The sequence below is a fragment of the Hyla sarda genome, chromosome 3 (assembly GCF_029499605.1).
Source record: "Hyla sarda isolate aHylSar1 chromosome 3, aHylSar1.hap1, whole genome shotgun sequence".
NCBI lineage: Eukaryota > Metazoa > Chordata > Amphibia > Anura > Hylidae > Hyla > Hyla sarda.
In genome coordinates, this window is record NC_079191.1 from 99021604 (window position 1) to 99165782 (window position 144179).

The 144179-nt window shown below is 43.1% G+C and overlaps 1 protein-coding gene and 1 long non-coding RNA gene across 2 annotated transcripts; one reads left to right on the forward strand and one right to left on the reverse strand.

Moving 5' to 3' along the window:
• Positions 1 to 18070: 18070 nt before the first annotated feature.
• On the reverse strand, positions 18071 to 87211 carry PFN2 (profilin 2). Its single transcript, XM_056564763.1, has 3 exons — positions 86922 to 87211; positions 26071 to 26263; positions 18071 to 20985 (listed from the first exon to the last, which is right to left on the reverse strand). The coding sequence occupies exons 1-3, from the start codon at positions 87051 to 87053 to the stop codon at positions 20888 to 20890; spliced, it is 423 nt and encodes a 140-aa protein (XP_056420738.1). The 5' UTR covers positions 87054 to 87211; the 3' UTR covers positions 18071 to 20887.
• Positions 87212 to 87438: 227 nt separating this feature from the next.
• LOC130361578 (uncharacterized) lies at positions 87439 to 101331 on the forward strand. The gene is made up of 3 exons (XR_008891070.1): positions 87439 to 87624; positions 93577 to 93628; positions 100478 to 101331. It is a non-coding gene; the product is annotated as an uncharacterized LOC130361578 (long non-coding RNA).
• Positions 101332 to 144179: the final 42848 nt, after the last annotated feature.

Sequence of the window (144179 nt, forward strand, 5' to 3'; positions counted from 1 at the left end):
TTTTTTTCCTCCCATTTTTTGTTTAGTTCCAATACATACAAAGGGAATAAACATGTGTATAGCAAAACATGTGTTACTGCAATCCTTTTCTGTGAGAAATACTTCATTTTCTAGCAAAATTTCAGGGGTGCCAACATTTACGTCCACATGACTGTATACACACATATATATATATATATATATATATATATACACACACACACACACACATATATATATATATATATATATATATTGTATATATCTATTACATACATACATATTACAATACATAAGTACAAAATGGCACCTTTAGACAAATGCTGAGCACAACTGACCATCCTCCCACCCATGCATACAGTATATCATGTTTTATTTATCCGCATGAAGCTAAAGCTGTGATACATTATTCAGTACTAGTGTTATTTTTGTGACTTCAGAAATGCCGATGCTCTGCCCAGCTTCTAACCACATTTTATGCTCCAGTCACATGCCTGGTGATATCCGTGTCTCTCAGAATCTAATAGAAACCAGCTGGAGCAGACGTGATGAAATTCCAGCACTGGTTATATATTCCTATGGGAGATCTTCTGCAGAAGTGTATATCTAAGCAATCCTGTCTCACCCTCTCATGGTCTAAAAGAGAATAGTATTAGTCCTTACACCAGTGTTTCCCAACCAGGGTGCCTCCAGCTGTTGCAAAACTACAACTCCCAGCATGCCCGGACAGCCAACGGCTGTCCGGGCATGCTGGGAGTTGTAGTTTTGCAACAGCTGGAGGCACCCTGGTTGGGAAGCACTGCCTTACACGCTATGAAAACACTGTCTATTGTAGAGAAAATAAATGAACCCCTTCACTTTTACATCATTTTACACATAAATGGCCTTAAAGGGAATTTTTCATCAGAAAATGACCTATTGTTTATATGAAGTTTTTATGCTATCCATATTTTAAAATCATTTTTGGTGTTGTTTCTCTTAATTTTCCATGTTAAACCCCCCCAAAGGACGAGGGGGCACTCCCTCCATCTGGAGAAGAAAAGGTTTAGTCTAAAGGGGCGACACGCTTTCTTTACCGTGAGGACTGTGAATTTATGGAACGGTCTACCTCAGGAACTGGTCACAGCAGGAACAATTAACAGCTTTAAAACAGGGTTAGATACATTCCTGGAACAAAATACCATTAATGCTTATCCAGAATTATAAAACTACATCCCTTCCCCTTATCCCCTTACACTTCAATTCCCTGGTTGGACTTGATGGACGTATGTCTTTTTTCAACCATACTAACCATGTAACTATATACTATCTGTATTTTATAATAATCCTAAAATCTTGCTGTTTCCAATCTGGCCACTAGATCTAAAACTAAGCTGAGATTTCCTACTCTGCACCGATCAATTCTCAGTAATGTCTTTCTTCTAAGAACAGTAAACGGTGACACCTGTCTATAGAAAACACTGGATCCACCACTGGTCTGCATGGTTGTTGTCCCAAAAGGAAGACTCTTCTTAAGATGACGCTCAAGAAACAGACAATCAGGCCAAGGACATGGATTACTGGAACCAAGTCCTGCGGTCCAATGAGACCAAGATAAAGCGATTTGCATCAGATGGTGTCAAGTGTGTGGTGGTAACCAGGTGATGAGTACAAAGACGTGTTGTGCCTAGAGTCAAGCATGATGGTGGATGTGTCACGGTTCATTGGAGGAACCATGAAGTGCGCAGCGACGTGTTGACGGCGATGAAGAGACGCAGCAGAGACGGTCCGGGGACGCGGCGACTGCGATGGAGGGCAACATCCAGGGCAGCGGTGAGTGGCGGGGACAGGTGAGTACTGTATAACCTCCTCTACGTTCGCTGTCCGAGCATGCTGGGAGTTGTAGTTTTGCAACATCTGGAGGTCCGCAGGTTGGAGACCACTTTCCTATACTTTACATTGCACGGATCCGTCAGCATACGATGGTTTCAACTAACGATCGTTCATTTGGAACGGATTACCATCGTATGTTGAAGGACCACTGTAATGACCCCAAACACATCTCCGAGACCACCAATGCCTTGATAAAGAAGCTGAGGGTAAAGGTGATGGACTGGACCAGCAAATCTCCAGACCTAAAACCCTATTGAGCATCTGTAGGACATCCTCAAACCGAAGGTGGGGCCGCACAAGCTCTCTAACATCCATCAGCTCATCATGGAGGAGAGGAAGAGGACTGCAGTGACAACCTGTGAAGCTCTGGTGAACTTTATGCCCAAGGGGCTTAAGGCAGTGCTGAAAAATAATGGTAGGCATACAAAATATTTACACTTTGGGTCCAATTTGGACATTTCCACTTCCACTTTTGTTAGACATGGTTTAGACATGAATGGCTGTGTATTGAAGCATTTTGAGGGGGACACAACATTAGGGTGAGTTCACACGCTATTACTAGCATGGGGTTTCACGCTGCAGGAAACCTGCTGCGAGTTACGATACCATTGATTTGAATGGGTCCACAGACAGTCCGCAATAGTGCCAGATTTGCGGACTGTCCGCAGACCCATTTAAATCAATGGTAGCATAACTTGCAGTGGGTTTCCCGCATCGGGAAACTCGCTGCTAGCGTGTGAACGCATTCTCAAACACTGTTATACAGGCTGTGCACTCACTTCTGTACATTGTAGCAGAGTGTCAGGGGTGGACTCACTTATGTACTGTATGTAAGGTGTGTTTCCTCCTTCCAATTAGGATAACTGGATAGTTACATAGTTTATAAGGTTGAGAAGAGTCCATCAAGTTCAACCTATAACCCTAAGGCTAGGTTCAGACTAAGGAATCACCAGGCACAAAATTTCCGCCCGGAGATTCCGAGTGCGGCCAGCGCCGGCTGAATTAGTCGGCGCTAGGACCGCGCGGACACTGCAGTCTCCAATAGACTGCAATGTGTTCTGCGTGGATTTTCACCTGAAGAAAGAGCAACGCCTTTCTTCATGTGGAAATTTCTAAGCAGATTTTCAAAGCGGATTTTTCGCTTCACAAATTCCGAAGTGTGAATTTGTGAACGGAAAATCATTCACTACACTAGACATTTTAGAAAGCGGAATTTCCGCCTGCAATTTCAAAGCAAAATTGCAGGCGGAAATTCTGTAGTCTGAATCTGGCCTAATGAGTCCCTACTGAGTTGATCCAGAGAAAGGCAAAAAAAAACTTATACTAGAGGTAAAAATTCCTTCCCGACTCCAAATATATCAGAATAAATCCCTGGATCAACGTTCTGTCCCTATAAAAATAGAATCCGTAACATGTAATGTTATTACTCTCAAAAAATGCATCCAGACCCCTTTTGAACAAATATATATATGTATTTATATGTGTGTGTGTATTCTATTATATATACATGCCATGATATTTTTCCTAATAGGGCGCCTAATGCTGTTTCACAACTACAACTCCCAGCATACAGGGATAGCCAATAGCTGTCAGGTCATGCAGAAGTTGTAGTTGTGAAACAGCTGGAGGCACACTGTCAGGAAAACATTCATGGCATGTATATATAGTATATTAGTGTGTGTGTGTGTGTATATATATATATATATATATATATATATATGTGTGTGTGTGTGTATTCTACTATATATACATGCCACAATATTTTTCCTAATAAGGCGCCCAACGCTGTTTCACAACTACAACTCCCAGCATACAGGGATAGCCAATAGCTGTCAGGTCATGCTGAGAGTTGTAGTTGTGAAACAGCTGGAGGCACAATGTTAGTAAAAAAACTCATGGCATGTATATATAGTATATATATACATGCCATGAGTTTTTTTTCCTAACAGTGTGCCGTCAGCTGTTTCACAACTCTCAGCATCACCTGACAGCTATTGGCTGTGAGGGCATGCTGGGATTTGCAGTTGTGAACATGGAGGCATAATATTAAGAAAAGATCTAAGGGCAGGTATTTCTATTTTAAAATATCGATGCCCAAACTATCACATTAAAAAAGAATCCACTCTACTCTTTGAAAAAGTATTTTATTATTTGCAAAAGTGACAGAAGACCTCAGATCAGACTTACCCCATGAAAGGCATGTACAGTAAGAATGAATGGAGCATCAGCGCGGCACTGATATAGTGTGCGCGCGCGCTGTCTCCACTGCACTGTACATGCCGGGGTGGGGACAGGCTGCACATGAATACAGTAAGCCAATGCGCGCAGCCCCGGCGTTCACTGCGCTCGCTCCCGCCTGTCTGATTGACAGGCAGGGAGCGAGCGCAGGCTGAATGAATTAGGACCGATTGCCCAGCCGGCATCGGTCCGAATTCAGGCGTGACGTCACGCCAGGCTGCAGGCGGCCACTAGGAGGGAGACCCCTAGTAGCCGGTTTTCTAATGTAAATGAAACTATTTGAATGATTAAAAAAAAATAATGAATATATATTAGAGATATGTTGTAGTACATAAGTACTACAACATATTAAAAAAAAAAAAGGTTTGGTGACAGTGCCCATTTAAAAACAAAAATGGTACAGATAAAAACTACAGATCACGGCAGAAAAAATTTGCCCACATTCAGCCCCGGCTATGAAAAAATAAGAGTTATAGGGGTCAGAAGAGAACAATTTTAACCCCTTAAGGACCACATGTTTTTTCATTTTTGCACTTTCATATTTTCCACCTCACCTTCTAGAAATCTAAACGCTTTCAATTTTCACCAACAGACCCATATGAGGGCTTGTTTTTTGCGCCACCAATTGTACTTTGTAATGACATCAATCTGCTTTTGCCATAAATTTGGTGGTGAAAATGAATAAAAATATTTGTGAGGCAAAATTGGAAAAAAAAAATGCTATTTTGTAACTTTTGGGGGCTTCCGATTCTATGCAGTGCACTTTTCGGTAAAAATGACACCTTATCTTTATTTCGTAGGCCCATACAGTTACAAGGATACCTAATTTATATTGGTTTTAATTTTATTTTACTACAAAAAAAATTTTGAACTACATGCACCAACATTTGTGTGTTTAAAATTGTCATCTTCTGACGGTTATAACTTTTAATTTTTCCGTATACGAGGCAGTAAGAGGGCTCATTTGTTGCACTTTTGAAGGGGACTTTTGTTTTGAAGGGACTTTTTGTTCGCTTTTTATACATTTTTTTTAGGTTATACAAAGTAACCAAAAATACGCAATTTTGGACTTGGGATTTTTTTTTAGTTCAGACATTTACGCACATGGCGATACCACATATGTTTATTTAAATTTTTGTTTACACACACACACACATATATATATATTTATATATTTTACTTAAAATTTTTATTTTAATTTCAAATTACAAATGACATATCCTCATATAGAAAAAGAGTAACACAACATTTTCGGACGACGGGAAGGAAGGTACGCACCCTCCTGAACAGCTCCGCTGAGCTAACCAGCAGTGTTTTCTCCCGTTTTAGACGCCGCGATCAACTTGGATCACGGCGACTAAAGGGTTCATAACAGACATCTGCCCGATCAGCGATGTCCAATATTAGTCGCTGTCCTGGTTGCTAATAGCAGCCGGGACCTGCCGGGTATGAAGCGCGCTCAGCTCCTGAGCGCACTTCACCTCAAAGGAGCTGGTGTGAGGTGGTTTTTTGCGCCCCCGTAGATCCATGCGTCCGCTCCTCCCCCAGCTCTCTGAAGATTTCCAAAGCTAGAACTGGGGGAGGGCAGAGCAAGGGGAGGGAGGAGGTTCACGCCCCCTCCCTCATCTCCCCTCCCTGAGCTCGGCTGGACGCAGATCTCTACGGCACGCCCCCTCCCTGAGGACATAGATCTCCACGGCAGGTCCCCTCCCTCATCTACCCTCCCTGAGGACGTAAATCTCCACGGCAGGTCCCCCCCCCTCATCTCCCCGAGCTGAGGGTGCAGTATGTCCCCCTTTACACATAGAGCTCATTGGGAACACTGCTCTACGTTCTCAGCTCGGGGAGATGAGGGAGGGGACCTGCCGAGGAGATCTACGTCCTCAGGGAGGGGAGATGAGGGAGGGGGCGTGCCGTAGAGATTTGCGTCCAGCCGAGCTCAGGGAGGGGAGATGAGGGAGGGGGCGTGAACCTTCTCCCTCCCCTTGCTCTGCCCTCCCACAGTTCTAGCTTCGGAAATCTTCGGAGAGCTGGGGGAGGAGCGGACGCATGGATCTACGGGGGCGCAAAAAACCACCTCACACCGGCCACGGACGTAAATACCGATGTCCGTGGTCGGTAAGAGGTTAAGCATATATATTTTTTTTTTAGTAAATTAAAACAGAATAAAGGTAATGTCATTTTTATTGAAAAGATCACTGCGTAGAATCTAGAAGCCCCCCCCCCCCCAATCTCACCCCAAAAATATATACATTTTTTTTTTCACTGTAGACTATGGCTAATAACATGCTCGAAACATGTCAACAGATTTTATTACTTTTGTATGCCATAAATAAAGTTAATTGGACCTTTTCACATGAGCCACATATCCACAGGATAGTTGATAAGTGTCTGATTGTGGGGGGGTCTGGCCGCTGGGATCCCCTGTAATCTCCTTTCCAGCACACCAATAATCCGCACGCAGGGAGCGATCTGTTCCATGCCGGATTACTGGCGACCACAGCCCATGCCTCCTCCATATATATCTCAAACGCTGTATCTCAGCCTCTCCCACAGACTTGAAATTGGTATATAGTACTTTAAACTAATGCGATTCCAAAAGAAAAGGTGTATTAATGGAGCTAACACCAGCAACATCTGCAGGGGTAGAGAGGCTATAGATATATATATATATATATATATATATATATATATATATATTAGTGGGTTGTAAGATGTATTTTCAATACACCTTTTCTTTTGGAATCAGATTCGTTAAAAGTATATTAATCAAATTGATTATTTTAATACAATCCGTACTGATAGGGATTTACAATAAGGAGTTGTGTACCAAGTTTTTTGCTCTCAGGGTTTGGTGTTTTTTTGGGGGGGGAATTGAGTTACCCCTAACCTACCTGGGGTCACCTTAGCTCTTAATCATAGACCCATGCACACTGCATAAATCTTTATATATAAAACTCAATGTGTGTGTACCGTATGTGTATGTGTGTATGTTCCAGCATCACGTCCAAACGGCTAAAGATATTAACATGAAACTTGGCACACATGTTACTTATATGTCAACAACAAACATAGGATAGGTGATTTAACCCTTGCTCACCCCCATTTGCCAGGGGCGGGGTTTATGTTTAAAGTCCCATACAAGTCAATGGGAAATAAATGTTACTGCATAACTTCCAAACGGCTGTTATGTTATGTTGGTGTGCCTTGAGGACTGGGTTGGGAAACACTACCCTATCCAAAGGATAGGGGATAAGATGTCTGATCTCGGGGTTCCCGCCGCTGGGGACCCCCGCAGTATTGCATGTGGCACCCACCTGTTTTTTGTCCGGAAGCGCTGGAGGGTCTGAGTTGCGACTACGGGAATGGAAGTCGGTGACGTCAGGACTCCGCCCCCGTGTGACTTCACGCCCGTACCCTCAATGCAAGTCTATGGGAGGGGGCGTCACTCCTCCCATAGACTTGCATTGAGAGGACAGGCAGACTTCCATTCCCGTAGTCGCGACTCAGACCCTCCAGCGCTTCCGGACAAAAAGCAGGTGGGTGCCGCATGCAATACTGCGGGGGTCCCCAGTGGCGGGGTCCCCGAGATCAGACATCTTATCCCCTATCCTTTGGATAGGGGATAAGATGTCTAGGGTAGGAGTACCCCTTTAAGGGGGGAGGGGGTTGATAAATTTGACTCACATAAGCAAAAGAACGATCAGTTTTGTGCGACTTTTTAAAACGTGCTCTCCAAAGGCATTTTTTGTAAGTGAAGTCTGACCACCTGTTTTGACTTTGACCTTGAAGGGATTTACAAATTTTTTTTAAGGCTACGTGCAACATTCACACTAAATAAATTCACCACAACTGCAAAGTGAAAGTTTGAAGAATGTCCCAGATTAATTACATAGATATCTCAAAAAGAGTTCGCACAGCGGGAAAAAATAGTGATCCATTTTATTTTAAGCACTGATTAAAAAAAACAAAATAATAAAATAAACAAAACACAGCAAAGTTTTTTTTTTTTTTTTTGCTGATTACTTTATATGGGCTATTTTTTATTTTGCTCCAAAATGTTGGTGAATTTGCATTAGTTTATATTTTCTTTTCTTCTGTGGTATTACTTCTCATTGGGTGCATTTTTTGGGGGGAGTCAGATATACACCATATGAAAAAAGAATTGTGACAACTTATATTCATTGAATTTGTGAAAAAATTGTTGTACTAATGGGCTCAGAAAAACACAGCATGGTCTGGTACTAGGCTCCCTCCATTGTGACAATTCAGTTTGACATTTCTTTCCTCCACTAGGTGGCAGGCCATGAAAAATTACAAAGAAGGTCTGAGGCACATTGTTCATAAAATGTTTTTCAGGGGTTGGCTAGGGTTGCTTTGTTCCAGTTAAGGGCAATCTTAAAAGGTGTACTTCGCCCACAGACATCTTATACCCTATAGCATAGCTGATAAGATGTCTGATCGCAGGGGTCCCAGCGGCGTGATGTGAAGAGTAGAAGCTGCTATATCTGCAAACATGGGGAAACTCTGTATTAATGCCTATGAATTTATAATGATATGTCCTGTAGGTGTCCCAATACTTTAGATTTTTTTTCCCCCACTTACGGCATTTATTGTGTGCAATAACTATGTAATGGATTTAATATATAATCATATTTCAATTAATAAAATGACTTCTTTTACATCTGCTTAGTTCTTTGCTCAATATTAGCCCCCAACCCCCATCAATGTTTTAAGTCAGCCACCGCCCTATAATGGCAAACCAGGGTGGATATATTTTAATTGTGGTCCCCAGAACGCCCCCTGGCAAGATACGTGTTATATTTGTGGTGCCAATAGGCCACACCCCGTTTCCGCCCATAGTAATAACCTGAAAACACCTGCCCCTTTTGTATCCAGAACTGGCGGCCATCTTGGTATACCCAGAAGGATGGGTACTCGACTTCCGCCCCTGACAGCCATCTTGGGTAACCCAATACTCCTACTTCCAGCCCCACTCCTGGCAGCCATCTTGCTATACCCAGAAAACCTACTCCCATGTATCCTGTGCTTAATCCTGATGGATCCTACCATGTTCCCCCTACACCCATCCTCCCTCACTCTGGTATTGTTGTCCTCTGAGAATTGCTCCTCCTCCTCCCCATTAACAATGTGGCTACCGGAAGGGATAGAACCAGCCCTAATGCAGCCACCCCTAGTGGGCGGCTATGTTTCCACTTCGGGGGTTGCCCTCATAGCAGGTGCTCAGGCACCCGTGACCTGTCCCAAGCAGCAGGTAGACCTGATTACACCCAGTCGCTTCTGCAAGTCATCCTTTAATCCAGCCAGCCTTTCCAAGACGCCTATCAGAAATACCTTTTATACCCTGAGGCAGCTTGATGGACATGCACGGGGCATTGTCCCGACTATGTATGTTATTTTTAACCCATCCCAAGCAGCTACCCTTTTATCTCCCTGACCCAGAGAAACAACCAATGCCCTTTTACCGTAGGATCAGGGAAATTCAACAATCTTACTCTGCTTCATTTAACGATCTACAGAGCCCATGTCAGATTAAGGCTTGTGATGCTTACTGGCCAATTATGGAAACGCATCTCTACCCTGAGGAAACTACCTACCAGTCAGGCACCTACTTCTGTAAGCGCCTATTAAAATGGGCCCAAGACAGATTAGCAGATCAAGCAACTAGTACCCATGATATTAGACAAGACAAAGGTGAATCTGTTGAAAAATACTATGTCTGACTCAAGCGACTCTTTCATGATCTTGGATTTGACTCATCCAACAAATCAGTGTCACAAATTTTATCCTCTGCTTTTGTCAATGGCCTAAATGACCTGGTAAAGAAGGGCTTTGTTCTATCACGCCCAGAATACCGAGTGCTGAAACTTGATACCCTACTCTTAGTGGCAAAAGGCTTAGAATCTAGCTAAGCTCTCACCAAGAAACTTGCCCCTCTTGTGATGACTCCCCACCAACCGTTTGCCACCAGGACGGCGCCAACCTGTAGTATGCTACAACTACCACAAGCCTGGCAACTATAAGCATGATTGCAGATCCCCAAGAAGATATCCCATCCCTTCCCCCAATATCCCACCACACCCATACCCTTCAATTCTCTGGTTGAACTTGATGGACGTATGTCTTTTTTCGACCGTACTAACTATGTAACTAAGATCTGGACCCCCACAAGGTCAATACTCAGCCAATTACCAATACCAACAACCCAATGGCCCACATGGCACTCAAGAGACCTCTGGATACTCCCCAAACCAAGGGCAAAGACCTACCCAAGATCATTTGGATCTGCTACCATAGGATTTGGGCAAGCCTGTGTCTCGCCTTCTATGGCAGTATCCTAAATCAACAAGGATGGCCCTCTGGCTAAAGTGACACTACACATTGAAGGGCACCCTACAACCTTTCTTATAAATACAGGTGTGGCCAGAAGTGTAATTAGGGCCCAAGACCTGCCAACTGAATCTTTACTCTCAAATATAGATGTGTCATGTGTAGGGTTGATGGTGTCCCCCGAACTAATCCCCTCACAAAGCCTCTCCGCATAGCCAACTTCCCTCACTTACTAGCCAGATTTGTAGTTTCAGACACTTGTCCACTCAACCTGTTAGGAGCAGACGTTCTCTCCAAACTCCAAGCCTCCATTAAATTTAGCAAAGATGGAACTATATCACTCTCCTCCCCCCTGGAGGATGTCTATGTTCCATCCTGATTATGTTGGCTCTCCATAAAACTCCCACCTCCACAATTCCATCAGATTTACTTGACCGTATACCAGTCAGTCAGTCTCTGGTCAACTGGTCCAGAAGACCTTGGCAAACTTAAGGTCCCACCTGTCATGGTCACTCAAGCCAGGAGCCCCGCTACCTCGAAAACCCCAGTACGCACTTACGATTGCCCAATCTGAGGCTCTCTCTAAACAAGTCTAAACAGACATTGGTCAGCAATGGAGCTCTCGCGCCATGCACCTCCCCCTACAACACGCCTGTCGAGAAAAAGCCAAAGGGGAACCTGAGAAGTACAGGATGGTTCAAGATCTTAGAGCTGTGAATGAAGCCACAGTACTAGACACCCCTATTGTCCCCAATCCCCATACTCTGCTGTCAAGGGTGCCCCCTACTGCAAAGAATTCCACTGTTGTGGACCTCAGGAATGCTTACTTTAGCATACCTTTGGATCCCAGATGCTGGTATTTATTCGCCTTCACCCAAGAAGGACAGCAGTACACTTGGACTGTCATGCCCCAAGGAGCTCTAAACTCACCCAGCCAGTCTGCTAAAGCCATGACTCTCATCCTATCCACCTTGGCAAGGACAGAACCCATCCGTGGTACTTCTTAGCTACGTGGATGATCTTTTATGTGCTGAGGACCTCCCATCTGCAAAAAAACATTCTGAAAGTCTCCTCTGTTACCTAGCTGACCAAGGCTGTAAAGCCTCAAAACAGAAACTTCAGTGGTGTACCACCTCAGTTATGTTCCTTGGCCACTGCATCTCAAGGCACCAGACACCTTACTCAAGACAGAATTCAAGCCATACAGAATATCCCTGTACCAGCAAGACCCAAGGCTTTACATGCCTTCCTCAGACTGATATCCTACTCTTGGTCATGGATTCCAGAAGCCTCTCTATTGATGCAACCTCTCTACGACGCTTTGAATATGGATCCCTTTGACCTCTCTGGCTCTCTTCAACTTCCTGAAACTCAAGGATGCCATCTCCTCAGCACCTGCACTTGGCCTGCCAGACTATGACAAACCCTTCAAGCTCTTTGTCTTTAAACGACAGGGACATGCCACTGGTGTCCTAGCCCAGTCCCATGGCAGCAGGACAAGACCTATTGGATATTACTCTTGCTGAGTCAGTGCTGTGGCCAGAGGAGGCCCTTCCTGCCTTAGAGCAGTCTTTGCTGCAAAGACACTCCTGGACAAAACTTCTGACCTAGTTCTTGGTCATGATCTCATTCTCCTGGCTCCTCATGACATCTCCGCAATTCTTAAGCAGACTCAGCCAAAACATCTCTCCACAGCAAGACATCTCAGACTACAGTGCTCATTCTTGATACCTGACAATGTCACCCTCCTAAGATGCAATGTTCTTAACCCCTCCACCCTGCTTCCATTTCCTGAGGGAGGAAATGGAGGCGAAGAGGAGGCTCAAGGTGAAGAGGATCAGGGTAACCACTCCCATGATTGTTTTGAGCTGATGAAGATGGAAACAACACACTTGGTATTTGTAAATGAAAATCCACTGCCTAATCCAGACCTCAGCATCTTTGTGGATGGCTCGAGATTTGCAGACAAGCATGGGAAATACCATACAGGCTATTCGGTCACGATGTAAGATACAGTCCTAAAAGCCGAGGCCCTACCTCCCACTAGCTCAGTACAGGAAGCTGAACTTCAGGCACTAATCATTGCATGCAAATTGGCAGAAGGCCCCCCAACCCCCCCCCCCCCCCCTGAAGAAAAGGAAATATGGAAACCGAAAGGAGCCCTGTTGAATAGGAATGGCCTATTTCACAATAACAGGAAGCCCTGCTTACCAAGAAGTATGTACCCAGCAGTGGTGCAGTGGGGGCACATGGAGCTGCCCACTTGTCAAAAACTCTCATGAATGCCCTAATTCAAAAGTACTACACAGCACAAGGAATTACACCACTAACAGACAACTACTGCAAGTCCTGTGCTATTTGTGCAATACAGGCCGTATGGAGAAAACACCCCAGAAACACTTGGCCAGACCACAGTACCCGTTTCAAAGGATACAGATTGACCACATGCAAATGCCAAAGATTTGAATACGCCGTTGTGATGGTGAACATGTTCTCAGGGTGGCCAAAAGTTTACCCACCAACTAGCAATATGACAGCCAAGAAACTCCTCAAGGAACTAGTATGCCGGCATGGAGTACCTGAAGTCATAGAAAGTGACCAAGGACCTGCTTTCACAGCTATGGTGACAAAAGAAATCTGGTCTGTCCTAGGAGTCACTTTATCCTTCCATACCCCCCATCACCCCCAGAGCAGTAGAAAGATTGAAAAAAAAAATTAATGGCACCCTTAAATCCCAAATGTTGAAAATGTCCCAAGAAAGTGGTCTACCTTGGCCCAATAGTCTACCCATAGCCCTCTATAGGGTCAGATACACCCCTGGAGGAGCGCATCACCTATCCCCCTATGAGATTTTGTTTGGCACTGCCCCAAGATTAGGGCGTTACTATTGTCAGCAGTTACAAGCAAAGTCTGATGCACTATTTATGTGGCTACATTATCAAGGGAGTTGACTAAAAATACATGCCCGAGTGTTTTCTTCTATTCCAGATCCTGAGGCAGTTGCTGGGACTCACAAGCTATTGCCTGGTGATTGGGTACTAGTGAAAAAGTTTGTGAGAAAGAATTCTAGAGCCCAGATTTGATGGTCCATTCCAAGTTCTTCTGACCGTGTCCACTTCAGTCAAGATGGAAGAGAAGAACACCTGGATCCACGCTTCCCACTGCAAGAAGGTGCATGCCAGAAGACAAAGGAACCGGTCCAACCCAATCATTAAAATCATACATATCATTTGTCTAGTATCAATGGCACTAGTCGGCCCAGAGAGCCAGAACTATGAAAAAGGGACAAATACGGTTCTGGATTAATTCAGTAAACACCACAGTAGCCACATACGTTTCTGACGCATGTGCAATGTTAGCTTGCCCAAGGGGAGCCAAGGAATGGAAGTGGTATCGTGAAGGCTATGGGGAGGGATGTGAATGAGTCACTGATGGCCCATGGGGAGAAGATTGTAAGTCATGAAATAGCCCTGAATCATCTAACGTACAGCAAGAATAAAAGAGTTGGAGAAGTACATAGGGAAAGAATGTAAAAATAGCAAGGGGGAATTTGTAATGATTTAATATAAATGAGATATAAAATCATTTTTATTGATTTGATTTTTTTTTTTACATCTGCTTAATTCTTTGCTCAATATTAGCTGACCAGACAGAAATCAGCCCCCCAACCAGTGCAGCGTGACAATAAAGATTGAACTGTAGAGAGAAAGTAATGTCAAAATGACATTTGGGGAGAAGAACAAGGTTAATAATTGCTTAGGAGCCAGTGGCGTTGCGACCGGGGTGCGGCCCGCACCGGGTGACACCATCCTGATGGGGCGACACCAGGTATGCCCCCGGTCCTCACTTGAGCTGTCTCTGTACTAGCACACCCCGCCCCCCCCCCGTCCTCACTTGCGCTGTCTCCGTACTAGTAGAACCATCCCCCCTCGTCACCTGCACAGTGAACCGGCCTGCACCCCCACGTCTTCTGTTACGCAGGTCCGATGTCCCTCCGCAGGGCTGCGCAGGAGGACGTGACGTCACTCACAGAGTGCCCGGAGAGAAGGAGCTCTGCGCTGGATGGGTGAGTGTGTGTCTGTCTCTCTCTGTTTGTGTGTCTCCGTCTGTGTGTGACTCTGTGTGTGTCTGTCGCTATCTGTCTGTGTGTCGCTCTCTGTGTGACTGTGTGTGTGTCTGTGTGTTTTTTTTGTGTGGGGGGGAGGGGGGGGGGTTGTTTGAACCAGCAATCTAATGTGGGGAGACTTTGACCTATTGTGGGGAACATGCAAGGGAACCTGCAGCCTAATGGGGGGGAAACTACTACCAAATGTGGGGAATCTATGCTGCCTAATGTGGGGAAACTGCTACCTAATGTTGGAAAACTGCTACCTAATGTGCAAAAGCTGCTACATAATGTGGGAAAACTACCTAATTGGGGGAAACTGCTACCTAATGTGGGGAAATTACTACCTAATGTGGGGTAACTGCTACCTACCTTAAGTGGGGGAACTACTGCCTACCTAATGCTCCCCCCTGGCAGTAGCACCCTCATCATCCACCAGCAAACCCCCCAAGCAGCACCTCCATCAGCAGATCCTGATGGTGGATGATGGGGGGTGCTCCTGCCAGGAGGATGATCCTGCCGATGGATGATGGGGGTGATACTGCCGGGGGGGGGGGGGGGGGGATGGCCAGTAGCACCCTCATCATCCTTCAGCAACACACCCCCCCCCCCCCCCCAGTACTAGCACCCCCATCATCCATTAGCAAAACCACCAGATTTATATTCAGAGGGTACAGTATGTGGCAGATTTATATTCAGAGGGTACAGTGTGTGGCGGTATTATATTCAGAGGGTACAGTATGTGTTGGTATTATATTCAGAATGTACAGATATGTGGTAGTATTATATTCAGTGGGTACGGTGTATGGAAGGTTTATAATCAAAGGGTGCAGTGTATAGTAGTATTATATTTAGAGGATACAGTGTCTGGCAGGTTTATAATACTTGTTTTCATATAGAGGATGAGAATGCGCTGACATAGTGAGGAGACGTCTGGGTGTCACATTCTACAGACAGAAGTTTTAGCTGGACCAAGTCCTGGAGGTATGTACCATCTGAATTAGATAAGGGAAGACTATAGAGAAGACGTCACCTGTAGTCACTGATATCATTGTGTATTCTCCTCACTATGTCCTATCAGACCTGTAGTCACTTGTCAGTTCTACCGTTATGATGAGTGAAACTACAACTCCCAGAATAACGTTACCACTGCATAAAGGGGTACTCTACTGGAAAACTTTTTTAAATCAACTGGTGCTACAAAGTTAAACAGATTTATAAATTACTTCTACTTAAAAATCTTAATCCTTCCTGTACTTATTAGCTGCTGTATAAGTGATTCACAGGAAGTTCTTTTCTTTTTTAATTTCTTTTCTGTCTGACCACAGTGCTCTGTGCGGACACCTCTGTCCATGTCAAGAACTGTCCATAGTAGGAGCAAATCCCCCATTGCAAACCTATCCTGCTCTGGACAGTTCCTAACATGGACAGACTGGAAAGAACTACCCAACTTCCTGTGGAGAATACAATAGCTTATAAGTACTGTAAGGATTAAGATTTTAAATAGAAGTCATTTAAAAATCTGTTTAACTTTCTGGCACCAGTTGATATAAAAGTAAATGTTTTCCAGTGGAGTACCACTTTAAGTAATTCTGGGAGCTGTATATTTAAATGGTGAAAACTACTTTAACACTTTCCCATTCTGTGGCAACTGGTATATCTGATTATTATACTTAAATTTCTCACAATGCGCTACAACAGTGATGTCACAACAGGCTAAAAACTTACTGTAATAAAGAGAAAAGGAAGGAAGAATTTCTATACTGAACAACGTGTCAGTGTGTTATTCATTTACTTCGATGCATGCATCAAATAGACTTAGATGGGAACAGATATTCACTAGGTCCTGAAGGAGAGTTCCACTTCAACTATTCCTCCTAATTACATTTAATGATCTATAACGTCTCCCCCTGTGTTTTGGATAGGAGTTAGTTATATTTCACTGCACTACTCCTTTAAATGCTTTGGCATTCTTCATGGGTCTACCTGTTTGTGCTTTTTGAAAACTTACCATCTTCACCACACTTTATAGGTACACCAAGTTTTATACAAAGCTGACAGGAAACCACCAATAGAATTTACTCTGTTAGGGTTCGTTCACATGTGAGGGATCTATAGAGTTTCACACTGCAGAATCTCTTCAGCAGAATACATTAAAAAAAGATATTGACATCCTTAGACTGCCATAATTTTTTGTATTATTTCTGTGATTTAAGAATTTGCTCCAAAGTAATAAAGCCAAGTTAACACCTCCTTTAAAGGCCAGGTTCACACAGGTGAAAAACTGGTGGCCGTGAGGACCGCTTGAAAATGCACTCTCTCATTGACTACAATGCATTTCCTTGGGGACTCTGCAGAAAGAATAGTCGTCTGTTCTTTCTGCGGACACCAGAATACGAATTTCCGTGGCATAAACATCTGGCATGGAAATTCTACAGTGGAACAGTGCAGCAGAATCCCACTGAAAACATATTCTGCTAAATATAAATGCAAAATTCTGCACAGACAGACATTCTGTCATGTGAATTTTTTTTATCTTAAAGGAAATCTGTCATCAGAATCACCCGCACTAAATCTGTTACACAGGCTTGTAGTGCGGGTGATCCTGATTAAAACGCTTCTTACCTGGTTAAAAATGGTTCAGCGCTTCTTAAGATATCTATATTTTTAGTTTTCTGTTATTCCCTGGCTTGGGACTCAGTGAGAGGTGTTATCTCGGACTCGGCCACACGTCATTCTAGCTGGGCGGAGCTGCCGCCCGGCTCATGAATATTCATGAACTTATCCTCGCGGCCCTCCCCACCAGACCTAGAAAAAGGAGTTAGACCACGAGGATAAGTTCATGAATATTCATGAGCCGTGCGGCAGCTCCGCCCAGCTAGAATGACGTGTAGCCGAGTCCGAGATGATAACACCTCCCACTGAGTCCCAAGCCAGGGAATAACAGAAAACTAAAAATAAAGATATCTGAAGAACCGCTGAACCATTTTTAACCAGGTAAGGAGCGTTTTAATCAGGATCACCCGCACTACAAGCCTGTGTAACAGATTTAGTGCGGGTGATTCTGATGACAGATTTCCTTTAAAACTGGCAGATTGTGTAGTATATGGAAATAATTAGTACCCAGATCCATGGGAAGATTTTAGGCATTTACATATATAAAAAGAGCACAACATTGTGTACAGTAGAACATTTTCATTTCATTTAGTAGATCTGCCCTATTCAAAATGTATTCAGAATAAATATTATACTCAGAATTCTGTTTGTGCAGACAGATCTTACTGACTGGGCCAAGAAGCATTCTTTACCTTGTTAAGCTGTACTTTGAGAGAAGCAGCAACAGGTTTACAGTTGAGACACTATTGAGTGACAAACTTCATTTCTACTGTTTTACTGTGGACATGTTGAAAACTACAGGTAGTAGTGATTCATAATACTAACAGTACAGACCCCACTTGACTATCCTAGAAACTACTGTAATGCTTGTACACATACCACCCCAATAAATAAATAGGAGGACAACAATTTGGTTGGAATAAATTTAATTTCATCTGTCTGTAAACAAGGTGTTTTAATAGTTTATGGCATTTTTTTAAATGCATATTAAGTCAGATGAGTTAGACTGTATCCCAGATGTAACAAAAGTGCAGGGAAAGATGGACAAATTAACAAGAATGTTTACAGTTTTTTTTCTTCTTTTACATGATACACAAGACAAACTGAAGCAAAATACTAAAAATGTCTTTACAGAATTGCCATTCCAGAGAAAGGAGGACCTCGTGTCAGTTAAAAGCCATCTCACAGCTTTGTTTTGTCATATGGCACAGAATACATATGAAGCTATCACAAATACAGCCGGGTTCATTCTAAAGAATGCCATCTACTATTCTTTAGTACAAAGAATCCATATAGTTTTCATTTATTAAAATAGACGGTGAGTAGTGAATTTAACTGACAACCAGGTTATACACATTTAAAATACAAGGAAAAAGAAAAAATGTACTGAACTGATTCTGCAGCAAAGTTTCCCCAAATGTGAATTTGCTGTTCCGCTTTATCAGCAGCACTATTGCAGACTACCAACCCTTAAACTATGGAGAGAATCAAGCAGCACCGTCATGGTTCTTAGGAGAGCCAGCCAAAGAAAATAAGCTGAAGTACGTCATTGCAGCCGGCAGTTCCTTCCTTAAAATGGACCAGTCATGAAGAGAAGGCGGCCATGATGTAGCCTGGACCAATGTTCAGAGTGTGTTCATTAACAGCATTACCGAGGATCTTCATAACATACGCCTCAAACGTCAAGGTAACCATGTCCTGGTCAACAGTTCTACTGAATATTGATTCAACCATCAATACAGCTCCTTACACTTTGTGACTGGCTTTCTTTAAGATGAATTAAGCCTTTAAGTGCTTGGGAAATATGTAGCTGCAATTGGTCCAATGAGCAAAATATATACCAAAACATTGTATATTATAAGGGTTTAGATCACAATATTCCCTAACAAAAAAAATTAAAATCTTAGAACTAAATGCGCTAACTGATCAAGAGCCTGTGTCAGCGGCTCCTTCAAAAATGAAGGATTTTATATTTGTAGTGTTACACAATTCAAATAGGTTTGTCAGTTATATTATTAGAAATGTATAAAGTTCTTGCAGGACTTGAAGTATACAGCAGGATCTTTGACCAGCCAACGTCCACTAAAAATCTTATGTGGTAGAAAGGAAAGGCAACACTGTCATTTAGGCTAAATGTCACAAGACACAACAGAACTAAACAAGGAGTATGGAGACTTCTAGGAGTGAAAGGGAGACCAGATCATAGATTACTTAACATTGTGATATGGGCCATTGACCACTATGTCAACTGCTTACAATAAAGATCCACATTGAGAAATAAGTTATAACTATACCCCAAAATTCTCTTACAGCTTACTGGACTATGTGCAAGGCCCTCCTATATGAGCGCTTGTGTACCAATCCTCATGTTCACTCCCTTATCTGTGAAAACCTTTGCTGTGCTGCAGGGCTGGGTTTAAGATTAGAGCTTAGAGTTCAAGGACAGTTTTCCCATCTCAACCACAATGAAGGAATAAATGCTAGCAAATGGCTTTAAAACTTGTTTAAAAAAAATTATTTGGCATATACTAATGTGGAATAAAAAGGTGTAACAGTTATTGCACCAAAAACCATCCCTCTGAGCAGAAATGTCAATGCCAAGCTGGTAACAGACACTGATCTGCACCAATATTAAAAAGGGATCATTCAGACACGCACTAAAAGAAAATTCAAGAGTAGTGTGAATGTGGACCTAGAATTTAGTGTTCTATGTAGTTATTTCCACCTGTGTTTGAGCAAAAGGAAGACTAAACTGAGCTGTGTATCTGCTCAAACCACTCAAAAAGGCAGGGGATCCAGTGGTTTCAAGAACATGCTTCATTGTTCCGCGTCATTTTCTGTGCACTGCCATTCACCCCAGTATGCATAAGTTTATGGCCTATGCCTAATTGTAGTCCTGCAGACTTAAGATGCTAGGCTTCTACTCATACTAAGCCTAGACTTCTTGCAAGACAACACAAGCATATGCCAAGTACCCTAAGCTGGTAGCAGAGCAGCACAAATGGGAGAATCTCCTGGGTTTTAAATACAATGCCAACCTCTAAAGCTGTTTAGATTGAGTCAAGTACTTGTTTCATATGAGAAAAGGACTAAAGTTACTTAGCTGAGGTACAATTGTGGCAAAAGTTTACATTCGGTACTCAAGTTGTATTGAACTGGGACTCATGTCCACAGTTTACTACACAAATTTCAAATACAATGTGTCAGACACTATGTATACTAATAAAATTGGATGACTAGCTTGTAAACATACTTAAAGCCACATATTTCACATTAAGAAACTACAAGTAGATCGTCGATGAGGGTCGTGAGTAATGTCGACATGGACAATAGGATGATGGGTAAATGTAAGACAAATTGGAACCATCACCCACAGCATGAATGATGGGAAAACACAGCGAATGCTGGCAGAAGATGCTGCTCAGTGGTAAAGCCTTTAGGAAGGGTGAAAGCAATTAACAGAACATCCGGTTGGGTTGTCCCCATTGTGGACATAATTTGCCATAAAACTAAAATGCTTGAAATGACAAAGAGAAAAAAAAAAAAAAAAAAAAAAAAAAAAGACTTTCCCCACTTAAATAGGGATACAAAGGAGACACAGGTTCATCCCCCATCACCCCCAGTTATTGCTAATAAAATTTCCAGATGAAAATGATGCTTTGTTCAGACAGGAAAGTTTAGTAGCAATTGTTTATTTTCCCCCTAGAATATAAGTTGGCCTAACAGCTAGAAACCCATATCTCTCAAGTATTTTGCCATTGAATACGCCTTTTTATTCAAGCCGCCTCCATGGACTCCTTCCTTTCCCATTGTGAAGATCAAAACTGAAAGAGAAGAGAGAAACCAGTTATAAACATTGTTCTTACTGTAAAAAGCCACAACACATCAGTTTAAGTTTACACACACGACATCCGATTCTCTACTAAATCAGTTACCTGCCATCTCTACAACAGACCAGAGTTCTTTTTTTATGGTGACCCTGTCCAGTATGAATCTTGGTAAAGTGGCGCAATGTGTATATGTTTTTAATTTAAGAAATTTTACATGAAAAGAATAGGAGGTAAATTAAAGCAGTTTTAGGATCATAGCAGAACATAACATTTTTAAGGTGCTATGAATAACACTTTGTCCTAACCTACACTGCAGAAAAACAATGGCCTCTATGACAAAAAATTTAAAAACAAACACACACACACTCACCCCTTTTCATAGAGATAAAGGATTTTTCAGACTCAGACCTATTGCTAGAGGAAGTGGAACAAATGCATGCTTAGCTCGTTCCCTCCCAGCTGTTTCATAAGACCAAGTTGGTGGCATAATGTAAGTCTATGGGACCCTCTTAGTCACAGACACGACAAAGAAGTGCATGGCAGCACGCTTTTCTCCCCACTCATTCTAGGGAATGGTCAGTGTAAGCATTTGGAGCCTGACTGAAACAGGTCATGATGGGTCTTCATTTTTAGTGACCAGTACACTAATGTATCATTTGTCTTAGAGACACTTTCCTTTGTCTGAATATTACAAGTCCACCAGATGAACTTTGGGGCAGTTCAGACCCGGGTTGTCTATAACAGTTAGCATGAGTGGAGGATTGGTCTACAATTGATATCAGAAGCCTAGGGATCTCCGTAACTTCAAAAGAATGTAAGATGCATTGGAAGCCTTTAAGAGCCCAGAAAGGAAATGGACCTGTTGTGATTTGCAGATTGAAATGCTGGTATTAAGGCAGGGGCATACTTTGTATTTTTGGTCCCTTCTATTACCATTTCTTTTAATGTGGTTACTTTCACCACATTTATACATCCTATCCAAGATAATGTCAGGGTTGCCAATTAACCCAGGTCTGCAAAGTAATGTGAGATCAGTCTTGCAGTTTCATTTATAAAAATAGTAGTAGAGGATTTATGCCTAGATAGGTTATGCAGTGTACACGTTTTTTGAAAGTACAAGTTTGAGAAAACATTGTCCTATTCCATACAGTATCAAGAAACCCAGCCTCATCTATTGATGCGGTCTCTTAACGAACACTGATGTAAATGTACATCCTGGTACTTGGCACACCAGGACATACATTAATGCCCTGGACATGACTACAAGCATCGGAGCGATGATCGGGTTATGTGCAGCAGCTCCCTGCTGCTGATAACAGCCAGGGACCTGCCCAGTAATGGCCGACCTCCACGATTGCGCCAATGTCCGCCATTAACCCCCCAGATATCGTGGTCAGTACAGATCACAGCATCTGCGGTAGTTCGGCTACATTTTATGCTGATCTGATCACCCGTGGAACGGCCACTGGGATCAGATCAGCTGCCTCCGCTGCCTTCCAAGCTTCTTCTGCTCTGGTATGAGATTGAGCAGAAGATAGCCAATAACACTGATCAGTGCTATGCCCCATGCATAGCACTGGACAGTATTAGCAATCAAATGATTGCTATAGATAGTCCCCTATGGGGACTATTAACCCCTTAAGGACCCAGGGTTTTTCCAGTTTTTTTGCACTTTCGTTTTTTTCCTCCTTACCTTAAAAAAAAAAAAAAAAAAAAAAATATTATATATATATATATATATTATATATATATATATATCTATCGATCTATCTATCTATTCTTTCAATTTTACACCTAAAAAATCCATATAATTGCGTAATTTTTTGCTCCTCCAATTCTACTTTGTAATGACATCAGTCATTTTATCCAAAAATCTATGCAAAAACGAAAAAATAAAATTGTGCGACAAAATTTAAGAAAAAACGCCATTTTGTAAATTTTGGGGGGTTTCTACGTAGTACATTTTTCGGTAGAAATGTCACCTTCTCTTTATTCTGTAGGTTCATACGATTAAAATGATACCCTACTTATATAGGATTGATTTTGTCGTACTTCTGAAAAAAAGTCATAACTACATGCAGGAAAATTTATATATGTTTAAAATTGTCAACTTCTGACCCCTATAACTTTATTTTTTGACGTATGGGGCAGTATGAGGGCTCATTTTTTTGCACCGTGATCTGAATTTTTAGCGGTACCATATTTGTATTGATCGGACTTCTTGATCGCTTTTTATTCATTTTTTCATGATCTAAAGAAAATAAATGCGAAAAAAAGATTGTGCTATTTTGGACTTTGGAATTTTTTTTTTGGCGCGTACGCCATTGACCATGCGGTATAATTAACGATATATTTTTATAATACGGACATTTCCGCACGTGGCGATACCACATGTTTATTTTTATTTACACTTTGGGATTGATTCAATCTTTTATAAGGGAAGGGGTTAAATGATCTTTATTCACTTTTTTTGCAGTGTTATAGCTCCCATAGGGACCTATAACACTGCACACACTGATCTATTACATTGATCAATGGTTTCTCATAGGAAACCATTGATCGATCATTCTGCCGCTTGACTGCTCATGCCTGGATCTCAGGTACTGAGCAGTCATTCAGCGATCGGACACCAGGAGGCAGGTAGCGGGACCCTCCTCATGCCCTACAGCTGTTCAGGATGCTGCGATTTCACCGCGGTGGTCCCGAACAGCCCCCTGAGCTAACCGACAGAAGTTTACTTTCACTTTAGGTGCGGCAATAAACTTTGAACGCCACACCTAAAGGGTTAATGGTGCACTGCACCACGATCAGTGCCGCGTGTTATTAGCCATGGGTCCCGGTAGTTGCCCGACCCACTACGACGCAAAGAAAGAAAAAAATAAATAAAAAAAGATTTTAAAAAAATGGAAAAATCTCCAATAAAAAGTGTAAAATGTTTAATCCACAAAATAAAGAACAAATGTCATTTTGAATGTAAATTGTACAGTGTGAAAACGAAACCTTCCAAAATTTGCTAAATTTCGGGTTTCTTTTTAGTTTCCCCACACAAATAGTATTTTTGGTTGCGCCATACATTTTATGGTAAAATGAGTGATGTCATTACGCAGGACAACTGGTCGTGCAAAAAACAAGCCCTCATTCTACTCTGTAGATGAAAATATAAGTTACGTTTTTTAGAAGGAGAGTAGGAAAAACGAAAATGCAAAAATAAAAAAAAATTGTCCTGTCCTTAAGGTCAAAATGGGCTTGGACTTGTGAAAAGGGAAGCTTTAGGGACGTAGTGGGCTTTTTATAGCATATTTAAAGGGGTACTCTGTGGAAATTATTATTTATTTTTTTTAGCAACTGATGCCAAAAAGTTAAACAAGATTTGTAAATTACCTCTATTTAAAAAAAAAAATAAAATCTTAATCCTTCCAGTACTTATTAGGGGCTGTATACTAAAGAGGAAGTTCTTTTCTTTTGGGTTTTCTGTCACAACCACAGTGCTCCCTGACATGGACAGAGGTGTCAGCAGAAACTGTCAAGAGCAGAGAAAATCTCTAGTGCAAACATATGCTGCTCTGGACAGTTCCTAAAATTGACAGGGGTGTCAGCAGAGAGCACTGCGGTCATGACAGCAAAGAAATCCCAAAAGAAAAGAATTTCCTCTGTAGTATACAGCCACTAATCAGGACTGGAAGGATTAAAGGGGTTATCCAGAGAAAAAAAAAAAAAAAAAAAAAAAGTGTTCATCTATCAACTGGATCCAGAGAGTTAAACAGATTTGTAAATTAATTCTATTAAAAAACCTTAATCCTTTCCGTACTTATGAACTGCTTAAGTTGAGTTGTTCTTTTCTGTCTAAGTGCTCTCCGATGACCCCTATCTCGGGAACTGGCCAGAGTAGAAGCAAATCCCCATAGCAAACCTCTTCTACTCTGTGCAGTTCTCGAGACAAGCAGAGATATCAGCAGAGAGCACTGTTGCCAGACAGAAAAGAACAACTCAACTTCAGCAGCCGATAATTACTGGAAGGCGTAAGATTTTTTTAATAGAAGTAATTTACAAATCTGTTTAATTTTCTGGAATACCCCTTTAAAAATTATTTTATTAAGTTTTCCACCTTTTCTTTCTAAGAAAGAAAAGGTTTTGGCTGCCAAGTGTCACATATTTCTCTGTAATCTTCTTTCCACTGCCTGTTTGGGGAATTCCATCTCTAGCAGAAAGAGAGACCAAGACAGCATAATTGTGGGTGGGGCTTAGTCCAATATTTCCTATGCATACCGCAAGCTGTATGCATGCAAGCTGCCTCTTTTTGCCTCCTCTAGAGGGTTCTGGAATATAACTATGATTCCCTGTTATTTATTATAATATATATATATATATATATATATATATATATATATATATATATATAGCCAAAGTTACCTTATGTATGACAAATGTAAACAGAAAAGCTGTGTACAAGCCTTGATAAATGTCCCCCATGATGGTTTTTAAAAGGCTTCAGAAAGTACAGGTAATTTTTAACACCATTTTGGACCAGCTTTAAGCCATTTAACCCCTTCGATCCCACAGTCCGTTTACAGAAGGCTACATCTGTCAATTTGTCAGGAAGACACAATCACAGCGTGTCAATGGTTTGCCTCATGCCTGTCTTATTTGTACACTTAAATCAGCCATGAAGTCTAGGGAGAAAAAAAAAATGTAAATAAAATGTTGAGTAAAATCTTGTGCTATATGTATATGAATGAGCACTGGACTAAATTGCTCATCCATCATTTCCACACAAAGCAAAAAAGCTCCCCGCCTACCTGATCAGGAAGCAGGAGATTTGATAGAAAAGGCCCATCGCCAACTTATTGGTGTAATGACTGATGCCATTCAATAGGCACTATTATTGAGAAGGTGTTAACAGGCTTCCCTCTACTTGAGTTTGAGAATGTTTTAAGAAGGTGCTATGTATCCCTTTCAGGGGATCTTGCTCCACTTGACTAACAATGATGAACAAGCATTTAAAAAAAACCACATGATACAAGAATTTCCACCAAAACTTTGATATTATGTGGACAACTGGATGAAGAATAGGTTTCTCACCTCTGCCAGCTCTGCCTACAGCAATGTTGTATGTTGGTTCTCCACCTTGACTTTTTGTCCTGATGTCCATTGTGTGATCATTTTCAACAAACAGGCTGTCTCTGATCACCGAGCATTTCTTTCCTCCAATAAGTAGACCATTAGTGAAGAATCCTTCTCTGTCCTTTCCTATCACAGTATCTATTTCTGCAGCCTGGAGTTAAAAAAAAAAAAATGGGAACAAACAGAAGCAGAGAAAATTGGCTTTAGGAAGAGCTCCAAAGATTAACAATGATAAAACAGAATCCAGAACCTCACAGATTGCTCATACAAGTCCCCTTGGGAGAACTAATAAAGTGTAAAAGGAGAGGAAAAAAAAAGGGGGTGTTAACCCCTTCAATTTTAAAAGTTTAACTTACCCCTTTCCCATACATCTTAAAATTAAAAAAAATTTAATAAAATATCTGGCATAAACGTGTGTGGAATTGTCCAAACTACTAAAATGTATGGGCTCGTCCACATTGACACGTGGTTCTGTTAAGACATGTCTGTTAGTAAGATCAGATCCAGCCTTTTGCAAACTACCGTATATACTCGAGTATAAGCCGACCCGAGTATAAGCCGAGACCCCTAATTTCAACCCAAAATCCCAGGAAAAGTTATTGACTCGAGTATAAGCCTAGGGTGGTAAATACCTCATCCCCCCCCCGTCATCATCCAGACCCGTCATTAACATCCTCATCATCATCCCCTTGTCATCATCCCACACATCCCCCCTTCATCATCCCCTTATCATCCCACACATCCCCCCTTCATCATCCCCTTGTCATCATCCCACACATCCCCCTTTCATCATCCCCTTATCATCCCGCACATCCCCCCTTCATCATCCCCTTATCCCACACATCCCCCCTTCATCATCCCCTTGTAATCATCCCACACCCCCCCTTCATCATCCCCCCCCCCCCCCTTCATCCCCACACCCCCCCCCCCCCTTCATCATCCTCTTCTCATCATTCGCCCTCAGTGGTCTTCAACCTGCGGTCCTCCAGAGGTTTCAAAACTACAACTCCCAGCAAGCCCGGGCAGCCATCGGCTGTCCGGGCTTGCTGGGAGTTGTAGTTTTGAAACCTCCGGAGGTCCGCAGGTTGAAGACCACTACGGCCTTCAACATCATCCAGCCCCCTCTCACCCCCTTTAGTTCTGAGTACTCACCTCCGCTCGGCGCTGGTCCGGTCCTGCAGGGCTGTCCGGAGAGGAGGTGGTCCGGTGAGGAGGTGGTCCGGGCTGCTATCTTCACCGGGGGCGCCTCTTCTCCGCGCTTCCGGCCCGGAATAGAGGCGTTGCCTTGACAATGACGCAGAAGTACGTTGGCAATGAACGCACCTCTGCGTCGTTGTCACGGCAACGTGACTATTCTGAGGCCGGGCCCGAAGCGCTTAGAAGAGGCCTCCCCGGTGAAGATAGCAGCCCGGAACCACTATCCCACCGGACCACCTCCTCTCCGGACAGTCCTGCAGCACCGGACCAGCGCCGAGCGGAGGTGAGTACTCAGAACTAAAGGGGGTGAGAGGGGGCTGGATGATGTTGAAGGCCGCAGTGGTCTTCAACCTGCGGACCTCCGGAGGTTTCAAAACTACAACTCCCAGCAAGCCCGGACAGCCGATGGCTGCGCGGGCTTGCTGGGAGATGTAGTTTTGAAACCTCTGGAAGTCCGCAGGTTGAAGACCACTGCGGGTGGGGGAGTTCACTCGAGTATAAGCCGAGGGGGGTGTTTTCAGCACGATAAATCGTGCTGAAAAACTCGGCTTATACTCGAGTATATACGGTAATTTAAAAAAGGATCACATTCATGTCAATGGGAATCAGTTTAGTTGCCATTTTTGTTTTTACTGGGGGGAGCACGTATGATGGACAACCCGGGAATGTGCTGCCCCTCCTTTCTGGCCACAGGTAAGAGGTATAGCCCTTACATGGGGGGGGGGTCGATGGGGAAGAACACGACAAAAGGAAATTTAAAAGAATTATACGTATATAAATACAATAAAAAGCTACTCCTCTCAGCCTCTGCAAAGCTCGGCATCTAGCCGATCACACAAACTCTCAACACACAAGCATCCCTTACCTAAAACACACCGAAGACATTCAGTCCGATCCACTCCCTAATCTAAACTCAAAAATGATCTTCTCCCTTATGGTTATCAGATTAGTCCATTAATCAAAATAAATCTGCCAACTAATTTATTATAAAAAAAATATCAAAAATAATTTATATATTCTCAGCACTAACAACTTCATAAGTTTATGCTTGACCGTTTTATTTATTTTTGGGGGGTGTTGCAGCATACATGAGCAGTGTCTTTACAAAGTACTTCCAAGCTATAAATGCTTACAATCCAAGAAGTCTTTCCTTGGAGAACCATTTACAGCGAGAGGATGCTATTAAGGAGCAAGCACTGTTTTATGACTGCTAATAATACATGGTGGAGTAGATATTATCCACATCTCATTCTCTCCAGATGGATAGCCGGTTGTGCTACCACAAGGAGGGCTTCTGGAAGAATGCGGGCTGCCTAAATACTATCAGGCAGCACTTACACACAGAGGGCCAGTGTCTGACGTCACATCCATGCCCTCCGATCACATGACCCAACATATCCATCCGCCGCACCTCTGCCCTGCGCCGCAGCGCACGTGTGGGAACATACAGCCAACTACCTGTAGTCCCCCAGCAGGTTCCAGCCCCAGATTCGCTAGTACAATGCCGACCATAATCAGCATTTATTTATTTTTATCATTATTATAATACTAGCTTTTGCCCGCGGCTTCGCTCGCGTTAAATTTGGGGTAACAGATTTACTTTTTACAATCCTATAGTAACGAGGCCGCTCTGGGTAAAGTCTATGGGCATCCAATCAACCGGAAACATTACATCTGTTTCATGGAATTGAAGATAGACATCCTTTGAGGACTTTTACCGAGTCTGCGCGCAGGGGAACCCGCCTTCTCGCGCTGCTTATATACTGCCAACAGTCCTCATATCCCGACCTATCCCGGCCTGCAATATGTGTACCAGGTATTGAAATATCTCCAGCTGTACGGAAGTTATGTGGGAACATACATTTCCATTGGATTTGCATGGGACTTTAAACAAAAACCCCGACCCTCACAAATGGGGGTGGTTAAGGGTTAAATTAACTATCCTATATTTTAAGTGGACATATAAGTAACATGTGACCAACTATTATCGAAATGGGACTTAAAAATAAAAAAAACAACCCCTTTTTCACCCCCTTAAGGGTGGAATTTCGAAAAATCCTTTCTTATTCCTTGTCTACGTCTTGAAAACAACACCTGTGCAAAAATTCAGGTTTCTAGGTCCAAGGGTTTAGGCTGGGCGTTGAGGGGTCAGGTCTTTTTTATATAAGATAATAAACACACTTGAATGGAAAAAAATGGCCCAATTAATCAAAATACCCCATAACAATCAATCACAGCTAGTTAAGATAGGAAAGCTGAGCTGTGATTGGTTGTTGAGGAAAAAACTCCAGTTTGACCCCGATTTATCAAAATGTGTGAAAGAAAAGGTTTTTTGTCAGAATTAGGCAGCTCTGCAGATTGTGTAGTGGCTGTGCCAGGTTACTATCGCTTAGCATTAAGGTGAAGGTTTATTCAGAGGCCACTTCTAACTGGGTCCATCATGGATTCATTGTTGAAAGACAGTTGTACAGAAAGGAATCAGAATAGGAAGCCTTCCTAGTTGAAGGCAGAACGAGTGGGGTCTGGGTGTTTGGGATGAGGACATTCTGCCATTGCACCTTCACTAGCTAGAGACGGTCATCTCTCTCATGTCACATGCACTTTACTAGGACTGGTATTTACCTTGATTTGACCTTCTAGCCATTAGGATAGTTGGATAGATGCATGTCAGTGTGTATGCTCATATTTGGATAGTGTGGAATTGATTTCATCTTTATTACCTTTGTGAACGTTTTGTACTAACTGCATTATATATTTGAAACTGGTGTTACTCTCTATTCAGCAATTTTTGTGGAGGGATTGTCCTCTCCCTGAACAGTGGGTCATTTACCCAGCACGGGGTGGATGTAGTACATTCCTCTATCCCGAATGTATGTTTTTTTAATTGTTTTTAAATGTCTGTATACTCTTTTTTGCAAATTGAAATAAAGATGTTTTTTGTATGGCACATGAGACTGATTAAATAATTTATTGGTGTGCAGCATCATATAGTTGCTAGCTTTCTCTCATTTTCTGAACTAGTATGTGTATTTCAGCAACTTGCTTGCACCCAGGGGTGTGTATTTAGGCGGTGCCCGTTCTCTCTTTTTTTTTTTTGAGGAATCAGAATAGGTCACCAGAGCATTGTTTTCTAACTTCACAACAAAAACATGCACAAGATATTAAGGAGATGGTACAGAACATCCATAAACTACAACCCAAATGTGCTGTCTGCAAAGCATCACTATGACAAAGACCAGGACAGGAATCCTAAACACCAGAGAACTCTTCACCTTCATCTGACAAGGCGGAGATGCTGAGCAGATCTTTGATGCAATCACCGACTCAATCATAGTCAAGTGACTGCTAACAGGCATCTGGGTAATCTCCTGCCTGGGAGGTGTATTTCAGGAACCCAGGAAGGTGAGTGATGGTTCATTTTCATTTATTTTGCAGTCCGGGCAGGACAGAGCAGGAGTACTCTGCACTAGAGTACTCCTGTGAAAACCTTTTTTTCTTTTAAATCAACTGGTGGCAGAAAGTTAAACATATTTGTAAATTACTTCTATTAAAAAATCTTAATCCTCCCAGTACTTATTAGCTGCTGAATGCTACAGAGGAAATTCCTTTCTTTTTGGAACACTGATGACATCACGAGCACAGTGCTCTCTGCTGACATCTCTGTCCATTTTAGCAACCATGCATAGCAGATGTATGCTAAGGGCAGCATGGTGGCTCAGTGGTTAGCACTGCTGCCTTGCAGTGTTGGGGACTTGGGTTTAAATCCCACTAAGGACAACAATAAATAAAGCATTGTTATTATTATTATTATTATAATAATAACGTCAGCAGAGAGACCTGTGCTCGTGATGTCAGAGAGCATTCCAACAAAAAGAATTTCCTCTGTAGTATTCAGCAGCTAATAAGTACAGGAAGGATTAAGATTTTTTAACCCCTTAAGGACCGGAGGTTTTTCCGTTTTTGCATTTTCGTTTTTTGCTCCTTGCCTTTAAAAAAATCATAACTCTTTCAAATTTACACCTAAAAATCCATATGATGGCTTATTTTTTGCGCCACCAATTCTACTTTGTAATGACGTCAGTCATTTTGCCCAAAAATCTATGGTGAAGCGGGAAAAAAAATCATTGTGCGACAAAATTTAAAAAAAACCGCTGTTTTGTAACTTTTGGGGGCTTCCGTTTCTACATAGTACATTTTTCGGTAAAAATGACACCTGATATGTATTCTGTAGGTCCATACGATTAAAATGATACCCTACTTATATAGGTTTGATTTTGTCGGACTTCTGGAAAAAATCATAACTACATGCAGGAAAATTAATACGTTTAAAATTGTCATCTTCTGACCCCTATAACTTTTTTATTTTTCCGTGTATGGGGCGGTATGAGGGCTCATTTTTTGCGCCGTGATCTGAAGTTTTTAACGGTACCATTTTTGCATTGATAGGACTTATTGATCGCTTTTTATTCATTTTTTCATGATATAAAAAGTGACCAAAAATGCACTATTTTGGACTTTGGAATTTTTTTGCGCGCACGCCATTGACCGTGCGGTTTAATTAACGATATATTTTTATAATTCGGACATTTCCGCACGCGGCGATACCATTTATGTTTATTTTTATTTTTATTTACACTGTGTTTTTTCTTTTATGGGAAAAGGGGGGTGATTCAAACTTTTAATAGGGAAGGGGTTAAATGATGTTTATTCACTTTTTTTTTGCACTTTTTTTTTGCAGTGTTATAGGTCCCATAGGGACCTATAACACTGCACACACTGATCTTTTACATTGATCACTGGTTTCTCATAAGAAACCAGTGATCGATGATTCTGCCGCATGACTGCTCATGCCTGGATCTCAGGCACTGAGCAGTCATTCGGCGATCGGACAGCGAGGAGGCAGGTAGGGGCCCTCCCGCTGTCCTGTCAGCTGTTCGGGATGCCGCGATTTCACCGCGGCTATCCCGAACAGCCCACTGAGCTAGCCGGCATGCTTTCGGTTTCACTTTAGACGCGGCGTTCAACTTTGAACGCCGCGTCTAAAGGGTTAATAGCGCGCGGCACAGCGATCAATGCCGCGCGCTATTAGCCACGGGTCCCGGCCGTTGTTAGAGGCCGGGCCCGAACCGCTATGACGCGGGGCCACGCCGTGGCCCCGCGTTATAGATAGGGAGTGGACACATGACGTTCCAGTACGTCATGTGTCCTTAAGGGGTTAATAGAAGGAATTTACAAATATGTTTAACTTTCTGCCACCAGTTGATTTAAAAGAAAAAAAGGTTTTCACCGGAGTACCCCTTTAAGGCCCTTTCACAGAATTGTCTGATAGGACTGGCAATTCATCTAGAATTTATACTTACAGCAAACATTTTTTCTAAAAGTGACAAGTCATATTGGTTGTCACTTTGTGGCAATTTCAAGGGGAGTTGACCTCAGAGTAAATCAAACATGATGACAGCCTGACCATAAGTTTCTGAGAAGCACATTCAAAAGGTAACAACTGATCTAGCTGAACTTACCATTGATTTGTTATGCTAATATTTTAGTACCAAATAATATTTTGTTAACCCTTAAAGAGACAGCCCATTTTGGCCTTAAGGACTCAGCCCATTTTGGCCTTAAGGACTCAGACAATTTAATTTTTAAGTTTTCATTTTTTCCTCCTTGCCTTCTAAAAATCATAACTCTTTTATATTTTCATCCACAGACTAGTATGAGGGCTTGTTTTTTGCGCGACCAGTTGTCCTTTGTAATTACATAACTCATCATATCATAAAATGTATGGCGCAACCAAAAAACACTATTTTTGTGGGGAAATTAAAACGAAAAACGCAATTTTGCTAATTTTGGAAGGTTTCGTTTTCACGCCGTACAATTTATGGTAAAAATGACGTGTGTTCTTTATTCTGAGGGTCAATTCGATTAAAATGATACCCATTATTACATACTTTTATATTATTGTTGCGCTTAAAAAAAATCACAAACTTTTTAACCAAATTAGTACGTTTATAATCCCTTTATTTTGATGACCTATAACTTTTTTATTTTTCCGTATAAGCGGCGGTATGGGGGCTCATTTTTTGCGCCATGATCTGTACTTTTTTTTGATACCACATTTGCATGTAAAAAACTTAATACATTTTTTATAATTTTTAAAAAAATAAAATGTATTAAAAAAGTAGGAATTTGGGACTTTTTTTCGTTCACGCCGTTCACCGTACGGGATCATTAACATTTTATTTTAATAGTTCGGACATTTACGCACGCGGCGATACCAAATGTCTATAAAAAATTTTTTTACGCTTTTTGGGGGTAAAATAGGAAAAACCGGACGTTTTACTTTTTTATTGGGGGAGGGGAATACCATGATTGCTAATACTGATCTGTTCTATGTATAGGACATAGAACAGATCAGTATTATCGGTCATCTTCTGCTCTGGTCTGTTCGATCACAGACCAGAGCAGGAGACGCCGGGAGCCGCACGGAGGAAGGAGAGGGGACCTCCGTCCGGCGTTCTGAATGATCGGATCCCCGCAGCAGCGCTGCGGGCGATCCGATCGTTCATTTAAATCGCGCACTGCCGCAGATGCCGGGATCTGTATTGATCCCGGCACCTGAGGGGTTAATGGCGGACGTCCTGCGTCCTTAAGGGGTTAAAGAGTAGCTCCCACCATCTTTTTTTCTGTCCCTGCCTATTGCCCATCTATCCCTAACCCCCTCACTGCCTTTAATTTTGTATTCATTTATTTAAATTTTTTTTTTTTTTTAACACTAATTAGAGATGAGCAAACTACTAGTAAATTCGACTTGTCACGAACTTCTCGGCTCAGCAGTTGATGACTTATACTGCATAAATTAATTCAGCCTTCAGGTGCTCCTGTGGGCTGGAAAAGGTGCATACAGTCCTAGGAGACTCTCTCCTAGGACTGTATTCACCTTTTCCAACCCACCGGAGCACCTGAAAGCTGAACTAATTTATGCAGGAAAAGTCATCAACTGCCGAGCTGAGAAGTTTGTGATGAATCGAATTTACTGTAAGTTCGCTCATCCCTAACTTATCAAAAATGTCTTTGTCTGCCTGGTAGTGGGCTCACTTACCAGGCAGACTTCCCCAGCAGGCGCAATGTCACTGATGCCTGCTGGGGGGGGGGGGCCAACTTCCGCCCTTAGTTCACCTATACAGTGTGCCTCCAGCTGTTTCACCACTACAACTCCCAGCTTGCCCTGACATCTATTGGCTGTCAGGGCATGCTGGGAGTTGTAATGGGGAAACAACTGGAGGCACACTGTGGTGAAAACAGTATCTGTGATTGCCACAGCTGGCACACATCCCGCTCCACCGAACCCCGCTGTGCAACCCGCTCCCTCCCATCCCCCCGCCCGAAAAAGAATAAAGTGCAGGGCAGTCCTACCTCACACCGGGAGCTCGGGCCAGTGTGAGACGCCAGGAAGCCTGCGCACAGCCTCTTTGTTCAAAGCGCTTGCTCCCGCCTGTCTGATTGATAGGCAGGGAGCAAGCGCAGGCTGAATTAGGACAGATTGCCCGGCCGGCATCGGTCCGAATTCAAGCGTCGAATTCTAGTGGCCGGTTTTCAAATTTAAATTAAACTATTTTAATGAAGGAAAAAAAAATAATGACTGTATATTAGAGATATGTTGTAGTACATAAGTACTAATCTATCTATCTATCTATCTAATCAGTGATTAAGAAAAGGGATAGCACTACTTGCGATTATTCAGTAATGACAGGGTTAAGATCCAGTCGAACAGCTCAAACAGAGGCGGGTCTGATTAAGCCGTCAGCTATGGTGGTGCTGGGAAAGTCCAAAACAGGGAAAATCAATGTACATAGAAGAAAAGCTCAAAAGCAAAATACCCGCACTCACCATTGGATTAGCAGCAACCGGCTCCAAAAATAGATTGTAGTTAGACCAGCGGAACGGGGACCATGCTGTAACGGGCGCTCAGGAGTGAGGTGATAACCGGTTATTTTGCGCTATATGCGCTTCATCCGGCCCCTAACTAGCATCATTGCGCTCGGCTTTTTATCTTGCAGGAGAGCGTGCAATGATCATGTGACTTAGCCACCGGAACTTACGTGGTAACAATACAGGTAAAGAGCGGAGAAATATTAAAGCATAGATATCCATAAAACCATGTAATCTATACTAAAACATTTTTATTAATGGCCCATTTGATAGTAGAGTTCATTGCACTATTATTGAAGGCAAAGTAGAATCTTTTGTTATCTTCACTGTTCACTTGACTACTTTGCCTTCAATAATAGTGCAATGAACTCTACTATCAAATGGGCCATTAATAAGAATTGGCACATTTTGGAAGGTGACACTGATTTACATGAAGTGGCAATAAGAAGACTTGTGATTACATATAGGAGAAACATCACTTTGGGGTGAAAAATTGAATAAAAATAACAAACAACGGAAAATAATTTTTTCAAAAAAAATGAACAGTGGTTGACTAATTTTGCTCCAAAAGGCAATAAAAAATGCGGCAATTGCCCGCAATGTAAACACAATATGAATAGTAATATGATAACTTTGGAAGGTAATACTTACACCATCACTGATTTAATCACATGTAGATCCACATACGGTATGTAGTATATTTTGTGCTATGTAGTTGTAACTTTTATTATATAGGTAAAACTAATCGGCAACTAAGGATTAGATTTAGGGAGCCCACCTATTCATTGCGAACAGGTTTAGGTGCCCCTAGATTTATTCAGCATATGAAAGAAGAACATGCTAATAGTCCAGTGTCAGATTTGGAGGCTTGGAAGTTATCCGGCACACTGACTCCCCCCTAGATAGGAATCTTAGATTATTGAGAGAAGAATCGCATTGGATTATGAGTTTGGAAGCGCAAGGCCCGCTCGGCTTTAATGACAGAGTTGATATGGCCCCTTTCTTAGAATAAATATGCTCCTTTAATTATGTTCTTTTCTGTCCAAAGTAGGGTTATAATTCTATAATTGTTCATTGTTTTAGTATAGATTACATGGTTTTATGGATATCTATGCTTTAATATTTCTCCGCTTTTTACCTGTATTGTTACCACGTAAGTTCCGGTGGCTAAGTCACATGATCATTGCACACTCACCTGCAAGATAAAAAGCCGAGCGCAATGATGCTAGTTAGGGGCCGGATGAAGCGCATATAGCGCAAAATAACCGGTTATCGCCTCACTCCTGAACGCCCGTTACAGCATCGTCCCCGTTCCGCTGGTCTAACTACCATCTATTTTTGGAGCCGGTTGCCGCTAATCCATTTTACCCTTAAATGTATGGTAAACTGGAAAAAAAAAAAAAAAAAAAACACGTTTTGTTTTCACACTGTACACTACGGGAAAAATTACATGTTTTCTTTATTCTCTGGGTCAATACGATTAAAATCATATACATTACATACTGCTTTTATTTTTTTTTTTTGCGCCACCAATCCTACTTTGTAATGACATCAGTAATTTTACCCAAAAATCTATGATTAAACAAAAAAATAAATAATCATTGTGCAACAAATTTGAAGGAAAAAAAAAACACCATTTTGTAACTTTTGGGGGCTTCAGTTTCTACGCAGTACTTTTTCAGTAAAAATTACATCTCTATTCTGTAGGTCCATACGTTTAAAAGGATATCCTACAGATAGGTTTGATTTTGTCGCATTTCTGGGGGGAAAAAAATTATAACTACATGCAGGAAAATGTATACATTTAAAATAGTCCTCTTCTGACCCCCTATAACTATTTTTCTGCGTACGGTGGTATGAGGCTCATTTTTTGTGTTGTGATCTGAAGTTTTTAGCAGTAACATTTTGTATTGATTGGACTTCATCGCTTTTTATTCATTTTTTTCATGATCTAAAAAGTGACCAAAAATACGCTATATTGGACTTTGGATTTCTTTGGGCGCATACACCATTGACCGTGCGGAATAATTATATTTTTTATAATTCAGACATTTCCGCACACGGCGATACCACGTTTGTTTTTATTTACAGTTTTTTTTTATGGGAAAAGGGGGATGATTCTTATTAGGGAAGGGGTTAAATCTTTATTAGCGGACTGAGGCAGGTGAGGACCACGATTCGTTGAAATCTTATATTTTGTAAATTTTTCGCATTTTTTTGTGCAGACTTTGGCTGTTTATTATTAGGTTTTGCATGCGGACTACATTTTTAAAGGGAATCAGGAGGTTGGAGCATCCTAACTTGCAGATCGATTCTTATCGGTCATCACCTTGTTGCCAGAGTGCCATATCTAAGGAATTAAATGCACAAGGTCACTGCAGAGGAACAGTTTTGTAAGATGTATTGGGACAGCATGTCACTGGCTAACAGGTGTTTGTGTTGGGGATTCCAGGAAGATTTTTTTTTTTAGGATATTTGGATTATGGAGCCAATTTACTGGGCTATTATACCTTACATGCCATTGGATCAATGTACAAGTGGTGTTTGGACACCTTATTAGCATTCCATGATACTTTTGTATCCTTGACATCAGTTGCCCTTACGATTGCTTTGACATTGGATTGCCTGTTTAGGCAATGATTGTTTGCTACTTATAGTTTTACACCATTTAGTTTTGTTTGTTATAAGAGGGTGGCATTTTATTGGTCTAAATGAAGTCACCTAGCGAGTATGGTTCAGGGTGTTTTTGACTCAATAGTATAAACTATTTTAGCATGATGAGCCTATAGCACTAACAGGAGGTAGCCAGAATGGAGTGAATAGGTGACCGGTGGAGTTGGTCTATCTTGGTCCTAGTGATACCGTGGTTCTTCCATTGCACTGGCATATGCATTTTATTATCTGATAACAGGAATATGACATTTGCAAGACCTTTGTGTACTTTGCTCATTTTTCTCTTTATGACCTGGATCTTAGAAACAGAACATGTGCTTAAATCTAATCCTACTACCAATTGCGAACTACTAGAAGGAGAGTTATCAAGCTCCATAGGATTTTTTTTCCGTAAAAAAAAAAGTTGCACGTACGACTTTTCTATACATGCTGCGACTTTGATTTTTGCTTATTCCTAAGCACATTTCTGAAATCTGCTCACAAAGTAATTTTTTTTATTTTTTTTACTTTGCAGTGGTCAGGTATTTATCAAATGCGATAGTCGCTATTTATGAAGAAAAAAAGAAAAAAAAGTCACATCATTTAAAAATCGCATATGAATTCCAGTTACAAATTAATTTTAAAGGTTGAAAATACACACTGCACACCTGGTTAATTTTAGGACATGTACATGCTGGCTTACCCACTAAATTTTAACCCCTTAACGTAGGACGTAAATGTACATCCTGGTGAGCTGGTACTTAACGCACCAGGACATGCATTTACGTCTTATACATAACCGCGAGCATCGGAGCGATGCTCGGGTCATGCGCGGCAGGTCCCGCCAGCTGATAGCAGCCAGGGACACGCCGGTAATGGCAGACATCCGCGATCGCACAGATTAACCCCTCAGATGGCATGATCAATAAAGATCACGGCAACTGCAGGGCTGTGGTCACTAAAATGGATGATCTGATCGCCCGCAGCGCTGCTGCGGCGATCCGATCATCCAGAATGGCAGACGGAGGTCCCCTCTCCTGCCTTCCACGGGTCTTCTGCTCTGGTCTGAGATCGAGCAGAAGATGACCGATAACACTGATCAGTGTGGCGATTCGCTATATCCCAATACTGTCTAGGTGACCATACATCGCGATATATCCCGATTCTGTCTAAAAAAAAAAAAACAATGTCTTTTACACTTATTAAAACTTTTTTTTAATTTTTTTTTTATATACTTTATTCATCTGTCTGAGGAATCTAATGATTCCTAAAAGACTAATAGAGTTCTATTGAACTCCATTGATCTGCGATCCATTGATAGAGCATGGTCCAGCCAGGCTCTATCAATGACAGAGCCACGGGACGGCAGGAAGCAGAGGTAAGCCCTCCGCTACCTCCACAGTGGATCGCCCGCGGTTTTCTTTTTAATTTCCCCACACATAGTATTTCTTTTGATAGCGCCATACATTTTATGGTAGAGTGAGTGATGGCATTACAACGGACAACTGGTCGCGCAACAAAAATAAAAAGCCCTCACTAGTCTGTGGATGAAAATATAAAAGAGTTATGATTTTTTGAAGGCGAGGAGGAAAAAAACGAAAATGTAAATGTAAAAGTCCTTAACTCCTTAAGGACTCAGACAATTTAATTTTTACGTTTTCATTTTTTCCTCCTCGCCTTCTAAAAATCATAACTCTTATATTTTCATCCACAGACTAGTATGAGGGGTTGTTTTTTGCGCGACCAGTTGTCCTTTGTAATGACATAACTCATTATAACATAGAATGTATGTCGCAACCAAAAAACACTATTTTCTTGGGGAAATTAAAACGAAAAACGCAATTTTGCTAATTTTGGAAGGTTTCGTTTTCACGCCGTACAATTTATGGTAAAAATGACGTGTGTTCTTTATTCTGAGGGTCAATACGATAAAAATGATACCCATTATTACACACGTTTCTATTATTGTTGCGCTTAAAAAAAAAAAATCAAACTTTTTAACCAAATTAGTACGTTTATAATCCCTTTATTTTGATGACCTCTAAATTTTTATTTTTCCGTATAAGCGGCGGTATGGGGGCTCATTTTTTGCGCCATGATCTGTACTTTTTTTTTATACCACATTTGCATATAAAAAACGTAATACATTTTTTATAATTTTTTTTTAATAAAATGTATTAAAAAAGTAGGAATTTTGGACTTTTTTTTTTCGTTCACGCCGGGATCATTAACATTTAATTTTAATAGTTCGGACATTTACGCGGCGATACCAAATATGTCTATGAAAAAAAAAATTTACGCTTTTTGGGGGTAAAATAGGAAAAAACTGCCGTTTTACTTTTTTATTGGGGGGGGGGGGGGGGAGGGGATTTTTCACTTTTTTTTACTTTTACATTTTTTTTTACACTTGAATAGTCCCCATAGGGGACTATTCATAGAAATACCATGATTGCTAATACTGATCTGTTCTATGTATAGGACATAGAACAGATCAGTGTTTTCGGTCATCTTCTGCTCTGGTCTGCTCGATCACAGACCAGAGCAGGAGACGCCGGGAGCCGGATGGAGGAAGGAGAGGGGACCTCCGTGCGGCGTTCTGAATGATCGGATCCCCGCAGCAGCGCTGCGGGCGATCCGATCATTCATTCAAATCGCGCACTGCCGCAGATGCCGGGATCTGTATTGATCCCGGCACCTGAGGGGTTAATGGCGGACGCCCGCGATCAGCAGCCGGGATCAGCTGCGCATGACACGGGCATCGCTCCGATGCCCGCGGTTATGCACAGGATGTAAATGCACGTCCTGGTGCGTTAAGTACCACCGCACCAGGACATACATTTACGTCCTGCGTCCTTAAGGCCCAAATGGGCTGAATCCTTAAGCGGTTAAAGAGGTATTCTGCCCCTAGACATTTTATCTCCCATCCAAAGGATAGGGAATAAGATGCCCCTAGGACCCCGACCAAACCCGCCCCCCTTCCCACGATCGCTGGCGTGGCACCCACTCCGATTGATGAGGGACCAAAGCAGTCAAGCCCCTTCTATTAATGTGTATGGTAGGAGGCCTGACGGCTATGTACTAGCTTCAGAACAATGCAGTGCTGGCACGGAGATCGGCCAGGATTTTTTTTTGGATGCCATTTATCACAGCTTACACCTTGCAGTATAAACAAAGGATATATTTATAAACTTCATGTCCTCTTGTACATGGCAAAATAAATTGTTTACTATTAAGTATCCCACAAGTTACATTTCTTAAATGGAAACTTATGCGTTTGTAGTGGATGATTACAAATCTTTAAATAGGCACCGTCATTTCAACAAACTTTGCAATAGTACAAGCGACTAGAAGAAACTTTAAATGGGCACTGTCAGAAAAAAAAATAAATAAAAAAAAAAAAGCCTGGCAGCCCTGCTCTGTAACCCTTTCCTCTCTGGTTTCAAGCTGTATACACACACTGATTATTTGAGATTGCCTGTACTCTACCAAAGACAATATGGTGAGTGTATAACAAACTATGTAAATTCATGCGTGTCATCCTTAGGCTAACTTTTTTTTTCTAAACGCCAAGAAGTGCCAATTCTACTGCATTACTTTTTTTGGGCCAAAAAACACTGCCGTCAGATGTTAGCTGTAAATCAATGAGAAATCGCAAAATTCTTATTCCACTTGGGAGCTTTTCCACTGGAGTTTTTTTTTTTTTTTTTTTTTTAAATCCTTTTGGCATTTTTTCACTTTTTTTGGTGTTTTTCTGCTCCTTGGCGCTTTTCCAAAATCGCAGCATGTTGAGCCACTGGTGATTTTAGTCAAAATAGTGGTGTTTTTCTCCCATAGAAGTCTATGGGAGTGAAAAAATGCCAAGAAAAACAATGTGGGTTTTAACTTTGGTGTTTTTGCAGGCGGATTTTATTCTTTTTTGGACTTTAGCGATCCAAAAAAAAAAAAGGGATGGAGATCCTTTTTTTAATAAAATTTAATGGGGTACCATTAAAAAAAAATATATAAAAAAAATACAGTAGTGATGGAAAAAATTGTAACAAAATGTATCTTTTTATAACAAAATGTTTTACTACATTTTTAAAACAAGGATCAATTTACGTGTGCGGACGGTGACCTAAAAATGTAGCAGACAATAAAAAAGCAGTGTGCGTATGTTTTTCACTTTTATTAAGCTTTTATTTACATTTTTTTTAGGTAGTACTACTACTACTTCCAGCATGGAACACACTGTTCCATGATGGGAGTAGTAGCCCATTGCAATCCTCCTTTATAATGTATAGATTCGGCCGGCCGCTCTTCTATGGTCCCCTGCACTGACATCTATATACACCTCTTCATATTTCCCGCAGAGAGCTGTGATTGGCAAGATGGTTCCAGCCAATCACAGCTCTCTGTGGGAAATATGAATAGGTGTATAATATTTATATATATATTCATTCATTCATATTTCCCTCAGAGCTGTGATTGGCTGCAACCATCTGGCCAATCACAGCTCTGGGCGGAAAATATGAATGATGTTCTATTCACATCACTGGCCGGAGTATAGTGCAGAGATGTGAGCGCTGTATAGAGCCGCTCCACATCTCTACTATATTAGGGATGATCGCATCGGGTGTCATGACTGTCACCCGGGGCAATATGTCTGTTAGTACACGTACTACTACTCCCATCATGGAGTGTTCCATTCTGTGAGTAGTAGTACTACATAAAAATGTAAAAAAAAAAAAAAAAAAGGAAAAAAAGTGAAACACAGTTTCTTAAAAATTTAACAAAATGTATATATTTTATAACATTTTAATTAACAAAATTTTTCCCCATTACTACTGCATCCTTTTTTTTAGTAACCAACAAATTTTGGGTACAATTAAAAAAAAAAAAAAAAAAAGACTGCTAAGGTGCAATTTCCACACAAATTTAAAAACACCACAAAAAAATGCCAGACGCATGAAATTGCACTGTCGTTTTTTCCTTGCATTTTTTTTCAAACCAAAAACGCAGGACAAAAAAAAAAGTAGAAACTTAGCCTTAGGCAGTCCTGTAATGCTGGGACTTGTAGTTTTGGAATAGTTGGAGGTACAATGTTTGGATAACTTTTTGCAGCAGTGTTGCCTTTCAGCTGTGTGCCTACAGCTTTTGCAAAACTACAAATCCCAGCATGCTCAGAAATCCTTTGAGTTGTAGTCTTGCAACAGCTGGAGGCACATGACTGGTGCAGCAGTGTTGCTGTGAGCAGTGTTCCTCCTGCAGGCTTGTCAGCCAGCAATATCGTGTCCATGACCCTTGGACACACTCATGCTACTGTGCGACTGCTGTGGTAGCCCAGGAGGTATGGGGACCCCTAGTGGCAGGTGTTTTTAAAGGCAGTTTTCTTTAATAAAATTAGATTTTTTTTTTCTTTTTAAAGATTATATATATATTAGAAAAACTATTGTTTTGCCAAGATGTACAACCAGGGCTGTGGAGTCGGTAGATAAATGTTCCGACTCCGATGTTTTCTGTACTTCCAACTCCGACTCCCCGACTCCTCTGTATTAATATGCAAATGTATTTTATATATTCCTTGAAGGAAAGAAAGGTAACACACATGTCATTACCACAGGACTACTGGCTGGGAAGCCAACAGTCTACTGTATTGAACAGTTTGTGTGCTGATCTGCTGCTGAAGATAGGGCAGTGGGAGGATCCAGGAAGGGGCATTTATTATAAAACATGATTTCCTTAGTAGAATCCCATAGTAAAGTTTAAAGGGGTACTCCGCCTCTAGACATCTTATCCCCGGGGTCCCACTGCTGGCGACCCCTGGGATCGCCGCTGCGGCACCGCGCTTTCATTACTACACAGAGTGAGTTCAGGGGACGGATACAGAGCAGCGTAATGTCATAGCTCCGCCCCTCGTGACATCACAGCCCGCCCCCTTAATGCAAGTCTATGGCAGGGGGCGTGAAGACCGCCACGCCCCCTCCCATAGACTTGAATTGAGGGGGCTGGCCGTGACATCACGAGGGGCAGAGCCATGACGTAACAATGCTCCAACCCCTGTATCACCTGTCATTACGCACAGAGCGAACTCGCTCTGTGCAGTAATGATAGCGCGGTGCCGCAGCGGCAATCCCGGGGGTCCCCAGCCGCTGGACCCCGGCGATCTGACATCTTATCCCCTATCCTTTGGATAGGGGATAAGATGTCTAGGTGCGGAGTACCCCTTTAAGCTAACAAACGGGTTTACAAGTTTTTATAGCCTTAGCTGAATGGTAGCAGTTTTTCCAATGGTTTACAGCTTCAGCCTAACTATTGACCCTCCATTCCCTTCACTTATGTTTTTTTGCAGGACTAGAGACACTTGTATATTTCCTTAACCCCTTATCAGCGAGAGGTTAGGTTACCCATGGGTTCCCTGTAACAGCAGAGCACAACACTATGGAAAGTATAAGTATTGCCGCTCCTAATTGTGCGGTGTGTGCCATATAGTAAAAGCACACGAAACGCTTCTTCACGGCCACTTAACGTGTTCGTTTTGCGGTTACATGAGGCACTGCATGCATTGGTCTTTATTCTTACAGTAGAGAAGTCATTAATTATAACTTTTTGTGAATTGGGACATTTAAACTTGCTTTTTTTTTATTTTATTTTTTTTATTCCAATCTAAATTTAGTAGGAGTCGGAGCATTGTTTGCCGACTCCAGGTACCCAAAATTTCATCCGACTCCTTGACTCCGACTCCACAGCCCTGTGTGCAACATAAGTTTTTATATCCGAGTATCCATTCAAGTCTATAGAGCAGAAATCTGCTAAGATGCCATATAGAAGTTATATATAACTGAAATAGTGCTGACCTTTATGTACGCACACAGGACCAGTTATTTTTTTGTATAAAGTTAGTAGCTAGCTTGAGAAAGGTCAGGTTGAGCTAACAAACGTTGTTGCTTTTTGTATTGACACCGTTTATGGAATAAATCTAAGTTTTTTGCCACATATGGTGCTGTGGAGAGTTATTTTTTCTGCTTGAAGGATGATCCCCTGACCAGGGTTCCAGAATCCGCAGGCACCTTGATATTTTTTCTATTGAAATGGATGTGCTGTTCTACTACTTTAGTCTTATAAAGAGATATATGTAATAAGGCTCTTGACTGCCATATAAACACTTTGGGGGACATTTATCATTGTTGCTTTGGTAAGCAGGTTCTGAAGGCATTTTGTTTGCTTTAGTTTTGCTTATGTATGGCATATTTATCATACTATCACGGGGGGGGGGGGGGGGTTGATAAACTTGGCTCACATAAGCAAAAACTAATAAATCACTTTTTAATAGTTTTTTTTAGCACACAAGCAAAAACCAATAAATGACTTCAGAACACCAATTTGCAGCTTTGAAAAAAAATGTGTGAATTTTTTTAAATATTATATTAGTGTGTGTGTGTGTGTGTGTGTGTGTGTGGTGTGTGTGTGTGGTGTGTGTGCACACGCATTTAGGAGGGAAAAAAAAATGTAATTAACTTTTCTCCTCCTCGTTTCAGATCAGTGTATCCTGTGGATTATTTTAGATTTGGAGGACTACGGTGACCAGTGTTTTTTTTTGTTTAATGTTAATAAAATTGTTAACGAGGGCTTTTGTGGGAGTGGGTTTTTTTTGGAATAAGTTTTTTTTTAAGCCGTCTTATAGAGAGTCTATTACTAAGCCGGGCTTAGTGTTAGCAACAAAAACAGCTAGAGCTAACCCCCAATTATTACCCCTGGCACCCACCGCCACAGGGGTGCCGAGAAGAGCCGGTATCAACAGGCCCAGTGTGTCAAAAATTTTGCTTCTGGGCCTAGGGGGTAACAGGCTGGCGTTATTTATGCTGGGGAGGGCCAGCCTGTTACAGCCTAAGCCCAGGAGCTCCATTTTTGACGCTCCGGGCCTGCTGGCACCGGCTAACACTAAGCAGTCTATAACACTACTTCCACTACTAAGCCTGTCAAGGAAAAAAAAAAAAAAAAGTTAAAAAATAAAATGTATTCCAAAAAGACTCCCCCGCAAGCCCTTTGTTAACCATTAAAAAAAAAAAAAAAAAAAAAAAAAAAAAAAAAACTGATCATTGACGCAGTGCACAGTATACACTGATCCGAAATGAGAAACAAAACAAGTGACAAAACAAAAGAAAAAATAGGTTCATACATTTATTGTCACGCGCCCGCGCATCTCCCCGCCGCATAAACACAACTCCCAGCATGCCCTTACAGTAAGGACATGCTGGGAGTTGTAGTTGTGCAACAGAGGGCAGGTGACACCCAGCATGTCCTAGCTGTAGTCGTGCAAGCCAGGGAAGCGGGCGGTAATGAGCTCCGCTCCCTGGCCGGCAGTGATCAGAAAATCACTGTAATTTCATATTTCCCACCGGGACCTGGCAGGAAATTTGAAATTACAGTAAACTCTATGGCGCTGTAGCAAAGGGAGCCCAGGCTGACCTAACACTGCAGCCAGCCGGGAGGTGTGCAGGAGCCATCCCTGCCATCTCTCTGCGTGTATCTCAGTGCTGAGGGATGGCAGGGACAGCTCCTGAACATCTCCCAGCTTGTCTGCGGGAGTTCTGGGCAGCTGCAGAGTGATGCCAGCCCGGGCTCTTTTTATCATATAACAGAGCCACAGAGTTTTTCTAGGTACTACTGTAAGATCAAATTTCCTGGCATGTCGTGTGATTGGCTGCTCGGTCCCGGCCAATCACGGGACCCAGCGGGAAATGTGAAATTACATTAGGGACTCCAATTTCCATGGCGCCAAGGTATGTTAAAGGAGCCCAGGCTGGAATCACTCTGAAGCCGCCCGGGCTCCATCTGATTCTATCCTCACTACCCTCAATGACGGGGGCACCGATTTACATCCCCCTTGTCTCCTACCCACCCACGCTGCACATCTCCCGCCTGCTACAAGAATACAACTCCCAGCATTCCCTCACTGTAAGGGCATGCTGGTAGTTTTAGTCTTGCAACAGGTAGCAGACAGATGGGAGATGTGCCGTGCAGGTGACAAGGTGGGAATGTAAATCAGCGTGATCCGTGAGCAGGTAGTCAGAAAAGCAGAAACATAAGCAAGGTTCGAGCTGGTGTAGATTCATGGAGCTTTTTAATCAAATGCACCTAGATCCGCGACAGTCGCAGTTGATAAATCAGGGTGTACTCGAAAGTGAAAAAATGTCTACGTGAGCAAGATGTCAAGATGAACGGTGGGATGTAAACAAAGAAAAAGTCACACATAAAACGGAGTTGCGCCAAAGATACAGGAAAAAAAGCTCTACAAATGTTGATAAATCTGGGACTTTGATTTTGCCACTGGACTGCCAAAGGGGTCACAGAGCCCAAGAGATCCATCACTCGATCTCACTCCAGGATGTATGTGGTATAACCACCAGGAATGGAGGTTTCCCTGATCGTATGACAACTGGGGCCTGAGCTCCCCCGATCTCAGCAAGCAAACATCTGTCTAAGGCCTCTTTCACACTATGAAATAGTTCCGTTTAGGAACTTCCATCACCAGTTCCGTCACTATATCGGCGAAACCCGGCCATTACAAAACCCCTGACGGCCGTGACTAAATCGCATTGCAGCCTATGAGGTTTTGTTACTGCCCGTTTGCACCAGTATATGCCCGTAATTCATTTTGGGCGTTATACAGTGATGGGACATCGTGGCGGAAAAATTACTGCATGCATTCATTTTTCTGCCGCGATGTCCAGTCACTGTATCACGTCCGTAATGAATTACGAGCATATACGGGTGCAAACGGGCAGTTACAAAACCCCATAGGCTGCAATGCGATTTAGTCACGGCCGTCAGGGGTTTTGTAACAGCCGGGTTTCGCCGATATAGTGACGGGACTGGTGACGGAAGTTCCTAAACGGAACTATTTCATAGTGTGAAAGAGGCCTAAGTTGGTAACCTTTAGGTTCCATTCATACTGAGGAGATTTACAAAGATAAATGTCCTTGCTGAATTCTTGGCAGAGAAGTACTGTCGCATTGGCAAAAGGAACTTTTCTGACAGATTCTGTCAGAATATTAAACCGGTTAAATATTCCGCTAGAACCCACATTCTTCCCAGAAGTTCTGTCACAAACAGACACGTAAACAGAGTACCACCTGAGCACCACCCTCAGCAGCGGGTCCCCCTTTGGATAGGGGATAAGATCTCTATGGGTGAAATACTCTTAAAGGGGTACTCCAGTGGAACACATTTTTTTCCTAATCAACTGGTGTCAAAAAGTTATACAGATTTGTAAATTACGTCCATTTAAAAATCTTAATTCTTCCAGTACTTAGCTGCTGTATGCTCCACATGAAGTTGTATAGTTCTTTTCTGACCACAGTGCTCTCTGCTGACACCTCTGTCCTTGTCAGGACAGTTCCTGACATGCACAGGTGTCAGCAGAGATCACTGTGGTTAGACTGGAAAGAACTACACAACTTCTTGTGGAGCATACAGCAGCTTATAAGTACTGGAAGGGTTAAGATTTTTAAATAGAGGTTATTTACCAATCTGCTTAACTTTTTAGCACCAGTTAATATTTTTTCCCCCACCGGAGTTCATATAGCTTTTATTATAATAGCAAAGACAGTCCAAGTCAGTCCTGCTGTCATATGGAAGATAACTGATAAAAGCCCCTCTATAGGCACAGGTTTCTCCAGAAGTAGCAGGCAGCAAGATAGAATAACTTTTATTTAGAAGACCAATGAGGAGTTTCGGATATAACCCTTCCTCAGATTGATATACCAATCTGAGGAAGGGTTATACCCGAAACGAGTCATTGTCTTCCAAATAAAAGATATTCTATTTTAATTATATCTTTCTGCCTGCTACTTCCGGAGAAACCTGCGCCTATAGGGGGTCTTTTATCCATTATCTTCCAAGTGTACTATTTGTGGACGGACTCCAGCCCTCATCCACTACCCCACGGCATTGCATCCTCTCCACGAATCGGCATCTTTACCCATTACTTTTGGGTTACAAACACCTTGCGCTCCAGGTGAGCACATTACTACTCGTTCAGTCCATCTGATCGTCCGAGGTTAATGCACTAGGCGCCTTGTGTGGCATTTTTTCTCCTTGTTTCTGCTGTCATATGGACTGGCATGGAAGGCATCTTTAAGACCTTAAAGGGGTACTACGCCCCTAGACATGCCGCTGGGGACCCCCCCGCCCCAATTTCATTACTGCGCAGAGCAAACTAGCTCTGTGCGTAATGACAGGTGATACAGGGGCCGGAGCATTGCAACGTCACGGCCCGCCCCCTTAATGCAAGTCTATGGGAGGGGGTGTGACGGCCGCCACGCCCCCTCCCCATAGACTTTTATTGAGGGGACGTGACTGATGTCACGAGGGGAGGAGCCGTGACATCACGATGCTCCAGCCCCTGTATTGCCAGAGAGTTTGCTCTGTGTAGTAATGAAAGCGGGGTGCTGCGGCCAAGATCCTGGGGGTTCCCAGCGGTGGGACCTCTGCAATCTGACATCTTATCCCCTATCCTTTAGATAGGGGATAAAATGTCTAGGGGTGGAGTACCCCTTTAAGCCTTTAAGGACCCAGACAATTTTCACTGTAGGACCCGGCCATTTTTTGCACATCTGACCACTGTCACTTTAAGCATTAATAACTCTGGGATGCTTTTACCTTTCATTCTGATTCAGAGATTGTTTTTTCATGACATAATCTACTTTACGTTAGTGGTAAAATTTTGTCGATACTTGCATCGTTTCTTGGTGAAAAATTCCAAAATTTGATAAAAAATTGAAAATTTTGCATTTTTTTAACTTTGAAGCTCTCTGCTTATAAGGAAAATGAATATTCCAAATAAATTATATATTGATTCACATACAATATGTCTACTTTATGTTTGCATCATAACGTTGACAAGTTTTTACTTTTGGAAGACACCAGAGGGCTTCAAAGTTCAGCAGCAATTTTCCAATTTTTCACAAAATTTTCAAAATCTAAATTTTTCAGGGACCAGTTCAGTTTTGAAGTGGATTTGAAGGGCCTTATTAGAAATACCCCAAAAATGACCCCATTATAAAAACTGCACCCCCCAAAGTATTCAAAATGACATTCAAAAGGTTTGTTAACCCTTTAGGTGTTTCACAGGAATAGCATCAAAATGAAGGAGAAAATTTAAAATCTTCATTTTTTTACACTGGCATGTTCTTGTAGACCCAGTTTTTGAATTTTTACAAGGGGTAAAAGGAGAGAAATCTTCCTAAAATGTGTAACCCAATTTCTCTCGAGTAAGGAAATACCTCATATGTATATGTCAAGTGTTCAGCGGGCGCAGTAGAGGGCTCAGAAGGGAAGGAGCGACAATGGGATTTTGGAGAGTGAGTTTTTCTGAAATGGTTTTTGTGGGGCATGTCACCTTTAGGAAGCCCCTATGGTGCCAGAACAGCAAAAAAAAAAAAAAAAAATTATAAAATAAAACACACATGGCATACTATTTAACCCCTTCAGGACCAACCCCATTTTGGCCTTAAGGACCTTTAAACATTAATAACTCTGGAATGCTTTTAGTTATCATTCTGATTCCGAGATTGTTTTTTCGTGACATATACTACTTTAACATGGTGGTAAATTTTTGTGGTAACTTGCATCCTTTCCTTGTGAAAAATCCTAAAATTTGATGAAAAATTAAAAAATTTTGCATTTTTCTAACTTTGAAGCTCTCTGCTTGTAAGGAAAATGGATATTACAAATAAAAAAAATTTTTATTCACATATACAATATGTCTACTTTATGTTTGCATCATAAAAATGACGAGTTTTTACTTTTGGAAGACACCAGAGGGCTTCAAAGTTCAGCAGCAATTTTCCAATTTTTCACAAAATTTTCAAACTCACTATTTTTCAGGGACCAGTTCAGGTTTGAAGTGGATTTGAAGGGTCTTCATATTAGAAATACCCCACAAAAGACCCCATTATAAAAACTGCACCCCCCAAAGTATTCAAAATGACATTCAGTCAGCATTTTAACGCTTTAGGTGTTTCACAGGAATAGCAGCAAAGTGTAGGAGAAAATTCACAATCTTCATTTTTTACACTCGCATGTTCTTGTAGACCCAATTTTTGAATTTTTACAAGGGGTAAAAGGAGAAAATGTATACTTATATTTGTAGCCCAATTTCTCTCGAGTAAGCAGATACCTCATATGTCTATGTAAATTGTTCGGCGGGCGCAGTAGAGGGCTCAGAAGGGAAAGAGCGATAAGGGGATTTTGGAGAGTACGTTTTTCTGAAATGGTTTTTGGGGGGCATGTTGCATTTAGGAAGCCCCTATGGTGCCAGAACAGCAAAAAACCCTCACATGGCATACCATTTTGGAAACTAGACCCCTTGAGGGAACATAACAAGGAATAAAGTGAGCCTTAATACCCCACAGGTGTTTCACGACTTTTGCATATGCAAAAAAAAAAAATGTTTTCACTAAAATGTGTGTTTCCCCCAAAATTTCACATTTTTCCAAGGGTTAATAGCAGGAAATACCCCCCCCCCCCCAATATTTGTAACCCCTTCTCTTCTGAGTATGGAGGTACCCCATAAGTTGACCTGAAGTGCACTATGGGCAAACTACAATGCTCAGAAGAGAAGGAGTCATATTTGGCTTTTTGAGAGCAAATTTTGCTCAGGGGCATGTCGCATTTAGGAGGCCCCTATGGTGCCAGAACAGCAAAAAAAATAAAAACACATGGCATACCCTTTTGGAAACTAGACCCCTTGAGGAATGTAACAAGGAATAAAGTGAGCCTTATTACCCCACAGGTGTTTCACGACTTTTGCATATGTGAAAAAAAAAAAAAAAAAAAAAATTTTTTCCACTAAAATGTTTGTTTCCCCCCAAATTTCACATTTTTGCAAGGGTTAATAGCAGAAAATACCCCCCCAAATTTGTAACCCCATCTCTTCTGAGTATGGAGGTACCCCATAAATTGACCTGAAGTGCACTATGGGCGAACTACAATGCTCAGAAGAGAAGGAGTCATATTTGGCTTTTTGAGAGCAAATTATGCTCGGGGAGCATGTCGCATTTAGGAAGCCCCTATGGTGCCAGAACAGCAAAAAAAAAAACAAAAAAAAAAAACACATGGCATACCATTTTGGAAACGAGACCCCTTGAGGAACGTAACAAGGGGTACAGTGAGCATTTACAACCCACTGGTGTCTGACAGATCTTTGGAACAGTGGGCTGTACAAGTTTTCATTTTCACGGACCACTGTTCCAAAGATCCGTCAGACACCTGTGGGGGGTAAATTCTCACTGCACCCCTCATTACATTCCGTGAGGGGTGTCGTTTCCGAAATGGGGTCACATGTGGGGTTGTTTTTTTTGCGTTTGTCAAAACCGCTGTAACAATCAGCCACCCCTGTGCAAATCACCTCAAATGTACATGGTGCGCTCTCCCTTCTGGGCCTTGTTGTGCGCCCCCAGAGCACTTTGCGCTCACATATGGGGTATCTCTGTATTCGGGAGAAATTGAGTTACAAATTTTGGGGGGCTTTTTTCCCTTTTACCTCTTGTGAAAATGTAAAGTATAGGGCAACATCAGCATGTTCGTGTAAAAAATTGAATTTTTTACACTAACATTCTGGTGTAGACCCCAACTTTTCCTTTTCATGAAGGGTTAAAGAAGAAAAAGCCCCCCCAAACCTTGTAACGCAATTTCTCCCGATACCCCATATGTGGCCCTAAACTGTTGCCCTGAAATACGACAGGGCTCCAAAGTGAGAGCGCCATGTGCATTTGAGGCCTAAATTAGGGATTTGCATAGGGGTGGACATAGGGGTATTCTACGCCAGTGATTCCCAAACAGGGTGCCTCCAGCTGTTGCAAAACTCCCAGCATGCGTGGAAAGTCAACAGCTGTCCGGCAATACTGGGAGTTGTTGTTTTTCAACAGCTGGAGGCTCTGCTTTGGAAACAGTGGTGTTTGCAAAACCACAACTCCCAGCATGCATGGTCTGTTAGTGCATGCTGGGAGTTATAGTTTTGCAACAGCTGGAGGCACACAGGTTAGGAAACACTGAGTTAGAAACAGACAATTTTTCCCAACCAGTGTGTCTCCAGTTGTTGCAAAACTCCAACTCCCAGCATGCCCAGACAGCTGAAGGGCATGCTGGGAGTTTTAGTTCGGCAACATCTGAAGGGGCAGATGTTGCTGAACTAAAACTCCCAGCATACCTGGACAGTCAGTGCATGCTGGGAGTTGTAGTTTTGCAACAGCTGGAAGAGCACAGATTGGAGACCATTATACAATGGTCTCCAAACTGGGGCCCTCCAGATGTTGCAAAACTACAACTCCCAGCATGCCCAGACAGCCAAAGGCTGTCCAGGCATGCTGGGAGTTGTAGTTTTCAGACTACTAGAAGCAGCAGTGAAGATCTTCACTGCTGCTTCTGAGGACTACGTACTTACCTGCCGGTCCCGTCGCTGCTCGTCCACGTGGCCGGTCCTGCCGCTGCTCCTCGGTCCCGCCAGGTAAGTCCGCCGGTCCCCTGGTGTCCCCCCCCCCCTATGCCGCAGGTCCCTGCGAGCCCCCGCAGCCATCGTCCCCCGTTCTGCCCGACTTCCAGGGGCGGGCAGTGCGGGGGATCTGAACTTTCACCCCAGATCACTGTGATTGGTCCACAGGGACCAATCACAGTGATCGCTGACCAGGACCATCAATGGATGGTCCTGGGGGGTGAAGCAGAAGTTGTCCCCTGCTGGAAACAGCGGGACTTCTGCCAGTTAACCCGTGCGATGCTGCGCATCGCCGGGTTAACTGAATGGCATATATAAACGCCGGGATGCGCGAACGAACTGCACAACCCAGCGTTTATATATGCCATTCTGCGGGAAGGGGTTAAGAAACTACACCCCTCAAGGAACACATCAAGGGGTACAGTGAGCCTTAAAACCTCACAGGTGTTTGACTTTTTGCTAAAGTCGGATGTGTAAATTGAAAAAAAAAAAATTTTTTTTTTTTTTACTAAATTGCTGGTTTTCCCCCCACATTTTATATTTTTACAAGGGGTAATAGGAGAAAATGACCCCCAAAATTTGTAACCCCATTTCTTCTGAGTATGGAAATACCCAATGTGTGGACATCAAGTGATCTGCTGGCGCACTACAATGCTCAGAAGAGAAGGAGTGCCATTGAGCTTTTGAAGACAGAATTTGGTTGGAATAGAAGTCGGGGGCCATGTGCGTTTACAAAGCCCCCCCCCCCCCCCCCGTGGTGCCAGAACAGTGGACCCCCCCCCCTACGTGACCCCATTTTGGAAACTACACCACCCACAGAATTTAATAAGGGGTGCAGTGAGCATTTACACCCCACTGGCGTTTGCACAGCCCACTGTTCCAAAGATCTGTCAAACAAAAAAAATTACATTTTTCATTTTCACGGACCACTGTTCCAAAAATCTGTCAGACACCTGTGGGGCGTAAATGCTCACTGTATCCCTTATTACATTACGTGAGGGGTGTAGTTTCCAAAATTGGGCCATATGTGGGGGGTTCCATTGTTCTGGCACTATGGGGGCTTTGTAAACACACGTAGCCTTCAATTCCCCACAAATTTTATCTTCAAAATCCCAATGGTGCTCCTTCTCTTCTGAGCATTGTAGTTCGCCCGCCGAGAACTTTACATCCACATATGGGGTATGTTCTTACTCAGGAAAAAAGCCCCTCAAAATTTGTAACCCCATTTTTTCTATGTTTCCTTGTGAAAATGAAAAAATTTGGGTAACACCAGCATTTTTGTGAAATTTTTTTTTGTTTTTTTCCATCCAAATTCATCAAACACCTGTGGGGTGTAAATGCTCACTATACCCCTTGTTACTTTCCGTGAGGGGTGTAGTTTCCAAAATGGGATCACATGTGGGTATTTATTTTTTTGCGTTTATGTCAGAACCGCTGTAAAATCAGCCACCCCTGTGTAAATCATCAATGTAGGCCTCAAATGTACATAAGGCTCAAGAGTGAGAGCGCACTGTTATGCACCCGCAGAGCATTTTATGCCCACATATGGGGTATTTCCGTACTCAGGAGAAATTGAGTTACAAATTTTGGGGGGCTTTTTATCCTTTTAACACTTGTGAACATAAAAAGTAAAGGACATCACCAGCATGTTAGTGTAAAATGTAAATTTTTTTTTTTTTTACACTGACAGGCTGGTGTAGCCCCCAACTAGAAATTTGCGCTGCGGCGAAAAATTTGCCGCAGCTCATACTTTAAGCAGGAAACTTACTGTAAGCCTGCCCGTGTGAATGTACCCTGTACGTTCACATGGGGGGGGGGGGGGCAAACCTCCAGCTGTTTCAAAACTACAACTCCCAACATGTACTGACAGACCGTGCATGCTGGGAGTTGTAGTTTTGCAACAGCTGGAGGCACACTGGTTGGAAAACCTTCAGTTAGGTTCTGTTACCTAACTCAGTATTTTCCAACCAGTGTGCCTATAGCTGTTGCAAAACTACAACTCCCAGCATGTACTGATCGCCGAAGGGCATGCTGGGAGATCTAGTTATGCAACAGCTGGAGGGATCGCAACTACAACTCCCAGCATGCCGAGACAGCTGTTTCGGCATGCTGGGATTTGCAGTTTTGCAACATCTGGAGGGCTACAGATAGAGACCACTGCACTGTGATCTCCAAACTGTGGACCTCCAGATGTTGCAAAACTACAAATTCCAGCATGTACAGACAGCAAACAGCTATGTGGGCATGCTGGGAGTTGTAGTTTTGCAAGATCTAGAGTGCTACAGTATAGAGATCACTGTGCAGTGGTCTCTAAACTGTAGACCTCCAGCTGTTGCAAAACTGCATCTCCCACCATGTCCAGCAGCTGTCTGGGCATGCTGGGAGTTGTAGTTTTGCAACATCTGGAGGGCTACAGTCTCAGACTGTAGCCCTCTAGATGTTGCTAGGCAACTTACCGGCTTCCGTCGGATCCAGGGAGCTATCCTCTTCTGCCGCACGACATCGTCGCCCGCGCCGATCACCGCCGCCGATCCGGTCCCGCAGCTTCCACCGACGGGTAAGTGGATCTTCGGCGTTCGGTCCCCGTCATTTCCCCGTCCTGCCCCGCCTATTGTGGGTGGGCAGAATGGGGAAAATGAAAGTAAACCCCCCCGCCCCTAATCTGCTATTGGTGGTCGCGTTTAGACCACCAATAGCAGAGATAGGAGGGGTGGCACCCCTGCCACCTCACTCCTATCGCTACAGGGGGATCGTGGGTGTCTTAGACAACATCGATCCCCCTTCTATTCCGGGTCACCATAGACCCGAATTCGGCGCAAATCACAAGTGAGAATTCACTTGCAATTTGCGCCGATCGCCGACATGGGGGGGGGGGGGGGAGATGGGGGTTCGGTCTGATGACCCCCCTGGGCATTTGCACGGGGTGCCTGCTGATCAATATCACCCCGGGCCCGGTCGGCGGGGACCGAAATTCCCACGGGCGTACAGGTACGCCCTGGGTCCTTAAGACCCAGGTACAGAAGGCGTATCCATACGCCCTAGGTCCTGTACGGGTTAAGGACCACAGATTCTCATTTTTGCACTTTATTTTCCACCTCACCTTCTAAAAATCAGAACGCTTTCAATTTTGCACCTACAGACTCATATGAGGGCTTATTTTTTGCGCCACCAATTGTACTTTGATGTCATTACAATCATTTCACCATAAAATTTATGGCGAAACCAGAAATAAAAATTGTGGGGCAAAACTTTTTTTTTTAATATTTTTTTAATTTTGGGGCTTCCAATTCTACACAGTGCCCTTTTAGGTAAAAATGACACCATATCTTTATTCTATAGGTCCATATGGTTACAGTGATAACTAATTTATATAGGTTTTATTTTACTTAAAAATTATAACTACAAGCACAAAAATTAGTATGTGTAAAATTATCATCTTCTGACACTTTAACTTAAATTTTTCCATAAACTGGTATGTGAGCCAATTTTGTGCCATGATCTGAAGTTTTTATTGGTACTATTTTTGTTTTGATGGGACTTTTTGATTGCTTTTTATATATTTTTTTTAAGAGTACACAAAGTGACCAAAAATATGCGACTTTGGATTTCTTAACGTCTACGCCATTGACAGTGCGGTTTAAGTTATATTTTTATAGTTCGGACATTTACGCACGTGGCAATACCACGTTTATCTTTACTTTTTTAAATGGGAAATGGGGGGGGGTAATTTAAACTTATCACTGAAGGGGTTAAGTTACATTTATTAATTCATTTTAATAGGGACTATTACATGCAATTCTTAGTTTGCATATACTGATCAATGCTATGCCATAGCATAGCACTGATCAGTGTTATCTGTGCTCTGCTGCTCCAGCCTGCATGGCAGGCTTGGAACAATAGAACACCGATCGGACAGTGAGGAGGAAGGCAAGCGTCCTTCGCAGTCCTCTCAGCTGCTCAGGAAGATGCGATTTCACCACGGCGGTCCCGAACAGCCCGCTGAGCTAACCGGCAATTGTTTTCTCCTGTTTTAGATGCCGGGTTCAACTTTGATCGCTGCGTCTAAAGGGTTAATACCGGACATCAGCCCAATCAGCGATGTCCAGTATTAACCGGGACCCACCAGGTATGAAGCGCACTCAGCTCCTGAGCACGCTTCATATAAAAGGGAGCCGGCCATGGACGTAAAAATAAGTTTGTGGTCGTTAAGGGGTTAAACTCAAAGAAATACTATTTATTGTACGGATAAAGCCTAGTTTCACACTACGGAACTTCAGAGCAGAATTCAGTTTTAAAATTCTGCTTGGAAATTCCGGTGCAGAGAAGTACCATTGCTGGCATTGGGATTCTGCTTCACAGTGCAGACTGCAGAGTTTGAGGCACACTTTCTGCCCAGAAAATCACGTCAAAAAAATTCCACCAGAGCAGTCAACTCTTTCAATGATCTGGTGGATCCCCGCTCCACAGATATCGCGATGGGCCAAGTTCTATGGTGTTGCAATCAATCACCAGGTGTGGAGCTCCACTTTTAGCTCCCAAACATGCAGTATACAAGGTGCCTGGTCTATTAGCTCAGGTACCTTGTATACCCGGCTCCGCAGACATTGCTGCCTATTGCCTGCACTCGGAATCTATGGTCAGATTTCATCCGTCCCGAGATTCCGTAGTGTGAAACCGGCCTAAGTTGTTTCTTTGCTGGAAACTTGTTACTAAAGTCACAAAAACTAAACTATAGATCACGGCATACAAAATAAGCCCTGTACACTGAAAATTTGAACATTGTAGGGGTCAGAATAGTGCTATTTTGTTTTAGAAAAAAAAAAAAAAAGGGATGTTTTATAAGCAATACTTTAACCCCTTAACGACGCAGGACGTATATTTACGTCCTGCGCCGGCTCCCGCGATATGAAGCGGGATCGCGCAGCGATCCCGCATCATATCGCGTCGGTCCCGGCGCTAATCAACGGCCGGGACCCACGGCTAATACCACACATCGCCGATCGCGGCGATGTGCGGTATTAACCCTTTAGAAGCGGCGGTCAAAGCTGACCGCCGCTTCTAAAGTGAAACTGAAAGTATCCCGGCTGCTCAGTCGGGCTGTTCGGGACCGCCGCGGTGAAATCGCGGCGTCCCGAACAGCTGATCGGACACCGGGAGGGCTCTTACCTGCCTCCTCGGTGTCCGATCGACGAATGACTGCTCCGTGCCTGAGATCCAGGCAGGAGCAGTCAAGCGTCGATAATGCTGATCGCAGGCGTGTTAATACACGCCTGTGATCAGGATGAGAGATCAGTGTGTGCAGTGTTATAGGTCCCTATGGGACCTATAACACTGCAAAAAAAAAGTAAAAAAAAAGTGTTAATAAAGGTCATTTAACCCCTTCCCTAATAAAAGTTTGAATCACCCCCCTTTTCCCATAACAAAAATAAAACAGTGTAAAAAAAATAAAAAATAAACATATGTGGTATCGCCGCGTGCGTAAATGTCCGAACTATAAAAATATATCATTAATTAAGCCGTACGGTCAATGGCGTACGCGCAAAAAAATTCCAAAGTCCAAAAAAGCGTATTTTGGTAACTTTTTATAACATTAAAAAAATGAATAAAAAGTGATCAAAAAGTCAGATCAAAACAAAAATCATACCAATAAAAACTTCAGATCACGGCGCAAAAAATGAGTCCTCATACCGCCCCGTACGTGGAAAAATAAAAAAGTTATAGGGGTCAGAAGATGACATTTTTAAACATATAAATTTTCCTGCATGTAGTTATGATTTTTTCCAGAAGTGCGACAAAATCAAACCTATATAAGTAGGGTATCATTTTAACCGTATGGACCTACAGAATAATGATAAGGTGTAATTTTTACCAAAATATGCACTGCGTAGAAACGGAAGCCCCCAAAAGTTACAAAATGGCGTTTTTTTTTCGATTTTGTCGCACAATGATTTTTTCCCGTTTCGCTGTGCATTTTTGGGTAAAATGACTAATGTCACTGCAAAGTAGAATTGGCGACGCAAAAAATAAGCCATAATATGGATTTTTAGGTGGAAAATTGAAAGGGTTATGATTTTTTAAAGGTAAGGAGGAAAAAACGAAAGTGCAAAAACGGAAAAACCCTGAGTCCTTAAGGGGTTAACAGAAAAGCCTATAATCAGGGGTATCATCAATCGTATTGACCCACAGCATAAAAAACATGTAATTTTTACTGTAAGGCAAACAAAATTGTATGTGGTTTCTAGAGATGAGCGAGTTTACAGTAAATTAGTTGTCACAAACTTCTCGGCTCGGCAGTTGATTACTTATCCTGCATAAATTAGTTCAGCTTTCAGGTGCTCCGGTGGGCTGGAAAAGGTGGATACAGTCACACCTTTTCCAGCCCATGGGAATGGGAATATATACACACACACACACACCTTATTTTTCGCCGTATAAGACGCACTTTTTCTTCCCCAAAATGGGGGGGGAGAAAGTAGGTGCGTCTTATACGGCGAATATACGCCCGAGGCTGCTGCGGGCTAGAGCGGGAAGTCAGCAGTAAGTACAGAGGCTGCGGCGGTGCGGTACAGCGCCGACTACCCGCTCCCCGCCCGCAGCAGCCTCATGACCGACGGTGAATTTTTCACCTCACACCGGCTATGTTTATTGCCCTACGCCTGGAACATACAGTTCCGGGCACCGGGCAGGTGAATTACTAATAACTGTATACTAAAAACCAGGGTGCCTTCAGCTGTTAAACTACAACTCCTAGCATGCCCGGACCGGCAAAGGCTGTCCGGGCATGCTGGTAGTTGTAGTTTCATAACAGCTGGAGGCCCCCTGGTTTTTAGGATACATGAATTAGTTTTTACATGCTCTGGCCGGCCCCCGCCTGCAGCCGCACACCGGAGCCGGCCCGGGCAGATAATCATAGGGATGTCCGGCATAGGAAAACCTGTGTCCCGAAAAATCTTTTCGGGACATAAGGATGTCCGCGGGTCACTAACCATTCCCCGGCCGATGCGCGTCCTCCTCCGATCCTCCGCCTCTCTATGGTTATATGCACCGGACCTCAGTGACGTCCCGTGCATACAACCATAGAGGCGCAGGAGGACCGGAGGAAGACGCGCGCTGGCCGGGGCCTGGTGAGTGACCGGCGGCGCGTAATCTTCAGTGTTCCGGTCACCGCTCCTCCGGTCCCGGCACCTACTGCTATGGTCCATAGGCCATAGCAGTAGATTGTGACACCGGGCCAGAGGAGCGGTGACGGGAACACTGTGGGGGCAGCACACAGACATACAGCCTCCAGCCGTACACTGTATATGGCTGGAAACTGTATGTCTGTGGGGGGAGCTGCCTACTAATGTGAGGGAACTATTGTGGGGGGGGGGGGGGGGGGGAGAGCTGCCTACCATTGTGGGGGGGAACTGCCTACCATTGTGGGGGGGGGGGGGGGGACTATACTGCCAACTATTGTGGGGGGGAACTATACTGATCTAAAATATTTTACTACAGTATTTGGTTCAGAATCTTTTTCTCTAGATTTTCCTCCTCTGAAAATATCTCTCTCTCTATATCTCTATATATATCTCTATCTCAAAAATTAAAATAAGTAAAATAAAAAATTAAAAATTAAAACTTACAAAAACCTGCATAACTGGATACATGTAGTTGTGAAAATTTTTGCATGGAAGGTCTATGAATATACAAGGATGTGGAAGTCCTATTGCCCGACGCCCGGGACATGTAGTTCCATGTAGGGACATGTAGTGGGGGAATCCACTATGGAGGTAGCCGGAGGGCTTACTTCTGCATTCATGGCTGCCCCCCATAGATCTGCATTTGATTGAGCCTGCCTTGAGCAGGCCCAACCAAATGAACACAGATCAATGAAGTTCAATAGAACTGCATTGATCTGTATGAGGAATTTAATGATTTCTCCTTATAAAGTGTATAAAAAAATAAAATAAAAAAAGTTAAATAAAAAAATAAACACCCATTAACCCCTTCCATATTAAAACTTCATATCACCTCCTTTTTCCCCAATTTCCATATAAAAAAAATATGCAAACATAATAAAAATAAACCATATTTAGTATTGGCACGTGCACAATTGCCCAAATTATTAAAAAACAACATTTTATATCTTGTACAGTCAATAGTGAACTTATAAAAATGAAAAAAAACGTAATTCTGTGATTTTTTTTTTTTTTAACATTATATCCCAAAGTAAGTAAAAAAAGTGCTCAAAAAAATAAATAAAATCAGAATATCAAAATGGTACCGATACATACAGCAGATTACGGCCCAAGAATTGAGCCCTTTTATAGCCCGGTATACGGAAAAATAAAAATGTTACAGGGGTCCGGAAATGTTTTTTTTTATTTTTTAAAGAAAAAAAATGTGGTATTGGTATAATCAGGCAGACCTAAAGTATTAAAATAATGTGTAAGTTTGACCACAAGGTGAATGGCGAGAAAATAAAAAAATAAAAAATAAATGTACATACTATTTTGATTAAAATTATTTTGTCTACCAGGACAAGTGGATTTTCATGGAGGGACAAGTAGATCGCGCTCCGTTTTAGTCCCTTGGATAAGTAGTTTTTTTTTAAATTAAATTTCCACACAGGGCTGTGGAGTTGGAGTCGGACGAAATTTTGGGTACCTGGAGTCGGCAAACAATGCACCGACTCCTACTAAATTTAGATTGGAATAAAAAAAAATGAAAAAACGCAAGTTTAAATGTCCCAATTCACTAAAAGTTATAATTCATGAATTCTCTACTATAAGAATAAAGATCAAAGCATGCAGTGCCTCATGTAACCGCAAAACGAACACGTTAAGAGACTGTGAAGAAGCTTTTCATGTGCTTTACTATATGGCACTCAACGCACAATTAGGAGTGGCAATACTTTCCATAGTGTTGTGTCCTGCTGTTACAGGGAACCCATGGGTAACCTAGCCTCTCACTGATAAGGGATTAAGGAAATATGTTTTTTGCAGGACTAGAGACACTTGCATAAGTGAAGGGAATGGAGGAACAATAGTTCAAGACTGAAGCTGTAAACCATTGGAAAAAACTGCTGCCATTCAGCTAAGGCTATAAAAACTTGATTGTTAGCTTAAAGGGGTACTCCTCCCCTAGACATCACGAGGGGCGGAGCCGTGATGTAGTGATGCTCCGGCCCCTGTATCGCCCGTCATTACGCACAGAGCGAACTCTCTCTGTGCAGTAATGCTAGCGCGGTGCCGCATCGGCGATCCCGTGGGTCCCCAGCAGCGGGACCCCGGCGATCTGACATCTTATCCCCTATCCTTTGGAAAGGGGATAAGATGTCAGATCGCCGGGGTCCCGCTGCTGGGGACCCCTGGGATCGCCGCTGCAGCACTGCGCGCTCATTACGTAATGACGGCCGATACAGGGGCCGGAGCATCGTTACATCACGGCTCAGCCCCTCATGATGTCACGGCCCACCCCATCAATACAAGTCTATGGGAAAGGGCGTGGGTGTCGTCACTCCCCCAGCCATAGACTTGCATTAAGGGGGTGGGCCGTGATGTCACGAGGGGCGGAGCCATGACGTCACGCTGCTGCATCCCCTGTATCGCCCATCATTACGCACAAAGCGAACTCTCTCTGTGTAGTAATGAAAGCGTGGTGCCGCAGTGGCGATCCCGGGGGTCCCCAGTAGCAGGACCCCGGCGATCTGACATCTTATCCCCTATCCTTTGGATAGGGGATAAGATGTCTAGAGGCGGAGTACCCCTTTACACTTGACTATGGGATTCTACTAGGGAAATCATGTTTTATAATAAATGCCCCTTCCTGGATCCTCCCACTGCCCTATCTTCAGCAGCAGATCAGCACACAAACTGTTCAATACAGTAGACGGTTGGCTTCCCAGCCAGTAGTCCTGTGGTAATGACATGTATCTTTACTTTAAGGAATGTATAAAATATTCACATATTAATACAGAGGAGTCGGAAGCACAGAAAACTCCGGAGTCGGAACATTTATCTACCGACTCCACAGCCCTGTTTCCACACCCATGATATAAAACTGTATATGGCAACCGCATAGCAAAGATGTGATGTGAACGCACAGTGGAGAGAATAATTAAAATAAAAAAATAAAAAATAAAGAGTTAAAGGGATATTCCAGTGGAACACTTTTTAAATGAACTGGTACCAGAAAGTTAACCCCTTAAGGACATGGCGTTTTTCCTCCTTCCCTTTTAAAAATCAACCCTTTCAATTTTACACCTAAAAGTCCATATGATGTCTTATTTTTTGCACCACCAATTCTACTTTGTAATGACATCGGTCATTTTACCCAAAAATGTACAGCAAAACTGAAAAAAAAAAAATCATTGTGCGACAAAATGAAAGGAAAAAAAAAAAACGCAATTTTGTAAATTATGGGGGCTTCTGTTTCTACACAGTACATTTGTCATTAAAAAATGACACCTTGGGGGAGATTTATCAAAAGATTTAGACTGGTTTTTCCTGTCTAAATTTGTCTCACAGAAAGTCGCAGTCTAAATATGTGCGACTTTTCTGCGACTTTTGCTCTAGAGGAATTTTAGAACATGATGCATGCAAGTCTATTATAGACGAAAATGCATTGGAAAATGCATTGGTGCTGAATTTATCAAGTGCGACTTTTGTGCGACAAGTCGCATTTGCCCAAAATACGCTGAAATGTCAGACCATGTTAGAGCAGGTCTAAATGCAGTTTAAGCTGTAGACCCTGAAGTCTGAGCACAGAATTTATCAAGGGCTGTGAGACCTTTGATAAATTAGGAGCACAATAGACAGGAGACTACCACATACGCTGGTCTATAAGCATACCCAGAATAGACTAGATTAGTAAATGTCCCCCCTTATATTCATTCTGTAGGTCCATAAGATTAAAATGATACCCTACTTATATAGGTTAGGCTTTTTATTACTTCGGAAAAAAATCCTAACTACATGCAGGAAAACTTATACGTTTAAAATTGTCATCTTCTGACCCTTAACTTTTTTTATTGTTCCACATAACAGGCAGAATGAGGAATAATTTTTTGCGCCGTGATCTGAAGTTTTTATTGGTACCATTTTTGTTTTGATCGGACTTTGATCACTTTTTATTCTTTTTTTTTATGTTATAAAAAGTGACGCTATTTAAAAATACGCTATTTTGTACTTTGGAATTTTTTTTTTTTGCGTGTACGCAATTGACCGTGCAGTTTAATTAACGATATATATTTTTATAGTTCGGACATATACGCAACAGCGATACCATATATGTTTATTTACACAGGTTTTTTTTTTTTTTTTTTATGGGAAAAATGGGGTGATTCAAACTTATTAGGGAAGGGGTTAAATGACCTTTAACTTTTTTTTTGAAGTGTTTTAGCTCCCATAGGGGGCTATAACACTGCACACACTGATCTTTTACACTGTTCACTGCAAAGCCATAGCTTTGCATTGATCAGTGTTACCGGCAGTTGATTGCTCAAGCCTAGATTTCAGGCTTGCAGCAATCAATCGCCATTCACATGCGCAGGAGGCAGGTAAGCCACCCTCTTGCTGCGTCCCAGCTGATCGGGGCATAGTGATTTTAATCGCGATGTTCCGATCAGCCCGACTGAGCTGCCGGGATGCTTTTACTTTCACTTTTAGACGCGGCGATCAACTTTGATCGCTGCGTCTAAAGAGTTAATGCCGGACATCTGCTGAAACGGCAATGTCCAGCATTAGCAACGGGTCCTGGCTGCTGATAGCAGCCGGGACCATGCAGGTATGATGCAAGCTCAGCTCGCTTCATAACCACCCCCCCCACGCTGCAGTGCCGTATAAATCCGGCATTTTGCGGCAAGGGGTTAAACAGATCTGTAAAAAAATAAATAAATAACTTAATCCTTCTAGTACTTTTTAGCAGCTGTATGCTACAGAGGAAATTCTTTACTTTTTGAATTTCTTTTTTGTGTTGTCCACAGTGCTCTCTGCTGACACCTCTGTCCGTGTCAAGAACTGTCCAGAGTAGCATAGGTTTGCTATGGGGGATTTTTTCCTGCTCTGGACAGTTCCTGATACAGGCATCAGGTGTCAGCAGAGAGCACTGTGTACACACAAGAAAAAAAAAAAAAAAGAAAGATTTTCCTCTGTAGCAAACCGCTGTGAAAAAGTACTGAAAGGATTAAGATTTTGTAATATTAGTAATCTACAAATCTCTAACTTTCTGTCACCAGTTCTCAAAAAAAAAAATAAATAAATAAAAATAAAAAATAAAGGGTTTCCGTACCCCTTAAGGGGTCCCACCCAATTTTCACTGTAGGACACGGCCATTTTTTGCACATCTGACCACTGTCACTTTAAGCATTAATAACTTTGGAATGCTTTTACCTTTCATTCTGATTCAGACACTGTTTTTTCGTGACATATTCTACTTTATGTTAGTGGTAAAATTTTGTTGATACTTGCATCATTTCTTGGTGAAAAATTCCAAAATTTGAGGAAAAAATTGAAAATTTTCAATTTTTTTTTTTTTTTACTTTGAAGCTCTCTGCTTATAAGGAAAATAAATATTCCAAATAAATTATATATTGATTCACATATACAACATGTCTACTTTATGAATGCATCATAAAGTTGACATGTTTTTACTTTTGTAAAAGGGCTTCAAAGTAGAGCAGCAATTTTCCACAAAATTTGCAAAATCAAAATTTTCCAGGGACCAGTTCAGTTTTGAAGTGGATTTGAGGGGCCTTCATATTAGAAATACCCCACAAATGATCCCATTATAAAAACTGCACCCCTCAAAGTATTCAAAATGATATTCAAAAGATTTGTTAACCCTTTAGGTGTTTCACAGGATTAGCAGCAAAGTGAAGGAGAAAATTCTAAATCTTCATTTTTTTAAACTGGCATGTTCTTATAGACCCAGTTTTTGAATTTTTACAAGTGGTAAAAGGAGAAATCTTCCTAAAATGTGTAACCCAATTTCTCTCGAGTAAGGAAATACCTCATATGTGTATGTTAAGTGTTCGGCAGGCGCAGTAGAGGGCTCGGAAGGGAATGAGCAACAGTGGGATTTTGGAGAGTGAGCTTTTCTGAAATAGTTTTTGAGGGGGCATGTCACATTTAGGAAGCCCCTATGGTGCCAGAATAGCAACCAAAAAAACAAACACATGGCATAGCATTTTGGAAACCAGACCCCTCAAGGCACGTAACAAGGGGTCCAGTGAGCCTTAACACCCTACAGGTGTTTCACAACTTTTTGTTAAAGTTGGATGTGTAAATGTTTTTTTTATTTTTTTTTTTCACTAAAATTCTGGTTTTCCCCCAAAATTTACATTTTTACAAGGGTTAATAGGAAAGAATGTCCCCCAAAATTTGTTACCCCATCTCTTCTGAGTATGGAAATACCTCATATGTGCACGTCAAGTGCTCTGTTGGCGCACTACAATGCTCAGAAGAGAAGGAGTCACATTTGGCTTTTGCAAAAAAAATTTTGCTGAAATGTTTTTTTGGGGGCATGTCCCATGGTGCCAGGACAGCAAAAAAAAAAAAAAAAAAAAAAAAGGCATACTATTTTACAAACTACACCCCTCAAGGAACGTAACAAGGGGTACAGTGAGCCTTAACACCCCACAGGTGTTTGATAAATATTCATGAAGTGGGATGTGAAAATGAAAAATTTTATTTTTTTTTACACTAAAATGCTGGGGTTACCCCAAATTTTTCATTTTCACAAGTGGTAAAAGGAGAAAATGTCATTGTAAATGTGTAAATACATTTCTTAAGAGTAAGGACATGCCTCATATCTTGGCGTAAACAGCATGCACACCGGTCTCAGAGGTGCCGGAGATCAGTTAGGGTCCTTAAGCTTTGGCTTTCTCCTATGGAGCCAGAACAGTGCCCCCCCCTCAAGGGGCATTACATGGGATAAATAACTGGGGTACACTAAATAACTAAAAAGTGGTACAATGGGACATAAAATTATAAATTCTGTTCCCAGAATGACCCACAGAATAGCCAAAACTAAAAAAATATGCCCACCCCAAACCCTGTGCTCTGAATCATCATTCTGGGAATGTGATGTGTGTGGCCATCCCTAACCTGTTGCCTCAAATGCGCACCCGCTCAGGTGGAGAGAGAGCGCTGAGCATTTGAGGCAACATAAAAAGTCCCCGATGATAGTGACTCAGTGACCCATGACGCATTTTTTGTAAAAAATACCCCCAGAGGTCTTATCAGTTTTTTTGTTTTTGTTTTCCAGATGAAACATTATTTTGGGCAATTTAGTGGTTTATGGGGTTAAAACTTAGAATGTACTCTGGACTTGGTACATTGGGATCAAATTATGGAAAATTAAATGAGAAGGGAAAATTTAGTACTCCATGGAAGCGTTATACTCCCTGAAGCAATCCTTAATGCAGAGGCCCGGATGATCGGGGCAAGTGTCACATTGAGTGGTGGTATCCTTCCGTATCCCCCTCTTGTAACACACTGCATCTTTTCTGGGTTCGTCCCTTCTTTCCAGTGTGGGGGACCTCACCTGGAAAGTGTTGGCCTGGGACGATCCTGGCACCTATTACTCCAGTTCCTTGGGAAGTCCTGCCTGCTGTATCCCGGTCGCCAAAGATCAGGACCTTTAGGACTTCTTCTTGGAACTGGAGGAATGTCCCTGTGCTGCCAGCGTTCCGGTACAGTACAAAAGCGTTGTGCATGGCAACCTGTACCATGTAGACCACAACTTTTTTGTTCCATACCAGTGTTTTGCGCATGGCCATGTATGGCTTGAGGACTTGATCAGAAAGATCAACTCCCCCCATATACAGATTGTAGTCCAGAATACAATCGGGCTTGAGGACCGGTGTTGTGGTACCTCGCACAAGGACAGGTGAGCTGCAGTTACCATGAATAGTGGTCAGCATAAGGACATCCCTCTTATACTTGGCCAACAACAGGTTTTCATGGGTAAGGGCACGGGACTCACCCTTGGGAATAGGTGTCTGCAGAAAATTTAGAGGGAGGTCTCTGGTTTTTCTGCACAGTCCCACAAGCGGACTTCGATCTGGCGGCAAGGGATGTGAAGAGAGGGATGCTGGTATAAAAGTTATCCACGTACACGTGGTAACCCTTATCCAGCAATGGTGGAGGGGTGGTGCTGTCGAGGGGGGGGGGGGGTGGAGTATGTACTGCGTGTGATTGGTGTAACTATAAACTGTATTGGGGGGGAGCGCTGCAGCCAAAAAAAAAAAAAAATGCGTGGCCAAATGCAGCGCCCTGAACCCCTAATAGGGCCCGGGTCACACTGAAAAATTGCGGCGGACCCTTGGGGACCTGTTAGGGGGGGGTACCCAACCTTTCCCTGGGCTGTATTCTTTCCCTGATCTATGGGGGGGGGGCTTCTTTTCTTCTGTGGGGGCTCTGATCTCAGCAGAGGGGGGGGGGGGGGGTCCCGGTCTTCCTCCAGCAGCTCTGACCGCTGACTGAACCTGGAGCTGCAGGAGGATGCGGTTAACCCCTCCCCTGCCGGCTGCTATTGGCTGGACGAAATCGCCACCTACCCATAGATACAGGAGGTGATCGGGGGTGTATCCTACACCCCCGATCACCTTGTATCTCCGGGTCAGCGGGTCACCAGTGACCAGCTTCACCGGAATCGCAGCGATTCACAAGTGTGAATTCTCTTGCGTTTTTTTTCTCGATCGCCGACATGGGGGGGGGGGTCTAATGACTCCCCTGGGCGTTTGCACGGGATGCCTGCTGAATGAATTCAGCAAGCATCCCCGTCCGATCCCCATCCGGCGGGGACCGGAATTGTCCATGACGTACGCGTACGTCATGGGTCCTTAAGAGTACCTGTCATCAAACCACATTTTCTAAACTAAGGGTGCTTTCACACTACGATTGTAGTGTACGGTTGCTGGATCCGGTTGGGAGGGGCAAAAACCGTCCGCTCCCGTATCCCAGCCGGATAAACGCTGACTCCGGTTGTCTCATTTTTCCCCCGAATACGGTTTTCTGACCGGACCTAGAACCGTGGTATACCACGGTTTTAGGTCTGGTCAGAAAACTGTATACAGGGGGGGGGGGAAAAAAAAAAAAAAAAAAACACACACGACAACCGGAGTCAGCGTTTGACTCCGGTCGGCTCATTGAAATGAATGGGGTTCAGGCTGGGATACGGGAGTTGCCACACCTCCTGATGACTGCGACAGTTTAGGGTCACATATGGGGTATCGCCGTACTCGGAAGAAATTGCCTAACAAATTTTGGGGGGCTTTTTCTCCTTTCACCCCTTATGAAAAGGTGAAGTTGGGGTCTACACCAGCATGTTAGTGTAAAAAAATAAATTTTTTACACTAACATGCTGGTGTTGCCCTATACTTTTCATTTTGACAAGAGGTAAAAGGGAAAAAAAGCCCCCTTTTTTTGCAATTTCTCCCGACTACGGAGATACCCCATATGTGGGCGCAAAGTGCTCTGCGGGCGCACAACAAGGCCCAGAAGGGAGAGTGCGCCATGTACATTTGAGGTGATTTGCACAGGGGTGGCTGATTGATACAGCGGTTTTGACAAACGCAAAAAAAAAAAAATAACCACATGTGACCCCATTTCGGAAACTACACCCCTTATGGAATGTAATGAGGGGTGCAGTGAGAATTTACCCCCCACTGGTGTCTGACAGATCTTTGGAACAGTGGGCTGTGCAAATAAAAAAAATTTGTACAGCCCACTATTCCAAAGATCTGACAGACACCAGTGGGGGTAAATGCTCACTGTACCCGTTATGTTCCTCAAGGGGTCTAGTTTCCAAAATGGTATGCCATGTGGGGGTTATTTTGCTGTCCTGGCACCATAGGGGCTTCCTAAATGAGACATGCCCCCGAGCAAAATTTGCTCTCACAAAGCCAAATATGACTCCTTCTCTTCTGAGCATTGTAGTTCGGCCATAGTGCACTTCAGGTCAACTTATGGAGTACCTCCATACTCAGAAGAGATGGGGTTTCAGATTTTGGGAGGTATTTTTTGCTATTATCCCTTGCAAAAATGTGAAATTTGGGGGGGGGGGGAACACATTTTAGTGAATTTTTTTTTTTTTTTTACGTATGCAAAAGTCGTGAAACCCCTGTGGGGTATTAAGGCTCACTTTATTCCTTGTTACGTTCCTCAAGGGGTCTAGTTTCCAAAATGGTATGCCATGTGGAGTTTTTTGCTCTCCTGGCACCATAGGGGCTTCCTAAATGCGACACGCCCCCGAGCAAAATTTGCTCTCAAAAAGCCAAATATGACTCTTCTGAGCATTGTAGTTCGCCCGTAGTGCACTTCAGGTGAATTTATGAGGTACCTCCATACTCAGAAGAGATGGGGTTTCAAATTTTGGGGGAATTTTTTGCTATTAACCCTTGCAAAAATGTGAAATTTGGGGGGAAACACATTTTAGTGAAATTTTATTTTATTTTTTTTACATATGCAAAAGTCGTGAAACACATGTGGGCTATTAAGGCTCACTTAATTCCTTGTTACGTTCCTCAAGGGGTCTTGTTTCCAAAATGGTATGGCATGTGTTTTTTTTTTTTTTTTTTTGCTGTTCTGGCACCATAGGGGCTTCCTAAATACAACATGCCCCCCAAAAACCATTTCAGAAAAACGTACTCTCCAAAATCCCCTTGTCGCTCCTTCGCTTCTGAGCCCTCTACTGCGCCCGCTGAACACTTTACATAGACATATGAGGTATGTGCTTACTCGAGAGAAATTGGGCTACAAATACAAGTACCCCTTGTAAAAATTCAAAAATTGGGTCTACAAGAACATGCGAGTGTAAAAAATGAAGATTGTGAATTTTCTCCTTCACTTTCCTGCTATTCCTGTGAAACAACTAAAGGGTTAAAAGGCTGACCGAATATCATTTTGAATACTTTGGGGTGTGCAGTTTTTATAATGGGGTATTTCTAAGATGAAGACCCTTCAAATCCACTTCAAACCTGAACTGGTCCCTGAAAAATAGTGAGTTTGGAAATTTTGTGAAAAATTTGAAAATTGCTGCTGAACTTTGAAGCCCTATGGTGTCTTCCAAAAGTAAAAACTTGTCAATTTTATGATGCAAACATAAAGTGGACATATTGTATATGTGAATAACAAAATAATTTTTGAATATCCATTTTCCTTACAAGCAGAGAGCTTCAAAGTTAGAAAAATGCAAAATTTTCAAATTTTTCATAAAATTTGGGGATTTTTCACCAAGAAAGGAAGCAAGTTACCAAAAAATTTTACCACTATGTTAAAGTAGAATATGTCACGAAAAAACAATCTCGGAATCAGAATGATAACTAAAAGCATTCCAGAGTTATTAATGTTTAAAGTGACAGTGGTCAGATGTTCAAAAAATGGTCGGGACCTAAGGTGTAAAATGGCTGGGTCCTTAAGAGGTTAAAGGGGTACTCCGGCCCTGAGACATCTTATCCCCTATCCAAAGTTCAGGGGACAAGATGTCGCACCGCGGATTTGTAAATTACTTTTATTAACCCCTTCATGACCCTGGGGTTCTCTTTTTTTTTGCCCTTTCGTTATTTCCTTCTTACCTTTAGGGACCAGGGGTTTTTCCGTTTCTGCATTTTCGTTTTTTGCTCCTTGCCTTTAAAATAGAATCATAACCTTTTCAATTTTGCACCTAAAAATCCATATGATTGCTTATTTTTTGCGCCACGAATTCTACTTTGTAATGACGTCAGTGATTTTGCCCAAAACTCTAAGGTGAAACAGAAAAAAAAAAAAAAAAAAATCCATTGTGAGACAAAATTGAAATTTAACTTTTGGGGGCTTCCGTTTCTACATAGTACATTTTTCGGTAAAAATGACACTATGGGGAGATTTATCAAGACCTGTGCAGAGGAAAAGCTGACCAGTTGCCCATAGCAACCAATCAGATCGCTAGTTTCAATTTTAAAAAGGCCTCTGGAAAATGAAAGCAGTGATCTGATTGGTTGCTATGGGCAACTCAGCAACTTTTCCTCACAGGTTTTGATAAATCTCCCCCATTATCTTTATTCTGTAGGTTCATATGATTAAAATGATACCCTACTTACGAAGGTTTGATTTTGTTGTACTTCTGGAAAAATTCATAACTTCATGCAGGAAAATTAATACGTTTAAAATGGTCATCTTCTGACCCCCTATAATTTACATTTTTCCGCGTATTGGGCGGTAGGAGGGCTCTTCTTTTTTAGCGGTACTATTTTTTGCATTGATAGGACTTATTGATCGCTTTTTATTCATTTTTTCATTATATAAAAAGTGACCAAAAATACGCCATTTTGGACTTTGGAATTTTTTTGCGCGTACGCCATTGACCGTTGCGGTTTAATCAATGATATATTTTCATAATGCGGACATTTCCGCACGCGGCGATACCATATATGTGTGATTCAAACTTAATAGGGGAGGGGGTTAAATTATCTTTATTCACTTTTTTTTTTGCAGTGTTATAGCTCCCATAGGGACCTATAACACTGCACACACTGATCTTTCACATAGGAAACCAGTGATCGATGATTCTGCCACTTGACTGCTCATGCCTGGATCTCAGGCACTGAGCAGTCATTCGGTGATCGGACAGCAAAGAGGCAGGTAGGGGACCCTCCTGCAGTCCCTGTAAGCGGTTTGCGATGCCGCGGCTATCCCGAACAGCTCCCTGAGCTAACCGGCCATGCTTTCAATTTCGACACGGCGTTCAACTTTGAACGCCGCGTCTAAAGGGTTAATAGCGCGCGGCACCGCGATCAATGCCGTGCGCTATTAGCCACGGGTCCCGGCTGTTAGAGGCCGGGCCCGACCCGCTATGAAGCGGGGGTCACGCCGTGGCCCTGCGTTATAGATCGGGAGCGGACACATGACGTTCCAGTGAGTCATGTGTCCTTAAGGGGTTAAAAATCATAACTCGATTTTCTCACCTAAAAATCCATATGATTGCTTATTTTTTTGCGCCACCAATTCTACTTTGTAACAACATCACTTTACCCAAAACATCTACAGCGAAACGGGGGAAAAAAAAAATCATTGTGCGACAAAATTGAAAAAAAAAAAAAAAAAAAAAAAAACACAATTTTGTAACTTTTGGGGGTTTGTTTCTACATAGTAAATTTTCGGTAAAAATTACACCTTATCTTTATTCTGTAGGTTCATAAAAAAAATTAAAATGATACCTACTTATGTAGGTTTGATTTTGTCGTACTTCTGGAAAAAAAAATCATAACATGCAGGAAAAATTTACATGTTTAAAATTGTCATCTTCTGACCCCTATAACTTTTTTGTCCACGTACAGGGCGGTATGAGGGCTCATTTTTTGCGCCGTGATCTGAAGTTTTTAGCATTTTTGTAGTGATCTGACTTTTTGATCGCTTTTTCATTCATTTTTTCATGATCTAAAAAGTGACCAAAAATACGTTATTTTGGACTTTTATTTTTATATGTATTTTTTATAATTCAGACATTTCCGCACGCGGCGATACCACATATTTTTATTTACACAGTTTTTTGTTTTAAATGGGAAAAGGGGGGGGGGCGCTATAACACTGTACACTGATCTTTTACATTGATCAATGGTTTCTCAGATCGCATGTTCTTGTAGACCCAGTTTTTGAATTTTTTCAAGGGGTAAAAGGAGAAAAAGTCCCTCAAAATTTGTAACCCAATTTCTCTCGAGTAAGAAAATACCTCATATGTGTATGTCAAGTGTTCGGCGGGCGCAGTAGAGGGCTCAGAAAGGAAGGAGCTACAATGGGATTTTGGAGAGTGAATTTTGCCGAAATGGTTTTTGGGGACGTGTCACATTTAGGAAGCGCCTATGGTGCCAGAACAGCAGAAAACCCCCCCACATGGCATACCATTTTGGAAACTACACCCCTCAAGGCATGTAACAAGTGGTCCAGTGAGCCTTAACACCTCACAGGTGTTTGACGACTTTTGTTAAAGTCGGAAGTGTAAATGAAAAAAAATTCACTAAAGTGCATTTATTTCCCCAAATTTGTCATTTTTACTAAAGATAATGGGAGAAAATGCCCCCCCAAAATTTGTAACCCCCTCCCCCATCTCTTCCGAGTATGGGAATACCCCATGTTAGGACGTAAAATGCTCTGCGGGCGATCTACAATGCTCAGAAGAGAAGGAGTCACATTTGGCTTTTGGAAAGAAAGTTTTGCTGAAATGGTTTTCGGTGGGCATGTCGCATTTTTGGAAACTACACCCCTCAAGGAACGTAACAAGGGGTACAGCGAACCTTAACACCGTCACAGGTGTTTTTAAGACTTTGTGAAAGTTGGATGCATAAATGCAAAAAAAAAAAAAAAAAAATTCTCACTAAAATGCTGTTTTTTCCCGCAAATTTGACAAGGGGTAATAGGAGAAAATGACCCCCAAAATTTGGAACCTAATTTCTTCAGAGTACGGAAATACCCCATGTGTGGACGTCAAGTGCTCTGCTGGCGAACTACAATGCTCAGAAGTAGGGATCGACCGATTATCGGTATGGCCGATATCATCGGCCGATAATCACGATTTTGGGCATTATCGGTATCAGCAATTATCTTGCCAATAATGCCCCGCCCCGCGACTGCCACCCCCTCGACCCGCCGCACCGCGTCGCACCCCCCACCGTGATGCTAGGCGGTATACCGGTATGGATTTTTTTCCATACCGCTATACCGGTTGGGCCCCTCCCCCACCCTCCCAGTCAATAAAAAAATTACACGTACCCGTAATGGGGGTGGTCCGGGCCATCCATCCATCGTTCCTGTAGCGTCCGGGGGGCGTTCCGGGTGGAGGGTAGTCCGGTCCCGGGCTGTCCTTCTCCCACGGTCTTCTTCTCCACTCCGGGCAGGCTCCGGCCTAGTACGCTGCATAGACGCCGCTACGCCGTGACGTCAGGTGCGTCGCTGCGCACGGGCGTCACTGCGCAGCGGCGTCTATGCAGCGTACTAGGCCGGAGCCTGCCCGGAGTGGAGAAGATGACCGCCGGAGAAGAGGGACAGCCCGGACCGGACTATCCTCCACCCGGAACGCCCCCGGACACTACAGGAGCGATGGATGGATGGCCCGGAGCACCCTGGCAAGTAGGGGAGAGAAGCGGGGTGGTGGCGGCGGCGCTATGGCACCGCAAAAGCCACTGCAGATCATTGATTTAAAGCGCCCGCTTTAAATCAATGATCTGCAGCGGTGTCGCAGGGGGTTAAATAGCCGATAACTTATACCGGAATATCGGTATAAGTTATCGGCTATTGGCCCTAACCTGCACCGATTTATAGGTATCGGCCCTAAAAAACCGATATCGGTCGATCCCTACTCAGAAAAGAAGGCGTGCCAATGAGCTTTTGGAGAGTGAATTTGTTTGGAATGGAAGTCAGGGGCCATGTGAGTTTATAAAGCCCCCCCCCGTGGTGCCAGAACAGTGGACCCCCCCATTATGTGACCCCATTTTGGAAACTACACCCCTCACAGAATTTAATAAGGGGTGCGGTGAGTATTTACACCCCACTGGCGTTTGACAGATCTTTGGAACAGTGGGCTGTGCAAATGAATAATTACATTTTTCATTTTCACGGATCACTTTTCCAAAAATCTGTCAGAGACCTGTGGGGCGTAAATGCTCACTGTACCCCTTATTACATTACGTGAGGGGTGTAGTTTCCAAATTGGGATCACATGGGGGGGGGGGTCCATTGTTCTGGCACTATGGGGGTTTGTAATCACACGTGGCCTTCAATTCCGGACAAATTTTACCTTCAAAAGCCCAATGGCGTTCCTTCTCTTCTGAGCTTTGTAGTGCACCCGCAAAGCACTTTACATCCACATATGGGGTATGTTCTTACTCAGAAGAAATGGAGTTACACATTGTGGGGCTTTTTTTCCTATTTTCCTTTGTGAAAATGAAAAATTTAGGGTACCACCAGCATTTTAGTGAAAAAATAATAAATACTCTCTTCATTTTCCCATCCAACTTTAACGAAAATTCGTCAAACACCTGTGGGGTGTTAAGGCTCACTGTACCCCTTGCTACATTCCGTGAGGGGTGTAGTTTCCAAAATGGGGTCAAATGTGGGTATTTATTTTTTTGCGTTTATGTCAGAACCGCTGTAAAATCAGCCACCCCTGTGCAAAATCACCAATTTAGGCCTCAAATGTACATAGTGCGCTCTCACTCCTGAGCCTTGTTGTGCGCCCGCAGAGGGGTATTTCCGTACTCAGAAGAAATTGTTTTACAAATTTTGGGGGGGGGGGGGGGTCTTTTTACCACTTGTGAAAATAAGTATAGGGCAACACCAGCATGTTAATGTTAAAAAAAATAATAAAATAAAATATATAAAAAAAATTTACGCTAACAGGCTGGTGTAGCCCCCAACGTTTTCTTTTCAAAAGGAGTAAGAGGAGAAAAGCACCCCAAAATTTGTAGTGCAATTTCTCCCGAGTACAGAAATACCCCATATGTGGCCCTAAACTGTTTCCTTGAAACATGACAGGGCTCAATTTTATTGAGGGGGAAAGTGTTAGGGGGTGTATATGTAGCGTTTTACCCTTTATGTGAAGTGTAGTGTTTTTAGGGTACAGTCGCACTGGCGGGTTATGGCGAGTTTCCCGCTAGGAGTTTGCGCTGCAGCGAAAAATTTGATGCAGCTTAAACTTGAAGCAGGAAACTCAGTGTAAACCCGCCCGTGGGGGGGGGGGGGGGGGGGGGGACACAAACCTTCAGCTTTTTTAAAACTACACCCCCAGCATGTACCGACAGACTGTGCATGCTGGGAGTTGTAATTTTGCAACCGCTGGAGGCACACAGGTAAAGGAACCTAACTGAAGGTTTTCTAACCAAACTATCCAACCAGTTTTCCTCTGGCTGTTGCAAAACTACAACTCCCAGCATGTACTGATCGCCGAAAGGCATGCTGGGATATTTAGTTATGCAACAGCTGGAGGTACGCAACTACAACTCTCAGCATGGCAAGACAGCTGTTTGGGCATGCTGGGATTTGCAGTTTTGCATCATCTGTAGAGCTACAGTTTAGAGACCACTGCACAGTGATCTCCAAACTGTGGTACTCCAGATGTTGCTAAGCTACAAATCCCAGCATGCCCAGACAGCAAACAGCTTTCTGGACATGCTGGGAGTTGTAGTTTTGCAACATCTGGAGGGCTACAGTTTAGAGACCACTGATTTGCGCGGGGTGCCTGCTGATCGATATCATAAGTCACCCTGGTCCAGTCGGGGGACCAAAATTCCCACGGACGTCATGGGTCCTTAACTACCAAGGTCCCATGACAACCCCCCCCCCCCCCCCCCACACACACACACACACACTTTTGGTCCCCTTTGGGGACATTTAAGAGGAATTATTTGATTCCTCACACAGATCAATGTGGTTGTATGAAACCACATTGATCTGTGTGCTCAGCGCTCGATTGATAAAGCCTGGCCTGGCTTTATTATTCTGAGCAGACACAGGACATGAGGAAAGCCCTCAGGTTACCTCAGCAGTGGATCGCCCCCTCCCCGTGTGATCGTGCGATTCACACAAAAGGACCACCAGGGATGGAATAAAGGCACCTTTAGACGTCGCTGTCAGCGGCGATCTAAAGGGTTAATAGCTGGCCGCAGCAATCGCCGCATGTCGGCTATTAACGCCGACTACCAGCTACAATAATCAGCTGGGGGCCAGCCAGTATGACGTGGGCTCGAGTCGGGAGTCCGTGCCATACCACCTTAACGGCACATGGACATGTATACACGTCCATGGTAGTTAAGGGGTTAAATTTACAAATCTGTAACTTTTTGGAGCCAGTCGATATGAAAATATATATTTCCACCGGAGTACCCCTTTAAAAAAAAAGGAGCTAGACAACATCCAGAAAATTCTCAAACACCAGAATTTAAGTCCTTTTCCATATTATTTTTACCCAGTGTTTTTTCTTCTATAAACCTAGGTTTTCTTGATCGGCTCTATGTCATGGTCCAATAACCAGCTCTACAATGATACTAAAGACTTTGCTCTCTTGCAGATCATACAATATATGAAGACCGTGCACATGGTTTCTGTGCCTCCCCCCAAGTCCTGACTCATCAGTCTGCTGCTCCTATGCCTCTCTGGAGGGGGAATGATCTCCTTTCAGATCCTTACAGTCCAGAGCAGCTGCTCCTTCACATAACCTAATAAAGACAAGTCACAAAATCAGCTGCTGTAATATTATGTCTACCATAAAGCACCGCCAAGTGACTCCAGAAGCAGCTGGAGAATCCCAGAACAAAGTGCAAAGGAAGCCACTGACTAAAATCAAGTCGTATTTCACAAGTGTGGCAGGACATCTGTTATAAAGATATTACAGTGATGGACAGAGACGAAAACAAAAAGTACTGTAGTGCATGGAAAACATATTAGGGGAAATAAGAGGAATGGATTATAAAACTGACATTTAGAATGGAAGACAAAACACTGTGCCAGATCCACTGTATGACTTATGGTGTTCAAGGTTCCCTTTGTTTCTATAACATTTTGTTTGCATGCAGAGTTCTTGCTGGGGAAAAAAAAAAAAAAATAATATAAATATATATATATTATATAATATATATATTATATAATATTATATATTATATATATATATATATATATATATATATATATATATATATATATTTTCATCCCGTTTAGTTGGTCTAAGGCCCCACATCTCAACCAAAGCCAGATCACCCTGCTCTGTACTGACGAGGGGCAAGAACCCCGAAACAGCTGTCTGCAGATGGGTACTCTTTACTTCTGGAGAGAGAGTTCTGGCTTGGCATTAATCCCGATTAGCTTTTTATATTCCGTAACTGGAGCTAAGCTGATACCAGGTAACATTGCCTGAGAAGGTGTATATATATATAAAAATTAATAAAAAAAGTAACAGAAACTCAGATCAAAATGGCCCAGTGGTATTACTGATCTCGGTTTACACTGCCCTCATAATGGAAACCATTAACCTCAATATACAGACCTCAATGACTTGGTACAGTTGTCTGGTTGGGTTCTAACGTGGTAGCCTTTGTGTTTTGACGATATGTAGCACCAATTTGGCACAACTTACTGTCAGCAGCTTTTTACGTGAATCAGGGTAGTTGTGAGAGTGTCTAGATTTGTTGGAGCTGTGCCCACAACCATCACTTGTGAGCGCCAGCCGTATTATACAATCAACCCCCCCCCCCCTCACACTTTAACCCTATTACTGCCCAGGACGAGTCTCATATCAAGGCAGAGAGGGACTGCAGATGGCAAAGGCTTAAAAGATATCTCCTGGCTGCTAACAGCAGTGGTAGTCACTGGCCGACAACGTTCAGGCCATTAAGGTGAATGGGCCTTAGACCGCTGTGTAATGTTTAAAAAATTCTCCAATGGTGCTGTAAGGAAACAAATTTTTAAATGGGACCCTTTTAACAAACTGGGATTGTCTAAACTAGAAAACTCAAAAAGGAGGAACATTAATGCTGGTGTAAGGTAGTCAAGATTTTACCCAAGTTTGCTTGGGTGTATTTTTTGCGCAGTTGCTCGAAATTTACCAATGCAGCCGCACAGAACTTAATACATTTTGAGCAATAATAGAAACCAGCGAGCTGCAGAGCCAAGTTTAAAGGGGTACTCTGCCACAAACATCTTATCCCCCATCCAAAAGGAGAAGATGTTAGATGGTGGGGGGGTCCCACCGCTGGGGACAGTGGAAGATATTTACCATGTATGCCTTTTTGAAAAAGGCACCAAGAGAGTCTAACGGTTCAAGAAAAACTGCAAACTTCACACCATGTCGTCTGACTTGCCTGAAAAAGTAACACTACAGCAAAATATGAGGCGATTTTTCATTTGGGCAAAATGTATCCAAGTCTGTGGACCTTTTTGATACATTTAGAGCAAGTAAGCAAAAAACACTGCAAAATACAAAAGGCAGGAGGAATGACTGCACTTAATCACACATTGACAAATCTCCCCCTTGGTTTTGCTGATAAATAATAGTAGATATTCCCTAATCCATTAGCTTTTTTTTCATTAGGTTTGCAACAGCTGAAGGCACCATGGTTGGAAAACACTGCATTACCAACACCATACAAATGAGCTTCTATGCAGACATGAGCCATTTACCAGGCCACAAAGCTCATCTAATGTTCCATTAGTCCATATTACATGAAAAATAAAGTGTTCATCATTGGTGCTACAGTGAGTGTGTGTGTGTGTGTGTGTGTGTGTGTGTGTGTGTGTGTGTGTGTGTGTGTGTGTGTGTTTTTGTCAGAATGCTTTTTACCTATCCCAATCAGGCAAATGATCTATAATATAAGGCAGTGACAGCAAGATTTTGAACTGTAGTTTCTCAGTAGTTCCTGTAGATCATTTTGTTATCCATTTTAGATGAAAGGGGGTTTTATGATATTTCTACAGCTCAAGAGCTGTACAAAGTTCCTAAATTCCCTTATCTTGACACAGATAACACCGGACTGTGAAGCAATTTCTGCTTTCAACAGGAGTTGGGAAGATAAAAGCAGCGAACTGTACGGCACCTATAAAAGATTAAATAAGTACGGACAAATATAGGACTATGTCACAGAATAAAGGACATGAGGGGACATCTGCTCATCCTCAAATCCACCATGACCTTAACATACGTTGCGCAGCGGCACACACACTGTTAACACCTTCCCTCCCCTTACTGCTAAGTGGGTCCAGCTTAAAGCTACTGGGAAAAGGCCTGGCAGAGGTCAGCAAAAGCCTTGAAGTCCATAAGAAAAGCCTTTATAGTCAGTACATAGAATCATCACCTACCACAGTCAATGTGAATGACTTGCTATAGCCATAAGAGCCCATGTCTCGTACACAGTGACAAGGTCAATGAACCCAAAGGCAAATGTAACCAGGTTAGAGACATAAGTGCATTACCCATCAGGACACGAGCCATGATAGACATGTGCAGAGATCAAGCACTTCTATACAGAGAGCGTAGGCCTCCCAAATAACTGCAGTGTCATCCCAGGCCTGCTGACTGCGATCACCAGGCAAACGTGTCTACATGTGTGGGTCTCATCTGGGAGGGTGGAACGCTGCACTGACTCACTATGACGCACGTATCAAGCCAGAATGAATTCTCCTATTCAAATTGGAAGTGGTTACCATTCAGAGGAAGAATTTGCAGCATCTGCTCAGTATACAGAGTGGTCAGGGAGCTACAAAGGCAGCGCAGACACTACAGGAACTGCAGTCCTCTGCACAGTATATTCTACTGCTGTGTGTGGACAGCGGTGGAAGCAGAGTCCACTGCAATAACACTCTTCCAATTCTGTTCCCATCTGCATTGTGGCTTCAGTGTATAATGAAAGCCACAATTCTGTGCCAGAACCATCACACAATAGATACCAACGGCGTCTGAAAGACAGAACTGACTTAAAAACAGGTTAAGGCTGGGTTCACACTACGTTTTGTACTTAAAAAAAATAATGAATGAAATGCAAAACATTACCACTAAATCGCAGATGTCTATATTCGAGAAACTTTTCCCAACATCCACATACTTCAAAATAAAGCGAGTTATATTGACAGACCAGAACGTCGGAGCAATGAGGCACCAGTCAGGTTGTGATAAGCCTCTGGTGGCATCAGCTCAATTTAAGGTTTGTCCTTATATCAGCTGCTTCCAGCAGAGGCCTCTAGGGCATTTCACCAAGAGGACATCTAATAGACACCATGATAGGCGAGGTGAAAGTGAACAGAACCCTCGCAGAATCAGGAGCCCAGAACCCCCCTCTTACAATGTGTGGCTTTGGGAGAAATCTCTGTTGCACAGCAAACAGAGCTCAGCTTTCATTCATACCTGCTTTGAAAAATTTAAGCTGTTTGGTGATTGGTTGCTATGGGCAAAAGAGTCTTTTAGACAGCTTTATAAATCTGCCCCCAAGTGCCCACTGCCCATTGATCAGTGGGTTAGTATTTCAATGGCATCTGCTAGGTCACCGTTTCCCAACCGGGGTGCCTCCATCTGTTGCAAAACTACAACTCACGTCACACCTGGACAGTCTTTGGCTGTCTGGGCATGCTGGGAGTTGTAGTTTTGCAACAGCTGGAGGCACCCCAGATGGGAAACACTGTGCTAGGTGATGTGTTTAGATGGCAGATTCTCTAAGAGGCCAATACAAACGAAACAGATTACACTGAAGTTCCCCCCCCCCCCCCCCATATTCTTTAGACAAACAATTTTGGTGGGCATTTATCAAGGTTTCCAAAGTGTGGAAATTTGTCTCTTTTGTGCTGTGCTCGCCACGTTTCATAAACTGGCACGGTTGTTAAATGTTTTCATTGGTCGGGGTCCAAGTGTTAAAAGGGATACTCCACCCCTAGACATCTTATCCCCTAGCCAAAGGATAGGGGATAAGATGTCTGATCGTGGGGGTCCCACCACTGGGGACCCCCACAATATAGCATGCAGCACCCACCTGTTTCTGCTCCGGAAGCACTGGAGGGTCTGGGTCCCGACCACCGGAACAGAAGTCCGTGACGTCACGCCCCGTACCCTCAATGCAAGTCTATGGGAGGGGGCGTGACGCATGCTATATTGCGGGAGTCCCCAGCGGCGGGACCCCCGCGATCAGACTTCTTATCCCCTATCCTTTGGAGCATTCCTTGTTATCCTGATGGGGGCAAAATTCGGAAGCTCTACAGACAATGATTAGAGCATTGGCCCCATGTGCTCCATTTATTCTAGGGGACAAATCACCTCCATTCCATGGATCAGTGGGAGGGTCCCAGCAGTTGATTAGAATGTTACCCCCTATCCTGTGGATGTCATGCTGAGATGGGACTACTCCTTTAATCCTTCATAACTTCATGTTCTTACCTAATTCTTCCTCATTACAGTCCTCACCCCCCCCCCCCCCCCCCCCCCCCACCTCCCCTCCAGTCTGATGCCATGACTTAGTGACATCACTATGATGGTGAGCGATCAGCTTGCCTACTTGTCTGGCACATAACCAGATATGGCGGGGTTAACAGTTGCACCGATGGAATTATGGGGAGGATTAAACAGGTATAAAAGTTAATTATTTCAGCAAGAATTGTGTCTCTTCTCTCTCTCATTTCTTCAGTTAGATTTTTCTGATATCTCAGATTTTATAGTCTATAAATTCTTGCAGGTTTTATTATTTCTTATCCACAAGTTGTTTAGTTTTACCTGCTTCAGGCAAAGGTGTGGAAACCCTACACAGCTCATACACGGCTCATCAATCAGCTTTCCCGTAGCCCTGCACAGCAAACTATATGGAATGTTTTGTTAAAGCAACATAGGCAGTTTCTTGGCATAACAGCATTGAACAGAATATTTAGAACCCTCCCAGAGGTAGCACCTACTGCATGGTGCCAACTGTAGTGATTCTGCCCCTTTTTCTCCCAATACTGGACTGGGCACATTTACCATCCAGCAGGCTGGGAAAGTTGGGTGACAACACCTGCAAGCAACTAGGGCATCACCATCACTGGGTGAGAGATTGAGATACTACAGATCAGTGTTTCCCAGCCAGGGTGCCTCCAGCTGTTCCACAAGACAGTCTTTGGCTGAAACACAGATAGAGAGAAAATAAATATACATTCTATTTTCTCTCTCGCTACCTTTGTGTTTCAGCCAAAGACTGTCTTGTGGAACAGCTGGAGGCACCCTGATCTATGTTCTGTCCATAGTATCTTTTACTATCTACAGCAGTGGCTGACTTATAGCTGTAGTATTTTCTTTAAAAATAAAATAAAATATAAAGAAAATACTACAGATAAAAGCTATAAATCAGCCACTGCCGTAGATAGTAAAGGATACTATGGATAGAACATAGATCAGGGTTCCCCAACCAGGGTGCCTCCAGCTGTTGCAGAACTACAACTCCGAGCATGTGCGGACAGTCAACAGCTGTCCGGGCATGCTGGGAGTTGTAGTTTTGCAATAGCTGGAGGCACCCTAGTTGAAAAACACTGACAGATACAAAAGATCCATGATAAATATATATATTTGTGTTCCATTTTATAAAGCAAAAAAAAATGAAAAAGTAAAATTTTTTGCAGACTTTGCTTATGCCCCGAGTCTCAGTGATTGAGAAAAATAAAAATAAAAATAAGAAATTATATATATATATATATATATATATATATATATATATATATATATATATATATATATTAGTGCCAAATTTCAAGTAGACTGGATATTTAGAGGTTGCACACTGATCAGTTTTGTAAAAGTACGCAAAAAAATATGGTTTTTCAATGTTATGACTTTTTGGGAAAACCAGAAATCAAATTTCAAATATTTAAACTAGACACTAAGATTAATCAGCTTTGAATGATGCAATCCCTTCTTTTGTTCGCTTGGTGACGACTTATGTGACAACTCGACTACCCTCAACAAGAACAGTTTTTGATGTTCGTCCCTGAACAATTCGCTAAACTTTTTTTTTTCTTTTCTTTCTTTCATCAGAGCAATTCCTCTTTCCACCTTAAGAGCGTTCACACGGCTTCTTAGAGAATCACTGCAATATTATGTTATTCTGTCACATCCTGGATCCCAAACCATTCAGGGAACGGCTTTGTTTTATTCGTAATGAAATGGCTCAGGTCTTTTCCTTCAAAAACTAGGATTTTTTTTTTTACTGTTTAATCATTTCCTTTTTATTTGCCGGTTTGGTTTCTACATTTTTAGGCAGATTTTCCTTATCAGAGTAATACGTTTGTCCAAAAAAAGCCAATCCTATGTTTGTTTCTGACTGATACTAAAAAGGTATCTCTTCACAACTGTGGGGGAGGGAGATTTATCAAAACCCGTCCAGAGGAAAAGTTGCCCAGTTGCCCATAGCAACCAATCAGATCACTTTCATTTTTCAGAGGCCTTTTTTTTTTAAATGAAAGAAGTGATCTGATTGGTTGCTATGGGAAACTCAGCAAGTTTTCCTCCGTACAGGTTTTGATAAATCTCCCTGTGACGTCTACAACTGGGGAAGTGCTCAGAAGTTGTAGCATATCCAAATTATTCTTTGGAGCTCATGGACTTACAATTGCCTTGTGCCAAAAGCGAATATATAGGAGGCTGACAAAATGTCCAACCAGTTTCATTATTTCCAATTCTCGTTATGGAATATTTTGAGGACAATTTTTAGTCTATACATTGCCTTTGCCATGAACCTTGCTTGATGCAGGACCCCTGGGATCCCGAAACTGAATATTAGAAATGTCACTAGTTTGAGATATAAGTGATCAAAGTGTGCAACCCCCCAAATAGGATCCAATCTCCTGGAAATGTGGCATATTCTTTTTTCCAAAGATGTCTCAGTGATGTAAATGAAACCCTAAATAAAAAGAAATTATTAATAATAATAATAAAAAAAAAAATTTATATATATATATATATATATATATATATATATACACATATATATATATAATGTCTTCCTTTTTTCAATCACTGAGACTCTGAGCATAATCAAAGTCTGCAAAAATTTTACTTTTTATTAATTTTCCTTATAAAATGGAACACCCTGATATATATCCATCTATCTATATCCTATCTATCATGGATCTTTTGTATCTGGCAGTGTTTCCCAAACAGGGTGCCTCCAGCTGTTGCAAAACTACAACTCCTAGCATGCCCGGACAGCCAACGGCTGTCCGGGCATGCTAGGAGTTGTAGTTTTGCAACAGCTGGAGGCACCCTGGTTGGGAAACACTGATCTATGTTCTATCCATAGTATCTTTTACTATCTATGGCAGTGGCTGATTTATAATATATATATGTATATATATATACACACACACACATATACACACACACACACACACACATATATATACACACATACACACACACACACATACACACACACACACATACACACACACACACACACACCCACACAGAGAAGCAGCCTCTTGTCCATAAGTCTGCATTATAAATGGGAAACAATGGACTCCTCTGTATTACAATAGACGGGACATATGCATTGCACGGATCCCCCTGCAGTGTGAACAGGCACCTAAATCCATCATACACACCTATGAGGTCATGTCGGCACTATCCACTATGAGGGACTATACAGAATGCCTTCAGGACCCCCCCAGGCTACTAGGAGCCCAACTAAAGAACCGCAGATGAAAGCCGCCGTGTGGCCTCCGCCTGGTAAATACCGCATCATCGCACAGGCCCCTTGTGCAGCATAAAAATCAATGGGAGCACGCCATCTTGCAGAAGAACATGGTGTCAGCAGCGGCGGAGGCGGGATTCACAAAAGCCGATTACGTCAAATGCGTAAATCTCCTGATGACAGCGATTTAGGTCTACGCAAAAACAAGGGGGAAAAAAAAAAAATCTGCGCCAGGTCGTGTAGGTCCAGGAATAGCCTAGAAGCGGTGCAGTGCCGCACTGTAATAACGCCCGGTGTGTATTATTCATAATAGCCGCATCATGGAAGTGAGGAGGAGGGTGAAGGTGAGGAGGAGGATGCGGCTTCTCCTCCCCGCGGCAGGTGCACGGTATACAGAAGCATCCTCCACCACAGTCTTACCGTTAATCCCTGGAACAAGCCTCCGGGGGTGCAGGCCCAGACGTACTTGGCGTCCGTGTACCCAGCAATGGCGCAGTCCTGGCAGGAGCCATCGTTCATCATCATATCCACGTAACCCTGCCAGCCGGACATCTTCAGTGTGGGGGGGGGACACCGACAGGGGCGACCGAAAGGTACCGGTGTTAGTGAGAGCGGGAAGCCCGGGGTAGGGATGAGGGTTGCCGGTATCGGGGAGGAAGCGGCTCCGTCACGGCCGGAGATAATCTGAGCTCCGACAGCCGGGAGAAGCCGAGGAAATAGGGCAGCGCCCGGGTGTAGCCCCCCTCCCCCTGTAATGCCGCTACAGATCCCTCCGCCAGCCGAGGCGGAAGGACACTGGCACACCACCACTGGTCGGAAACGCGTCTACAACACGGGGTCCTATGTGCACACACATCGGGGGCGCCTTATAAAGAGGTTCCAGTGCGGTTTATTCATCACACGGTGCACTGTATTGGGGAGGGGAATCGGGAGTCACTGCGCACATACCTGGTGCCCGTTATAAAGTAGTTCCAGAGTGCATCATACAGTGCACTGTGTAGAGTGAGGTGTCGCTGCACGTATACCTATTGTACATTATAAAATAGTTCCAGTGCGTTATACTCGTCATACCCTGCACTGTATCGAGCGTACGAAGGCACTGTACATTTACCTACTGTACATTGTAAGTAGTTTCAGTGCGTTTTATACAAAAGACAGTGCACTGTATGAGGGGGAGTGAGGAGGCGCTGCACACATACCTACGTCCCGTTATAAAATAGTTCCAGTGTGTTATAGTCCTCATACAGTGCACTGCATGGAAGGTCAAAAGTCACTGCACATACAGTGGTCCCTCAACATACCATGGTAATCCGTTCCAAACGGACAATCGTTTGTTGAAACCATCGCATGTTGAGGAATCCGTGCAATGTAGAGTATAGGACAGTGGTCTACAACCTGCGGACCTCCAGGTGTTGCAAAACTACAACACCCAGCATGCCCGGACAGCCAACGGCTGTCCGGGCATGCTGGGTGTTGTAGTTTTGCAACATCTAGAGTTCCGCAGGTTGTAGACCACTGTTAGAGGAAGTTGTACTCACCTGTCCCCGCCGCTCCGGACCGTCACCGCTCGTCACCACTGCCCGGGATGTCGCCGTGTCCCCGGGGTGTGCCGACGCTCTGGCAAGGCATCTGCTTCCCCGGCATCCGCGCTCTCCGGCGCCGCCATCACGTCGCTACGCACGCCGCTCCTATTGGATGACGGGACGGCTGAAGCAGTCTGCTCTGCCGGATAGCCGTTTATGCGATGGCCCCAACATACAAAAGCATCGTATGTTGATGCTGCCTTCAACATGTGATGGCCTCTGAGAGGCCATCACATGTTGAAATTATCGTATGTCGGGGCCATCGTAGGTCGGGGGGGGTCACTGTATACCCATTGTACATTATAAAATAGTTCCAGTGTGTTCTAGTCATCATACAGTGCACTGCATGGAAAGTCAAGAGTCACATATACCCATTGTAAATTATAAAATCGTTCCAGTCCAGTGTTTCCTAACCAGTGTGCCTCCAGCTCTGGCAAAACTACAATTCCCAGCATGCCCCAACAGCCAAAGGCTGGGCGTGCTGGGAGTTGTAGTTATGTAACAGCAGGTAACACACTGGTTGAAAACCACTACATTAGATGTTGTGCTGCATGAGGGGGAGTCAGAAGTCACTGTACACATACCCAGTGCCCATTAGGGTGCGTTCACACGGAGTAAATCAAGAGGAATTCACACCGAAAAATTTACGGGCGGAAAAAAGATTATTTTTGCACGAAATTCGTGCGCAATTCGTGTGGAAATGGGGAGAAAGAAGTGAAGTTTTTTTTTCAGCCATTTCCACGCAAATTCTGTGCGAAAACAATGTCGGGCGGATTTTTTTTTTTACCATTGACTTCTATTGATTTCTGCTCGCGGATTCCGCTTGAAGAATGAACATGCTCTTTCTTCAAACAGAACGGAATTCAGCATCGGAATTCCACTAGCAGAATTTCCGCACTGTGAACAGGACAGCAGAAATAACATTAAAGTCAATGGGCAGAGGGGATGTGCATTAATTTGGAGCGGAGAATTCAAGAGGAATTACTCGAGTAAATTCCTCTTGAATTACTTAGTGTGAACGCTCCCTTAGGTTGGGTTTCCGCATGGCAGGTTTTCTGGGCAACTAACACGGCAGTTTTTGAGCCAAAGCAAGAAATAGCGGTCAGAAAAGAAAGGGGGCCCCACTCCCTCTGCATCATGCAGGGCCTGGTCAGCAGTCACTTAAAGGACATGTCCGGTGCTCACTTTTCTTATTGTATCCGTTCCGGGCTGCAAAAAAAAAAAAGAAAATAAGCTTTCTCTTACCTGCCTAGGCTCCCCCGGTGCTCCGGTACAGGCGTTTGGTCCCCGGCCTGTATTCTTCTTCCTTCCTGTTAGCCCGGCACGTCACACGGAGCTTCAGCCTATCACTGGGACATCACTGCGGCCGGTGATAGGTTGAAGCTCCGTGTGACGTGCCGGGATAACAGGAAGTAAGAAGAATACAGCCCGGGGACCGAACACCTGTACTGAAGCACCGGGGGAGCCTAGGCAGGTAAGAGAAAATTTGTCTTCTTTTATTTTTCAGCCCGGAACGGATAAAATAAGAAAAGTGAGCACCGGACATCTCCTTTAAAATCAGGGATCTCCACACAGAATATAATGGCAGTGACTGCCCGATCAGGATCTGCTTTGTATCTTCTGAATGCTGGAGGGGATGATTTCTTTGAGGACCTGTGGTGATGTCACGATCATGTGACTTGGGGGCAGAGGTAAAGTTCCCAGAGCAGCCAGGAGAGCAGAGTGTATGTGGTGAGTTATCCCTGCAATCTGTTGGTGTGAAATCACTGTATACAGCAGTGTTTCCTAACCAGGGAGCCTTCAGCTGTTGCAAAACTATAACTCCTAGCACACTACGTTTTTCAAGTACGGTTCCCGTATACGTTTTCATTATTGAAAACGTATGGAATGGTATTGAAAACAGTACACATAGACAGATAATTGAAAACTGCATGCATCTCGTTGCGGACGGTTTGCTTGCAATACGTTTTTTTCCCGTACTCAAAACCGTGGTTGACCACAGTTTCGTCTCCGGTTTAAAAACCGTACTGCAACCGCATTGACATGGAGGTCAATGGGAAACTCACAAGTATACGGTTTCATACGGGAAAACCGTATACGGTTTTTACTTTGTACATGCGCATTTGCATCCTAAAGTTTAAATTTGAAAAAAATTATTTTAAATACAATTTTCAAAAACGTGTTTTTTTAATTAAAAACAGATGGAACCGTATGCACTTTTAAAAACAGTATACGGTTTAAAAACGCATACAGTTTCATACTTTTTTTTTTTTGCCATACGGTTTTCTTTAGAAAAACTGATTGAAAACAGTATGGCAAAAACGTGGTGTGAACCCAGCCTTTCCTAACCAGGGTGCCTCCAAGTGTTGCACAACTAAACTCCCAGCATGCCTGGACAGCCAAAGGCTGTCAAAGGCTGTTTAGGCATCCTGGGAGTTGTAGTTTTGCAACATCTGGAGGCTGGTGAGGTCACTGTGTACATACATTACATTACTTATCCTGTACTGATCCTGAGTGATATCCTGTATTATACTCCAGAGCTGTACTCACTATTCTGCTGGTGAGGTCACTGTGTACATACATTACATTACTAATCCTGTACTGATCCTGAGTTATATCCTGTATTAGAGCTGTACTCACTATTCTTCTGGTGAGGACACTGTGTACATACATTACATTACTTATCCTGTACTGATCCTGAGTTATATCCTGTATTATACTCCAGAGCTGTATTCTGAGTTCTGTATTTATCGGGGTATACCACGCACCGGCCTATAACATGCACCCTCATTTTACCAAGGATATTTGGGTAAAAAAAAGTTTACCCAAATATCCTTGGTAATATGAGGGTGCGTGTGTGTGCGCGCATGTGTATACCCCGATACACTGTTTCTGACCCCACAGAAGCCCCTAGGAAAGGCAGGGGGAGAGAGGCCGTTGCTGCCCACTTCTCTCCCCCTGCCTTTCCTGGGGTCTAGAGCCCTGCTGCCACCACTTCTCTCCCCCTGGCTATTGGCACCGCTGCCCCATTGCCTCCCCCATCCCCGGTTTTATGATCACCTGTTGCCGGGGTCGGGTCCGCGGTGCTTCTGGCTCCGGTCCGCGGTGGTGCTTCTGGCTCTGGTGTGGCGTCTATGCGTCGTTGCTATGTGCTGCGTTACGCAATGACGAGTGACGTCGCGTCACTCGTCATTGCGCCTCGCAGCGCATAGCAACAACGCATAGACGCCACACCGGAGCCAGAAGCAGTGCGGACCCGACCCCGGCAACAGGTAATTATAAAACCGGGGATGGGGGAGGCAATGGGCCAGCGGCGCCAATAGCCAGGGGCAGAGAAGCGGCGGCAGCAACGGCCTCTCTCCCCCTGCCTTTCCTGGGGGCTTCTGCGGGGTCAGAAAAACGAGGGGGGGGGGGGGGATGGGGGGAGGTAATGGGGCAGCGGCGCCGGCAGTCTTTGGACCCCAGGATAGGCAGGGGCAGAGAAGCCGGCAGCGACAGCAGGTCTCTGGACCTGCAAAAGCCGCTGCAGTTCATAGATTTAAAGCGCCAGCTTTAAATCATTGAACTGCAGCGGCTTATCGAAATAGAACACGCAGATAGACTTTAGGCAAAAAATTTTAGCCTAAAAAATATGCCGATAAATATGGTACACTACATTACATGTTGGGGGTTGATGTCAGTGAGTACTTAGAGGTGAAGTCAGGGGGTGATATCTGATGTCAGTCAGCACTTGGTGGTGTCGGGGGGGGGGGTGTTGATGTCAGTCAGCACTTAGTGGTGAGATTAGGAGAGGACAGAGATTGGCGTAAATAAAAAAAAAGTCTAGGATTGCTGCTTTTTTGTCACATCATATACCATAATTTGTATTTTTTTTATAAAAAGCGATAAATTCCCATTTAAACAAAAATGATACCGATAAAAACTACAGATGATGGCACAGTGGGGTGGGGGGGGGGGGGTGGGGGACTGTCTTGGGGGCCCAATCATACTGAAGTGCTCCATCTTCTAGGCAGCCTTATTCTGGCCCTGGAAATAGCTATATGAGGAAGAAGAAGTCCTTCCTTTATATTTCCATTCCTTTTTTAATACTTCTGGATTTGGCTTAAAAACTACAGTGGGAGTTTTCCTAAAAACTGGAAACCCAGCAGGTTTGTGTGAAGAAAGTAAGGAGTCCCTGCATAGATACCTGGTGCACAGCATACAATAGTTCTACTGCCTTTTATCTAGTAGACAGTGGACTGTTTAGAGCAGTGTTTCCCAACCAGGGCACCTCCAGCTGTTGCAAAACTACAACTCCCAGCACGCGTGGACAGCCTTTAGCTGTCAGAGCATGCTGAGGGTTGTAATTTTGTAACAGCTGGAGGCACCCTGGTTGGGAAACACTGGTTTAGAGAGGGATGTCACTACACACATGCCTAGGGTCTATTCTTGAATAGCTTCAGTGCTTGGTGTTATTTCACATTACAGAAAGTCAGGAGTCACTGTACAGATACCCAGTGGACATTATACAACGCTCCAGGGCATTTTATTCACAACACAGTGCACTGCAAGGAAAGTCAGGAGTGACTGCATTTTATTCCTAACACGGTACACTGTACACATACCTAGTGCCTGTTATAAAATAGCTCCAGTGCTTTATATTCATCACCCAGTACGCTGCAGGATAAATCAGGAGTCACTGCACCAATACCTAGTGCACATTAGGAGGGTTTCACACAGGGGTCAAGTCCTGGGGAAAAAGAAAGTGTGGGGACTCAGCCAAGATTTCCACTCAAGGGCTGGTCCTGCAGGACTCTTGCTAATGGGAACGGTGTTCCTGCTCTGTGAAAAAGTGCAGGAACTCAGTTCCTACGTGTTCCTGCAGGACTTGAGCCCTGGTTTTACACACACACAGCCTTTTTTGGAAAAATGCCACTGTAGTTTTTAGAATCAAAGGCCAGAAGTGGATCCAGCAGGAAAATTATAATCCTTTATATTTCCAATTTCTTTGGATCCACATCTGGCTTTGGCTCAAAAACAAAAAACTAATGGAAAAAAAGAAAATAATGAAAAACTACCACACATAGTTTTGTGTGAAATCCGCTGTATGGAGATTCAGGGGTCTCTGCGCTGGTACCAACTGCACATTAGAAAATCACACCAGTGCCTTTATTCATCACTCAGTATACACCAGCGGTCTTCAAACTGTGGCCCTCCAGATGTTGCAAAACTACAACTCCCAGCATGCCCGGAATTGTAGTTTTGCAACATCTGGAGGGCCACAGTTTGATGACCACTGGTATACACAGTTCACATTTGAACATAAAGTCCCATTCACACAGCCACCAGCTGTATGTTACCAGAGCCTCTGCTCTCACTCCGGGGGTCCACGCTTGTGTCCTTTGCAGCCCTTGCTGTGCCCACCTGGCAATGGACATGATGTCTCCTCCTCTAAGAGCCACTTCTGTCTAAGGGAGAAACCAGACTATTCTGTTTTTCTGCTTTTTAAACAGACTTCCCCTCTCTGCCGCCTCAGGCCCCAGGTGGAGGTTTCTCCAGGATCAGGTAGGGAAATACACCCTTTCCTTGCCACACTGTCACACCTGTTATAGCTCCAGTGCATTATGTCCATCCACAGTCTACTATCCTTATAGTGCACTGCATGGACAGCCAGTAAACACTGCACACATACCTAGTATATAGTCTGTTATTACTCCAGTGCATTATATTCATTTACAGTCTACTGTCAATATAGTGCTCTGTACACATACCTAGTATATAGCCTGTTATTACTCCAGTGCATTATATTCATTTACAGTCTACTGTCAATATAGTGCTCTGTACACATACCTAGTATATAGCCTGTTATAGCTCCAGTGCATTATATTCATCCACAGTCTTACTGTCCATATAGTGCACTATACAGTCAATAAGCACTGCACACATACCTAGTATATAGCCTGTTATAGCTCCAGTGCATTATATTCATTTACAGTCTACTGTCAATATAGTGCTCTGTACACATACCTAGTATATAGCCTGTTATAGATCCAGTGCATTATATTCATTTACAGTCTACTGTCCATATAGTGCTCTGTACACATACCTAGTATATAGCCTGTTATTACTCCAGTACATTATATTCATTTAGAGTCTACTGTCAATATAGTGCTCTGTACACATACCTAGTATATAGTCTGTTATTACTTCAGTGCATTATATTCATTTACAGTCTACTGTCCTTATAGTGCACTGTACACATACCTAGTATATAGCCTGTTATAGCTCCAGTGCATTATATTCATCCACAGTCTTACTGTCCATATAGTGCACTATACAGTCAATAAGCACTGCACACATACCTAGTATATAGCCTGTTATTACTCCAGTGCATTATATTCATTTACAGTCTACTGTCCTTATAGTGCACTGTACACATACCTAGTATATAGCCTGTTATAGCTCCAGTGCATTATATTCATCCACAGACTACTGTCCATATAGTGCACTATACAGTCAATAAGCACTGCACACATACCTAGTATATAGTCTGTTATAGCTCCAGTGCATTATATTCATCCACAGACTACTGTCCATATAGTGCACTATACAGTCAATAAGCACTGGACACATACCTAGTATATATAGCCTGTTATAGCTCCAGTGCATTATATTCATCCACAGACTACTGTCCATATAGTGCACTATACAGTCAATAAGCACTGCACACATACCTAGTATATATAGCCTGTTATTACTCCAGTGCATTATATTCATCCACAGTCTTACTGTCCATATAGTGCACTATACAGTCAATAAGCACTGCACACATACCTAGTATATAGTCTGTTATAGCTCCAGTGCATTAAATTGATTTAGACTACTGTCCATACAGTGCACTATACAGTCAGTAAGCACTGCACACATACCTAGTATATAGCCTGTTATAGATCCAGTGCATTATATTCATTTACAGTCTACTGTCCTTATAGTGCACTGTACACATACCTAGTATATAGCCTGTTATAGCTCTAGTGCATTATATTCATCCACAGTCTACTGTCCTTATAGTGCACTGCATGGAAAGCCAGTAAACACTGCACACATACCTAGTATATAGTCTGTTATTACTCCAGTGCATTATATTCATTTACAGTCTACTGTCAATATAGTGCTCTGTACACATACCTAGTATATAGCCTGTTATAGATCCAGTGCATTATATTCATTTACAGTCTACTGTCCTTATAGTGCACTGTACACATACCTAGTATATAGCCTGTTATAGCTCCAGTGCATTATATTCATCCACAGTCTACTGTCCTTATAGTGCACTGTACACATACCTAGTATATATAGCCTGTTATAGCTCCAGTGCATTATATTCATCCACAGACTACTGTCCATATAGTGCACTATACAGTCAATAAGCACTGCACACATACCTAGTATATAGTCTGTTATAGCTCCAGTGCATTATATTCATCCACAGACTACTGTCCATATAGTGCACTATACAGTCAATAAGCACTGCACACATACCTAGTATATATAGCCTGTTATAGCTCCAGTGCATTATATTCATCCACAGACTACTGTCCATATAGTGCACTATACAGTCAATAAGCACTGCACACATACCTAGTATATATAGCCTGTTATTACTCCAGTGCATTATATTCATCCACAGTCTTACTGTCCATATAGTGCACTATACAGTCAATAAGCACTGCACACATACCTAGTATATAGTCTGTTATAGCTCCAGTGCATTAAATTGATTTAGACTACTGTCCATACAGTGCACTATACAGTCAGTAAGCACTGCACACATACCTAGTATATAGCCTGTTATAGATCCAGTGCATTATATTCATTTACAGTCTACTGTCCTTATAGTGCACTGTACACATACCTAGTATATAGCCTGTTATAGCTATAGTGCATTATATTCATCCACAGTCTACTGTCCTTATAGTGCACTGCATGGAAAGCCAGTAAACACTGCACACATACCTAGTATATAGTCTGTTATTACTCCAGTGCATTATATTCATTTACAGTCTACTGTCAATATAGTGCTCTGTACACATACCTAGTATATAGCCTGTTATAGATCCAGTGCATTATATTCATTTACAGTCTACTGTCCTTATAGTGCACTGTACACATACCTAGTATATAGCCTGTTATAGCTCCAGTGCATTATATTCATCCACAGTCTACTGTCCTTATAGTGCACTGTACACATACCTAGTATATATAGCCTGTTATAGCTCCAGTGCATTATATTCATCCACAGACTACTGTCCATATAGTGCACTATACAGTCAATAAGCACTGTACACATACCTAGTATATAGCCTGTTATAGCTCCAGTGCATTATATTCATCCACAGTCTACTGTCCATATAGTGCACTGCATGGAAAGCCAGTAAACACTGCACACATACCTAGTATATAGCCTGTTATTACTCCAGTGCATTATATTCATTTACAGTCTACTGTCCATATAGTGCTCTGTACACATACCTAGTATATAGCCTGTTATAGATCCAGTGCATTATATAAATTTACAGTCTACTGTCCATATAGTGCACTGTACACATACCTAGTATATAGCCTGTTATAGATCCAGTGCATTATATTCATTTACAGTCTACTGTCCTTATAGTGCACTGTACACATACCTAGTATATAGCCTGTTATAGATCCAGTGCATTATATTCATTTACAGTCTACTGTCCTTATAGTGCACTGTACACATACCTAGTATATAGCCTGTTATAGCTCCAGTGCATTATATTCATCCACAGTCTTACTGTCCATATAGTTCACTATACAGTCAATAAGCACTGCACACATACCTAGTATATAGTCTGTTATAGCTCCAGTGCATTAAATTGATTTAGACTACTGTCCATATAGTGCACTATACAGTCAGTTAGCACTGTACACATACCTAGTATATAGCCTGTTATAGCTCCAGTGCATTATAGTCATCCACAGACTACTGTCCATATAGTGCACTATACAGTCAGTAAGCACTGCACACATACCTAGTATATAGCCTGTTATAGCTCCATTGCATTATATTCATCCACAGTCTACTGTCCATATAGTGCTCTGTACAGTCAGTAAGCACTGTACACATACCTAGTATATAGCCTCTTATAGCTCCAGTGCATTATATTCATCCACAGTCTACTGTCCATATAGTGCACTGCATGGATAGCCAGTAATCACTGCACACATACCAAGTGTTATGGAAACTAAACAGTTAATATCCTTAAAGTACAGAATTTGTTAGAAAATAAGCTGAATTTGAGAAAGGCCAAGAAGTTGTTTTAGTTTGTATTTTATATGAGTACTCAAGAAGGAATGACCAAGCTGATAACAGTAAGTTTAGGAGTTTCTGGGAGATTAGCCATGGGCTGAGATAGCAGGCAGGTGTCCTCTGGTTAATTGCTATGTATAATTGTATAACCTGTGACGTACACTTAGTATATACCCAGTGTATAAGAAATGGGTAGCTCTGCCTAATAAACAGAACTGTCAGATAAGGTTGCATGTGGGGGATGTAAGCCAACCTTGAGAGGGGAGACAATTAGTTTCTTTGGAATCCGGGATGGTCTCCAATGATTATGAGGGCTGGGGGATGTGATCGTGTGAGAAAATGCTGTGTATGTATTTTAAACAATATAATCTATGACATATATCTAGTGTATAAAAGGTGGGTAGCCATTTTCAATAAACATATCAGCACATTACTGACTTTGTACCAGCTTATCTATGTATTCATTAATGTAGCTTTTCTCATTTGGCCAAATCATACCTCTCATCCTATTTTGGACCCACACAGGTAACCTGTAAGTAGATGTTTATCCAGATCACTAGTATATAGCCTGTTATAGCTCCAGTGCATTATATTCATCCACAGTCTACTGTCCATATAGTGCACTATACAGTCAGTAAGCACTGCACACATACCTAGTATAAATAGCCTGTTATAGCTCCAGTGCATTATATTCATTTACAGTCTACTGCCCATATAGTGCACTATACAGTCAGTAAGCACTGCACACATACCTAGTATATAGCCTGTTATAGCTCTAGTGCATTATAGTCATCCACAGACTACTGTCCAAATAGTGCACTATACAGTCAGTAAGCACTGCACACATACCTAGTATATAGCCTGTTATAGCTCTAGTGCATTATATTCATCCACAGACTACTGTCCAAATAGTGCACTATACAGTCAGTAAGCACTGCACACATACCTAGTATATAGCCTGTTATTACTCCAGTGCATTATATTCATCCACAGACTGTCCATATAGTGCACTATACAGTCAGTAAGCACTGCACACATACCTAGTATATAGTCTGTTATAGCTCCAGTGCATTATATTCATCCACAGACTGTCCATATAGTGCACTATACAGTCAGTAATCCCTGCACACATACCTGTAATTCCTCCAGTGCATTGTTTTCATCTTACAATATCATATATGGAATGTGAAGTGTTACTACATACCTACCATATGAACTGTTTTTGTCACAAGGATGTGTGCTTCACATACTACGTCTAGCAGTGGTGCATTCTATTCAGTATACAATATAGCAAAATGATGTGTTTTTTTCAGGTATGATAGAGTTGTACTACTTTTTGCGATGCGGTACATTTGAGCTGTATGGTGTAGCAGTTCCTATATACACTGCTCGTGCAACTGGCTGGGTGACACCTGTAGACTTGCTCTTTTGCGTGGTATGACTGGGTTCACATGTGGTATTTCGGTCAGTATTTGGTGCTTATTTTTGAGCAGTATTTTCACCGACACCTTGAGTGGGTCCGAAAAAAAACAGAAAAAGTTGCAGATCTTTCCAGAATAGTTTTTCTCTCAGTTGATTTCACCCCGGGTTTTGGTAAAAATACTGAATAAAGTACAACGTGTGATCCTAACCTGGGTGTAAAAGGGTTAAACATGCAAATATACTCAGCAGTCACTGGGGATCCGGCATGCACTGTTCACAATCATTTACACCAATGAAAACTCTACATCAGTGTTTCCCAACCAGTGTGCCTCCAGCTGTTGCAAAACTACAACTCCCAGCATGCCCGGACAGCCTTCGGCTGTCCGGGCATGCTGAGAGTTGTAGTTTTGAAACAGCTGGAGGCACACTTGTTGAGAAATGCTGCTCTACATAAATAATGAAGTAGCAGAGAATTAGAGATGAGCGAACTTACAGTAAATTCGATTTGTCACGAACTTCTCGGCTCGGCAGTTGATTACTTATCCTACGTAAATTAGTTCAGCCTTCAGGTGATCCGGTGGGCTGGAAAAGGTGGATACATTCCTAGGAAAGAGTCTCCTAGGACTGTATCCACCTTTTCCAGCCCACAGGAGCACCTGAAAGCTGAACTAATTAATGCAGGATAAGTCATCAACTCCCGAGCCGAGAAGTTCGTGACGAATCAAATTTACTGTAAGTTCGCTCATCTCTACAGAGAATCAGTGTAGTGTAGTATAACTGCAGTGGAATGTGGTCACACACTGGAACGTATGGTATAATGGAGTTCACACTTTATAAATGCAGTAATGCAGGGGGATAACAGGAACTACTTCTGCGGTGGACAAGGACTCCCATCGTCTCCACTGGGCTGATGTCAGAGCCTAGGAGGAGCAGCCAGTGCTTCAGTCCTGGGACGCTGCAGGGCTCCTTTGTTTCAGTATTCTTATTTAGGGAGTGGGTGGTGGTTATGATTTATATCCATTCTGCCAGTGGAAGAAGGAGGAGGAAGCAGGGAGAAGGCAGGGCGCCGACTGAGAGGGGGATGCTAGAGAAGAGAGGGAGCAATGCAGAAGAAAGAAGAGGAGGAGTGTGAGGACTGAGAGGAAGGTGACTGCTGCATAGAGGCCGAGTGGCCGATGCTGAGGAAGACTCAGGATGGAGGAGGTGTGAGCAGCTTCATCCTGTTGTCATGGTAACACAAGTTCTGCTGGGGAAGCGGACTGGTCCATGCCCTGTCTGCCACGTTTGCAGCTCCTGGACATCCTTTGCTTAGTCTTCAGTTCTTTTCTTCATCCCATTGAAGGATCATCATACATTTTTCTCTGCCTATTACATTATATCAGATTTCACTTTTTAGCATTTTATAATATAACTTATTGCTGCAGGGCTTAGCTCTGACATTACTAATTGCCATCATCGTGTATTTCTTTATTAATGGGCTTGTCCATGCTACATTTTTTTTACCTATTACATAGTAACAAAGTTAGTATGGTCGAAAAAAGACATACGTCCATCAAGTTCAACCAAGGAATTGAAGGGGAAGGGGTATGGTGGGATGAAGGGGAAGGGATGGGATTTTATATTTCTGCATAAGCATTAATGTTATTTTGTTCTAGGAATGTATCTAACCCTGTTTTGAAGCTTTCAACTGTTCCTGCTGTGACCAGTTCCTGAGGTAGACTGTTCCATAAATTCACAGTTCTTATGGTAAAGAAGGAGTGTCACCCCTTGAGACAAAATTTTTGCTTCTCCAGATAGAGGGAGTGCCCCCTTGTACTCTGAGGGGGTTTAACCCGGAACAGTTTTCCCCATATTTCTTGTAAGGGCCATTTATATATTTATATACGTTGATCATATCTACCCTTAAACGTCTCTTCTCAAGACTAAACAAATGAAATTCTTTTAATCTTTCCTCATAGCTAAGATGTTCCATACCCAAATTAGTTTATTTGCGTGTCTCTGCACCCTTTCTAGCTTCACAACGTCCCTTTTATGAACTGGTGCCCAACACTGAACAACATATTCCAGGTGAGGCCAAACAAATGCTTTATAAAGCGGTAGTATTATGTCCCTGTCCCTCGAGTCCATGCCTCTTCCGATACATAACAATATCCTACTGGCCTTAGATGCATGCTATTCTGTAGTCTATGATCTACAAGTACACCCAGATCGTTCTCTACCATTTAGTTATAGAATTGTATAGTTTTATAACCTGCACACATGTAAACTTCTCTTCACATTCATTCTACTGTGCAATGGCCCCTATCTGCACAGTGGAAGGGTACAGTCCTGTGGATGGCATTCGTGAGCTAACAGAATAGGACTAAGCGTGGCGTAAGACATGTGACATGCCACACACATACCATGTGACTCCTGGTATTCAGTTAGCAACAGTCACCTGATGCCCATATGATACTGAATAAGAATAATGAGGGGGATTTATCAAAACCTATGCATGGGAAAAATTGCCCAGTTGCCCATAGCAAACCAATCAGATCGGTTCTTTCATTTTTAACAAGGCCTCTGCAAAATGTAAGAAGCAATCTGATTGGTTGCTATGGGCAACTGGGCAACTTTTCCTCTGGTTTTGATAAATCCTCCCCAATAATTATTAAAATTTTTGCAACACCTTCTTCACTGAGTGAATACATACTTACCAAAATTTGAATTGTCTAAATCCTGGGAATGGATCCAGAATGCCAGGAAATTTCCTTTTGTGGTCAACAGTCAAACCTATTCCCAAAGAAACAGAGCGACTTTTATTGTTGCTCTGGTTCATGCTCATCTTAATTAGGCAATGTTCATATTAGTGTTGGGTAAATCCGTCATGAAATGTCTGTTATTGTCAGATAATGGAGGTCATTATTAACAGATCTCAAACTGATGTTAAAAAAAATATAAAATAATGCACCGTTAACATCTGTTATTATCTGTTAAAACATCCATTTATCTCCTTTAGTGTCTGTTTTTTTTCTAAGCATGCTCAGATGCAATAACCTAACATGGATTACTTCCATCCATAGGCTTTAATGTAAAAATAACGAAAATTAAGGGGACCTGATGACAGCTGAGTATAGGGGACATTTAAAAAAGCCTATAGACATGAATGGGATCTGTTACCTTCATTTTCATTTCCATTTGTCAGATTGCATAACGGAATTGAGTAATAGAAATAAAAAACACTCATGTGAACCCACCCTTACTGTAACTTATGACAGATCAGAGTTCTCCTCTCCATTCTATACTCAGTGCTGTACCCAAGCTCATCCTTCTTCCCAACCACTACAGTGATGCCTCTACCCTGTGGCAGTCACTACCCTGGTGCACTTCACATATGTACATACACCAACTGGGTAACTGGTTCATCCATCTTTATGTACATCCACACTTCCTTACTTTGATTTAAAAAAAATAGCTGAACTTACCTTTTGTGCTTCCCCTATATTCTCATAGATTGGAAGCCCTTCTGAGCAGAGTCCCTTAAATTTCCCCATAGATTGTAAGCTCTTGTGAGCAGGACCCTTACTCCACTTGTAAGACCCCTTTTTCCTCATGCATTGTAAGCTCTGGTGAGCAGGACCCTCTTGTATCACCCCTGGACTCCTCTTGTATCACCCCTATTTTATGATAGATTAAAAGTTCTTGTGAGCAGCACCCGGACCCTTACTCCACTTGTCTCATCCCTATTTCCTCCTAGATTGTAAGCTCTTGTGAGCAGGACCCTTACTCCACTTGTAATACCCATATTTCCTCATGCATTGTAAGCTCTTGTGAGCAGCACCCGGATCCTTACTCCACTTGTCTCATCCCTATTTCCTCATAGATTGTAAGCTCTTGTGAGCATATTTGTATTACCCATATTTCCTCATGCATTGTAAGCTCTTGTGAGCAGGACCCTCTTGTATCACCCCTGGACTCCTCTTGTATCACCCCTATTTTATGATAGATTAAAAGCTCTTGTGAGCAACACCCGGACCCTTACTCCACTTGTCTCATCCCTATTTCCTCCTAGATTGTAAGCTCTTGTGAGCAGGACCCTTACTCCACTTGTAATACCCATATTTCCTCATGCATTGTAAGCTCTGGTGAGCAGGACCCTCTTGTATCACCCCTGGACTCCTCTTGTATCACCCCTATTTTATGATAGATTAAAAGCTCTTGTGAGCAACACCCGGACCCTTACTCCACTTGTCTCATCCCTATTTCCTCCTAGATTGTAAGCTCTTGTGAGCAGGACCCTTACTCCACTTGTAATACCCATATTTCCTCATGCATTGTAAGCTCTTGTGAGCAGCACCCGGACCCTTACTCCACTTGTCTCATCCCTATTTCCTCCTAGATTGTAAGCTCTTGTGAGCAGGACCCTTACTCCACTTGTAATACCCATATTTCCTCATGCATTGTAAGCTCTTGTGAGCAACACCCGGACCCTTACTCCACTTGTCTCATCCCTATTTCCTCCTAGATTGTAAGCTCTTGTGAGCAGGACCCTTACTCCACTTGTAATACCCATATTTCCTCATGCATTGTAAGCTCTTGTGAGCAGCACCCGGATCCTTACTCCACTTGTCTCATCCCTATTTCCTCCTAGATTGTAAGCTCTTGTGAGCATATTTGTATTACCCATATTTCCTCTTGCATTGTAAGCTCTTGTGAGCAGTAGCACACAACTGTGGTGTAGTATAACTGCAGTGGAATGTGACTACATTTTTAAGTGCAGTTACGCTACACTACATAGACAGTGCACTGATTCTCTGCTACTTCATTATTTATGTAGAGTTTTCATTGGTTAGCTCTTGAGGGAATGACCTTCACTCCTCTTATTTCAGCCTTTTTCTTCATAAATTGTAAGCTCTTGGGAGCAGGACCCTCATCCTCATAGAGGGTAAGCTTTTGGACAATTACTCCTCTTATCTGAACTACAAATTAGCTATCAGTTGGGACAAAAAATATAAAAATAATGTTTAAAATATTTTATAAAAAATATTCACAGTTTATATAAACAGTGGATTTGTTATACAAACGTGTTAAAAACAGTGCAATTGTAATGATCTGTAAAATAAAGTTAACATATTACTTAACCCCTTAAGGACCACAGGTTTTTTCATTTTTGCACTTTCGTTTTTCTTCCTCACCTTCTAAAAATCAGAACGCTTTTAATTTTCCACCTACAGACCCACATGAGGGCTTGTTTTTTGCGCCACCAATTTTACTTTGTAATGACATCAATAATTTCACCACAAAATCTTCGGCGAAAGCACTTTTCAGTAAAAAGCACACCTTATCTTTATTCTATAGGTCCATACAATTAAAATATAGGTTTATATAGGTTTGATTTTGTTTTACTTCTGTTAAAAATGTATAACTTTCTTCATGAAAATTTGTACTTTTAAAATGTCCTCTTCTGACCTCTATAGCTTTTTTTATTTTTCCGTATACAGGGTTGTGTGAGAGCTTATTTTTTGCCCAAAAATCTCCAATATGCCATTGACCGTGCAATTTAATTATTATAGTTATGTCCAAGAGAGATAGAAAGTTAAGGGCGCACATTGGGCTTCATATGCTTCACTTCATCATTCTTTATTCATAGAAAAATAGGGACAGACAAACAAACAGTAGGGATAATTCCTCAGGCAACGGAGCCGTTTCGCGACAGATCGCTTCAACGTTTTCCAACATGGCGAGGGGGGTCGCCGGCCTCTTGTTCCTACACCAATATATTCCTTGCCATGTTGGAAAACAAGTTAGCTTTCTCCTCCCTGAACCCCTTTGTTGGTTGTGTGGTGTCCCGGTACAGGACCTTGTCCTGTCCCTGTCTTAAGTCCCCTCAGTTAGAGTCCCTCCATTCCACCGGGCTCTCCTGCAGGGCTTGCCCCTTGTTCGCCTCATATAAATGAGTTTCTGAATATTGTACAATATGTATATAGAGGTTATATAAATGTTTAGGACCTTCCTGGGTCATGTGATAAAATCATGTGATGAACCCAGAGTTCTCTGGGTTAAGGACCTAAGGCTTTGCAACCAATGGGATTAGTCCATCCCCCTAGTATATACGGGGCTGCAGTCTCTAAATTCTCTTGGTTCCTGCTCTCTTTGTTCCTGGCACCAAAGCAAGCACAATCAGCATATCTCAATTCATCTCAACTAGGCCAAAGCCTAAAGAACCAGCAGCCACTAAAACCGTGAGTTATAAAGCTCTATCTACAAATGCTTTGTGACTACTATTCAACTCAAATCCTATCATTAGTAGCACAGTGGCCTGCTTAAGTCTCATGACTGTTAGTCCCAGCAAAGCCTGTGAGGAACCTGCATCCTGGTTACCTCAAGAGAATCTGTTTAATTGTAAAGACTGTTGGCATAAGAAGCTCAGTAAAAGTTCCAGTTATCTCATAAAACCTGTTGTGGACATTCCGTTTATTACCCTGCCGTTTGTGGACCGGTTTGCGGCAGGGCCTTCTATACAAAACAACCGCACCCTGGCGTCATGACAAACCAAGGGTTAATACCACCAGACCTCACCCAGTCACCACAGTTGTATCAAATTATATCTGCATTACGTAGATGATTTATTCATTATTTGGGACAGTTCAGAGCAAGAATGTAATAATTTTGTTACATACTTGAATGAAAAAAAATACAGGGAATGTTTTTTATGTCTCAATTTGGAGGTGAGCATTTGGAATTTTAAGATGTTCAAATTGACATAATACATAATGAGATGTCAGTGAGTGAGTTGTGTACTTGCTTTCTTGATAGGGGTTGCCCGATTAAAGTATTACAGGAAACTAGGAAAAGAATAGATGAAATCCTGAGAGAGGATCTGCTGGTTCAAAATAAGAATAAAAACAAACAAAAAAAACTACAGAAAGATAGATGTGTTTTTGTTTTTGATAACACCCCTTTAAATAATGTCATAAGAAGGGCAATTATGAATAACTGGTATATTTTGAATGAAGACGATGAGTTTAAAAAATACACTAGTGAGAAACCATTATTTACATACAAAAGAAATACTACTATTAACAAACAGAAAAGAAGGAAAAATAAATGGAAAAACTGGTTGTCCGAATTTAGACTAGATGGAGACCATTGCTGCGGTTCTTGTTCTTTTTGTAAGCTAAATTCCAAACGGAAAGAAATTACTCTAGCAGACCAGCACATTTGAATGAATAAATTCATTACCTGCCATACCCCGTACACAGTATATGCACTTAACAGTAACTGCAATCACTTCTATATAGGTAAAACTATAAGTCTGCTTTTCCATCGTATATGGGAAGATGTCCGCTCCCTCAGAACAGGAGTTGAGCCAGGTGCTTCATACAGCATATGGCCGAAGCGCATGGCAGTGATCCAAATTGCTTTCAGTTCACTACATTGGAGAGAGTCGACTGCGCCTGGAACGATGGAAATCGAGACACAAGACTCTTGAAAAAAGAAGCAAGGTAGATTTTATGGTTAGAAGCTATGGGTCCTCTGGAACTCAACAATCGTACAGAATTGAATGTATTATTATAACTTTTTGTATAGTCTTTTTTGTAATCGCATTGTTTTTAGACATGTTTTTAATCATGCACCTGTGCACTTTTTGGTTTACTGTTGCTATGGTTACATCTCAGCTTTGGCTCTATATACGTGTCTAATGATGTCATGACGTTAGGCCAGTTGAAGTGCTATGGCACGAGAGGCCAGTTAAAGCGTTACGGCGCGAAACGCCTCCGTTGCCTGAGGAATTATCCCTGCTGTTCGTTTGTCTGTCCCGTCCGAGTCTTTGCTCGTGAAGCATATGAAGCCTGGTAAGTGCCCTTAACTTTCTATCTCTCTTGGACATACTTTTACTGGACTTTAACCTTTTCTTAAGTGAGCACCACGAGTGGAGATCAGGCTCCTAATTAAGGGAAGTGTTTGTGTTTTACTGTGGGACTGATATCGTGTACCTACAGCAGTGCCGAGGTATTTTCTCTATGTAATATATTGCTTAATTATTTTTGTTATATTATTTTTATAGTTCGACATTTACACACACGGCGATACCACATATTGTTTGTTTACATATATTATTTTTATTTTTAAATGGGAAAAGGAGGGTGATTCAAACTTTTATTAGGGAAAGGGTTAAAGGGTTACTCCGTTCCCCAGCGTCCGGAACTCAATGTTCCGAACGTTGGGTGCAGGCTTCGGTGTTCTCGCCCGCCCCCTTGTGATGTCACGTCCCGCCCCCTCAATGCAAGTCTATGGGAGGGGGCTTGACGGTCGTCGCGCCCCCCTTCCCATAGACTTTCATTGAGTGGGTGGGCGGGAACATGGAAGCCCGCACCCAGCATTCGGAACATTGAGTTCCGGATGCTGGGGAGCAGAGTAACCCTGTAATTCACATTTATTAACTTTTTTTTTTACACTATTTTTTTAGTTCCCAGAGAGGACTATTACATGCAATCTTCTGATTGCATACACTGTTCAATGCTATGCCATAGCATAGCATTGATCAGTGTTATCGGTGCTCTGCTGCTCCAGCCTGCCATGGCTGACTGGAGCTTCAGAGCAACGATCAGATGGGGAGGAGGCATGTAAGAGCCCTCCCGCCATCCTCTAAGCTATTTGGGACACCATGGTTTTACGCGGGACTGTTTTTTTGTTTTATTATTTTTTTATTATTTTAGATGCCTCAATCAACTTTGATTGCCGTGTCTAATGCTTTAATTCCAGGCACCACCGCGATAAGCCACCGGCTATGACGCGGGGTCAGCTCCTGAGCCCGGGTCATGGAAGGGGAGCGGGACAAGGGCGTACAAGTACACCTTTGTCCTTATGGTGTCAAACTCCATGATAAACAATGTAAAAAAACAATAGAGGAATTGTTATATTCCTTTTCAATGTACCAATCATAAAAAGACAAGCTCTTATATGGCTGCATGAATAGATATGGCTCTTGGCACACTCCAACATAAAAATTATTTGAAAAGGAGAAACACAAAAATTGCATGGATATAAGTATTCAGACCCTTTACTCAGTACTTAGTTGAGGCCCTTTTGGAAGTGATTACAGCCTCCAGTCTTGGGAATAAGGCTACAAGGTTTTTACATCTGGATTTGGGGGCTTTTCTCCCATTCTTCTCTACTGATCCTCTCAATTTCAGTTAGATTGGATGGTGAACACTGGTTGAAGTGTTTAGAGGTGCCTCTAGTGATGTCTGATTGGTTCTGGCTGGTTCAGCCAAGGACATTTACAGAGTTGTCCCTAAGTCACTCCTGTGCTGTCCTGTGTGATTAGAGTCATTGGGGGAGATTTATCAAAGGATTTAGACTGTTTTTTCCTGTCTAAATTTGTCTCACAGAAAGTCGCAGTCTAAATATGTGCGACTTTTCTGCGACTTTTGCTGTAGAGGATTTTTAGAACATGATGCATGCAAGTCTATTTTAGACCGAAATGCATTGGAAAATGCATTGGTGCTGAATTTATCAAGTGCGACTTTTGTGCGACAAGTCGTATCTGCCCAAAATACGCTGAAATGTCAGACCATATTGGAGTCTAAATGCAGTTTAAGCTGTAGACCCTCAAGTCTGAGCACAGAATTTATCAAGGGCTGTGAGACCTTTGATAAATTAGGAGCACAATAGACCGGAGACTACCACATACGCTGGTCTATAAGCATATCCAGAATAGACTAGATTAGTAAATGTCCCCCATTGTCTTCATCTAGAGAACCTTGGATCAGGTTTTCAAGAGTACCTGTCATCAAGTAAAACTTTTGATATTTTATTCCTCATGAAAAGTTAAGCATATTTGCCATATATCTTCATTTAAAAAAAAATCATTATTTCCATCACTTTTTATACTAAGCAGCCACTAGGGGTCTCTCTTCTATAGTGTTCAGCAGGCCTGCATAGCCTCTGGACTTGTGCTGGACTGGCACAAGTCCGAGCTCCGGAAGTGCGGGTGGGACATGAGCGTGGCTCTGCTCATCTCTCGCTCCCTGCCTGTCAATCATGCAGGCAGGAGCTAGCGTTGAACACAGAGATACCCAACACCCCCCTGCCTCTGTCTCCGCCCCTCAGATAGCCTTTGCCCGGCCGTCAGTGCTCACTGCAGCTCATTGCAGCGTTGATGCTACTAGGTGACAGAGTGTGGCACAGTTATCTGACCTCGTATTACTCAATGTAAGTATATAGTGTGGCACAGTTATCTGCTCTGATCGAGGTCTTATATTACTCAATGTAAGTATATAGTGTCAGCTGTGCCGTGATTGGCTCCCTGTTCGAATCCCTCTTTACTTGGTGACAGGTACTCTTTAAAGGAGTTCTGTAATGAAACATAACTTATCCAACCCTTGGGACCCCCCCTGTGCTTTCCTGAACGGGGCCCCGGCAGTCTGCTGGAAGGGAGTGTCAACCTCCACACGGAGGATGCCAGGGCCCCGTTCAGGAGATCGCGGGGGATCCCAAGAGTCAGACCCCCCACGATCTATAACTTATACCTTATCTTTAGGATAAGAGATAAGTTATGTTTCACTGCATTACTCCTTTAAGAGTAGTAGTACACATACTCTATATTTGGGGCAGAGGCGGCTCTAGACTTTGTGAAGCCTTAGGCAAAACTAAAACATGAGGCCCCACATCATTTTCGGACTTCCCATGATGATCCAATCAGCTGTGAGATGGTTGTGCTGTCGACACAGCACCAATATAAGGTGGTAACAGGGCAGATATACTGTAAGATCAGGGGCGTAACTAGTGTCCTGTGGCCCCATGGCAAATTCTGTCCAGTACATAGAGACCACAATTACCAATAACGCCAGTATATAAAGAGGAATATTATGACCATACATTTTACCATCATACTGTTACTGACCAAATCCTGTATATTGAGACCAATATTACCAATAATACCAGTATACAAGAAGGAATATTATCACCATACATATTACCATCATACTGTGAACAGGTATAATACACACAGTGATGTCACAGTACAGGGATAATACACACAGTGATGTCACAGTACAGGGATAATACACACAGTGATGTCACAGTATAGGGATAATACACAGAGTGATGTCACAGTACAGGCATAATACACACAGTGATGTCACAGTACAGGGATTATACACACAGTGAGTTCACAGTACAGGGATAATACACACAGTGATGTCACAGTACAGGGATAATACACAGTGATGTCACAGTACAGGAATAATACACAGAGTGATGTCACAGTACAGGGATAATACACACAGTGATGTCACAGTACAGGAATAATACACAGAGTGATGTCACAGTACAGGCATAATACACACAGTGATGTCACAGTGCAGGGATAATATACACAGTGATGTCACAGCAGGGGCGGACATATCACAACTGCACAGGGGCCCAGCGTGAGAGGGGGCCAATCGGCGGCAGGCCCCCTCTTATGCTGGGCCGACCCTACCATGGGACCTGAATGATGCAGGCGGCATTTGTATCTCTCGTGCAGGGACGCAATCAGGGGGGTACAGCCAGTACTCCAGAAGGGGCCCCATCTCCCAGGGGGGGCCGGGCCCTGCTGCACCCCCCTGCTGCACCCACCTGCAGCAGCCCCAGCACAGAATACTGCTGTTTAAGCAGCAGTCTCCTGCTTTCACTGGCAGCTGCAAAATACTTCCTGCCATCTGTCCTCTCCTCCCTGGATAAGGCTCTTACAGACGACATTAGCACAATGGAGCGATAACTGCCGAACATCGGGCTGTGTATGGGATGCAGAGGACCTTTGGTGATGTCATTACCATGTGATCAGTCACATGGGTGGGAGGAGCCTGACTACTATGCAATGAAGGCCCAGGAAGAAGTTCCTGTATAGGGGAATGTGTATCATGTGAAGGTAACCTATACTACATACTCACACACAAATTACTATGTCTGTGTTTTCCAAACAGTGTGCCTCCAGCTGTTACAAAACTACAACTCCCAGTATGCCCAGAAAGCCAACAGCTGTCTGGGCATGCTGGGAGTTGTAGTTTTGCAACAGCTGGAGATACATTGTTTGGAAAACACTGTACTATATAATTCCCACACACTGCATTTAACACATCCACCACATTTATTGATTTAAGAATCAATAAATAAATGTCCAAACTATTCCAATATAATGTTAATTATCCCACACGGTCAATGGCATAATTGTTAAAAATTGTTTTTAGTAATGCTAATTTTTAGTAATTTCATATACCATAAAAAATAAATTAAAAAAAAGCGATCAAAAAGTCGCATCAAAACAAAAATGGTACCAGTAAAAACTACAGATCAAAGCGCAAAAGATGAGCCCTCACACATGCTAAAGTTATAGGGGTCAGAAGAGGATGATTTTAAGTATACTACTTTTTGTATAAACGGAAGCCCCCAAAAGTTGCAAAATGGTGTTTTGTTTTACTGTGTATTTCATGGTAGCATGATTGATGCCATTACAAAGTAAAATTGGTGGCACAAAAAGCAACAAGCCCTCATATAGGTCTGAAAGTTGAAAATGAAAAGTATTCTGGCTGTAATACACAAGTGGTATAAATATCATGGTCGCAGCCGTCACAATCATGACTGAGCCCCCTGTGACCGGCCACCACTGCTGCCACAATATCTGGCTGATCTGCCGGCGACTGTAACTGTAAGGGTAAAACTCCAAAACAAAGTACCTACACAAAACAAAAAATGTGTCCACATATCGCTAAATGTTCATTTTGTTAACACCAACCAAATTATAAACATGTATATGAGGCATCAGGAGAAAACCACAAGTAATCACAGAGGCCACAACACACATGAAATTCAGAGATAATGGGGGAGATTTATCAAATCCTGTGCAGAGGGAAAGTGGAGCAGTTGCCCATAACAACCAGATTGTTCCTTTTTTTTTATTTTTAAAGGCGTCTGAAAAATTAAAGAAGCGATCTACAACTGCTCCACTTTCCCTCTTCACAGGATCTGATAATTCTTCCCCATTATCTCCGAATAAACTGGCAGGGGGGATCAGTCGGGGGGAATAAAGTGTCGGGGGAAATAAAGTGGCAGGGGGGGATCGGGGGGGGGGGATAAAGTGGTAGGGGGGGGATAAAGTGGCAGGGGGGATCGGGGGGGAATAAAGTGGCAGGGGGATCAGAGGGGGGATAAAGGGGCAGGGGGTGGGATCAGAGGGGGGGGGAATAAAGTGGCAGGGGGTGGGATCAGAGGGGGGTGAATAAAGTGGCAGGGGGGATCAGAGAGTGGAAATAAAGTGGCATGGGGAGGATCAGGGGGGTGGCAAATGATATAGCACAGTGGGAAGGGGTTGAAATGGCACAGGAGGTTGATCAAGGGGGAGAATGCATGGGGTAGCAGCCCAATTTGTAATGCTGATACTGGTATCATGTTATACGTCGTAGGACATGCAACGCGATATGTGCAATTGGCGGTACTGTGAGGGGTGTCCAGGGGGCCCAGGCCTGAGCTGTGTAAGGGGCCCCAAAATTTCTGATGGCAGCCCTGCTCTCGTGTCCCGACGCCCGGGACATGCAGTCCCAGGGCGCCGGGCAGAAGATTTCTGCTAATAGCTACTTACATCTGCCTGCGGGTCACGGGATGTGGGTACTTCCTAATATACACAGTGATGTCACAGTACAGGCATAATACACAGTGATGTCACAGTACAGGCATAATACACAGTGATGTCACAGTACAGGGATAATACACAGTGATGTCACAGTACAGGGATAATACACACAGTAATGTCACAGTACAGGCATAATACACACAGTGATGTCACAGTACAGGCATAATACACAGTGATGTCACAGTGCAGGGATAATACACAGTGATGTCACAGTACAGGGATAATACACACAGTGATGTCACAGTACAGGGATAATACACACTTTGAGGTCACAGTACAGGGATAATATACACAGTGATGTCACAGTACAGGGATAATACACACAGTGAGGTCACAGTACAGGGATAATACACACAGTGATGTCACAGTACAGGGATAATACACACAGTGATGTCACAGTACAGGGATAATACACATAATACACACAGTGAGGTCACAGTACAGGGATAATACACAGTGATGTCACAGTACAGGGATAATACACACAGTGAGGTCACAGTACAGGGATAATATACACAGTGATGTCACAGTACAGGGATAATACACACAGTGAGGTCACAGTACAGGGATAATACACACAGTGATGTCACAGTACAGGGATAATACACACAGTGATGTCACAGTTCAGGGATAATACACACAGTGAGGTCACAGTACAGGGATAATACACAGTGATGTCACAGTACAGGGATAATACACAGTGATGTCACAGTACAGGGATAATACACAGTGATGTCACAGTACAGGGATAATACACACAGTGAGGTCACAGTACAGGGATAATACACACAGTGAGGTCACAGTACAGGGATAATACACACAGTGAGGTCACAGTACAGGGATAATACACAGTTCCACTCACTAAAGAAACTCGGCGCTGACACTATTCCAATATACGGTTATAGATGTATGGAGAACACTTCATGTGGGCTGCCATCTCGGTGTTACTGCTGTGCAGAAAGAAGCCTCTGGAATGCTCTATGTGTGGGATGCCTGAACACAGGTGTAACATATATAAAGATAGCAAATAAATCACAGAGCACTCACTGTTAACATGTACGTTTGTATCTTTGTCCTTTATTGCACAACTGCATAGACATAGTGATGATGTGGGATGTGGAGATGTTATATGTGAGATGCTATATACACAGTGATGTCACACTACAGGGATAATACACACAGTAATGTCACAGTACAGGGATAACATACACTGTACAACTGGGCACCTGTGGAGTGGGCAGTAGTACAGTTACCCCCTGACATGCGATGGCCCCGACATATGATCAAATCGACATACGATGGCCTCTCAGAGGCCATCGCTTGTCGATGTCAGCCACGACATACGATGCTTTTATATGTCGGGGCCATCGCATTAACTGCTATCCGACAGCGCTAAATGCTTAAGCTGCTGTCGGATAGCAGTTTAGGCATCCCGGACAGGTTCACTTACCTATTCCCGCTGCTCCGGGTCTACTTTGCGATCCTATATGTAAATCACAGAAAACATTAAAACTTTACTTTTAATAAATCACTCTAAAATATAGACCATCAAAAACCACATATAACAATTCTGGCCTTGTACCTAAATATCGTACATCCAACCAGAAAGGACAATTTCGGTTATACCTTGGTCATACAGACCACTTTTCGCTGCACTGCAACTATGATAAGTTGACCTATTGCAGACTTACAAACAGAAAAAGCAACAACACAGTCCCCGGGTCCGGCAGCAGTATTGAGGTAAATATAGATCATAGAATCAATGTAGACAAAGTGTCCTAAAATAAAGGATGGGAATAAGGGTGGGGTAGGTACGGGTGGGACCTGGGGGTAGCACGGGCTAGATGTAGAGTGCCCCTATGGCTATCCTGACCCTAGGTGATCACCCTGCTCTAGGCCTCAACCTAGGCGGAGTGTACGCCCTGATAAGGGCGGCCCCGCTCCGGAACCTTCCCTGATGTACCCTAGAGACCCTATTTAGGAGACAATTAGGAAAGTGGCTCACTGTCTCACTGGGGCGCCCTATCTGACTTGGTGGACAGGGAGGTTACCCTAACTTGCGGTAGAAGATGTTATATAGCAAGTAGTGCCCCACTGTGGTGTTCATATAAATTTCCCAATGTGTATAGTGTATGACTCAAATTATAGAGCACTGGGCTATGTACCAGTATTTGTGTCTGTCAGGATAACACAGGTTTAAATGGTAGTACTCTGATGCACTGTAACACAGATGGTTGAGGCTAGGATATAGCAAAGATATCTAATCGCTGTGAAAACAGACACATAAATATCTACCTGTCATAGCCATGGCAGGTAAGAAATGGCACCACTGCTCCAAAATCACTGTTCTCAACACAGAGCTAGAATGCTTAGTTACTATAAACAACAACAGCAGACATTGATGGCAACTTCTGGTTGTCATAGGCGACAAAAATGATATACAAATCAACATGGATTTCAATTAGATGACTTTTGAAACCCCATAAATCCAAATGTAAAGTCATACACAACACAGATTAGCCGCTGTGAATATGCACAAGAGAAAGACCAGTGGGATACTTATCAAGGCTGCTAGAGGACCGGAGGACTGCAGTCCCTACGCGTTTCACCCCCTCAGTTCTTCAGGGGACAGATAGAGGGGCGATATGGAGTAAATGGACAATCCCATGATGGCGGATGGAGAGCAGTAAGGTGAAAAACCGCTGATGGCCATGTTGTTCTGTGCCTCCCTGCGATTTAAGTAGTGATACCAGATCCTCCCCTAACCATACTAAGTCCAATCAAACTGCTGTCTGAAAGAGTTGGACTCACCTGATAGGTCCGTATCAGCAAATGTATTGTACTCCGGAAGCGGCGTCAGACGCCGCAGTCCCGCCGCTATGGAGCACGAGATGCCGGAAGTAAACAGACAGCACGTGTATGTGCGCATCAGATGACCGGGACGAGATGCCGGAAGTAAACAGACAGCACGTGTATGTGCGCATCAGATGACCGGGACCCTTACGTCATGTGATGCATAGTGGGCGGGTATATTGAATGCGATCTGGTGATAAAGGTAAAGATAGATGTGCGCATGCTCCATACACTGTTCTAATGTCAGTTATAAATATGGACCTGTTGTTGATAGAATTAAAGATGCAACGACGTAGGTCATCATTGGTGGTTCATAGTCGTATGAGTAACCACCTTAAAGGAATAAATGGACAAAAAATAGGGATAAGGGGGATGTAGAGGTACTGGCTCGCAGGGTAGACACAGTTTCACTTTATCAAAAATGGGACTTCATCCCCACTACTTCTCAAATAGTCCAGCCTATATACATAGGCAGAACATAGATAAGTCCATTGGTTCCGATTTGCACCAACCGACATTCTATGATAAAAAGGTTATACAAACATTTATACATAATGTAGGATGGACCAAAGTTATGTCCCTCATCTATATAGAAAAATGGCACCATTTTGTGCCAATGGGCATGGAATTTCTGGAAACTCGTGATCCAATGGTACTTAGGCATTATCTGTGACAATGCCTATTAAGGTTCACCTATGCCATAGAATCTATGATTAAGATAGACTGTTTACAGAACTGACCTATTAAATATAAGACGTGAAGGATAGAATCTCATTTAAACCCGATGGGGCAGTGGATCTAAATTTATAGATCCAAAACGTTTCTTTCTGGAGTAGGCGACGATCCAAATCCCCTCCTCTTGGAGAGGGACGCACTATTTCCAGAGCTGAAAAGGAACAGGTTTTTGGATTCCCACCATGTACTTCATGAACATGTCGTGCAATTGGGGTGTCCCGTTGATGGGAGATATCGTTAATGTGTTCGCAGACTCTGCGACGAAACTCCCTTGTGGTTTTCCCAATGTAGTCCTTTGGGCATCCACATTGGCATAGGTAAACTACCCCCTTTGTCCGACAGTTCACGAAATCCCTCAAAAAGAATTCTTCACCGGTGACTGAGCTGATGTTACTTTTAGTTTTTCTCATGAATTCACACGCTTTGCAGCCACTACATCTAAAATTTCCCAGTATACGGCGATTCAGCCATGTTCCCTGGGGAGTAGGCCTAGTGTAGTGGCTGTGCATGAGGCGGTCACCAAGACTGCGTCCCCTTCTGTATGTTAACAAAGGGCGGTCAAACACCACCCTGTCTAGTAACGGGTCCGCTTGTAAGATTGACCAATGTTTATTAAGTATATTCAAGATAGATGATCTTCCTACATCAAATGTCCCTATGATTCGGGTCGCCCCAGTTTTTGGTTTGGGTGGATTTGGTATTAATAATTCCATTCGTTCCCTACCCTGGGCATGTTGGAAAGCCTTTCTCAGGACATCCATCGGGTATCCCCGTTGGAGGAAGCGATCTCTCAATTTATTGGCCTCCCTATAGAAGTCCTGATCGGAGGAACAATTGCGTTTCACCCTTAAATACTGGCCTTTTGGAATGCCCTTCTTTAAGGCCGGAGGATGAAAGCTGGACCAGTGTAGTAAGCTATTGGTTGCTGTAGGCTTGCGGAATAAACTGGTAGAGAGACCTCCTTCAGGGTTTTTGAAGACCCGAATATCCAAAAATGACAGAGTGTGTTCATTCATTTCATGAGTGAAGCTAAGACCTATATTGTTGTTATTGAGGGATTCCATAAATAGCTGGAATTGTGACCGAGTACCAGACCAGAGAACAAAAATGTCATCAATGTACCTGGCCCACAGTAGAATATGTGGGGACCAGGTACATTCGTCTGGTGGGAAGACCAAGGTGTCTTCCCACCGGCCCAGGAGGAGATTTGCGTATGTGGGGGCACAGGGGCTCCCCATCGCGGTCCCCCTGAGCTGGTGGTAGATCTTCCCATCAAACAAAAAATAATTATGTGTGAGGATGTATTGTAGAAGAGATACGATGAATTGATTGTGAGGCCGGTAAAAATTGCCCCGAGTTTTGAGAAAATACTCTACCGCATGAAGGCCGCAGATATGAGGTATAGAGCTGTAAAGAGCTTCTACGTCTATACTGGCGAGGATCACGTTTTGTCCTATGTCGATACCGTCGATCCGATGGAGGAAGTCCGTGGTATCACGGACATATGATGGTAAAGCCGTCACGAACCTCCTCAACATACGATCAACGTATACGCCAATGGCCTCTGTCAGAGAGCCATTCCCTGAAACAATTGGTCGGCCTTTAAGTGGCTTCGTGCCCTTGTGTATTTTGGGCAAACAATAAAATGTAGCAATTTGTGGTTTGTAGGGGAGGAGAAAACCTAGTTCCTTTTCATCAATCAGGCAGTTGGTTTTAGCCTCAAAAAGGATAGATTTAAGTTCCTCCATAAATAATGGAGTGGGGTCCGTGGATAAAGTGCCATAATTCTCCCTAGATGATAAAAGGGACATACACATGCGTCTGTAGTTGGTATGATCTAATACAACTAGATTGCCCCCTTTATCCGCCGGCTTCACTACCAGCTCATCGTCATCCTCCAAAGTTTTGAGGGCTATCATTTCTTCTTTAGTCAGATTAGAATGATATTTTTCTTTTTCTGGGTTCAGCAATTCAATTTCCCTGGACACTACTTGTAAAAATATGTCCACACTCGTAAGGTCCGACACAGGTGGCATTAGTGTACTTTTCTGCCTGAGATCTGTAAAGGGGCCCGTCCCTAGTTCACGGTCATTGGCCTCCTGTAGTTCCTCTAAAGCACGGACCTCAGGAAGAATATCTTCGGGGATGCCCATCTCCAGACACTGACGTCTGTCATGAAGGCAAAAGAAACGATGCCACTTTAATTTCCTGCAAAATAAATGTAGGTCTTTTATCCATGTAAATTTATCTAGTCTACTGACTGGCACAAATGAAAGTCCTTTTCTCAGTACATTTTTTTGTTCCTCAGTGAGAATCTTATCCGACAAATTGATTATCTCTAGCGTATCCTTGGTTGCTATTTGGTTTGTTGATGCCGGGAGATCTCGTCCTCTAAAAAAGAGGATGATGATGCCACTGAAGAGGAGGATGAGGAGGGCGTTATTCCTAGTTGACTTCTTGTGGATGCAACTTCCCGTTTTGGGTTGCGACGGGGTGGACCATTTGATGCATTTCCTCTCCTCCTTCCTCTGCCCCCTCTTCTGCCAGAGGGACCTCCTCGCCCTCGATTGGGCCATTTATTCGGCCCCTCTGTCTCTGAGTATTCCGGTTCTGACGAGGTGATATCCGAACGTGTGTTTTCGTTGTTTTTAGTCGTCTTAAAGTTGTAGGCCTTCTTATTTTTGAAGTCAGTGAGATCCTTCACGAATTGCCTGTGTTTCCTGTCGCGGATCTGATTCTGAAACTTTTCCACTGTATTTTGGAGAATACTCTCCTGTCGGGAATAGTCAGAATCTGCTTTAAACTGTAGCGCTTTTTTCGCTATATCACATAGATTTTGAGACGACTCAGCAAAGGTCTTTTTTTCTTCATCCAACAATAAGGTCATGAAGCGTATAGAGCTATCCGTAGCTTCTATCTCCCACTTCTCCAATAATGTCGGGGTCTGGCACCGTTCGGCTGGTACAATGTTAATACGTAGTCCCTGCGGTACAATTTTTTGTTTAATGTAGTTTTCCAGAGTCTGGATCTCCCACCAGGATTTAATCTTATTTTTGTAGCTATTGGTCAGTTCCTTAAAGACGCCTTTCACCGTAGGAGTGCCCACTGTGGATGGTGTCCACTCCTGGTCAGAAAAGACGTCGGTTACATCAGTCATCCAAGATTCGTTATTGGCAGTTGTATCCAGAAATCCTGCCATATCCACTATCCAATTCCAGAATTCACAGAAGTAGATAAATAATTTTATAATGTACCAGTCAAATTTGTAAATCACAGAAAACATTAAAACTTTACTTTTAATAAATCACTCTAAAATATAGACCATCAAAAACCACATATAACAATTCTGGCCTTGTACCTAAATATCGTACATCCAACCAGAAAGGACAATTTCGGTTATACCTTGGTCATACAGACCACTTTTCGCTGCACTGCAACTATGATAAGTTGACCTATTGCAGACTTACAAACAGAAAAAGCAACAACACAGTCCCCGGGTCCGGCAGCAGTATTGAGGTAAATATAGATCATAGAATCAATGTAGACAAAGTGTCCTAAAATAAAGGATGGGAATAAGGGTGGGGTAGGTACGGGTGGGACCTGGGGGTAGCACGGGCTAGATGTAGAGTGCCCCTATGGCTATCCTGACCCTAGGTGATCACCCTGCTCTAGGCCTCAACCTAGGCGGAGTGTACGCCCTGATAAGGGCGGCCCCGCTCCGGAACCTTCCCTGATGTACCCTAGAGACCCTATTTAGGAGACAATTAGGAAAGTGGCTCACTGTCTCACTGGGGCGCCCTATCTGACTTGGTGGACAGGGAGGTTACCCTAACTTGCGGTAGAAGATGTTATATAGCAAGTAGTGCCCCACTGTGGTGTTCATATAAATTTCCCAATGTGTATAGTGTATGACTCAAATTATAGAGCACTGGGCTATGTACCAGTATTTGTGTCTGTCAGGATAACACAGGAACTAGGTTTTCTCCTCCCCTACAAACCACAAATTGCTACATTTTATTGTTTGCCCAAAATACACAAGGGCACGAAGCCACTTAAAGGCCGACCAATTGTTTCAGGGAATGGCTCTCTGACAGAGGCCATTGGCGTATACGTTGATCGTATGTTGAGGAGGTTCGTGACGGCTTTACCATCATATGTCCGTGATACCACGGACTTCCTCCATCGGATCGACGGTATCGACATAGGACAAAACGTGATCCTCGCCAGTATAGACGTAGAAGCTCTTTACAGCTCTATACCTCATATCTGCGGCCTTCATGCGGTAGAGTATTTTCTCAAAACTCGGGGCAATTTTTACCGGCCTCACAATCAATTCATCGTATCTCTTCTACAATACATCCTCACACATAATTATTTTTTGTTTGATGGGAAGATCTACCACCAGCTCAGGGGGACCGCGATGGGGAGCCCCTGTGCCCCCACATACGCAAATCTCCTCCTGGGCTGGTGGGAAGACACCTTGGTCTTCCCACCAGACGAATGTACCTGGTCCCCACATATTCTACTGTGGGCCAGGTACATTGATGACATTTTTGTTCTCTGGTCTGGTACTCGGTCACAATTCCAGCTATTTATGGAATCCCTCAATAACAACAATATAGGTCTGAGCTTCACTCATGAAATGAATGAACACACTCTGTCATTTTTGGATATTCGGGTCTTCAAAAACCCTGAAGGAGGTCTCTCTACCAGTTTATTCCGCAAGCCTACAGCAACCAATAGCTTACTACACTGGTCCAGCTTTCATCCTCCGGCCTTAAAGAAGGGCATTCCAAAAGGCCAGTATTTAAGGGTGAAACGCAATTGTTCCTCCGATCAGGACTTCTATAGGGAGGCCAATAAATTGAGAGATCGCTTCCTCCAACGGGGATACCCGATGGATGTCCTGAGAAAGGCTTTCCAACATGCCCAGGGTAGGGAACGAATGGAATTATTAATACCAAATCCACCCAAACCAAAAACTGGGGCGACCCGAATCATAGGGACATTTGATGTAGGAAGATCATCTATCTTGAATATACTTAATAAACATTGGTCAATCTTACAAGCGGACCCGTTACTAGACAGGGTGGTGTTTGACCGCCCTTTGTTAACATACAGAAGGGGACGCAGTCTTGGTGACCGCCTCATGCACAGCCACTACACTAGGCCTACTCCCCAGGGAACATGGCTGAATCGCCGTATACTGGGAAATTTTAGATGTAGTGGCTGCAAAGCGTGTGAATTCATGAGAAAAACTAAAAGTAACATCAGCTCAGTCACCGGTGAAGAATTCTTTTTGAGGGATTTCGTGAACTGTCGGACAAAGGGGGTAGTTTACCTATGCCAATGTGGATGCCCAAAGGACTACATTGGGAAAACCACAAGGGAGTTTCGTCGCAGAGTCTGCGAACACATTAACGATATCTCCCATCAACGGGACACCCCAATTGCACGACATGTTCATGAAGTACATGGTGGGAATCCAAAAACCTGTTCCTTTTCAGCTCTGGAAATAGTGCGTCCCTCTCCAAGAGGAGGGGATTTGGATCGTCGCCTACTCCAGAAAGAAACGTTTTGGATCTATAAATTTAGATCCACTGCCCCATCGGGTTTAAATGAGATTCTATCCTTCACGTCTTATATTTAATAGGTCAGTTCTGTAAACAGTCTATCTTAATCATAGATTCTATGGCATAGGTGAACCTTAATAGGCATTGTCACAGATAATGCCTAAGTACCATTGGATCACGAGTTTCCAGAAATTCCATGCCCATTGGCACAAAATGGTGCCATTTTTCTATATAGATGAGGGACATAACTTTGGTCCATCCTACATTATGTATAAATGTTTGTATAACCTTTTTATCATAGAATGTCGGTTGGTGCAAATCGGAACCAATGGACTTATCTATGTTCTGCCTATGTATATAGGCTGGACTATTTGAGAAGTAGTGGGGATGAAGTCCCATTTTTGATAAAGTGAAACTGTGTCTACCCTGCGAGCCAGTACCTCTACATCCCCCTTATCCCTATTTTTTGTCCATTTATTCCTTTAAGGTGGTTACTCATACGACTATGAACCACCAATGATGACCTACGTCGTTGCATCTTTAATTCTATCAACAACAGGTCCATATTTATAACTGACATTAGAACAGTGTATGGAGCATGCGCACATCTATCTTTACCTTTATCACCAGATCGCATTCAATATACCCGCCCACTATGCATCACATGACGTAAGGGTCCCGGTCATCTGATGCGCACATACACGTGCTGTCTGTTTACTTCCGGCATCTCGTCCCGGTCATCTGATGCGCACATACACGTGCTGTCTGTTTACTTCCGGCATCTCGTGCTCCATAGCGGCGGGACTGCGGCGTCTGACGCCGCTTCCGGAGTACAATACATTTGCTGATACGGACCTATCAGGTGAGTCCAACTCTTTCAGACAGCAGTTTGATTGGACTTAGTATGGTTAGGGGAGGATCTGGTATCACTACTTAAATCGCAGGGAGGCACAGAACAACATGGCCATCAGCGGTTTTTCACCTTACTGCTCTCCATCCGCCATCATGGGATTGTCCATTTACTCCATATCGCCCCTCTATCTGTCCCCTGAAGAACTGAGGGGGTGAAACGCGTAGGGACTGCAGTCCTCCGGTCCTCTAGCAGCCTTGATAAGTATCCCACTGGTCTTTCTCTTGTGCATATTCACAGCGGCTAATCTGTGTTGTGTATGACTTTACATTTGGATTTATGGGGTTTCAAAAGTCATCTAATTGAAATCCATGTTGATTTGTATATCATTTTTGTCGCCTATGACAACCAGAAGTTGCCATCAATGTCTGCTGTTGTTGTTTATAGTAACTAAGCATTCTAGCTCTGTGTTGAGAACAGTGATTTTGGAGCAGTGGTGCCATTTCTTACCTGCCATGGCTATGACAGGTAGATATTTATGTGTCTGTTTTCACAGCGATTAGATATCTTTGCTATATCCTAGCCTCAACCATCTGTGTTACAGTGCATCAGAGTACTACCATTTAAACCTGTGTTATCCTGACAGACACAAATACTGGTACATAGCCCAGTGCTCTATAATTTGAGTCATACACTATACACATTGGGAAATTTATATGAACACCACAGTGGGGCACTACTTGCTATATAACATCTTCTACCGCAAGTTAGGGTAACCTCCCTGTCCACCAAGTCAGATAGGGCGCCCCAGTGAGACAGTGAGCCACTTTCCTAATTGTCTCCTAAATAGGGTCTCTAGGGTACATCAGGGAAGGTTCCGGAGCGGGGCCGCCCTTATCAGGGCGTACACTCCGCCTAGGTTGAGGCCTAGAGCAGGGTGATCACCTAGGGTCAGGATAGCCATAGGGGCACTCTACATCTAGCCCGTGCTACCCCCAGGTCCCACCCGTACCTACCCCACCCTTATTCCCATCCTTTATTTTAGGACACTGTTACGCCGAGCGCTCCGGGTCCCCGCTCCTCCCCGGAGCGCTCGCTACACTCCTCTCACTGCAGCGCTCCGGTCGGTTCCACGGACCCGGGGCGCTGCGATACCGCCTCTGGCCGGGATGCGATTCGCGATGCGGGTAGCGCCCGCTCGCGATGCGCACCCCGGCTCCCGTACCTGACTCGCTCTCCGTCAGTTCTGTCCCGGCGCGCGCGGCCCCGCTCCCTAGGGCGCGCGCGCGCCGGGTCTTTGCGATTTAAAGGGCCACTGCGCCGCTGATTGGCGCAGTGGTTCCAATTAGTGTTTACACCTGTGCACTTCCCTATATCACCTCACTTCCCCTTCACTCCCTCGCCGGATCTTGTTGCCTTAGTGCCAGTGAAAGCGTTTCCTTGTGTGTTCCTAGCCTGTGTTCCAGACCTCCTGCCGTTGCCCCTGACTACGATCCTTGCTGCCTGCCCCGACCTTCTGCTACGTCCGACCTTGCTTCTGTCTACTCCCTTGTACCGCGCCTATCTTCAGCAGCCAGAGAGGTTGAGCCGTTGCTAGGGGATACGACCTGGTCACTACCGCCGCAGCAAGACCATCCCGCTTTGCGGCGGGCTCTGGTGAAAACCAGTAGTGACTTAGAACCGATCCTCTAGCACGGTCCACGCCAATCCCTCTCTGGCACAGAGGATCCACTACCTGCCAGCCGGCATCGTGACAGTAGATCCGGCCATGGATCCCGCTGAAGTTCCTCTGCCAGTTGTCGCTGACCTCACCACGGTGGTCGCCCAGCAGTCACAACAGATTGCGCAACAAGGCCAACAGCTGTCTCAACTGACTGTTATGCTACAACAGTTACTACCACAGCTCCAGCAACCATCTCCTCCGCCAGCTCCTGTACCTCCCCCGCAGCGAGTGGCCGCTTCTGGACTACGACTATCCTTGCCGGATAAATTTGATGGGGACTCTAAGTTTTGCCGTGGCTTCCTTTCCCAATGTTCATTACACTTGGAGATGATGTCGGACCAGTTCCCCACTGAAAGGTCTAAGGTGGCTTTCGTAGTCAGCCTGCTGTCTGGAAAAGCCCTGGCTTGGGCCACACCGCTCTGGGACCGCAATGACCCCGTCACTGCCTCTGTACACTCCTTCTTCTCGGAAATTCGAAGTGTCTTTGAGGAACCTGCCCGAGCCTCTTCTGCTGAGACTGCCCTGTTGAACCTGGTCCAGGGTAATTCTTCCGTTGGCGAGTATGCCGTACAATTCCGTACTCTTGCTTCTGAATTATCCTGGAACAATGAGGCCCTCTGCGCGACCTTTAAAAAAGGCCTATCCAGCAACATTAAAGATGTTCTGGCCGCACGAGAAATGCCTGCTAATCTTCATGAACTTATTCACCTAGCCACTCGCATTGACATGCGTTTTTCCGAAAGGCGTCAGGAGCTCCGCCAAGATATGGACTCTGTTCGCACGAGGCGTTTCTTCTCCTCGGCTCCTCTCTCCTCTGGTTCCCTGCAATCTGTTCCTGTGCCTCCCGCCGTGGAGGCTATGCAGGTCGACCGGTCTCGCCTGACATCTCAAGAGAGGACACGACGCCGCATGGAGAACCTCTGCCTGTACTGTGCTAGTACCGAACACTTCCTGAGGGATTGTCCTATCCGCCCTCCCCGCCTGGAAAGACGTACCCTGACTCCGCACAAAGGTGAGACAATCCTTGATGTCCACTCTGCTTCTCCACGTCTTACTGTGCCTGTGCGGATGTCTGCCTCTGCCTTCTCCTTCTCTTCTGTGGCCTTCTTGGACTCTGGATCTGCAGGAAATTTTATTTTGGCCTCTCTCGTCAACAGGTTCAACATCCCAGTGACCAGTCTCACCAGACCCCTTTACATCAATTGTATAAACAATGAAAGATTGGACTGTTCCATACGTTTCCGCACGGAGCCCCTTCTAATGAGCATCGGATCTCATCACGAGAGGATTGAACTTTTGGTCCTCCCCAATTGCACCTCGGAAATTCTCCTTGGACTTCCCTGGCTTCAACTTCATTCCCCAACCCTGGATTGGTCCACTGGGGAGATCAAGAGTTGGGGGCCCTCTTGTTCCAAGGACTGTCTAAAACCGGTTCCCAGTAACCCTTGCCGTAACTCTCTGCTTCCTCCAGTAACCGGTCTCCCTAAGGCCTATATGGACTTCGCGGATGTTTTCTGCAAAAAACAAGCGGAGACTCTACCTCCTCACAGGCCTTATGATTGTCCTATCGACCTCCTCCCGGGCACTACTCCACCCCGGGGCAGAATTTATCCTCTCTCTGCCCCAGAGACTCTTGCCATGTCTGAATACGTCCAGGAGAATCTAAAAAAGGGCTTTATCCGTAAATCCTCCTCTCCTGCCGGAGCCGGATTTTTCTTTGTGTCCAAAAAAGATGGCTCTCTACGTCCTTGCATTGACTACCGCGGACTTAATAAAATCACGGTTAAGAACCGCTACCCCTTACCCCTCATCTCTGAACTCTTTGATCGCCTCCAAGGTGCCCACATCTTTACTAAATTGGACTTAAGAGGCGCCTATAACCTCATCCGCATCAGAGAGGGGGATGAGTGGAAAACAGCATTTAACACCAGAGATGGACACTTTGAGTATCTGGTCATGCCCTTTGGCCTGTGCAACGCCCCTGCTGTCTTCCAAGACTTTGTTAATGAAATTTTTCGTGATCTGTTATACTCCTGTGTTGTTGTATATCTTGATGATATCCTAATTTTTTCGGCCAATCTAGAAGAACACCGCCAGCATGTCCGTATGGTTCTTCAGAGACTTCGTGACAATCAACTCTATGCTAAAATTGAGAAATGTCTGTTTGAATGCCAATCTCTTCCTTTTCTAGGATACTTGGTCTCTGGCCAGGGACTACAAATGGATCCAGATAAACTCTCTGCCGTCTTAGATTGGCCACGCCCCTCCGGACTCCGTGCCATCCAACGTTTTTTGGGGTTCGCCAATTATTACAGGCAATTTATTCCACATTTTTCTACCATTGTGGCTCCTATTGTGGCTTTAACCAAAATAAATGCCGATCCCAAGTCTTGGCCTCCTCAAGCGGAAGACGCCTTTAAACGACTCAAGTCTGCCTTCTCTTCGGCTCCCGTGCTCTCCAGACCTGACCCATCTAAACCCTTCCTATTGGAGGTTGATGCCTCCTCAGTGGGAGCTGGAGCTGTCCTTCTACAAAAAAACTCTTCCGGGCATGCTGTTACTTGTGGGTTTTTTTCTAGGACCTTCTCTCCGGCGGAGAGGAACTACTCCATCGGGGATCGAGAGCTTCTAGCCATTAAATTAGCACTTGAGGAATGGAGGCATCTGCTGGAGGGATCAAGATTTCCAGTTATTATTTACACCGATCACAAGAACCTCTCATACCTCGAGTCTGCCCAACGGCTGAATCCTCGTCAGGCCAGGTGGTCTCTGTTCTTTGCCCGATTTAATTTTGAAATTCACTTTCGGCCTGCTGATAAGAACATTAGGGCCGATGCTCTCTCTCGTTCCTCAGATGCTTCTGAAATTGAACTCTCTCCTCAACACATCATTCCTCCTGACTGCCTGATTTCCACTTCTCCAGCCTCCATCAGGCAAACTCCTCCAGGAAAGACCTTTGTTTCTCCACGCCAACGCCTCGGAATCCTCAAATGGGGTCACTCCTCCCATCTCGCAGGTCATGCGGGCATCAAGAAATCTGTGCAACTCATCTCTCGCTTCTATTGGTGGCCGACTCTAGAGACTGATGTGGTGGACTTTGTGCGAGCCTGCACTATCTGTGCCCGGGATAAGACTCCTCGCCAGAAGCCCGCTGGTTTTCTTCTTCCTCTGCCTGTTCCCGAACAACCTTGGTCTCTGATTGGTATGGATTTTATTACTGACTTACCCCCATCCCATGGCAACACTGTTATTTGGGTGGTCGTTGATCGATTCTCCAAAATGGCACATTTCATCCCTCTTCCTGGTCTTCCTTCAGCGCCTCAGTTGGCTAAACAATTTTTTGTACACATTTTTCGTCTTCACGGGTTGCCTACGCAGATCGTCTCGGATAGAGGCGTCCAATTTGTGTCTAAATTCTGGAGGGCTCTCTGTAAACAACTCAAGATTAAATTAAATTTTTCTTCTGCATACCATCCTCAATCCAATGGACAGGTAGAAAGAATTAACCAGATCTTGGGTGACTATTTACGACATTTTGTTTCCTCCCGCCAGGATGACTGGGCAGATCTTCTACCTTGGGCCGAATTCTCGTATAATTTCAGAATCTCTGAATCTTCCTCCAAATCCCCGTTTTTCGTGGTGTACGGCCGTCACCCTCTTCCCCCCCTCCCTACCCCCTTGCCCTCTGGTCTGCCCGCTGTGGATGAAATTTCTCGTGATCTTTCCATCATATGGAGAGAGACCCAAAATTCTCTCTTACAGGCTTCTTCACGCATGAAGAGATTCGCGGATAAGAAAAGAAGAGCTCCTCCCATTTTTTCCCCTGGAGACAAGGTATGGCTCTCCGCCAAATATGTCCGCTTCCGTGTCCCTAGCTATAAGTTGGGACCACGCTATCTTGGTCCTTTCAAGATTTTGCGCCAGATTAATCCTGTCTCTTACAAACTTCTTCTTCCTCCTTCTCTTCGTATTCCTAATGCCTTTCATGTTTCTCTTCTTAAACCACTTATCATTAACCGTTTCTCTCCCAAATCTGTTCCCCCCACTCCTGTCTCCGGCTCCTCGGACATCTTCTCCGTCAAAGAAATTTTAGCATCTAAAAAGGTCAGAGGGAAAACCTTCTTTTTAGTGGATTGGGAGGGTTGTGGCCCTGAAGAGAGGTCCTGGGAACCTGAGGACAATATCCTGGACAAAAGTCTGGTCCTCAGGTTCTCAGGCTCCAAGAAGAGGGGGAGACCCAAGGGGGGGGGTACTGTTACGCCGAGCGCTCCGGGTCCCCGCTCCTCCCCGGAGCGCTCGCTACACTCCTCTCACTGCAGCGCTCCGGTCGGTTCCACGGACCCGGGGCGCTGCGATACCGCCTCTGGCCGGGATGCGATTCGCGATGCGGGTAGCGCCCGCTCGCGATGCGCACCCCGGCTCCCGTACCTGACTCGCTCTCCGTCAGTTCTGTCCCGGCGCGCGCGGCCCCGCTCCCTAGGGCGCGCGCGCGCCGGGTCTTTGCGATTTAAAGGGCCACTGCGCCGCTGATTGGCGCAGTGGTTCCAATTAGTGTTTACACCTGTGCACTTCCCTATATCACCTCACTTCCCCTTCACTCCCTCGCCGGATCTTGTTGCCTTAGTGCCAGTGAAAGCGTTTCCTTGTGTGTTCCTAGCCTGTGTTCCAGACCTCCTGCCGTTGCCCCTGACTACGATCCTTGCTGCCTGCCCCGACCTTCTGCTACGTCCGACCTTGCTTCTGTCTACTCCCTTGTACCGCGCCTATCTTCAGCAGCCAGAGAGGTTGAGCCGTTGCTAGGGGATACGACCTGGTCACTACCGCCGCAGCAAGACCATCCCGCTTTGCGGCGGGCTCTGGTGAAAACCAGTAGTGACTTAGAACCGATCCTCTAGCACGGTCCACGCCAATCCCTCTCTGGCACAGAGGATCCACTACCTGCCAGCCGGCATCGTGACAGACACTTTGTCTACATTGATTCTATGATCTATATTTACCTCAATACTGCTGCCGGACCCGGGGACTGTGTTGTTGCTTTTTCTGTTTGTAAGTCTGCAATAGGTCAACTTATCATAGTTGCAGTGCAGCGAAAAGTGGTCTGTATGACCAAGGTATAACCGAAATTGTCCTTTCTGGTTGGATGTACGATATTTAGGTACAAGGCCAGAATTGTTATATGTGGTTTTTGATGGTCTATATTTTAGAGTGATTTATTAAAAGTAAAGTTTTAATGTTTTCTGTGATTTACAAATTTGACTGGTACATTATAAAATTATTTATCTACTTCTGTGAATTCTACTTTGCGATCCTCCAGCATTTTCTCCATCTTCTTCAGGGTCCGGGCCTCGCTTTCCGGCGTCGTTATTACGTCGCTGCACACGCCGTCCCAGCGCCGCAACGTAATAACGTCACCAGAAAGCGAGGCCCAGACACCGGAGAAGACGCGGAAAAAGCCGGAGGATCCCGAAGAAGATGCCGGAGCAGCAGGACAGCATCGGGAGCCCCTGGGACAGCATCGGGAGCGGTGAGGACGCGGTCCGGAGCGGCGGGGACAGGTGAGTATAACTTCCTATACTTTACATTGCACGAATCCCTCAACATACGATGGATTCGACAAACGATGGGTCGTTTGGAACGAATTACCATCGTATGTTGAGGGACCACTGTAGTAGGGTACATATATTTAAATATATGTACATCTATATGCCCTAGCCCTACTACTGTACTACTACCACCATGTGCATACTGTTCACTGTGCTTTGCTCACTGCCCTGGCTGGCCTATGCTATACATATCATGTGCCAGTCAACACAATGCACATTGTCTTACAGACAGCCGGCGAGCTTTGTCTGCAAAATATTGAAGGACGCACAGGGGCCGCAAGCTGAAAACAGTCAGCGACATGACCTTTCCTGACCTGGACAACAGGCAGCCAAGGGGAACACTGACAACCGCTGTGAGTTACAGCTGGCAGGAGGGGAGAGGCAGAGGCTTCTTCTTCACTCCAGTGAGCAGCTGGACATTATAGACATACCTGTGCATGGCACATGACCAGCCAGCCTCTTCTCTTACAGTGACAGAGGGGCAGTAGGAGCCACAGCAGGCACTGTTGACGTGGTTGGGGCCAGAGCGAGGCCCCTACCAGAGCGAGGCCTTAGGCAACGGCCTAAGTGGCCTAATGCTAGAGCTGCCTCTGATGTGGGGTCCAGTGTATAGTATAAATTCATATGTGAATCAGTGTATAGTATAAATTCATATGTGGAGGTCAGTATATAGTATACATTCAAATGTCGGAGCCTTTGTATTTTCTTAACTTATTAAAAGATTTATCTAAACAAAATAAGGAGAAATACATTTAATTGTATGTGAACAGGGCATCTATAGAAGTGTGGCTCACACATAAGTTGATGCACGGTGGCCCATGAATTGTCATAACCCCCCCCCCCCCCCCCGACCACAACATGTTCCTGCTGGGACCATTGACTTTAATGGGCCAAATGCAGTCTAAGGCCATGTTCACACATCGGAATTTCCGTGCCAGATTCTGCATCAAATTCAACGGGATTCTGTTGCGCTGTGCACACGGTGGAATTTCCGTGCTAGATGTTTCCGGAACGGAAATTCCATTTTCCGTGTCCGGACAAAGAATGAAGATCAAATACAGAGCATATAGAGCATATACAGTGGTCCCTCAAGTTACAATATTAATTGGTTCCAGGAAGACCATTGTATGTTGAAACCATTGTATGTTGAGACCAGAACTCTATGGAAACCTGGTAATTGGTTCTAAAGGCACCAAATGTCATCAAAAAATAGGGAAAAAAGTGAGGATTAAAGAAAAATAAGTAGATAATTAATATAGGTAAAGCAAGTACTTACATATAAAAGTAAGAAAGATCTGCTGGGAGCTGTTATTCACTGTCTATGTCAGTGTTTCCCAAGCAGGGAGCCTCCAGCTGTTGCAAAACTACAACTCCCAGCATGCCCGGACAGCCAAAGGCACCCTGCATGGGAAACACTGGTCTATGTAGAGGACAGGAGCTTCTTCAGGGTCCTGTACAGTACAGGCAATGTCCTAAAAAAAGGAACATGGCGTCGCCCTCACCTGGTGTCTAAAGGAGCAGGTAACCCTGGTACAGGTAAAGTGTACAGAACATGTAATACCTCCCTGTACTGTAGGGGGCGCTACCAGACACCAGTCAGTGCATACACTTCAGTAATACAGGTGTTTTACCAGTAAATTGCCCATTCTGATTGGTCGGTTCTTCCGGCCATTGACACGTTTCACAGATCTGGACTGTCTGTACATTGTATGTTGAGTCTGGTCCCAACTTACAATGGTCCAGAAAAGACCATTGGATGTTGAAACTATTGTATGTTGAGGCCATTGTAAGTTGAGGGATCACTGTATAGAGTTTATGTTTACATCCCTGGTGACCTGGGGGAACTGAAGGAGGTAATGTCAGCTTCTTGTTTGGTCTGGGCAGAGAAGGGGTAAAAGTCTTCTTTCCTTATGTGTCTGATCACTGCCCAGCAACATAATTTGAATAGGTAAAGAGAGATATTTGGAAAACTGTCCATAGACCTAACAATTATGCGTAAATGATACAACATCAATGTAAGTAATTGTAAATTGCAGCAGGGTTATTAGAAAATAGTCAATACTGCGACAAGCTAAGTTAGGTTTTCTAAAAGTACATCATCCCACCATTGTGGCCAGAACCACGTGTTATAGGACATAAGTCCCCCCTCAGATGTATTCAAGATCAATGAGGCCATTTGATTTTGCACATAACCATGCCAATGTGTTTGCTACAGGCCAAAATGTGCTTCACTTTTGCCATTTAGAGGTTGTCTTATGAAGATATTCTTTGTCCAGATGCTTTTCTGGGGCTGGTTGTACTGAAGATACATAGTGTAACTGTGACTAGTGTTTAAATATTCCATGTCACAGGTGACTTAGGAATATATCTAAAGCTAGAATTGTTAGCCCAAAATTGCCTTGTAGTCCTGGCTGGTTCTACTGGCTTACCTGATTTATATGTCTGTTACATGCTATAAGGATCTGGCATTTTATCATTTCTAGATTCTAGATGCCATGTCTAAAGGTCATGTTCGCACAGGGTTTCTGGCTGTTGTATGATTAATTATTTAGGCACTATATGGCAATATTTATTTCATAGTAGTACAGAAAACATTCAGCAAACTAGACTACACCCAACATCTACAATACGGACCCTTATGCATTAATATTACCGTATATACTCGAGTATAAGCCGACCCGAATATAAGCCGAGGCCCCTAATTTCACCCCAAAAACCCAGGAAAAGTTATTGACTCGACTATAAGCCTAGAGTGGGAAATACATCATCCCCCTGTCATCATCCAGACCCCCGTCATTAACACCCTCATCATCATCACCGCCTGTCATCATCATCACCTGTCATCATCCCCCCATCATCATCACCTGTCATCATCCCCCCCTTCATCATTACCCTGTTATCATCCCCCCTTCATCATTACCCTGTCATCACCCCCCCTTCATCATTACCCTGTCATCATCCCCCCCTTCACCATTACCGTCATCATCCCCCCCTTCATCATCCCCCCCTTCATCATTACCCTGTCATCATCTCCCCCTTCATCATTACCCCGTCATCATCATTACCCTGTCATCATCCCCCCCTTCATCATTACCATCATCATCCCCCCCTTCATCATCCCCCCTTCATCATTACCCTGTCATCATCCCACACCACCCCCTTCATCATCACCACTTGTCAATGTCTGATTTAACAGTGGTCTTCAACCTGCGGACCTCCAGATGTTCCAAAACTACAACTCCCAGCATGCCCGGACAGCCATCGGCTGTCCGGGCATGCTGGGAGTTGTAGTTTTGAAACATCTGGAGGTCCGCAGGTTGAAGACCACTGCCCGGGCCTTCATCATCATCCAGCCCCCCCTTTAGTTTTGTACTCTCCTCCGCTCGGTGGAACGTTGGGTGAGCTGGTCTGGGCCATCTGTGCTGCAGGACCGTCCGGTGGGGAGGGATAGTCGTTCCGGGCTGTCCATCTTCACCGCGTGGGCCTCTTCTTCGCGCCCAGCCCCGGAATAGTGACGTTGCCTTGACGACGACACACAGGCTGTCCGGGCATGCTGGGAGTTGTAGTTTTGAAACATCTGGAGGTCCGCAGGTTGAAGACCACTGAGGGCGGAGAGTTCACTCGAGTATAAGTCGAGGGGGGTGTTTTCAGCACGGAAAATTGTGCTGAAAAACTCGGCTTATACTCGAGTATATACGGTACTCATATGAGGAGTTCCCTGTTATTTCACATTATAGATAGCTTGGAGTGAAGTAGTGTTTTATTTATTTTTAATTTGTTTGATGCTGTTTCACATCATCCATCAATGCATCAGTACACAACTATGTCCAGAATATCAGAAATAAAATATAATCTATACAAAATTCACTAAATGATTGCCAAAACCAACTTTGAAGTGGAAGGTGATGCCATATGGAGAGAGAAAGAAAAGAGGACACAGACAGAATAATGAGTACACTTGTTTTGTACAGCCACAAAATTATTATATTTTTTTCCCGTCACATTGGAATTCAGAAACATTGTGCTGCTGTACAAGCATATGTTAAGGTCATGTTAATTAGATCCATAAAAATAGGATATCACTCCTACTTTAAGCATGCAGAATAGTGTTCAGAACTGTCTGCCGTCTTGATGTTCTCTCAAGATATGTCTCAGAGCAAATCTTAAAAACGTATCAGAACGCTTTGCTGAACTCAAATCTCTGCTTCAATTCATGAAAGGTTGTTCAATGACTTTATATTCTAGATGAGATACAAAGTAAGTTCACCTCCATTCACTGCAAAATAATAATCCATTACTTCACTAGCATTTCCAATTAGTCTCATAAGCCGTCTGTTTCGGTAAATACGTGTATCTCCCATAAAAAAAAAGAACTCTACATTGGGCCATTCCTCCCCTATTACTTATAAATTGACAACTGCAGGGTTTTCCTTTTCAACAGGAGGCAGTTCTAAGAAAATATCTCATAGAAATCTTATATTATGGGAAATACAAAAAAATAGTTAAAAAAAAAAAACATATTAGAAGGGAAGACAAAGGACTGGAACTTTATAGTAGGCATTGAAAGCCCAAAACCTACAACTCGATTAGTTGTATTTTGGGCATCAGACAGGCCTTCCTCATTACATCAGCAGTTATATAAAAGCCAGGGCTATGGGAGGACGAATGCAGGTAAACATGGAAGAGGCTGTGGTGCTCACACATACCTGAAGAAGAAACCGGTCTGGTTTCGTAATGCGTAGTATGTTTTAAATTAAACCAGTTTTTTTACTTCCTTGGATCACCTTATTGGCAGCGCCTATTATCCTCCGTGGAGGTTGGAGTGGTATTGGAGTCTATTGTTCACGCTTGGAGCTTGAGGAGGAATGTGGACTCGACAATCAAAAAAGTGAAATAGTTGAAAGGAATGTAACTATAGGAAATAATGTAATTGTAGGAAATAAGTTCTTTCTTTTTGTGCAGACTTTTATTTGTCTAGTAAAACAGTTAAATTGGATTACAATATTACCTTTTAACAAAAGATAGAAGAAGTAAAGTTAGCTTTAAGTATATGTGGATGGGTTAAGAGTTAGGGCTAATTCACATTACATATTTGCAAGACAGAATTCACAAGCAATTGACTACAATGGTTATTCTCTGCTGTATTCACAGGGGCATGCTGTGATTGAACTTTCTCTTAGGATTTGGATTCCAGTGGACTCTTTCTGAGAAGTCCCGTTTGTGAATGTCATGGTATGGCATCTCTGCCAATTGCCACAAACATTAGCGCCAATTCTGGATAATTTCTGCTCCATTTACAATGGAGTAAGAAAATGTTACTTATTGAATTTTTTCAGTATGAACATAATCGAAGGCTTCATACATAAGGGTGTAGTCTGGCTGTATACAAACTACTTCCATTTTTTACAGATTGGATGCTGCATGATTGATGTATACACCTCTCGAAGCATTGAGGTGCCTATGGCTCTTAATACAAAGCTGCAGGGACTCTGTATTTTGCTTTACAGCTTCCTCTGTGTACAGCCTCTGCCGTGTGCACAAGACATTATTTTACAATTCTTCTTTCTTACAAACCACTTAAAATATATTTTTTGTAATGTTTCTACAGACTACTAAAACATGAGAACTGAGCTGTGGGAAGCATTTAATGGTGAGGCACATCATGTGACCGTCATTATTACTGCATTACTACATAAGTGGTTTTATAAACTCAGCTGAATGCTTCATTAGGAATGTAAATCCATTTGTCCCATAAGAGAACAAACAGGCAATAAAACAATCTCTATATTAGGACCTGCCTTAATTATCAGTAAAGGAAAATTATTTTGAAGCAGTCGTATTATCTTTTTTTTTTTATTAAGCTGTGTCAACAGTTTAATTTATTATGTTTTTGGGGAAATATTTTATGTTTCATTTACTAATGACATGTCAGCCCGTGAATGTCATTTATAAAAGGAGTATCAGCTACACATGCTCTCCACCTGGAATTTAGCAGTAGCTAAGCTCTTGTTTAAGGAGCTTTTATTAGGCTCAATTATTGTGCAGGTCCTTTACTTTCAATATTTTAAGTCACACGAAAAGCAATCATTTTTAGGTCTGCCTACATGATATGATCAGCCGAGAAACAAGTATTTTCTGCTGGCACTCCCATCATTCTTTAGAACAGGGGTATTGAGTTTCCTTTTCCTTCACACATGCAAAACTAAGGGAAGGAGAAGTATAAGTGAAGCAGTTAAAGGGGTTATCCAGGGAAAAACTTTTTTCTATATATCAACTGGCTCCAGAAAGTTAAACAGATTTGTAAATTACTTCCATTAAATAATCTTAATCCTTTCAGTACTTATGAGCTTCTGAAGTTAAGGTTGTTCTTTTCTAAGTGCTCTCTGATGACACGTGTCTCGGGAAACGCCCAGTTTAGAAGCAAATCCCCATAGCAAACCTCTTCTAAACTGGGCGTTTCCCGAGACAGGTGTCATCAGAGAGCACTTAGACTGAAAAGAACAACCTTAACTTCAGAAGCTCATAAGTACTGAAAGGATTAAGATTTTTTAATAGAAGTAATTTACAAATCTGCTTAACTTTCTGGAGCCAGTTGATATATATAAAAAAAAAGTTTTTTCCTGGAATACCCCTTTAAGTATGGGAATGAGAGAAGCAGCCAAGTGCCAAGGAGAAGTAACAATGGCTATTGATAGCATCTCATACCCTGTATGACACCATAATATGGCAAAATAACTGCAGTGTAAGTTAACTCTTTCCTTGCTGGGCTGGCGCATAGCGCACTGCTCAGCAAGGGGTTAAGTGAGCCTGCAATGTGTATACTGTATACACATTGCAGGCTCACTGTAAGTTCTTGTTGGTCAGTAGATATACAGCGTATATCTACTGCTTAGCATCAGCTGTTCTCCCGACTCTGTCAGGAGTGAAACTTGCTGTGATCTGTCCCTTACTGCAGGTACTACTACTCCTAACATGGAGCACACTCTGCGCCATGCTGGGAGCTGTAGTACCTGCATTAATAGACAGATCACAGCGAGTGTCACTCCTGACACCCCCTGTGATCCTCCTGTATAATGTATGGATGCGGCAGCCGCTCTTCTATGGTCCCCTGCACTGACGTATATATACACATATTCATATTTCCCACAGAGAACTGTGATTGGCTGGAACCATCTGGCCAATCACAGCTCTGCGGGAAATATGAATAGGTGTATATATACGGCAGTTCAGGGGCCCATAGAAGAGCAGCCAGCAGCATCTATACATTATACAGGAGGATCGCAACAGACCCGGGTGATCTGTCAATTAGTACAGGTACTACTACTTCCATCATGAACAGTGTGTTCCATGCTGGGAGTAGTAGTACTACCTAAAAAAATTTTTTTGCAAAAAGTGAAAAATACACACACTACATTTTTATTATTGTTGGCTACATTTGTAGTGTCCTACCCACCCACATAAATTGATCCCTGTTTAAAAATTTATAAAACTTTTGTTTTAAAAAAGATACATTTCGTTAAATACAATTTTTTCAATCACTACTGTATCTTTTTTATTATTATCTTTTAAATGGTACCCTATGAAATTTTAACAAAAAGTTATCTCCATCACTTTTTTGGATTGAAGTCCAAAAAAGAATAAAAACCGCCGGCAAAACGCCAAAGTTAAAACCCACATTGTGTTTTTCTTGGCGTTTTTTCACTCCCATAGACTTTTCACTCCCATAGACATAGAAGTCTCAACAAGAGGTAGTTTTTGAAAAAATAAAAATAATAGAAAAACGCCAAAAGGATAAAAAAAAAATGCCAAATTGAAAAAACGCCAAGTACATATGGCATTTTGGAGTTCCCTGTTAACTTGCAGCTAACATCTGGCTGCAGAGTTTTTTCACACAAAAAAAAAACGCCATGTGGCAGAATGGCCTTTTTCCTTGGCGTTTTTGCAAAAAAAAACAAACAAAAAAAAAAACAGGTGGAAACCTAGCCTAAAGCATACTAGTACTATTGGAAACATAAATATAGAATTATGTTGTAGCAAAATGTATCAGCCTTGAGCAATATGTCCCTGGAAATTGTTTTAAACGTTGGCAGATGTGCCTATAAATGACTTTCCAAAAGAATAGAGATGTCCTAAAATCCTAGGCATGTTGTTAATGTTGGAAAGAGTAACCACAATGGCAGTGTACTATTATAAAGTATAATAAAGACTACAAATTATTGTTTTCCCCCTAACTTATGTTACTAACACACTGTATGTTTAAGGGGGTACTCCGCCCCTAAGGATAGGGGATAAGATTTCTGGTTGCGGGGGTCCTGCCACTGGCGACCCCTGCAATCTCAGCTGCGTCACCTCACTGTCATCACTGCTTAGTGCATAATGACGGGCGATACAGGGACCGGAGCATCGTGACATCACGGCTCCGCCCCCTTAATGCAAGTCTATGGGAGGGGGCGTGGTGGCCGCCATGCCCCCTCCCATAGACTTGTATCTAGGGGACTGGCCGTGACATCAAGAGTCAGCGGAGCCGTGATGTCACGATGCTCTGGACCCTGTATTGTGTGTCATTACGTACAGAGCAAGTTCACTCTGTGCAATGATGACAGCGGGGTACCACAGCCGAGATCGCAGGGGTCCCCAGCGGTGGGACCCCTGCAATCAGACATCTTATCCCCTATAATTTGGATAGGCGGATAAGATGTCTAGTGTTGGAGTACCCCTTTAAGCAGGAAAGCAACAGGGGTGATTTGTACTTGCATATTACAGGAGAGGAAACTGTGGATACTGTGTTATTTCAGTTCCTGGTGTCATGCAGAGTGCATTAAGGAAGGAAAGACCCATCTAATCAAAGGTTGGCTCCAATGAAGATGAGGGTCTTGTCTTTCATATAGCATTAAAGGGGTACTCAGGTGGAAAACTTTATTTTTATTTTTTTTTATAAATCAACTGGTGCCAGAAAGTTAAACAGATTTGTAAATAACTTCTATTAAAAATATTTTAAGTACTGGAAGGATTGAGATTTTTAATAGAAGTAATTTACAAATATGTTTAACTTTCTGGCACCAGTAGATAAAAAAAACTGCGGACACACTCCAGCCACATGAGGTCTAGCATTGTCTTGCATTAGGAGGAACCCAGGGCCAAATGCACCAGCATATCGTCTCACAAGGGGTCTGAGGATTTCATCTCGGTACCTAATGGCAGTCATGCTACCTCTGGCAGATACATGGAGGGCAGTGCGGCCCCCAAAGAAATGCCACCCCACACCATTATTAACCCACCACCAAACCGGTCATGCTGGAGGATGTTGTAGGCAGCAGAACGTTCTCCTCGGCGTCTTCAGACTGTCACGTCTGTCACATGTACTCACCTGCTTTCATTTGTGAAGAGCACAGGGCGCAAGTGCTGAATTTGCCAATCTTCATGTTCTCTGACAAATGCCAAACGTCCTGCACGGTGTTGGGCTTTAAGCACAACCCCCACCTGTGGATGTCGGGCCTGAGAAGTGGTCTGTGGTCACCACCTGCAGAATCACTACTTTATTGGAGGTGTCTTACTAATTGCCTGTAATTCACACCTGTTGTCGGTTCCATTTGCACAACAGCATGTGAAATTGATTGTCAATCAGTGTTGCTTCCTGAGTGGACAATGTGATTTCACAGAAGTGTCATTGACTTGAAGTTATGTGTTCCCTTAATTTTTTTGACCAGTGTATAGAAAATGGGTATCGCCATAATCATACTGACCTACAGAATAAATATAACATCACTTCTACCGCACAGCGTACACCATAAAAAAAAAGCCAGAAATGTTCCAGTTTTTCACAATATTTTGGAGTTAGTCACAAAAAATGCTGCATGTGTAAACAAAAATGGACCACAATAGTACAATATGTCACGAAAAATCTCTCAGAATCGGTCTGCTCAGAAAAAGCATTCTAAAGTTATTACCATTTAAAGAGACCCAGTCATATTTTTTTTAAAAGAGCCTGGTCTTAAAGGTAAAAAATTGGTCCATCCTTAAGGGGTTAAAGGACTCTCCAAAATGCCTTTACGAAAGAGGCTTCCAGTATTGTGATACAGTTGTCTAAGTGACTTGATGGCTTTTTTTTCCTGGACACATGTCCCCCCATCATCATCTTTGGATGTATCCTGGATTTCGTCAAAGCAGGATGTGTTAAAGGGGTATTCCAGGTAAAAACTTTTTTATATATATCAACTGGCTCCGGAAAGTTAAACAGATTTGTAAATTACTTCTATTAAAAAATCTTAATCCTTCCAATAGTTATTAGCTTCTGTAGTTTTCTGTCTAACTGCTCAATGATGATGTCACGTCCCAGGAGCTGTGCATGATGGGAGAATATCCCTTGCATGATGGGAAAATATCCCTATAGGAGCTGCACAGCTCCCGGGACGTGAGTCATCAGAAAGCAGTTAGACAGAAAACAGCAACTCAACTTCAAAAGCTAATAACTATTGGAAGGATTTAGATTTTTTAATAGAAGTAATTTACTAATCTGTTTAACTTTCCGGAGCCAGTTGATATATAAAAAAACGTTTTTGCCTGGAATACCCCTTTAAAGAGTCTCAGACTTTGGCACTGCTTGTTGGCCAAAGAAGTTCACTGAAACTTATACAACAAATGTTAGCACCTCCCAGGATCCCTCACAATGCTCCAGGATGCTAGTGGCAATGTTCACACAATGTGGAATTATTTGGTGCAGAAATCTGTATTTTGCTCCCAAACCAATTCGGTTATCTTTAATATGAATTTGTATATGTATTTGTGGAAAAACAAAATTAATGGCAGGTTCCATTGTATATCAGCATTGTCACGAACCGAGACGTGCGGGTGGTAGGGTTATCTCTAAAATCACTATTTGTCTACACTAGACCGAAAATAATGATAAAAAGTCCCTCTTACACCACCCAATTTAAGGTATCGCTGCCACCACCTGTCAATTTCAAGCCGACAGGAAGCTATCAATCCAATCTGGATATGCTACAATTCCCAAATATAATCTACTATCCCCAGTAGTATATAAAAACAGGAAAAAGTTTCATCCAAATCAATAATGTAGCCGAACAGGTAAGTAAATTTAACTTCAATCTCTTCCAGGACAATGTACGTCCGTTTTACCAGACATAAGGCGGTACTTAATAAATGAATGATTTATTATGAAAGAAAAATATTCACAGTACATGTAAAAATAGATGTTAACAAGACAAAGTTTCACCACACAGAAAACAAAATAAAAGGGAAAAACATAGAATCCTTACTTACAAAAAGTTACAGAGTTCTATCCCTTGGGGTCTGGTGGGAAATGGCATCTGGCATCCAAAATTAGATCTTGTCCCCCATGCAAGCGCACCTTAGTCTCCCCAGGTCTGTAGTTTTATACCCGGCTATGGACAGGTGATCCCTCTATGTTCAGCCCTGGAGCGGGACAAGGAGGAGAGATAGATAGTGCCCACTTGCTCATGATACCTTTATGCCCAAAGAATATGAGATGTCCTCTATCTCCTATCATGGGCCAGGCAACCACATAATTTTCTTATATTTGGCTTCTCCATCAAATCCTCTTTCTAGGGGTACCTGACATGACCCCCTTATTGTGTATGATTTACCCAGTGCATACAGTTCGGGCAGGGATCAATACACAAGGGTCATGTGAGGACTCATTTTAAAGGTAATATGATGGAGAATCCAACCATATATATTAGGGCCAGGGACGCACTTCCCTAACCCCCATATTTAATATTGAAAAATAAAGGATTTTCCAATTGGGTCAACTTCATACATCTCTTTCATCTATTGACACCCAGGCTGGTGCCTTGCTGGCTAAAATGGTGTTACCTTTCCTGTCATAGAGCAGCTGTGTTAATGAACCCCCTGCTTGGATTAGTCATACCTATACCCAGGCTGGATAGACATGTAGGCTCCATGGTGCCCTGATCAAAGAGAATTAATTATTGTTGAAATGCGAAACTCACAGGTAAGGGTAATTGAATTTACAAGATGTACATACAAATGGACATTTTACAGGACATATATCACAAATGACAACAATCACCCTACAACATGGATACATATTTTGCCATGGTATATGACAAGCATATAGGAGTCAAATATGTCATGTACTTGAGGTGGGTACTGTAGATACATCTAATATGGCTTTACCCTTATAAGGTGCCCTACATATGCTGTAATACTTCCTTTTATAATGATTGCCAATGAGAGCTATAACAGTAGGCTCCTTGGCCATACACTGATCAGTCATAGCTTTTAAATCACTTGCCTAATGTTGTCAGGGTCCCCCTCATGCTCCCACGAGACCTCTGAAGGGGTCCTGTGGTATCTGGCATGAAGAGCAGGACATTCATTCAGTAATGTAAGTGTAGAGTTCTTAAAGAGATCTGAGGAATTTGGAGACCCCCTGAACTCTTTGTTGTGTTCCTCAAACCATTCCTGAACATAGAGTGCTTAGGGTACATTATCCTGCTAAAGGAGCCTTGGCTAGTAGGTAGTACTGTTACCATGAAAAAGTGTACTTGGTCTGCAACAACAATGCTTTCCGAGTATCAAAGTAAGATCTACATGCATGCCCTAAACCAGGGATTCTCAGGAGAATATTGCCAGGGCATCACACTGCCTCCTGGTGCCACGTTTTCCCTATGTAAGTGATGAACAAGGACCTAGCCATTCACGTGATGTAAAAGAAAATGGAATGCCTCACTCTTCTGCTATGGTCACTGGGGCTTGCCTCACTCCCCTGTGGTTGACTTCTCTGAGCCTCCCACATCGACTTAGTTCTTGTAGACCCTCTGTGCATCTGGACTTTCCTGACGCCTTTATCTGAGCTCCACTTCTCCCTGCTTAGTTTATTACTGAAGCTATCCACTCCCACCTGAAGCTTGTCTTCATCATCAGGAGCAGTAGTTGGTGGTTAGTTTAACCCCTTCAGTACTTCTGCTGTTTCTTTAATTTCAGCTTAGAGTAAAACCTGTCCATATGCCCACTCAAGCAGTTTACTACTCCAGCACAGCGCCATCCTGTTCAGTCCAGTGCACTTTTACCAGCAGTTGTCGCACCATGTCGTTGCAGAGCAGTGACAGGCAGATAATGTTAGTTTAGGCAAAGTAAGGCAAAGGAAGTGTCTGTGTGTGTACTTCTGGCAAATAGCTCATGAGAAATAGCTGTGCACTGTGGATGGGACTCTCGGGAGTTTAATAACAGCAGAACAGCAGTGAGAGGGAGATTTATCATTGTGTGACTATTTGCAGTCATTCTGCCTCTGTTTTATTTTTGCTCACTTGCGCCCAGTTTATCAATCACAAGCACATCAGAAGGAAAAATCACCTCAGAACTTGCTGTAGGATGTCACTATTCTAATGCAAGGCAGACGTGGTATGAATTTGCGTTTTTTTTATGTTTGCACACTTTTTTTCAAGCTTTTTTCAAAATGCGCACATGGTAAATATCTTCCAGTGCAGTGTCAATCATAATGTACTTCATTTCACAGTCAGTTTTGCAGAAAGTGTCTATTTTGAAATGGCGCAAAATTTTGGTGCAAGCAATAACGCATAAACTTTACGCCAAATTACAGCCAAAAAGACAAGAAGGAAATGACAAATCTAAAAACCACCTTACCACCACTCTGAAGGGTTAACATTATTAACACTTTAAATACTGTTTTTTTTTTTTATCGGCATCTGTTAAACTACTACAACAGCTTTCATTGAGCCAACCAGTCCTACCATAAAACAATTGTGTTATGCTGACCCTGTAGGCTCTCTTTCATCCAGAGCATCTGCATAGAACTTGCTTGTCCTCTGTGACTGGGTAGGTTTCCTGTGGTTAGTCACATTTTTTTCTCTTCTTCTAAAAATAACATTGGCAAGTTAACTGTCCTTCCATTAATTTGGAGCCTTCGCTATTGTGTAATAGTAGTAAATCCTAATGGGACAGCTAACTTAGTATCAGATGGTAAAGATTAAATTCCCTGAGAGTATTACATAATACATTACATAATAGTCTACGAATAATAGTGATACAGTACTTGAATAACAATAGGAGGTTCGAGAGCGGGGCCACCATAGTTGGTGAAGCCGCTTAGGCTTAGGGAACAACAATAGGCTAGTATAGGGCAACATAGATCACTAGTGCCCATTATTAAATGCCCTTCCTTGTCAATACTAGGTTCCCCCCCCTCCCCCTACTTACCTGATGTAGGTATGCATATATTATTTACTTACCTGATACAGCTATGTATATACTGTCATCACAATATATTCTTCATTCTATATTATATATTGTGCTCCGGACTTCCCTAACATCTTGGTCTGAAAATGTGTCCGATGTATCGAATT

Excerpts from the sequence above, each read along its gene's own strand:
- PFN2 (XM_056564763.1), bottom strand. The coding sequence starts at position 87,053 with ATGTCCGGCTGGCAGGGTTACGTGGATATGATGATGAACGATGGCTCC. Across the intron at positions 26,264-86,921 it reads GCTTGTTCCAGGGATTAACG|GCTGCAGAAATAGATACTGT; the intron begins GTAAGACTGTGG and ends TTTTAACTCCAG. Across the intron at positions 20,986-26,070 it reads TGTAGGCAGAGCTGGCAGAG|TTTTGATCTTCACAATGGGA; the intron begins GTGAGAAACCTA and ends CTTCTCTTTCAG.